The sequence below is a fragment of the Plectropomus leopardus genome, chromosome 5 (genome assembly GCF_026936395.1).
Source record: "Plectropomus leopardus strain MGB_pleo_1.0 chromosome 5, ASM2693639v1, whole genome shotgun sequence".
Lineage (NCBI taxonomy): Eukaryota > Metazoa > Chordata > Actinopteri > Perciformes > Serranidae > Plectropomus > Plectropomus leopardus.
Genome location: NC_142180.1, coordinates 10,618,124 through 10,756,836, shown reverse-complemented (window position 1 = coordinate 10,756,836; position 138,713 = coordinate 10,618,124). Strand labels below are relative to the sequence as shown.

General features: G+C 39.1%; 6 protein-coding genes across 7 annotated transcripts; all 6 read right to left on the bottom strand.

Moving 5' to 3' along the window:
* Positions 1–24,783: 24,783 nt before the first annotated feature.
* Positions 24,784–49,937, bottom strand: trappc8 (trafficking protein particle complex subunit 8). Of its 2 annotated transcripts, XM_042514311.2 has the most exons (30): positions 49,621–49,937; positions 46,375–46,584; positions 43,963–44,046; positions 41,374–41,463; positions 39,950–40,124; positions 39,629–39,782; positions 39,399–39,495; positions 39,015–39,277; positions 37,821–37,936; positions 37,550–37,700; positions 37,111–37,211; positions 35,944–36,049; positions 35,304–35,435; positions 34,723–34,947; positions 34,332–34,437; positions 33,838–34,032; positions 33,459–33,631; positions 33,296–33,370; positions 32,215–32,320; positions 31,829–31,986; positions 30,855–31,288; positions 30,336–30,492; positions 30,127–30,223; positions 29,813–29,881; positions 29,677–29,735; positions 28,977–29,183; positions 28,333–28,434; positions 27,751–27,890; positions 26,478–26,567; positions 24,784–26,021 (listed from the first exon to the last, which is right to left on the bottom strand). In XM_042514311.2, the coding sequence occupies exons 1-30, from the start codon at positions 49,775–49,777 to the stop codon at positions 25,787–25,789; spliced, it is 4,464 nt and encodes a 1,487-aa protein (XP_042370245.2). In that variant the 5' UTR covers positions 49,778–49,937; the 3' UTR covers positions 24,784–25,786. The 2 variants fall into 2 exon arrangements, with proteins under 2 accessions (XP_042370245.2, XP_042370253.2); XM_042514319.2 differs by lacking the exon at positions 43,963–44,046.
* A 721-nt stretch (positions 49,938–50,658) lies between these two features.
* Positions 50,659–54,879, bottom strand: commd2 (COMM domain containing 2). Its single transcript, XM_042482235.2, has 6 exons — positions 54,701–54,879; positions 53,488–53,565; positions 52,737–52,819; positions 52,160–52,234; positions 51,852–51,950; positions 50,659–51,470 (listed from the first exon to the last, which is right to left on the bottom strand). The coding sequence occupies exons 1-6, from the start codon at positions 54,765–54,767 to the stop codon at positions 51,261–51,263; spliced, it is 612 nt and encodes a 203-aa protein (XP_042338169.1). The 5' UTR covers positions 54,768–54,879; the 3' UTR covers positions 50,659–51,260.
* A 1,757-nt stretch (positions 54,880–56,636) lies between these two features.
* lmnb2 (lamin B2) lies at positions 56,637–69,448 on the bottom strand. The gene is made up of 13 exons (XM_042515064.2): positions 69,017–69,448; positions 64,755–64,891; positions 64,471–64,627; positions 63,418–63,543; positions 63,099–63,197; positions 62,842–62,913; positions 62,607–62,732; positions 62,292–62,512; positions 61,541–61,775; positions 61,243–61,350; positions 60,001–60,120; positions 59,763–59,843; positions 56,637–59,488 (listed from the first exon to the last, which is right to left on the bottom strand). The coding sequence occupies exons 1-13, from the start codon at positions 69,233–69,235 to the stop codon at positions 59,453–59,455; spliced, it is 1,737 nt and encodes a 578-aa protein (XP_042370998.2). The 5' UTR covers positions 69,236–69,448; the 3' UTR covers positions 56,637–59,452.
* Positions 69,449–74,399: 4,951 nt separating this feature from the next.
* On the bottom strand, positions 74,400–95,703 carry b4galt6 (beta-1,4-galactosyltransferase 6). Its single transcript, XM_088077491.1, has 9 exons — positions 94,932–95,703; positions 89,842–89,958; positions 86,564–86,677; positions 84,946–85,070; positions 84,085–84,201; positions 83,741–83,928; positions 83,381–83,503; positions 81,180–81,281; positions 74,400–79,965 (listed from the first exon to the last, which is right to left on the bottom strand). Exons 1-9 carry the CDS (start codon positions 95,044–95,046, stop codon positions 79,818–79,820), a joined length of 1,149 nt encoding a protein of 382 aa, XP_087933617.1. The 5' UTR covers positions 95,047–95,703; the 3' UTR covers positions 74,400–79,817.
* Positions 95,704–98,114: 2,411 nt separating this feature from the next.
* ttr (transthyretin (prealbumin, amyloidosis type I)) lies at positions 98,115–102,921 on the bottom strand. The gene is made up of 4 exons (XM_042483981.2): positions 102,763–102,921; positions 100,505–100,644; positions 100,269–100,404; positions 98,115–98,719 (listed from the first exon to the last, which is right to left on the bottom strand). Exons 1-4 carry the CDS (start codon positions 102,832–102,834, stop codon positions 98,612–98,614), a joined length of 456 nt encoding a protein of 151 aa, XP_042339915.2. The 5' UTR covers positions 102,835–102,921; the 3' UTR covers positions 98,115–98,611.
* Positions 102,922–104,397: 1,476 nt separating this feature from the next.
* LOC121941115 (uncharacterized) lies at positions 104,398–133,200 on the bottom strand. Its single transcript, XM_088077489.1, has 16 exons — positions 133,100–133,200; positions 131,328–131,432; positions 124,203–124,328; positions 122,947–123,102; positions 121,518–121,656; positions 119,545–119,714; positions 118,982–119,116; positions 117,566–117,751; positions 117,137–117,438; positions 115,486–115,628; positions 114,622–114,843; positions 113,254–113,493; positions 112,585–112,718; positions 111,775–112,089; positions 110,588–111,666; positions 104,398–110,524 (listed from the first exon to the last, which is right to left on the bottom strand). Exons 2-16 carry the CDS (start codon positions 131,382–131,384, stop codon positions 107,563–107,565), a joined length of 6,366 nt encoding a protein of 2,121 aa, XP_087933615.1. The 5' UTR covers positions 131,385–131,432; positions 133,100–133,200; the 3' UTR covers positions 104,398–107,562.
* Positions 133,201–138,713: the final 5,513 nt, after the last annotated feature.

Genomic DNA, 138,713 nt, shown 5'->3' with positions numbered 1-138,713 from the left:
AGATTGTAGTGACTGAAAAAGTTTATGACTGGGGTCCGTTTCACAGAGCAGGTTCAACAAACTCTGAGTGTAACCCTGAACTCTGTGTTGATCTACTCTGAGATAGGAAACTCAGAGTTTCCGGTTCCAGAAGAGCTGATTTGAGTTGGTTTAATCAACTTGGAGTAGTTTCACCTGGAGTTAAGCGCGTGCACCACAACTATAAAAAGACAGCATCAATGGAGCCCCGATTCGACGAGTCACCATGGCAACGGGGAAGCGGAGGGCTGCGTTCTTCACCCACTCGAATTGGAAATTTTAATGCGCTCATATGCGGAGTTTGAACACGTTTTTAGAAAGAAGTGCAACACCACTGCAGCTGCAAAAGAGAGGGAGACGGCGTGGGAGAACATTGCTGCCCGGGTCAGTGCGTAAGTTTAAATGTAGTCCTTTGCAATCACAATACAATTACAGGGGAAAACTGTTTGAATGGTAGCCTATTAATTTATTTCATCTTATTTCATTTAGGTGCAATCCTGCGAGGGAGATGGGGGATGGGTATGTGTGTGCCATCTATGCAGCCAATCACACTGGGAAATCCTAAAAGAAATTAAAATTACTAATCCCAGTCTGAGGTTGCAGCACAATGTCATTAACGGAATATGATTCAAAATTAATTTAACAGATCTCTACATCATTCACCTGCAATCCTGTGGAACTCCTCCTTGATGGCTCTGACAGGTTTATGTCCAGGGAAAATGACAAAGATGTGTAAAAATCGTTTCAGGGCCAGGCACACTTTTCTGACCGCCCTGCATACAGTTGCCTTGCTTAAATGCTCTGCATCTCCGACATTATACAAGAAACTGCCATTTGCAAAGAACCGCAGCGCAACACACAATATCTGATGCGATGTGAGAGCATGACTGCGGTTGGTAATGTTGCAAATGTAAGGACGGATTAGGTTGTGTATGTATAATATGGACTGTGATGTGAAACGGTACCGCTCAAAAAGATAACTGTCCGGAAATGCGAGAACATCTATCTATCATCTATCCTATCTATCTGAAAACAATCTCCCGACGAATATTTAGGCCTAATTCTCTGGGCAGTAATGCTGCTCCTTCATCCACTGGATCATTGATGAAAGGGCATGCCATTTTGACAGACGGCAGAACTACACTCCGACACTCGCCTGCTGACTGAATGAATGAATGAATGAATGAGGAAATCAAATAGCGTATGTGGCTGAAAGAGGGCGGAGACAGAGAGAAACTCGAGGTTCATTGAGAAAAACCTGGTCCCGACCAGGTTAGGTTCAGAGTCTGTTACTACGGTAGCTGACCGAGAGCTTAAGTTACCCCTCTCTGTGAAACAGGCTAGAGTTACACTTCTTTCTCTGGCTTGAGTTACCTCCCTTTTTGAAATGGAAAACTCAGAGTTTCCCTCATTTCAGGGTTAACAGACTCAGAGTTTTCACTAAACCTGCTTTGTGAAACGGACCTCTGGTCTTGTACCTTTAAAAATAATAACAATAGTAATAATAATAAAAACAGTAATAATAATGAATAATAGTAATAACAACAACATTTTAGTTAGGTTAAGATTGTGATATGACAAATTATACAATTAAATTTGTTTTATATATGGTTTTATATCCATAACTGCTTATCCTATTAAAGGAGATTTTTTAAAGGTGGGTTGTGTAGGGTACATATCCATAGTCAGTGACATTAGTCAACACACCCCCAGTTTGGAGAAACATGCTGAAGTCCAGCACATAAACTAAGCAATATACTGTTGTGGATGGGGGGTCAGCAATAAACTATTAATACCGCCATGCGGTTTTATGCCTCCTTGCATTAGTTATGTTATCTGATTGTTCACATGGATATTAAAATCACCTAAAATAACTACTCTAAAATTACTTGCTAAAAACAATGTTATTCAAAGGAAGTGTTCATTGATTGTAATATATTTAAACCCAATTGATGTTGTAAAGATGGTTGCTGTACTTCCTCCTTTTCTGCCTGTCCTGGAGGCGCATGAGAAAGTGTAATTTGGTGGTGAAGTTTCAATGAGAGTAGCTGGTCCATCCGTGCCAGTGAGGTCTTCTTGTGTTGTGGTTTAGCAGGTGGCTTGTGTGTGTGTACAGGTCTGAGGTTATTAAAATTAATTCCATTATTTTTTTGGTGTTCTGTCTGCTGGTAATAATGACTGGGATTATTAAATAGTCACTGAGTGTAGGTTGACTGCAGGGGGAGCTATGTAGGGTAGTGGAGAGTGTACCTGGATCACGTGAGGTGGTGAGTCAGTCACGTCACGTGAGGCGGTGGATGATGATGGTTGGATGGTGGATGACTGTTGGTGTGGCGCAAAATAAGTTAGTAAATAAAGTTTTGGAGGAAAAGCAGCCACGATCCTCGAAGATTTAGATGGAGGCCATCACGTGCAAAAGAGTCCTTGCATTCCCATAAAAGATTAAAATTGTCAATAAAATCAACACCAAGCTAGATAAAAAGTCAAATCGCGACAGAGCCTTTGACAGGTAGACCCAAATGCCAACACATCACAACTAAGAATTTATTTCTTGGATATGAAATGTCAGAACTTTATCATCACATTATTAGACATTTGTGTGAAATTTGAGAATATGAATTCTTGAGTTATGGCCAAAGACATGTTATATGAGGTTTCTGTGACCTTGACCTTGATTCCTGCTCCTTTAACCACCAGATTCTAATCAGGCCATTCCTTAGTCCAAGTGGCTGTTTGTGCCAAATCTACGGAAACTCCCCAAAGGCTGTCTTTAGATATTGCGTTCATGAAAATGAGATGTATGCAAGGTCACAGTGATCTTGACCTTGAAGCACCAAATTTTAATCAGGTCATTTTTTAGTACAAGTGAATGTTTGTGTCAAACTATGATATTGCTTTCTCAAGAATGAGACAAATTCAAAGTCACCTAGACAATGACCTTTGACCACCAAATCAGTTAATCCTTGAATGTACTCAAAGATTTGTGCCAAACTTGAAGAAATTCCATTCAGGTTGTTATTGAGATATCACTTTCACAAGAACAAAACCAATAAAAAGTCAGAGTTACCTTTGACCACCAAACATAAACAGTTCATCATTGAGTTCACTCAAACGTTTGTGCCAAATTTTCAAAGATATCCTCAAGGTGTTCTTGAGATATTGTGTTGCGATTTAGAGCCCCCGACCACGGGCATAATCTCCACGGAAGACCAGGGGTCATGTCTGCCCCAATATACCAAAGAAGGAAATTGGACGGAACATTCAACAGCAGCTGGTTAGAGAATAAATGCATAAACATAGTTATTGTTTTGTTTTTTTGGAAGGTGTCTGGATACAGACTGTGGGCCAGGTGTGTCTGCGCATTTCGATTCGCAGCTCATGCCACACATTCCTGTCCGAACCAAAGTAATTGAGCCAAAGAGATTAATTTGACTATTTTCAAAGACTGACAAAAAGTGGGTTTAATAAAAACAAACATCACACCTGGCTGATCACACCGCTGATTGAAACATCCATCAGACCAAACTGAGAGCAGCGCAGTGACAGACCTCTCATCCAACTGCTCTCTGCTGCTCTCCTTGCTATCAGGGGTGGATTTAGTAATTTGGGGGCCTGGTACCCCAGCCCAAACTCCTTGCTTTGATTTCACCCATTCTCTAACTTGGAGTGATGGTGGGCTGTTGGCAGCTGTAGAAGATGTTCTGCTGTTTTCTAAACCCTCAGTGTAACTAAAATAGATGAGTGCAGGTGATGGAGAAACTGGGGGTGGTGTGAAAAAATCGGAGATTTTATTTTTGGGGCATGTCGCCCAGCCCCACTATAGCACTATAGCATGTCGTCCATAATATTGCCAAAATGTCAAACCAGAGCCTGTCTTCCAAATAAGCACAAAAAATTCATACTATAGCATGTCTTCCAAAAAAGCCCCAAAAGATCATACTATAACAAGTTGTGCAGAACAGTAACAAATAGTCATACCATAGCATGTCGTCCAAAAAAGCATTAAAAAAGTCATACTATAGCATATTGTCCAAAATAGCATTGGCAGGCATACTAAAGAATGTCCCCCAAAATTATGCCAAAATGTCATACTATAGCATGTTGCCCACAATCACGCCAAAAAGTCATACTTCAGTATATCATCCAAAATAGGGTCAAAACATCATAAGATAGCATGTCTTCCAAATTAGTGCCAAACAGTCATAGTTTAGTATGTTGTACAAAAAAGCGTTAAAACGTCAGACGATAGCGAGTTGTCCAAAAAATCTCCAAAAAGTCTTACCATGGCATGTCGTCCAAAATAGCATAAAAAAGTCACACTATAGCACGTCATCTAAAATAGCGTTGGAACATCATACTATAGCATGTCGTCAAAATAGTGCCAAAAAGTCAAACAAAAAACAAGAAAAATCATTATTGTAAAGCATATCGAAAAACGAATGTAGAAAATGAAGTATGACATTTTCAGCCATCTTTTTGACATGCTATGTTATGTTTTTTGATGTTTTTTCAACATTCTATAGCATGACATGTCTCGACATACTATACTATGTGGTTTTCTGCTGTCTTTTGGACATGTCATATTTTAACTGAACTGTGACGTTTTCGGACGTTTCTTTGATATGCTACATTATGATGTTTTTGGCCGTTTTTTTTAACATTCTACACTATGAAGTGTCATTACACCCTATTTTATGTGGTTAACAGCTGCTGTGGACATGTCTTACTTTGACCTTTTTTGACAGTGTTTTTTGTTATTTTTCGACATGTTAATTAGGATGTTTTTGGTGGAAAAAAACATCCTATGCTATGGCATGCTATGTGGTCTTTACCTGTTTTTGGACATTTTTACATTCTTTTGCCGAAGTATAGTATGACTTGTTTGGTTGTTTTTCAGCATGCTATGTAATGGCGTTTTTGAATATGATTTTGGCCATTTTAGCAACATTCTACGGTATGGCGTGTCTAGGTACGGGGACATGGGACATGTCATATTTTGATATTTTTAGTCATACTATAGCATTGCCTTTTCAGTCAGTTTTTCAACATGCTATATCATGGTGTTTTTGTCCATTTTGGAACAAATTATGCTATAGCATGTCTCGGCACGCTATTTAATGCTGTTTTGAGTTGTTTTCAACTGTATTTGGGACATGTCATTTTTTGACATTTTTGCCGTACTATAGCCTTGCCTTGTTGGTCATTTTTTTGACAAGCATAATTTTCGTGTTTTTGTCCGTTTTTGCAACGAACTATGCTGTGGCATGTCTCGGCACGCTATTTTATTCTGTTTCGAGTTGTTTTAAGCTGTTTTTGGGACATGTCATATTTTGACATTTTTGCCATACCATAGCCTTGCCTTTTTGGTCATTTTTTCAACATGTATCATTTTTATGGTGTTTTTGTTCATTCTTGCAGAATTATATGCCATGGCATATCTTTGCATGCTATTTCATGCTGTTCTGAGGTGTTTTCAGCTGTATTGGGGACATGTCATGTTTTGACAGTTTTGCCATACTATAGCCTTGCCTTTTTGGTCATTTTCTCAACATGCATTTTTATGGTGTTTTTGGCCGTTTTTGCAAAATTGTATGCCATGGCATGTCTTGGCATGCTATTTTATGCCATTTTGAGTTCTTTTCAGCTGTTTTTGGGACATGTCATATTTTGACATTTTTGCCATACTATAGCCTTGCCTTTTTGTTCATTTTTTTCAACATGCATTCTTATGGTGTTTTTGGACGTTTTTGCAAAATTCTATGCCATGGCATGTCTTGGCACACTATTTTATGCTGTTCTGAGGTGTTTTCAGCTGTTTTTGGGACATGTCATATTCTGACATTTTTGCCATACTATAGCCTTGCCTTTTTGGTCATTTTTTCAACATGCATTTTTATGGTGTTTTTGGATGTTTTTGCAAAATTCTATGCCATGGCATGTCTTTGCACGCTATTTAATGCAGTTCTGAGGTGTTTTCAGCTGCTTTTGGGACATGTCATGTTTTGCCATTTTTGCCATACAGTTTTTCAACATGCATTTTTATGGTGTTTTTGGATGTTTTTGCAAAAGTCTATGTCATGGCATGTCTTTGCAAGTTATTTTATGCTGTTCTGAGGTGTTTTCAGCTGTTTTTGGGACATGTCATATTTTGACATTTTTGCCATACTATAGCCTTGCCTTTTTGGTCATTTTTTCAACGTGCAATTTTATGGTGTTTTTGGCCGTTTTTGCAAAATTCTATGCCATGGCATGTCTTTGCACGCTATTTAATGCAGTTCTGAGGTGTTTTCAGCTGCTTTTGGGACATGTCATGTTTTGCCATTTTTGCCATACTATAGCCTTGCCTTTTTGGTCATGTTGTCAACATGCATTTTTATAGTGTTTTTGTCCGTTCTTGCAAAATTGTATGCCATGGCATGTCTTGGAACGCTATTTTATGCTGTTCTGAGGTGTTTTCAGCTGCTTTTGGGACATGTCATATTTTGCCATTTTTGCCATACTATAGCCTTGCCTTTTTGGTCATTTTTTCAACATGCATTCTTATGGTGTTTTTGGACGTTTTTGCAAAATTCTATGCCATGGCATGTCTTGGCACACTATTTTATGCTGTTCTGAGGTGTTTTCAGCTGTTTTTGGGACATATCATATTTTGACATTTTTGCCATACTATAGCCTTGCCTTTTTGGTCATTTTTTCAACGTGCAATTTTATGGTGTTTTTGGCCGTTTTTGCAAAATTCTATGCCATGGCATGTCTTTGCACGCTATTTAATGCAGTTCTGAGGTGTTTTCAGCTGCTTTTGGGACATGTCATGTTTTGCCATTTTTGCCATACTATAGCCTTGCCTTTTTGGTCATTTTTTCAACATGCATTTTTATGGTGTTTTTGGATGTTTTTGCAAAAGTCTATGTCATGGCATGTCTTTGCAAGTTATTTTATGCTGTTCTGAGGTGTTTTCAGCTGTTTTTGGGACATGTCATATTCTGACATTTTTGCCATACTATAGCCTTGCCTTTTTGGTCATTTTTTCAACATGCATTCTTATGGTGTTTTTGGACGTTTTTGCAAAATTCTATGCCATGGCATGTCTTGGCACACTATTTTATGCTGTTCTGAGGTGTTTTCAGCTGTTTTTGGGACATGTCATATTTTGACATTTTTGCCATACTATAGCCTTGCCTTTTTGGTCATTTTTTTCAACATGCATTTTTATGGTGTTTTTGGATGTTTTTGCAAAATTCTATGCCATGGCATGTCTTTGCACGCTATTTAATGCAGTTCTGAGGTGTTTTCAGCTGCTTTTGGGACATGTCATGTTTTGCCATTTTTGCCATACTATAGCCTTGCCTTTTTGGTCATTTTTTCAACATGCATTTTTATGGTGTTTTTGTTCATTCTTGCAGAATTCTATGCCATGGCACATCTTTGCACACTATGTTATGCTGTTTTGAGGTGTTTTCAGCTGTTTTTGGGACATGTCATATTTTGACATTTTTGCCATACTATAGCCTTGCCTTTTTGGTCATTTTTTCAACATGCATTTTTATGGTGTTTTTGGATGTTTTTGAATTCTATGCCATGGCATGTCTTTGCACACTATTTCATGCTGTTTTGAGGTGTTTTCAGCTGTTTTTGGGACATGTCATATTTTGACATTTTTGCCATACCATAGCCTTGCCTTTTTGGTCATTTTTTCAACATGCATTTTTATTGTTTTTTTTGGCCGTTTTTGCGAAATTCTATCCCATTGCATGTCTTGGCACACTATTTTATGCTGTTTTGAGGTGTTTTCAGCTGTTTTTGGGACATGTCATATTTTGACATTTTTGCCATACTATAGCCTTGCCTTTTTGGTCATTTTCTCAACATGCATTTTTATGGTGTCTTTGGGCGTTTTTGAGAAAATTTATGCTATGGCGTGTCTTGGCACGCTATTATATGCTGTTTTGAGGTGTTTTCAGCTGTTTTTGAGACATGTCATGGTTTGACATTTTTGCCATACTATAGCCTTGCCTTTTTGGTCATTTTTTCAACGTGCATTCTTATGGTGTTTTTGGCCGTTTTTGCAAAATTGTATGCCATGGCATGTCTTGGCATGCTATTTTATGCCATTTTGAGTTCTTTTCAGCTGTTTTTGGGACATGTCATATTTTGACATTTTTGCCATACTATAGCCTTGCCTTTTTGGTCATTTTTTTCAACATGCATTCTTATGGTGTTTTTGGACGTTTTTGCAAAATTCTATGCCATGGCATGTCTTGGCACACTATTTTATGCTGTTCTGAGGTGTTTTCAGCTGTTTTTGGGACATGTCATGTTTTGCCATTTTTGCCATACTATAGCCTTGCCTTTTTGGTCATTTTTTCAACATGCATTTTTATGGTGTTTTTGGATGTTTTTGCAAAATTCTATGCCATGGCATGTCTTTGCACGCTATTTAATGCAGTTCTGAGGTGTTTTCAGCTGCTTTTGGGACATGTCATGTTTTGCCATTTTTGCCATACTATAGCCTTGCCCTTTTGGTCATGTTGTCAACATGCATTTTTATAGTGTTTTTGTCCATTCTTGCAAAATTGTATGCCATGGCATGTCTTTGCACGCTATTTAATGCAGTTCTGAGGTGTTTTCAGTTGTTTTTGGGACATGTCATATTTTGACATTTTTGCCATACTATAGCCTTGCCTTTTTGGTCATTTTTTCAACATGCATTTTTATGGTGTTTTTGGACGTTTTTGCAAAATTCTATGCCATGGCATGTCTTGGAACACTATTTTATGCTGTTCTGAGGTGTTTTCAGCTGTTTTTGGGACATGTCATGTTTTGCCATTTTTGCCATACTATAGCCTTGCCCTTTTGGTCATTTTTTCAACATGCATTTTTATGGTGTTTTTGGATGTTTTTGCAAAATTCTATGCCATGGCATGTCTTTGCACGCTATTTAATGCAGTTCTGAGGTGTTTTCAGCTGCTTTTGGGACATGTCATGTTTTGCCATTTTTGCCTTACTATAGCCTTGCCTTTTTGGTCATTTTTTCAACATGCATTTTTATGGTGTTTTTGTTCATTCTTGCAGAATTCTATGCCATGGCACATCTTTGCACACTATTTTATGCTGTTTTGAGGTGTTTTCAGCTGTTTTTGGGACATGTCATATTTTGACATTTTTGCCATACTATAGCCTTGCCTTTTTGGTCATTTTTTCAACATGCATTTTTATGGTGTTTTTGGATGTTTTTGAATTCTATGCCATGGCATGTCTTTGCACACTATTTCATGCTGTTTTGAGGTGTTTTCAGCTGTTTTTGGGACATGTCATATTTTGACATTTTTGCCATACTATAGCCTTGCCTTTTTGGTCATTTTTTCAACATGCATTTTTATGGTGTTTTTGGATGTTTTTGCAAAATTCTATGCCATGGCATGTCTTTGCACGCTATTTAATGCAGTTCTGAGGTGTTTTCAGCTGCTTTTGGGACATGTCATGTTTTGCCATTTTTGCCATACTATAGCCTTGCCTTTTTGGTCATTTTTTCAACATGCATTTTTATGGTGTTTTTGGATGTTTTTGCAAAATTCTATGCCATGGCATGTCTTGGCACACTATTTTATGCTGTTCTGAGGTGTTTTCAGCTGTTTTTGGGACATGTCATATTTTGCCATTTTTGCCATACTATAGCCTTGCCTTTTTGGTCATTTTTTCAACATGCATTCTTATGGTGTTTTTGGACGTTTTTGCAAAATTCTATGCCATGGCATGTCTTGGCACACTATTTTATGCTGTTCTGAGGTGTTTTCAGCTGTTTTTGGGACATGTCATATTCTGACATTTTTGCCATACTATAGCCTTGCCTTTTTGGTCATTTTTTCAACATGCATTCTTATGGTGTTTTTGGACGTTTTTGCAAAATTCTATGCCATGGCATGTCTTGGCACACTATTTTATGCTGTTCTGAGGTGTTTTCAGCTGTTTTTGGGACATGTCATATTTTGACATTTTTGCCATACTATAGCCTTGCCTTTTTGGTCATTTTTTCAACATGCATTTTTATGGTGTTTTTGGATGTTTTTGCAAAATTCTATGCCATGGCATGTCTTTGCACGCTATTTAATGCAGTTCTGAGGTGTTTTCAGCTGCTTTTGGGACATGTCATGTTTTGCCATTTTTGCCATACTATAGCCTTGCCTTTTTGGTCATTTTTTCAACATGCATTTTTATGGTGTTTTTGGACGTTTTTGCAAAATTCTATGCCATGGCATGTCTTGGAACACTATTTTATGCTGTTCTGAGGTGTTTTCAGCTGTTTTTGGGACATGTCATATTTTGACATTTTTGCCATACTATAGCCTTGCCTTTTTGGTCATTTTTTCAACATGCATTTTTATGGTGTTTTTGGATGTTTTTGCAAAATTCTATGCCATGGCATGTCTTTGCACGCTATTTAATGCAGTTCTGAGGTGTTTTCAGCTGCTTTTGGGACATGTCATGTTTTGCCATTTTTGCCATACTATAGCCTTGCCTTTTTGGTCATTTTTTCAACATGCATTTTTATGGTGTTTTTGGATGTTTTTGCAAAAGTCTATGTCATGGCATGTCTTGGCATGCTATTTTATGCCATTTTGAGTTCTTTTCAGCTGTTTTTGGGACATGTCATATTTTGACATTTTTGCCATACTATAGCCTTGCCTTTTTGGTCATTTTTTTCAACATGCATTCTTATGGTGTTTTTGGACGTTTTTGCAAAATTGTATGCCATGGCATGTCTTTGCACGCTATTTAATGCAGTTCTGAGGTGTTTTCAGTTGTTTTTGGGACATGTCATATTTTGACATTTTTGCCATACTATAGCCTTGCCTTTTTGGTCATTTTTTCAACATGCATTTTTATGGTGTTTTTGGATGTTTTTGCAAAATTCTATGCCATGGCATGTCTTTGCACGCTATTTAATGCTGTTCTGAGGTGTTTTCAGCTGCTTTTGGGACATGTCATGTTTTGCCATTTTTGTCTTACTATAGCCTTGCCTTTTTGGTCATTTTTTCAACATGCATTTTTATGGTGTTTTTGTTCGTTCTTGCAGAATTCTATGCCATGGCATATCTTTGCACACTATTTTATGCTGTTTTGAGGTGTTTTCAGCTGTTTTTGGGACATGTCATATTTTGACATTTTTGCCATACTATAGCCTTGCCTTTTTGGTCATTTTTTCAACATGCATTCTTATGGTGTTTTTGGACGTTTTTGCAAAATTGTATGCCATGGCATGTCTTTGCACGCTATTTAATGCAGTTCTGAGGTGTTTTCAGTTGTTTTTGGGACATGTCATATTTTGACATTTTTGCCATACTATAGCCTTGCCTTTTTGGTCATTTTTTCAACATGCATTTTTATGGTGTTTTTGGACGTTTTTGCAAAATTCTATGCCATGGCATGTCTTGGAACACTATTTTATGCTGTTCTGAGGTGTTTTCAGCTGTTTTTGGGACATGTCATATTCTGACATTTTTGCCATACTATAGCCTTGCCTTTTTGGTCATTTTTTCAACATGCATTTTTAAGGTGTTTTTGGCAGGTTTTGCAAAGTTATATTCCATGGCATGTCTTTACACACTATTTTATGCTGTTCTGAGGTGTTTTCAGCTGTTTTTGGGACATGTCATATTCTGACATTTTTGCCATACTATAGCCTTGCCTTTTTGGTCATTTTTTCAACATGCATTTTTATGGTGTTTTTGGATGTTTTTGCAGAATTCTATGCCATGGCACATCTTTGCACACTATTTTATGCTGTTTTGAGGTGTTTTCAGCTGTTTTTGGGACATGTCATATTCTGACATTTTTGCCATACTATAGCCTTGCCTTTTTGGTCATTTTTTCAACATGCATTCTTATGGTGTTTTTGGACGTTTTTGCAAAATTCTATGCCATGGCATGTCTTGGCACACTATTTTATGCTGTTCTGAGGTGTTTTCAGCTGTTTTTGGGACATGTCATATTTTGCCATTTTTGCCATACTATAGCCTTGCCCTTTTGGTCATTTTTTCAACATGGATTTTTATGGTGTTTTTGGATGTTTTTGCAAAATTCTATGCCATGGCATGTCTTTGCACACTATTTAATGCAGTTCTGAGGTGTTTTCAGCTGTTTTTGGGACATGTCATGTTTTGCCATTTTGCCATACTATAGCCTTGCCTTTTTGGTCATTTTTTCAACATGCATTTTTATGGTGTTTTGGATGTTTTTGAATTCTATGCCATGGCATGTCTTCGCACACTATTTTATGCTGTTCTGAGGTGTTTTCAGCTGTTTTTGGGACATGTCATATTCTGACATTTTTGCCATACTATAGCCTTGCCTTTTTGGTCATTTTTTCAACATGCATTCTTGTGGTGTTTTTGGACGTTTTTGCAAAATTCTATGCCATGGCATGTCTTGGCACACTATTTTATGCTGTTCTGAGGTGTTTTCAGCTGTTTTTGGGACATGTCATATTCTGACATTTTTGCCATACTATAGCCTTGCCTTTTTGGTCATTTTTTCAACATGCATTCTTATGGTGTTTTTGGACGTTTTTGCAAAATTCTATGCCATGGCATGTCTTGGCACACTATTTTATGCTGTTCTGAGGTGTTTTCAGCTGTTTTTGGGACATGTCATATTTTGACATTTTTGCCATACTATAACCTTGCCTTTTGGTCATTTTTTCAACATGCATATTTATGTTGTTTTTGGCTGTTTTTGCAAAAGTCTATGTCATGGCATGTCTTGGCACACTATTTTATGCTGTTCTGAGGTGTTTTCAGCTGTTTTGGGACATGTCATATTTTGACATTTTTGCCATACTATAGCCTTGCCTTTTTGGTCATTTTTCAACATGCATTTTTATGGTGTTTTTGGATGTTTTTGCAAAATTCTATGCCATGGCATGTCTTTGCACGCTATTTAATGCAGTTCTGAGGTGTTTTCAGCTGCTTTTGGGACATGTCATGTTTTGCCATTTTTGCCATACTATAGCCTTGCCTTTTTGGTCATTTTTTCAACATGCATTTTTATGGTGTTTTTGGATGTTTTTGCAAAAGTCTATGTCATGGCATGTCTTGGCACACTATTTTATGCTGTTCTGAGGTGTTTTCAGCTGTTTTTGGGACATGTCATATTTTGCCATTTTTGCCATACTATAGCCTTGCCTTTTTGGTCATTTTTTCAACATGCATTTTTATGGTGTTTTTGGATGTTTTTGCAAAATTCTATGCCATGGCATGTCTTGGCACACTATTTTATGCTGTTTTGAGGTGTTTTCAGCTGTTTTTGAGACATGTCATATTTGACATTTTGCCATACTATAGCCTTGCCTTTTTGGTCATTTTTCAACATGCATTTTTATGGTGTTTTTGGATGTTTTTGCAAAATTCTATGCCATGGCATGTCTTGGCACACTATTTTATGCTGTTTTGGGGTGTTTTGAGCTGTTTTTGGGACATGTCATATTTTGACATTTTTGCCATACTATAGCCTTGCCTTTTCGGTCATTTTTTTCAACATGCATTCTTATGGTGTTTTTGGACATTTTTGCAAAATTCTATGCCATGGCATGTCTTGGCACACTATTTTATGCTGTTCTGAGGTGTTTTCAGCTGTTTTTGGGACATGTCATATTCTGACATTTTTGCCATACTATAGCCTTGCCTTTTTGGTCATTTTTTCAACATGCATTCTTGTGGTGTTTTTGGACGTTTTTGCAAAATTCTATGCCATGGCATGTCTTGGCACACTATTTTATGCTGTTCTGAGGTGTTTTCAGCTGTTTTTGGGACATGTCATATTCTGACATTTTTGCCATACTATAGCCTTGCCTTTTTGGTCATTTTTTCAACATGCATTCTTATGGTGTTTTTGGATGTTTTTGCAAAATTCTATGCCATGGCATGTCTTGGCACACTATTTTATGCTGTTCTGAGGTGTTTTCAGCTGTTTTTGGGACATGTCATATTCTTACATTTTGCCATACTATAGCCTTGCCTTTTCGGTCATTTTTTTAACATGCTATATTTTTGTGTTTTTGGACGTTTTTGCAAAATTCTATGCCATGGCATGTCTTTGCACGCTATTTTATGCTGTTTTGGGGTGTTTTGAGCTGTTTTTGGGACATGTCATATTTTGACATTTTTGCCATACTATAGCCTTGCCTTTTCGGTCATTTTTCAACATGCATTTTTATGGTGTTTTTGGATGTTTTTGCAAAATTCTATGCCATGGCATGTCTTTGCACACTATTTTATGCTGTTCTGAGGTGTTTTCAGCTGCTTTTGGGACATGTCATGTTTTGCCATTTTGCCATACTATAGCCTTGCCTTTTTGGTCATTTTTCAACATGCATTTTTATGGTGTTTTTGGATGTTTTTGCAGAATTCTATGCCATGGCATGTCTTTGCACACTATTTTATGCTGTTCTGAGGTGTTTTCAGCTGTTTTTGGGACATGTCATATTTTGACATTTTTGCCATACTATAGCCTTGCCTTTTTGGTCAATTTTCAAAATGCATTTTTATGGTGTTTTTGGATGTTTTTGCAAAATTCTATGCCATGGCATGTCTTGGCACACTATTTTATGCTGTTTTGAGGTGTTTTCAGCTGTTTTTGGGACATGTCATGTTTTGACATTTTTGCCATACTATAGCCTTGCCTTTTTGGTCATTTTTTCAACATGCATTTGTATGGTGTTTTTGGATGTTTTTGCAAAATTCTATGCCATGGCATGTCTTTGCACACTATTTTATGCTGTTCTGAGGTGTTTTCAGCTGTTTTTGGGACATGTCATATTTTGACATTTTTGCCATACTATAGCCTTGCCTTTTGGTCATTTTTCAACATGCATTCTTATGGTGTTTTTGGATGTTTTTGCAAAATTCTATGCCATGGCATGTCTTGGCACACTATTTTATGCTGTTCTGAGGTGTTTTTAGCTGTTTTTGGGACATGTCATATTTTGACATTTTTGCCATACTATAGCCTTGCCTTTTTGGTCATTTTTTTCAACATGCATTCTTATGGTGTTTTTGGACGTTTTTGCAAAATTCTATGCCATGGCATGTCTTGGCACACTATTTTATGCTGTTCTGAGGTGTTTTCAGCTGTTTTTGGGACATGTCATATTCTGACATTTTTGCCATACTATAGCCTTGCCTTTTTGGTCATTTTTTCAACATACATCATTGTGGTGTTTTTGTTCGTTCTTGCAAAATTCTATGCCATGGCATGTCTTGGCACACTATTTTATGCTGTTCTGAGGTGTTTTCAGCTGTTTTTGGGACATGTCATATTTTGACATTTTTGCCATACTATAGCCTTGCCTTTTTGGTCATTTTTTCTACATGCATTTTTATGGTGTTTTTGGATGTTTTTGCAAAATTCTATGCCATGGCATGTCTTGGCACACTATTTTATGCTGTTCTGAGGTGTTTTCAGCTGTTTTTGGGACATGTCATATTTTGACATTTTTGCCATACTATAGCCTTGCCTTTTTGGTCATTTTTTCAACATGCATTTTTATGGTGTTTTTGGATGTTTTTGCAAAATTCTATGCCATGGCATGTCTTTGCACACTATTTAATGCAGTTCTGAGGTGTTTTCAGCTGTTTTTGGGACATGTCATGTTTTGCCATTTTTGCCATACTATAGCCTTGCCTTTTTGGTCATTTTTTTCAACATGCATTCTTGTGGTGTTTTTGGACGTTTTTGCAAAATTCTATGCCATGGCATGTCTTGGCACACTATTTTATGCTGTTCTGAGGTGTTTTCAGCTGTTTTTGGGACATGTCATATTCTGACATTTTTGCCATACTATAGCCTTGCCTTTTTGGTCATTTTTTCAACATACATCATTGTGGTGTTTTTGTTCGTTCTTGCAGAATTCTATGCCATGGCATATCTTTGCACACTATTTCATGCTGTTTTGAGGTGTTTTCAGCTGTTTTTGGGACATGTCATATTTTGACATTTTTGCCATACTATAGCCTTGCCTTTTTGGTCATTTTTCAGTATGCATTGTTCTGGTGTTTTTGGCTATTTTTTGCAAAATTCTATGCCATGGCATGTCTTGGCACACTATTTTATGCTGTTTTTAGTTCTTTTCAGCTGTTTTTGGGACATGTCATGTTTTGACATTTTTGCCATACTATAGCCTTGCGTTTTTGGTCATTTTTTCAACGTGCAATTTTATGGTGTTTTTGGCCGTTTTTGCAAAATTCTATGCCATGGCATGTCTTGGCACACTATTTTATGCTGTTTTGAGGTGTTTTCAGCTGTTTTTGGGACACGTCATATTTTGACATTTTTGCCATACTATAGCCTTGCCTTTTTGGTCATTTTTTCAACATACATCATTGTGGTGTTTTTGGACGTTTTTGCAAAATTCTATGCCATGGCATGTCTTGGCACACTATTTTATGCTGTTCTGAGGTGTTTTCAGCTGTTTTTGGGACATGTCATATTTTGACATTTTTGCCATACTATAGCCTTGCCTTTTTCGTCATTTTTTCAACATGCATTTTTATGGTGTTTTTGGATGTTTTTGCAAAAGTCTATGTCATGGCATGTCTTTGCAAGTTATTTTATGCTGTTCTGAGGTGTTTTCAGCTGCTTTTCGGACATGTCATGTTTTGCCATTTTTGCCATACTATAGCCTTGCCTTTTTCGTCATTTTTTCAACATGCATTTTTATGGTGTTTTTGTTCATTCTTGCAGAATTCTATGCCATGGCATGTCTTGGCATACTATTTTATGCTGTTCTGAGGTGTTTTCAGCTGTTTTTGGGACATGTCATATTTTGACATTTTTGCCATACTATAGCCTTGCCTTTTTGGTCATTTTTCAGTATGCATTTTTATGGTGTTTTTGTCCATTCTTGCAGAATTCTGTGCCATGGCATGTCTTGGCATACTATTTCATGCTGTTCTGAGGTTTTTTCAGGTGTTTTTTGGACATGTCATATTTCAACATTTTTGCTATAGTATATCCTTGCCTTTTTGGTCATTTTTCAGTATGCATTTTTATGGTGTTTTTGTCCGTTTTTGCAAAAATCTATGCCATGGCATGGCTTTGCACACTATTTCATGTTGTTTTGAGGTGTTTTCAGCTGTTTTTGGGACGTCATATTTTGACATTTTTGCCATACTATAGCCTTACCTTTTTGTTCATTTTTTCTACATGCATTTTTATGGTGTTTTTGGATGTTTTTGCAAAATTCTATGCCATGGCATGTCTTTGCACGCTATTTAATGCAGTTCTGAGGTGTTTTCAGCTGTTTTTGGGACATGTCATATTTTGACATTTTTGCCATACTATAGCCTTACCTTTTTTGTCATTTTTTCAACATGCATTTTTATGGTGTTTTTGGCCGTTTTTGCAGAATTCTATGCCATGGCATGTCTTTGCACACTATTTCATGCTGTTTTGAGGTGTTTTCAGCTGTTTTTGGGACATGTCATATTTTGACATTTTTGCCATACTATAGCCTTGCCTTTTTGGTCATTTTTTTCAACATGCATTCTTATGGTGTTTTTGGACGTTTTTGCAAAATTCTATGCCATGGCATGTCTTTGCACACTATTTCATGCTGTTTTGAGGTGTTTTCAGCTGTTTTCGGGACATGTCATGTTTTGCCATTTTTGCCATACTATAGCCTTGCCTTTTTGGTCATTTTTTCAACATGCATTTTTATGGTGTTTTTGGCCGTTTTTGCAAAATTCTTTGCTATGGCATGTCTTTGCACACTATTTCATGCTGTTTTGAGGTGTTTCCAACTGTTTTTGGGACATGTCATATTTTGACATTTTTGCCATACTATAGCCTTGCCTTTTTGGTCATTTTTTCAACGTGTATCATTGTGGTGTTTTTGGCCGTTTTTGGAAAATTCTATTCAATGGCATGTCTTTGCACACTATTTCATGCTGTTTTGAGGTGTTTTCAGCTGTTTTCGGGACATGTCATGTTTTGCCATTTTTGCCATACTATAGCCTTGCCTTTTTGGTCATTTTTTCAACATGCATTTTTATGGTGTTTTTGGCCGTTTTTGCAAAATTCTATGCCACGGCATGTCTTGGCACACTATTTTATGCTGTTCTGAGGTGTTTTCAGCTGTTTTTGGGACATGTCATATTTTGACTTTTTGCCATACTATAGCCTTACCTTTTTCGTCATTTTTTCTACATGCATTTTTATGGTGTTTTTGGATGTTTTTGCAAAATTCTATGCCATGGCATGTCTTTGCACGCTATTTAATGCAGTTCTGAGGTGTTTTCAGCTGTTTTTGGGACATGTCATATTTTGACATTTTTGCCATACAATAGCCTTACCTTTTTCATCATTTTTTCTACATGCATTTTTATGGTGTTTTTGGATGTTTTTGCAAAATTCTATGCCATGGCATGTCCTTGCACGCTATTTAATGCAGTTCTGAGGTGTTTTCAGCTGTTTTTGGGACATGTCATGTTTTGCCATTTTTGCCATACTATAGCCTTGCCTTTTCGGTCATTTTCAGTATGCATTTTTATGGTGTTTTTGTTCGTTCTTGCAGAATTCTATGCCATGGCATGTCTTTGCACACTATTTCATGCTGTTTTGAGGTGTTTTCAGCTGTTTTTGGGACATGTCATATTTTGACATTTTTGCCATACTATAGCCTTGCCTTTTTGGTCATTTTTTCAACGTGTATCATTGTGGTGTTTTTGGCGGTTTTTGGAAAATTCTATTCAATGGCATGTCTTTGCACACTATTTCATGCTGTTTTGAGGTGTTTTCAGCTGCTTTTGGGACATGTCATGTTTTGCCATTTTTGCCATACTATAGCCTTGCCTTTTTGGTCATTTTTTCAACATGCATTTTTATGGTGTTTTTGGATTTTTTTGCAAAATTCTATGCCATGGCATTTCTTTGCACGCTATTTTATGCTGTTTTGAGTTCTTTTCAGCTGTTTTTGGGACATGTCATGTTTTGCCATTTTTGCCATACTATAGCCTTGCCTTTTTGGTCATTTTTTCAACATGCATTTTTATGGTGTTTTTGGATGTTTTTGCAAAATTCTATGCCATGGCATATCTTTGCACACTATTTCATGCTGTTTTGAGTTCTTTTCAGCTGCTTTTGGGACATGTCATATTTTGACATTTTTGCCATGCCTTTTTGGTCATTTTTTCAACATGCATTTTTGTGGTTTTTTGGCTGTTTTTGCGAAATTCTATGCCATGGCATGACTTTGCACGCTATTTTATGCTGTTCTGAGGTGTTTTCAGATGTTTTTGGGACATGTCATGTTTTGCCATTTTTGCCATACTATAGCCTTGTCTTTTTGGTCATTTTTTCAACATGCATTTTTATGGTGTTTTTGGCCGTTTTTGCAAAATTCTATGCCATGGCATGTCTTGACACACTATTTTATGCTGTTCTGAAGTGTTTTCAGTTGTTTTTGGGACATGTCATATTTTGCCATTTTTGCCATACTATAGCCTTGCCTTTCAGGTCATTTTTTCAACACTGGTTCCACAACCCAAGCTATGTGTCGAGGTGAAGCTGATTATATCTAGTCCGAACTTCTGAAACTCGCGCACCAGCTCAGGCTCCTTCCCCACCAGAGAGGTGACATTCCACGTCTGTAGAGCTAGCTTCTGCAGCCGAGGATCGTACCGTCAAGGTCCCAGCCTTCGGCTGCCACCCAACTCACATCGCACCCGAACCCCTTTGGTCCCTCCTATGGATGATGACCCCACAGGAAGGAGGTCTTACGTTGCCTCTTTGGGCTGTGCCCGGCCGGACCCCATGGGAAAAGGCCTGGCCACCAGGCGCTCGTCATCGAGCCCCACCCCCAGGCTTGGCTCCGGGGGGGCCCGGTGACCAGCATTTGGACCATTTGTGTCCTTCATCATAAGGGGTCTGGTGAGCTACACTTTGTCTGGTCCCTCCTGTTTGCCATGGGAGCCTCTACCAGGGGCATAAAGCCCCCAACAACTGAGCTCCTAGGATCATTAGGACACGCAAACCCCTCCACCACGATAAGGTGGAAGCTGCTTTTTTGAGGTGTTTTCAGCTGTTTGTGGAACATGTCATGTTTTGACATTTTTGACATACTATAACATGGCATTTTTGGTGGATTTTTTATCATGATATTTTTGGCCGTTGTTGCAACACCCTGTGCTATGGTGTGTCTCTGCATGCTATTTTATGTTGTTTAAAGTGGTTTTTAGCAGTCTTTTGGACACGTCATATTTTGACAATTTTGCCATACTATAGTATGCCATTTTTGGTGGATTTTTCGACAAGCTATTTTGGGGTGTTTTGGCCATTTTTTGCAGTATTTTATGCTATGGCATGTCTCGACATGCTATGTCATGCCTTTTTCAGCTGTTTTTTGGCCATGTAATATTTTGATATTTTTGGCCATGGCGAAAAAACAACTGAAAACACATAAAGGAGCATGCTGAGACACGTCATAGCATAGAATGTTGCAAATACAGCCAGAAACACCATAATATAGCAAGTTTGAAAAAAACAATTGAAAATGCAATAGTATAACATGGTGAAAAACGTAAACATTTGACTTGTCCAAAAAACAGCTGAAAACAACATAAAACAGCATGCAGAGACATGCCATAGCAGAGAATGTTGCAAAAACGGCAAAAAACACCATAATTTAGCATGTCAAAAAAACAACGGACCATGCATTCTATAGAATGTTAAAAAATGTTAAAATGTTGAAAAAGTGGCTGAAAACCACATAGATAGCATGTCTAGGCACGTCATTGTAATACATATCAACAAAATAGCAAAATTGTCAGTATATAGCAGTTTTAAAGAAAATTACTGAAAATGACATGGTACAGTATGTTGAATAATGTCAAAATATGAAGTGAAAAAACAGCTGAAATCCTAAAGTGTAGCTTGTTGAGACATGTCATAGTTTAGCATGTTGAAAAAACAGCTGAAAACATCAAGTCAAGTCAATTTTAGTTATGTAGCCCATTATCACAAATCACAGTCATCTCAGAGGGCTTTATGGCATGCGACATCCCTCTGTCCTTCGACCCTTACATCGACTAAGGAAAAACTCCCCCAAAAAAACCTATAACAGGTTGGAAAAAAAATGGTAGAAACCTCAGGAAGAGTGACTGAGGAGGGATCCCTCTTCCAGGATGGGCAGATGCGCAATAGATGTAAATAACAATTAAACTATGTAATGACATAGAGGAAAGAGAAAGAAAGAGAGGAAGAGAGAGGGGGAGAGGAGGAGAGATGCACAGCATAAATGGTAACAACAACATATCATATAACAATTGTGATAGACATAAAATTAATAAGTGCAATTTATGATAGCATGTGTTGTTACATGTAATTATCGAAAGTGTTGATAACAGTCCCATGTGTATATTCATAATGGAGGCATGACTAATAATGGCAGTAGAATGTGGCACTGAGTGGGATCACGGCATCGGCGCGAGCAACGCCCACGACAACAAGAACAAGAACAAAAACAACAGCATTCTGGACCAGTTCGAGAGGTAGCATGTCAAAAAAAACCCGACAACATAGTATTGTATGTCAAAAATTGCTAGGTCCAAAATGATGCTGAAAACCACAGTGTAGCACATTAACATGTTATTGTAATAAATGTTGAAAAACGGCCAAAAAGCCATAATATAGCATCTTGAAAATTCAACAGAAAACAAAATAGTATGGTATGTTGACAAATGTTAAAATATGACGTCATCCAAAATGGTGTCAAAACGCCATACTATATAGCAAGTCGTCAAAAATAGCACCAAAAAGACATCCTATAGCATTTCAGCCAAAATAGCACAAAAAAGTCATACTATCATATGTCGTCCAAAATAGCATTAAAAATTCACGCTATAGCATTTAATCAAAAATGACATAAAAAAGTAATGCTGTAGCATATCGTCCAAAATAGTGTCAAAAAGGCATTACTGTAGCATATCGCTCAAAACAGCATAAAAAAGCCATGCTATAGCATGTTGTCAAAAAATAATACATCCAAAACAATACAAATTAATTAATAAAATACATTAATAATTTGTAGCACGTCATAGTAAAATGTGATGCAAAGTCATAGTAAAGTATTTCATATTGAATGTATATATATATATATATATATATATATATATATATATATCATGTCATAAAAACCCATGATCTAGTCTTGTATGCCATATTAAAAGTTTATAAAAAGTCATTGTATAGTGTGATGTTTTAATGACACTTTTCATTGCATCCTATACTATGGAATTTTGATGATACCGTGCTATACTACGATGGTTTTTTTTGTCCGAGTATAGCATGCCATGACAAGTCACAGGAAAGTCATAGTATAGAATGTCATGAATGAAGTCATACTGAACATCATACTATAGTAGGTTATGGAAAAAAACCATTGCATTTTATATACTCTGTTTTTATGCTTATTTTATTAATAATGTCAGTAGGTTTTATTTTATGTATTTTAATTTCCATTTTATGTTATGCATTCATGCAATAAATTTTATCCTGATTTTATCCTTTACTAGTATTATCAAGTGGATTTTATCAATTTGAGATGCATTCTATGTATTCTATTCTGATTTTATTTTATTTTTACATACAGGTTTTATTAAGTCTTTTTGTCTTTTATGCGTTTTGATGTGACGCACTTGGTGCATTTAATTTCATTCCTTTAAAGCATGTTGTGCTGCATTCTTTGTATGAAAGGTGGTATACAAATAAAGTGTATTATTATTATTATTATTATTATTATAATTATTATAATTATTATTATTATTATTATTATAAAAACGTCATAGTACAGTATTTCATGAATAAAGTCATTAAAACATCATAGTATAGTAAGTCGTGAAAAATTAGATGAAAACATCAATGTGTCGTATGTCATCCAAAATGTGATGTAAACATCATTGTATAGTACGTCATTAAAAAATTACCTAAAATGCCATAGTATTTTATGCCATAAAAAAGTCAGAGGCAGAGGCATAAAAACAAATTTTAACCACCTTTCCGACAGACTACCCGTTCTGATGGGGAAGCCGTTAACAGTTTCAGTTCCCAATCTACGCTCTCGTCAAAACCTCTCCATACAGCTAAAACAAATATTTTTGACTCCATTGACAAAAATATTTGTTTTAGCTCAATTAACATGGAAGCTGCAGGTCTACCACTGCCTTGATTAGTTTATTTATGTTACTGTGTGACATTGCTCAACAACGGAGCCCCCCAGGGCTGTGTACTCAGCCCCCTCCTGTTCACACTGTAAACCCATGACTATAAACAACGATGAGAGTTCATACCGGAAGGAAATTAACAATGTTGCAGAGTGACCAGAGAACAACCCACTGCTAAACGATAGTAAAACCAAGGAGCTGATTGCTGATTTTAGAAAGAAGGAGGCAAAGACACACAGCCCTGTCTACATCAGTGGAGCGGAGGTGGAGCAGGTGAACAGCTATAGGTTCTGTGGAATTACCATCACTGAGGGCTAAATTTCAGAGCAAGATCATGGTTAACCTTTACAGAGGAGCAATAGAAAGCACACTGACTGGAAACATCAGGAACTCGCACGGTTCGTGCACGGCCCAGGACAGGAAGGCTCTACAGCGAGTGATTAAAAGTGCCCAGAACATCACTGGTTCCCATTTACAGAGCATCAGTGACCTCAGTGAAGTGAAGTGTCTGCACAGAGCCCAAAAGGTACTGAAAGACAGCAGCCACAGTCTGTTCACCCTGCTGTTATCTGGAAATAGATACAGAAGTATTTGCAGAAGTATTTGCTGCTGAACCACCAGTCTACAGAGCAGCTTTAGGACAGATTTTAATTTACTTTTTTGAACTACCTTTATAAAATGACTAAAAAATCTGCCTTGTACCTTGGCTTTGGTGACTCCAAACTAACCCGTTCAAACATCAAAATCACATAATAACACAAACTAAACAACTGATTGAGGCAACAGCAGTGCTCAGCGACATAAAATCCCAGTTTTTCTCAATGGAAGAGCGCAGTATAATGGCTTCATTTTTCTGTTTGAAATCACTGTCTGACAATGAGTTGAAGCAGTGAAAATACTCTCAATAAAGCATACACTTATATAAGTGGTATTGACTGTTTTTTTTTAGGTGGCTAAAATATGTCTTGTTGCTGCCCCCTCCACAGTAGTAGATTGTTTATCTTCCATGGCTGATTCTATCCTGCTTATTGTAACTGGAAGCATGCCGGCTGACATCTACTGTATGTGATATACTCTTGGTTTATGGATAAGTGGCTCATACAACCCCAATTCAAAACCTGGTGATAAATTAAATTCTGTTTCCCTGTTTTAAAGGCTTCTCCACACTGCCTGGCAAAAATTCTGATTGCAAAAACACTGAATCTCTTATTTATTTTATAGGCCAAAAAGAATTCACGGTAGATTTTAATATGCAGAATCTGAAAAAAATTGCAATCAGCCAGTAAAACCTATAATGTTTGTGTATTTAATTCTCTAATGTAGGACACAGAAAGAGAGGACCTTAGTAGAGCTGTGGCCCTGGTTTTGACTCATCAATTTTCAGTCAGGATGACGTGTCATGTCGCGACTTCGGAAAATAATTGTAACTTTTCCACAGCAGAATGTTTTCTATTTTGTATACTTTATAAGACCTGGAACAACAACACCACACTCTGTATCTATAAATGTCCATTGTTCCCTGCTTAGATATCAGACAGTCTCTTGCAGTACATACAGTATCATTAGTTACATTTTTATTTTCTATTTACAACCAATTTGTTATATAAATATAATACATACTTTTCAGAAAAGCTGTCAATGCATACAAGAGCTCAATCACAATACGGTGAGGTTAAATACACAGGTTAGGGGGGGTGTTCTGATTTGATTGGCGGACTCTAGAAAATCAACTGCGTGCACATGAGGACATGGTCGTCTGTTGTACGGACAGAGTTAAAATCACACAGAGAATGGGCAGTGAGACGGGGGGGTCAGTCGTCAGCCTCTTGCCGGGGAGAAGCCGTCGACTCAGTGAAAACACGTCTGAGGCGTACAATATTCAGGATGTAAACAGCTCTTGTTAGAATGTCACAGTAACTGACATTTTAAAACTACTGCTCGGTCCGTTTAGGAATTTTACACATCTGACTCCTGCAGAGTTCAGCGTACTTGCAGACTGACGTCGTCGCATCAGTTCAGAGTCTGGAGCTAAAGGCCAGTCGAGTGATGTGATCGCTCTGGCTCAATGTGGATGCGCACCCTGTTCAAAAGAAATGCAACAATTTGATCTAAAGCCTTGAAGCGAAGTCAGAGACAGAGTCAACTGTCTGGTCTGACACCAGCACGTGTCTGTCGGATGACCGAGTTTTTGTTAGCTTCCAAACACAAGTGTGTGTTCGAGATGCTGGTGGCAGGTTTCTGAAACAGGGGGGTGGAGGGCTGGAGGGTAAAAGTGTGCGTGGATGAAAGGGCCTCGTACAGAAAAAAATATCATGCAAGTGAAACTCTGATGCTTGGATGACGAAACTTAATAGTTCTGAGGCCCATAGACTCACCAGTCTCTATAAACTGTAGCTGTTTGTTTTGAATACACCCTTTTTCTATTTTAGTAATTGGTACAAACACCTACGTCACCTGCTGTCCAGTATCAGTCAAGAAGTATGGTCGTGTGTGGAGAGGAGTATCTGGAGGACCCAGAGTCCGGATCCTTCTGCCTGCAGACCATGATTCTCCACTCAAGCATTGTTGATGATAATAAGAGCAGGACTCGCTGTCTGCTGACTCGTCTCACACAAAGCGCCTTGCTCGGTCGGCTTGGCGAACACTCGTGGCGTGTTGAGGTTGTAGACTCCTGCCTGGAGGAAGCAGGCTCGCAGAGTCAGACACAGAACCTCCTGAGGCTTCAGCCGCAGCTTGTACTGGCTCTGACCCACCCAGGTGAACGAGCTGTGAACCTCCAGAGACTCCGCGCTGAAAGAGGCACGCATGGAAGCAGAGCTTAGAAAACAACTTCACTTAGAGAGGTTTAGTTATTCTTCACTGGCCATCAAATTCAAGTCCTGCAGTCAATATCTTTCCCCTGTACAGGGTTCCCAAAAATTTCATGAACAAAATTTCAAAACTTTTCCACAACTTCTAAAGGACCCAGAATAAAGTTGATTTTTTTTTTTTTTAACTTGCATTTTCAAACATATCAGATTTAAACTCTATTCAAACATAATTTCAGCTAGATGGCACACATAAAGAGAGAGACGGAACACAAGGAGAAAATTACGAAACATATTTGATGGGAAACGAAACATTGCACATCTACATTAATAAATATAACAAAATGGGAGAAAGTGAAGAGGTATGAATACTTTTTGAATGTACCGTGTAAACACTAACATACTTTATATACAATACATTGTGTATATTGAAACTTACCTGCTGCTTTTGTGCCTTAAGTCGATGACGACGTCCACTTGAGCCAAAGAGCAGTTTGAAAGAGTCAGAGTAACCGGCACCACACAGAGACTGGAGACACGGAGACAAGCAGCTTCACTAATCAGCTCCTAAACAGCTCACTGAGGTAATCTTTATCTCTACTACTAAAGCTGCGTTTCCACCAAAGGCTTTCAGTATAGTACCTTTGGAACCTAAAGTCACACCTATGAAGAGGTACCTGGACTCCAGATCTCTTAAGTGTTTCCACTGCAGACAGTACTCTTACATGTGGGCAGGGTTGTTGTTAATCACTGCTCTGTCCAGGAACACTCACTGTATTTCCTTGTTCACCGATGACACAGAATGAAGTCTGCACCCTGTTTATCGTCCACAGAACGACGCTGCGGGCTGGAGTGACGTCTCTCTCATTGGGATATTTACAAATAGTGGGTTTGTGTATTGACTCCTTGTCAGGCAAGAGCAGGGGTTTAGTGTTGCGCGCAGGAACGAAACTCCAACACATTTTATCTCCAAGAGAGGATTAGAATATATGCAGTTCACAAAATCCAGTTGCAATTAATATACATTTTATAAAAGGCTTGAACATCCTCTCATTACTAAAAGTGTATGTCATCCAAGAGAGACGATAAAAACAGATGGAGTGGTCAAAGCTGTCGTCTTGTAATTAAGGTGTGTTCACTGGATTCATGTCGTTAGCTCATGCACTGAGTAACATTACAAGTAATTGTTTCACCTTAAAAGTTGCCTGCAGTTGGCCCAGTGAATGAATTTTTTTTATTTTTCAGTCTACAGCTGCTGCTTAAGGCTGAGAAACATCTTTCCATTTTATAGTTGTAGTTTACTAATGAATAAAAAACTTCCACATCCACAACTCTGAGCACAGAGCGTTGATTCTTTACTGACCAATCAATGGACTGCAGCGTTTCCTTTTAGTACCAGATCTGTGTGCGAGGTACCCCAACAGAGGGGTGACCAAAAATGGGTACTGTTCCAAAGGTACTAAAGGTACCATCCAGAACTTTTTACGATGGAAACGCAAAAAATGCGTACCAAATTGAGCTGAACCAAACCGGCCAACTGGTGGAAACAGCCCACAGGATAGAACCGTTTCAAATTTTAGTCCAAAGCAAGTTAGAAGTATAAACTCTGCAGAGGCGTAAAACATTCTAGATAATGGCACGTAAGAAAAAAGTTCTACTTCCCGCTTTACTCTGTGTGTGTGTGTGTGTGTGTGTGTGTGTGTGTGTCTCACCTATCCTGGACAAAGGGATGTGTGTAGGTCTCGGGGTAGTGTAGGTTGGTTTTGATGAGTTGGGACAGCTCTGCAGAGGGCAGGGCGACTGGAGTAGGTAGTTCTGATTTAAACTTGAGCAGAACCATCTCCTGAGATTCCTGAAACAAAAGTGCACACACACACACACACACACACACACACACACACACACACACACACACACACACACACACACACACACACTCTCAAAGTTACAGAACAGAGGTCACAGCTCTTTTTTTATGGCCTCGTCCAATCCGTTTTCAAAATAAAAAACTACTAGACATGAAGCATCGCATCAGATTTTGAGTTTCAAAGCTTAACATCTAAATCTACCATGGTCCACACATGTAGTATTATCTTGCCGACTGCAGCATAACCCCGTTGCGTTCATATCATTTTGTGGTTTGTTGCCTAGCTTTCAGATGAGATACTTCAATGTTTGTTTTTTGGGAGGAAAAACGTTACATAGAACCTAGGACCAAATCAATGTTATCTCCCCATTAAAACTCTTTTGTTAGTTAAAGAGAGTGTGAGGTTGTGTGTGTATGTTTAAGGTACCTCTTTAGGAGTCAGAGAGCTGGCCTCTTTGCCAATGGTCTGCAGCGCCACATGAAGCTGGCCCTCCAGGATCAGCTGTTTGTTGTCCTCGACCACATAGGCCTGCAGACACACACATCACTTACTGGAAACTCAGCCAATGACTGTCTATTTAGAAATGAATAAAAGTTCTTACATTTCAAACTGTGAATAAAACATTAAAACCCAGTTGTTGTGTGAAATAGTCACAAGAGCCCTGTTTCTGTGATGTGACACAGTTTGGCACGAGGTTCATAGTGTTTTTCTGGATTTGCAGAGAAGTGAATAAAAGATGGATTAAGTCGTGGCAGATTATAAGCATTGGCTTCATCTGTGAATCACCACCTCTGCCTGCTTTACCTTCTGTGAACAGAATGATAAATGTGGCAGTGTGTTGGGGTGTTGGCTTGATTAGGTGTGAATATCAAGAGGGCGGAGGTGCCAGTTCATGATGTAAGAGTGTGAGTAAACTTAAAAAAGTGCTGATTCAGAAAATGAAGACAATCATTTAGCTGGTGAAAGCAGTTAAAACTTTCACTGCAGCCCATTAAGACTTTGTGAACAAAACAATCTGTTATCTGGCTTCACCAAGCCTGACAGTGTGGCATCTGGCTCTCTCTGTGTACCTTCCAGATGACGATTATGTTGAGGTCCAGCTCATTACACTTCTTGACGATATTAGTGATGTCAGAGGATTTGTCATCAGCTGGGACACACCCTTGACTCTTGCTGCCGGATGGTGTCCTGGATGATGCCCCATCCACTCGCTGAGACTCCGAGGTCCGACAGCCATGGAAGAAGAACTCTCCGCAGGGTGTTGAAGAACTGATGATCTGCACGGAGACAGCAGCGAGAGATGAGGGGCGGGAAGAGGAGGGTTGACACAGCCAACAGAAATATACAAAAAAGAACGAGTAGACATTGAGTAAGCTACCACTATGAACTTAACACCAGCTTTGTCAATGTATTCATAATCTTTCCCAAGGTGGTGAACAAAGAGGAGCATTTAGAAGTCGTTTTCTTATTAGCTCAATAAAAGTAGCTAAAAAGTCGTTGAAGTTCTTTACACAGTAGATCACATGTACTACCTCTACAGAGAAATTGAGAAAACTTTCTACACTGATTTACGTGAAACATTAATTTTGTTTATCTACATATCAAACAGCATTGGTATCCACAGAGACAAACTGAAATCTACTCTGTGTCTGATAACTAAGCTCCAAGGATCACATGACATATTGCAACCAACTATAATGAAGTATCAACATGAGAACATACATTCAGTCTAATTATTAAATGGAAAACCTAATTTTGCTGACAATTTACCCGTTCATTTCCTAGATTCAAGTCCGCAAAGGTGTATTTCTCTACGGCATCCGAGGTAGCTAGAAACACACAAAACACAGGCAAATTGGTGCTCAATAAAAACTGTTTATCTATTTAGAGCAGACTGATGATGTACCTTGTTGGGGCTTGCATCGTGTGGCCCTAAAACACAGCTTTGCCCTTTCTCTGCTGGTAAGTTTACAGTCTGGAAGGGAAGAGGGCAAAGAGAGAAGCTGTCATTGATATGCACATCAAACAGGCACTGTGTTTTTAAAAGTGGCTTCCTGTTTTGTTTGTAAATGTACAGTACACATGGACACACACACAGCCTGCAATACAGTCAAACAGTGTGCACCACTCATGCTGCTACACACGGTTGTACACAGTAAAGCATAAATGGACAAACTGAAACAGGCTACAAAGAAAATGAAGCACAGATGACTCACACACCTTTATCCTTGGCTGGATTGATACATTTGTGGAGGCGCCAGTGTTGACTGCTGCTGGACACCTGGACAATGTGGAACTCACGCACGCCAGCTTCACTCTGGGAGCCCAGAGGAGGCAGATTAAAGTTTGAACAGTGACAGGTTGTTAAACTTAACAGGAAAAGCTGCATAAGTGTGTGCTGGAGGCGTGTGACATGCTGTGCATCTCACCGTGTTGATGTTCTCTACATCGATGAAGACCAGCGTTCCACCGCTGCCTTTGTCATCCAAACTGTGATGTGGAGAAACACTGCTGCGGCAGGCTGATGCCTGCACGCTCAGAGAGCGACTGGCACAGATAAACACTGTGTGACGCAACACCCGGTGACTTCACATGAAGAGAGAGGAGAAAGAGAGGTGATGGAGATGGGTTGTCTATACACGAGGGTTATTGGACTTGAGGACTTGAATTCAGCAGATATATGTTAATTAACTCGGATGGGACTGAAGGCTTAAAAAAAAAACACATCTGACAACAAAAGCAGGGGAACTTGAGATGGACAAAATAACATATACTCTGTGGCTCCATAAGTCTTGTAACGGCCTTGTTAACGCATTAATAATGCTCACACACCATAATAATCCAACACAGAGCGTTGCTGTTTGCATACTCTATCTTTATCAGCTGGATGTAAACTTGTTTCTAATGTCACTAAACATTTAAGGAAATGTCTGTCACCTCAGTTTTACCTGATTTTGAGTCCTTTCTCTGTGCTCTCATAGTAGAACAGGAAGTTGATTTCATGGACTCCCTCCTGGTCTGGTCCCCTGAGCCAGAGAGGAAGCTGGGTCGACTCCCCCGGTTGCAACGTGCTGCCTTCTATTGGGATCTCTATCACACCGGAAGGCTGGCTGAAATCCTCAGCTGAAACCAACATCTCAGACGCCACCGAGCCTGGCTGCCGGGGTGTGGCCAAGGTTTTATAGGCCGAGCAGTTTTCAGCCGACGTCGGGGTGAGCGGCGTGAGGGGAGTGGTGGTCTGGCTGCCAAAGGTGAAGAAATCTGGGTGTGTGGACACCACTCGAAGGCCGCACAGAGCAACACTGCTGACGTTACAGAACTCGACGTAGGCCTTCCTGATCTCCCCGCACAGCAGAGCGGTGGGGAACTGCAGGAAGAAAACCTAATACACAAACACACACACACACACACACACACACACACACACACACACACACACACACACACACACACACACACGATAGACATTTTGGAAAACATAATAATTTATGCTCTTGCCAAGAGTTGGAGGAGATACGAAGCTGGAGTCAGAAGATGATTAAATTTACATGAAATTATTTTGACTTCTCTATATTTTGAGCATGATTTTATGGCTATTACTCTGCGTAAATTCAAATTAATTTATTCAATTAAAGGATATGTGCATTATTTTAATCATTAATGCATCTGCATCTTAATGCAGAGCTAACCAGCAGTCAGACAACTGTAACAGCATTCCTGAGTGTGAAACAGGCCAATTGTGTACTGTGCAGTTGTATTATGTAACAAAATCGGTACTAAATTGCTGTTAATGACTACATGAGCACACACTCAACACTGGATGACTCAAACTGATCAGATCATCCTAGTTATTAAATTTTCAAGACTATGTGGAGACACTCATCCCATCCTGCAATGCTACCAGTCAGTGAGTCAGTGGTACCTCCATCAGGGGCATGGGTGGTGTTATGATAGGATCCAGACGTCGATCCAGACCATGTCGAATCACCATCTTGTCCTCTTTGGTCTGGTTGAGCCGTGGGCCTCGGATCTTCAGGTCCTGTTTGCCACGAACCACCATCAAATCCAACGTCTGCTGGCCTGCAGACAGGAGCAAATCCAAACTTTTTAAATGCAAATGCAACACAATTCAGTCACATTAGGAATCAACAGTGTTTGATCTGGATCCATTTAGGAAGCTAAACTACAGGTAAATTACATATTAGACATATCAGACATATCTTCTGACACCAAAATGAGTATGAACTGATACAGAAGCTGCCAATAATAAGTAAAGCAAATATTATGTGATGAATCCGTGTGTCTGACCTTCAGTGCCGGGAGCTGTCTCTCCAGAAGAGGCTGCAGCCAGGTTGTACACCGCACCCACAATGTTCAGCTGGCCAGTTCTGTGTGGCAGCAGGCGGAGACGAGCCTGAGGTCAAAGGTCACAGAGACTGTTAGTAGCCTGAAGTATCTCATGAGCCAAAAAAAATGAACAGTCCAAAATAACATTTGCTGGAGTTTTAAAATATTCTTCACAGTAATTTTTATGATCTTTATGCATTGCGCTGATGTGTTTGCCAGGTATACATGTAATCTGTTTTTTTTGTGGCCTTTCTAAATGCAAAAAAGTGCAAGACAAAGATTTCAGAAAGGGAAAGTATTGCTGTGAAAGGAGAGATCATTACATTTAGCAAGATGTTCATATAGTCCAACAATTAAAGATCTTAAAGGTCCTAAAGCAGTTTGTGCCACTGAATGTTTTCATGTTGTAAAATTCAGACACATTTGCTTTGTAGTGACAAAGTATGCTGATACAACAGCCTTTCCTCTTACTGCATCTTCAACTCTTAAAGTCCCAGCAAAATGGAATATTTGAGGGGTGTACAGTTAAAAGCGGGATTTAAATCACATCCTTTGAACTTGATTAAACTGCTAAAAAGTGGGCAGGCTTAGAGTTTGGCGCACATCTCCCTCACCCTTAGATCATGAGGCGGAAAAGGGTAGCTGCCTCCAAAGTACCACCGCCACATTGTTTTGGAAATGAAAACAAAGTTTTTGCTCACTGATATCCAAACACATAAAACTCCCAAGTACAAAATAAATCATGACACATTTAAAACTGGCTTACGTGGTTTAACAGGAAGAAGAAACAGAGGGAGTTTGATGTAAAAATACTCTGATTCAGATTTTTTGACATATATACAGTATGTATGGCATTTGACAAGATAAATGGACAGTCAACATGGGGATATAGAAGTTGAAAAATAAGTTCAGGGTAGAAAAAGTCTGATTACTGACCTCCTGCATGTAAAAAAACTCAGACATGGTTGTATGGTTTAACTGAATGGGAGGTGTCTTTTATTTTACATGAAAGTGCAACTGATTACATGATTCCAGCCTTTACCGTTTTGGTTTCCTCTGGACCCATGAGAAACTCTGGGATGATCTCAGTGGTGACGATGTCGTCCCTCTGTGTCTTCTGCAAGAGGAAACAGAAATTGAAGAAACTGTGCAAATCTTAGGTCTGTATTTAACAGCATCAGTCAAACTGTAGCCAGGTAGCTCACCCCTTGAGCTAGAGTCTCCTCGTTGGAGATGACCTCTCCTGCCATCTCGTCAGTCTTCTTCCCAGTTGATGGAGACACACCATCGGCAGTGAACTTCCAGAGGAGTGAGAGGCTGGACAGAGTCAGAGGGACCTTTAGAGGGTTCCTGAATGTCACCTCCACTATGATCGGCTCTGCAGAGACAGAAAGAGAGAAGTTAGCAGATAGTGATGGGAGGGCTCATGCTATGATTCTTCATACTATGGTTTAAGAAAATAGGGATTCCTGAGTTTGGAAACACCTGTATGTCAGAATACCTTGTATTTATTTGTAGACAAGTACTAATTAATAGCAGGTACCATTTTAAATACAGTTTCACTGTCTCCTGAGGTCCTCTTACCCTCTGCCACAGCCAGCGGGTGGCGCAGGTTGTCTGTCTGGCTGTTCAGGCAGCACTGGGTTGGTTGGAAGTTTGCTGGGACAATCCCTTTGTTAGCAGCAGCCACGAGCTGTTCCTCTAGGTTGCACCACATAGCTGCCAAATCCTGGTCATACTCCTGGTCCAGGGACACATGAGTGGCTGCCTGCTTTTCCCCTGCACACATCAGGTTCAAACTGATGATTAGCTGTTCAATACATTTATTATATAATATAACATAAGGACTCTTAAACTGATTTCATATTGAAGCCTACATTAACCCTTTAAAACCTGTATCAAGTTCAAACATATTTCACATGCATTTAAACCTCTGAAATCTGGGAAAATAGTTTAATTTATTTTGAAAACATGAGGAATAAATTCTAATGAGCAACTTGGCAAGAATAACTAGTAACCAGTCTGTTTAGAATTAGTCGAGCTGGGCAGAGATCACAGACGATTCATCTGTGTGTTACCTTCTGCAAGGCGCCGTTCATGTCCGAAGTAGACCCTTGTGGCTGAGCTGTGGATGCAGGGCAGAGGCAACTGGGGGAGGCCGTCTTCACTTCCCCCTATAACACTCTGAAAACAATCACACACACTACTTGGTTTTTGAGATTCAACTTGACTCGACACCTATTTGAGTTTCATTCATTCATTTTATATTATCTGCCTATGTAGAGTGCTTTTTTAGTGCTATTCTTAGCTGGATCTACCTAGCATGTAGATGTTAAGCTGAAGAGGTCTTAGAACAAAGCCTTGAGGAACTCCACATCACTGTTTTTCACTCAGATTTGTAGTTCCCTTGCAACACAAAGTAGACCCTCTCCTGTGAAGTCAGCAATATCAGCATACAGATGTAGTTACCTTATAAACATAGAGGTACTCTCTGAGAAAGGCGCCCTGCTGTGTGGCCGTCTGCCTGCTGTCATTGGTCAGGATCTGTCTGAATGCTGTTACAGCATTCTCTGGTTGGCGAAGTGTGAAGGACTGACGCCCGATTGTGAAGTTGATGTGGTCCTCTGCCAAAGACCAGCCCCTCTCCTTGTACACCTGCATGGCTTGGCAATAACAACGCAGTGCGTGCCTCCTCTGTATAACAAGACAGTAGAAAGGCCAAGGACAGAAGAAAAAGGAGGTTGTGAAGTATGTAAGGCAACAAATAAGGAGTAGAAGAGAAGGAGAAATAGGAGCACAAGAGTGTGAGGACATGATAAGACAAAGACAGGCAATGATTAGCTTAAGAACTCTGAATTTAAACAATGAAAAATGACTCAACTGAAACAGTACTTTAGAATTGATGATACTGTAACAAAATATGAGGCTTCACACAAACAAACCTGACACTGTGAGTGTCTGAAATGCTATAGATCACATGTATAAATCTAGACACTAGTGTTTGTTAGGTTGGACCACATTCAGAGATCAGTGATGGCTGAAAGGCTCACCTGTCCTGCTTTGCTGAAACGATGACCAGCCAGGATCATATGGAAGGCAAACTTGCGCACCATAGGGTTACGCATATTAATAAAACAGTGAGCAGCCTGTTCCAACAGCAGAGCACTGCGCAGGTCAGAGTCCTGCACAAAAATATAAAGCATAAAGAGCAGAATTAATCCACTGCAATTTCACTTGACTATTCTGTTTTTTTTAAAGAAGCCATTCATCTGCATAAAAAGGAAAAAAAAACAGATTCAGGACACACTCAGACCTCTGGATTCACCACTGTAAGCTGGGGGGAACAGCAGTTTCCACAGAATTCAGTATTTATTCTTGTAATACAACCTTTTTACACTGAATTGTGGTATCATTTGTCTACACTTTATAAGGTATAAAAATTCTCATTTGGACAAAACTATAAAATGGCCAATCTGCTACATAATAAACAATATGTTTTAAAGCAAACAATGTATTATGTAGACGTTTCAATTTAACAGTATAGTTACCACAGATTCCTTGTACATATGAGAATACTCAAGTATGTTGTACACGTTGTAGTCTGATTTTCATGAGTGAAATCAAGGTTGCAGTGCAGCTGGGGCATTTCAGGGCATACAACAGGACTGATAATGATGCGGATGTCCTCACCTCGCTGGTCATCTTGATGAGAAGAGTTGCAGCGTCTGAGTATTTGCCCTGACTCTTGAGTATCTCGGCGCTGAGTAACGCACAGCGCTCAGCCAGCACCATGTTCCTGTTGAGGGAATAAAAACATGTTAAAATGCTGATTAAAAGCCACAGACAAGGATTAGGAACAAAGGATGAGCTAAACTAAAATAAAATATTCTAAAGTACATATTACTCTGGAAAGCTGTGTTACACAGTTGTCAAATAATGACAGTTATAGAGCTAAGTCATATGCCTCAGGCTGGGCCATAATGGACTCTCCAAATTAAACTGGTCTTGGGTGAGGAACCAAACCGTGAAAGTGCTGTTCTTCAAAGGCTCAATGTGATTAGATCAGAAATATCAGCAAAAAAAAACTTGTATGGACCAATGTTGAACCAGGAGTGGAAGTGGTCTTGAAAGGGTGCACCTGATCAGGTACAGCATAGAAACAGCATTAGGGCTGGGCAATGTCGATCAAACTGGCGTTAGACTACGTATCCACAGTGAAACATCCTGATGAATGAGGATGTTGTTGTTTGACTCACCAACTTGAACTGGTATAACTAATGTTACCAGTGATTTTTTATTTTAAGTGATGGCAAACCTTCACAGTGGCAGCGACAAAGCTAAAAAACTGTACCACTTTGTCCACCTGGCAGCCTACAGTTTATCTGGTAAATAAATCAGAATTGTTACTTTTTAGGCACACTATGAATGTCGTTAGCACTGATGTAAACTGTGCCCCTGGACGGGACGGCAGGGGCTTTTAAATGTCGGGCTCAGTGTTTGATGACTGACAGCCATCTGTGGTGGACGATGGCATCGCTCATTGGTTCAACCCTAAACAACATTTATTTGTTTTTATTTGATTTATTCAAGACTGCATATTCTCACGTAGGATTTATCAGTCCAAACTCCTAAAAATACCTGTAGCTGTACAAAAAGCCTGTTTGTGAGCCTGCTGTCATGCTCAGGAGATTAAATTAATATACACTCTAGAAATCGTGAAAAAAGATGTATTAACCACCCAAAACTTCCACTGGAATGCACAACGAATGATTCATTCAACCATGACATTCCATTTGGGCAAAAAGCAACCTTAAACTAAAACAGCAGACTGAAAAACATTCAGTAATGAGGTCATACTTGCAGACATCTCTGTACGTCTGTATCGCGGTGTCCATGTAGTGAGCTGGATATGGTCTGGTAGCTCCAGCCTGCAGAAACGCTGACACTGCAGCCATTTCCTGTAAAGGAAATCAGGGTGAATGGACAGAGGATGAGGACAGAAGAAGGGGGAGGGAACGATCGAGAAAAAAATTGTCATGATTATGATATAACACGCATACATGATAAACAATAAAACCAGTCCCTCCTCTGGGAAGATTACAAGCTTCATACACAGCAGACTGGTGTGCATTCCTGGCAGAAACTTTTCTCTGAAACTGAACTTCCTGTTAGAAAGGCCCTCTTGAGACAAAGCTGCCTTAATGCAGATTTAACATTTGGGTTGGGAGTTAATGCAGACAACCCATGGTGCTCACAAGGACAGATAGAAAGGTGTGTCTTAGCTGTGTGTTCTCACCAGTGCTCCTGCGGCATATAGCATGGCCTGGTCTGACAGGAAGTCTTTCTTGGCAGTGTGGTAACAGCTGTAGGCCAGCTCGTAGTGCTGAACTAGGAAGCACAGGTCGGCCATCTTCCTGATCTGCAGCTCAGGGGCTTCAGGGGGATATCTGACATCACAGAAGTGAAAGATTTAAACAGCAATATATGTAGTGTTCGTGGTGCAGCATGGTGTTAATGTTTAATGTGTGGGAGCTCTGCTTAAACCTCATATGAAGTGTGGTGCTTACAGAAGGCCACATGTGCTCTTTGGTTCACTGATGCTCTTCTCTGGAACTTTCCCTCCGCCGAACCACTTCTTGGTCGCAGTGAACAGAGACCGACTGAGACCTTTCCTGGAGACCAGCTGTGGACAGAGAGGCAGACCAGGTGTCTGAATGCTGGGAGGGTGTTAAAGGGGTGTCAGGCTAAACTGAGCCAGTCCAGCTGAGCTGAGGTGAAAATCAGCAATACCTATAAACTCTCTGTGCAGCACATCACTTATGCTCTGTATTGGTATGATGTTAAACTGCATACTCTGTATCAAATTAAATAATTAAAATTCAATACTATTTGCAAATTTGTGAAGCTGTATCTCAGTGCTACACAAATCTGAAAATAATAAACTGATGCCCATTGCACCCTGCGAACGTTGTTTTGGTCGCTTCTCTCTGGCAGCGGAAGCTCTTCAGTAAGAAGCTTCAGTCTAGTAGTATGAGCCTGTGAGCCTTAACTCTGGGAATAAGCCCTGACCCGCCGCACACATGCAAATCTCAGACACAGTAGAAGTGGAGCAAAGTCTCATGTAAAAAGATGTGAGCTTAAAATTAGGATTTGTCTGATTTTCTAGCTCTTGAAGCTGAAAAATCAGACTTATCAATAAGAGGCCAACTACATTCAGTTTTTTGAATACATATGTCCAGATTCGTCTACACTAGTACAAATCAAACGCATGTTTATTGAGTCTTGTAGGCACTAAACGCTTCACCATGTTTTCACTACTTTCCAGGAAGTATATAAGGCCCTTTCTCGCTCCCCTTTGGATAAAACAGATCACATCTCTGTCCTCCTTCTTTCTACCTATGGACAGAAACTAAAACATAACTCATATATGATGCTGTTGGTGCCAGTCTGACCAATCACACTTGGCCCATCCTCACTGCTACAACACTATGGAGTAATGCGAGTTTCAGAACAACGACAAACATACACATGGACCCGGCCATTAACTCCATCAGCAAATTCATCAGTGGCGTTGTACTAAGGAATAATGTACGGACATTCCCAAATTAGAAACCCTGGGTTAATAAGGAAATCTGTGCCAGACCTAAAGCACTGAAAACATTTTTGAAGTTTGGAAAGCAGTTTTGGTGATTCTGTCAAAATGCTCATTATCGCAATCAAATAGGCTTAAATATGACAAGGCTCAAGGCTCGGAGCTGTACCTGGTCGTTGAGCTGTCTGATGTTCTTCTCTATGTGAGGCAGCAGGCCTCTGAAGGTGAACTCTTGGATGAACTGTCTGATGTGGTCGTGGTCATTCAGGGTCAGACATGCGCCGTGGCTCCCTGCTCCCCCCAACGTGCTCTCTGGATCTCTCCCACCTTTCTTTAAGTCAGTGTTAACAGCGCTGATGGTGTGCATGCTCCCTGAGCTGCTCACCGTGTCCAGCTGGAGAGGATGACTGTCCAGGCTGTTGGATGCTCCGTCTGGTGAGAGACGGAGAGTTGAAACTAAGCTCAATCTTAACATCTAGTGTTCTCTCACACACACAGAACATATGTTTGTCAAAGACACCGATATATTAGAATAGCTGTTGAACTGGCTGACCTTTCTCTGTTGAGTGTTGGCCCTCCACGTCAGCTACACCAATGTTGTTTTCAACAACAGCACTGTTCGCTGCTGCAGCTACGTCATCGAGCGTCTCCTGCAGAGACGGTCAACATGTTAACACAAGGCACATCTTAGATGGGACACAACATAGAGTTTCGCTCTCTAGTGCTCTTTCCATAACTGCTGTGACGGAGTCGCCTGCATGTGGAGGAAGCTGCAGTGCTTACCTGACTCTGCAGGTTATTCCTGTGCAGGTACTGACTCCAGGGGTCTGGAATCTGTTCGTCTTCTTCAGCTGAGATGGTACGAGAATTCATTTTCAACAGGTAGCAGCCCTGATGACCGTATCTCTGTTTCATATCCTCATACACAGAATCTGCCCTGGAGAGGAAAACGTGACATTGATTAAACATATCACAGCTAAGTCTCATATAGCACTGATGCCCAGAAAATGAAGCTAATGTTACACAACTTTAGATGGTGTAATGTTATCCTGTGCTGCACTACAACACAAATCTACATATACACATCGAAGCTCCTGTCAGTACCTTTTCTCATCCCCCTCGCTCATGTCATGCAGTAAGACGTAGTACTTGAGGGTGTTGGGGATAAACCACTTGGGGTTAGTGTATTCTCCGCTGTGTTGAATCCTGTGCTGCTCCTGAGAAAGCTTAAGGAACTGCTCCACAGGGACGGCCTCAGTGGAGGACACCACCAGCAGGCCTGTCAGGACAGGACGTCAAGGACACACAACCATCATAGAGGTGCAGATTCACTGAAAGACGGTCTATAGGGGCCAAAGATATCGTTTTCTTCTTCTACTACAACTACTACTACTTAAAATAATAATGTTATGTCATTAGTCAACAGGTGACACATCAGATTCTGCATGTAAAGTTTAATTAAAATAAAGAAACAAAACCTTCATGTCTTACAGTAACATGAAGTGTAACTGTATAAGAGTTACTGTAGAGCTGAACAGAACATCCGCACTTATCTAATGTGGGCAAAACAGACTAAAATGGAAGTTTCAGTAACAAAACCATCTTCCATAGCTTTAGTGCTGTTTTTTCTCTCCAATATATACTGAACAAATGAAAGATATTAACATAATTGTTGAATATTTCAATATTTTATATAAAATCATGTATTTATGGCCAAGTTACTGTAGTCGTATACATGTCAGACTATGAGGGAATATTTGCGTAAGCTGAAAAAGGGGATCAGTTAAAAACTGCACCTCAACATGTAACAATCTTTTTTTTTTTTACAGTGGTGTAATTTGTGTTTAATTTGATGTTCAATTTGTTTGTGGAAAGAATGATGGAAATAATTTACTATTTTTTTTTAAATTGAAGAAACAAATTGTTGTATTTTAGCAGTATACTGAAGGCAGGGCTGATTATTATTATTGCACACCACATATTTTCCTTGTGGCACCTTAAGATGATCATGACAATGTTAAGATATATGACAGACAACCGCTGATGATTCTGCTGACAGCTCTGCAGTTTAGCTGCTAGGCTAACCTTAGCTGTACAGGCTGACGATCTACTGTTAGCACACTGACAGATGACATTCAGGATTGTTAGCTTTTCATTATTTAGAGTTACAGGGACATATTTAATATTTTAATCCACCTTTTCAGCACCTTTATGGTGATAGACCTTAAAAGTTTGCCAGGAAGATTCTAAGTACTGGTCACTATTTTTACAACATGCACGCAGTAAAATGTCTTACTTTCATTTTCCCTCACATTCCCCTCCCCACAGTGGAGTTTTCAGACTTGGTTAAGGGAAGAACAATTCAACTTCTGCTTTAGTTAATAAATAGCAAACGCTCAATGTGAAATGGCATGAGCTCACTCTGCTGAACCAGGACACTGTTTAACCTCACCATTATCTTAAAAAAAAAGACCTGACCAGACCATATTGATTCTTATAACCAGTTTTGCGTGCTGTGGGAAGGATACAGGCGAGGTAGTGATTGAGAAACTCATGGTCGGAGGCAGGCATGGACTGCAGGAAGTTCTCCCTGTAGGCTTCAAACCAGGGCGTGGTTGCTGGAAACAAAAAGACAAAATGAAATAGAGGATTTCATCCAACAAAAAAATCAGTCACTGTCTCCTATGATGTTTATTAGATCGCTATTAAGCTTTGATTGCTCATAGATCAGCATGTACGTCTTGGCTGCAACATCATCAGTTAAATTAGATGACGGCGCTCTGATTGCTTCTACTACCCATATGATTTGTTTTGATTCTTAATGCATCTTGATGCATCTCAATTTGGTATTTCCATACTTATTATATAACCGCAATGGAAATTACAGAATCATAAATTATTAATTTCCATTGCAAAGAAGGGTGATGTGATTGCGTGCATTATTAGTTGTCATCATTTCCATTGGATGGCATGGCATTGTAACTTCTCCCAAATTATCCTTTTGATCGGACGGCTTTGATCCTTTACCAAACAGTGTCATCTTTAGGGTTAACTTCTCCACCACATTGAGACAGACATAGACAGACGTTGTTGCACTACATCATGTTTATTGCGGTCCTATAGTGAGATTTCCATCTAGCACTGCACACCAAGATAAAAGGGTGGAGGCAAACCACTGCACATAAAACAATGACTGCAAAACAAAACTGTCTTTTTCACAGTTTAGTTCCCGTGCCACTTGATCTCTAAAGAGCTGAAGAAATACAGTGCTAAAAGAAGAGAATTAAATGTGTGTGACACCAATACAGCCTCTTCTTGATTTTGTACATCTGGACTTAAGAGAGCTAGTGAACCACCCCCTTCACAGCGCTTTCACACCAAAAGCGCAATCCCAGTGAACACGGCCATTACTCCCATCAGAGAGAGTGGCCGCACTCTCTTGAAATAATGAACATCAAATGGGCCTCCGGCTTTAATGGGAGAAAAATGATTAAAAAGTAAAAAAATTTTGTCTCTGAATTCACAGCTCTGTAATTCCACTCTTCGATCCTCTAGGATCTACATGGCTCTTAAGTCTGGCAGAATATTCAAACTATTTGTTCTTGCACTTTTGGTCTGAAGCCACTGTAAAGGATCCGGTGAATCCTAAACCACTATTGTGTCACTAAAAGCACAGCTCCTGTTGTGTCATACAGAACACACTCATCACAGCATCTGGTGATAAGTGCACTCAGCACAGTGCAGCAGACACCCTAACCATGGATACATGGTATAAGAGACTGCAATATACATTTATATACATTTGGATATGTATTCAACAGCAGCATAACCTGAGAACTAAAGGTACAGAATGCTCTATGTGAAGTGATGAATCGGGGAAAAAATGGGAAAATTAGGTTGAGAGGCCAGATGCATAAAACTCTATTTACACAGAAAGACACAAATATGCATACATATTTTTTTGCCAGATTTATAAAGCTGCATTTACACCTGATTTTGTTTTATGAATCTCAATTTTTGTTGAACTGGGCGCACCTGAACGAGCCTAGCTTAGAATGCATGTAGGGAAAGCTTTAAACATCTGTTGGCATTTTGATACTGGAGTTTCCCTCACATTCTTTTAGAAGAGACAGCCTGCCACAGCTAAAACATGTGCTGTGCAATTTTGTATTTTTGGAGCTGGATCACTCATTAGGAACACTGTTAAAATATATAGTATACTGTTCAGTTATTCTTTACACCACACTCTTGGAGCACAGAGCGTACTCTGGGCACAGATGGAGCAGCAAAATGACGCAGTGGAAGTGTAATTTAACCGTTCATTATGCTGGGTCTGTAAGTTTGAATTCACTTGCATCAGCTGTTTCTCTAATCCATGCATCTGATCAGCGCTGAACGGATCGACAGATAAATTAATTAATCAAACAAGTGCAATTAATTAACACTGAGTCACAAACTGCTGCTGAGGAAAAGAACTCATGAGAAGCTCCGCCTGCTCTGAGTTCACAGACCTGCAAAACATCCGAAAATAGATACGGAGACAGAATGATACAAGGGGAGACACACGCATTTAAAAGAAGAAAAACTTTTTTCTTTAAGTTTTAAAGTAAAAAAAAAATGTCTAAAAAGAAAAAAGAAAATCAATCACTTATAATTAGTTTAAAATTAATTTTATAAATGCTCCTTTGATTGACATTTTACAGAAGGCTGTGTAGACTGTAAAAATAATAACATATTCAGCGAAACTGGGAAACAATGGAAACACACTATGTTCTACTTTAAGATAAGATCACCTGATATTTCATGTCCATTCTAGTTCACCAGCAGCTGGCTTAAGAAAACTACTCATTCATCCTTTATATGAGTTTACATGTGGGAAAAGGTGTATGCATTGTTTTTGTGTGTAAACATCATTTATACATCTGGCCCCAGGTCAAGAGTAACCAGTTATCATGTGATACAATCTCGTTACATACAAGAGAGCACCCACCACATTGTGACAAAGAGCAGAGAGACAGTGCAGCTACTGGAAAACACTAGAAGGAGAGAAGCAGGGCAGGTGTGGCAGAACTGAGAGGACTAAAGCTATCCACACATCAGCCGGGAGACAGTGATACCTGTGTAGTGCTTGGAGGTGCTGACTTCCAACAGTGTTTCTCTCCAGGCACTGTACCAGGGGGTGCTAGCTTTAAGAGAGTTATCTGATAGGTGGAAGCAGACAGCCAGGGCTAATGTTAGCAACATCCAATTACCTTTAAGGTCTCCTCAGATTTACAAATGATCAAAGAACAAAAACCAGGGAGGACAGACATTATAAAGGTCTGAAGATATTAATTCGCCCAATGTCCAAGGGGCTTTCATTATATCAACTCTTACAATGAACCTACTAGAAATGCTAATGGTGTCATTTTAATTTAAAGAGAACAGATTGAGACGTAATAAAGTAATTGTCTGACAAATGAACGGTCTTCAGATTTGACTCCAATTCTGTTTTACATATATTGATGTCATTTGATTTAATATATTTTGTAGTTCATAATCGAGATTTTTAAATTTGAAAATAATTATACAAAAATTCCAGTTTGTGTAAAAAGGGTAATATACCTGCAAAGAGCTGGTAAAGAAACACGAGTGTTGAGACATCAGTCTGTCCAGGTCTTTATTTGGAGGTAAAACTGTAAGTGTATGCTCTTGTACAAGGTAGATTTAATCGTCATTTTTCTTAAATGTTGTCATCAAATGACAACCTGTGTCTGTAACGCTCACTTAAAGTCAAAATAACTATCAATCCTGGGGGGATTTACTGACCATATTGTCACTGCTGTCTTAAAAACCAGTTGTTTTACTTACTTTTATTTGTGGCTGTATTGCTTTTAGTTTTTTTGTGTATTAATTTGTATTAATTAATAATAACATTTTGTAACCTGTGTTTTGCATTATTTGTCCTTGTTTTAATTTTATCTTAACTATACACTAGTTTTGTCTCCCTTGTGTTCAGTCGAACGGTTCGGCTTTCTGTTGCTGTATTGCCTTCTTAGTATCCTCTTTACGCTTTAACTTTCCTTGCCAAAGCACTTTGTAAACTCTGTTTTTAAAGGTGCTATATAAATAAAGTTATTATTCATACCATAATTGCAACTGTATCTATTTTTTTGACAGCAAATAATTAACAAGATAATGGAGAGCCAAAGATTCGAGCTTGCTTTGTGTTATTCCCAGAGTTGCAGTTTGTCCACCAGAGAGCACTGCGACTCTGATCCATGTTAGTAGCCTGAAAGCATTACAGTTGAGCAGACCACTGACAGAGCACAACAGAGTCTGCTATGTGACTTCATGATAAACTGCACGTGCGTGTGTGTGTGAGAGAATGGTCATCATTCATAGTGCTGCATAACCTGTTGATAGACTTATTTTAAATTTCTTCATGAGACTGTCAGCAAGACAATTCTAACAAGAACATCTGCTGTATCATTGTCTCCCCTGTCAGTAGACCGCTGCCAGTTGCCGTAAATCACATGCACTTCATTAATCTGTTGCTGAATAAGTTCCCCAGTTTGCCACAAAGCAAGCTAATGTCATGGCTTTTCAGTGGAGTCGGCACATTAGAATCACATCTGATTATTTGTGAAATGATGCCAGTAGTCTGTCTCAAAAGTCTTCAGCTGAGGCACAGTGTCTTTTTGGGGTGACTAATGTCTGAACACCCCAGTCAGAGCAGATGACAGGAACTGTTGATGTTAGAGGGATAATTAGTCCAGCAGAAAAACAACATGCGCAACGCTGAGTCAGACACTCCCCAGTATAAATTGATCAAACATGATGTGCTCTTATAAACTGTTTTGCCAAACAGTATGCAGCTGTTAAAACTAGAAGCTCTCACAGGGGACATTTTATGAAATAACTGTTATTTTGAGTATATTTTGCTAACAATTTCAACTAATGACTCTGCAATAACTAAATGTAAGAGATGACGATGCCGGGTTAAGACCCATTTATAGCACAGTCGTAAGGTGTCGGGTCAGGAATGACACTGGACATTCGATTTGTGTTGTATCTCAGTGACAAGTGGCATCCCAACAGACAGACCAACATATACGAATTACACAATGTCTTCCATTACAGTAAGTTTTTGTGAAATACCCTGTGGTAACTAGCTGGCTACTTGCTAAAAAAAACAATTAATTTGACCACAGGTTCTCTATGATGGATTGACAGCCTGCAGTCTTTTTTCTCTTTTTATGCTTTTCTGAACACAAGACAGCCAGTACAAGCCCCTAGGAACAGCACCAGGCTCTGAAGCCAATTCTTGTAGTGATCAAAAGTGGATTACACCGTAGAGTGCTGCCATGGACACCAAAAGGACTTTTACATTGTTACATTGTGAAAGAGAGGTCTGTGAACATAAATATTTTTAAGCCCCTGCCAGTGTTAGCAAATTTACTTAATATTGGCCATTATATCGTTATCTGATTATTGTAATCTGCATGGACCTTAAAAATCCTGCCATTCGCCTTTGCTTTAGTTCTTACCACTAAAATTGAGGTCATAGTCTCCTGCTGTGATCACGTTGGTTGCAGTGCCTTCTTGTGGCTGGCAGGATAACACCACTTCATTGAGCAGTCGGCGCTGGGCGGGGCTGAAGGCAGCAGATGCTGTGTTTGGGCTCGTCACCACATTGTTGACACAGATGCGCAGGTTCTTTACAACCTGCACCTGGTTATTGGGGTCCCGGATGTGACCTAGTGAAGAAGATGATAAAACATTTATTTATTGCTTGCCCTATTCACTGTCGCACTCAGAAAAAAAACAAACAACAAAATTCATTCACTTTCAGTACTTAATGTTATGATCTCAGAACATGAGGCGATCTGTTTTTCAGAGCTTATTAAACATTAAGCTCTGATTATAATATATATCCAATATTTAGTTTAAACTTTTTGAGAGAGGTGTTGATTCAACTGTATGTTCATTTTAAGGTTGCAGTTTGTGCAGCTGTTGAAAACTTGATTTAAAATTTGATTTAACTGGAATATGAGTGTTTGTGATTGACTGCAGCGCTCTCTCCCTGGTCTATGCTCTTCAAATATGGCTTAACTAATTCCATTTAACATGTTATCAGACTACAATAATCCTGATTATTCTCATCCAGCTAATTTGGTTCTTTTGGAAACAGTTTGAGGATCTGAAAAAAAAAAAAGTAAAATGAGTAGAGAGTTGAAAACATGAAATTCATATGATTGGCTGTTTGCTGATCAGGTGATAACAGTTACATAATGTTGTTGGGAACCTTCCCAGCTTGCACTACGGCAAAAGACTCATGGGTAAGTCTAATTTTATGTGTAAATCTGAACTGTCACGGGTGTAATTTGGTTCTACATTGTGCTCCATCATGTTTCAAGGCTGCTGAACATTAGACATGACCAGTGGATGTGGTTATACTACAAGTGATGTTGGTGCATGATGAGATGAGGATCTCCTCAATGGAGATACTTTTGAGTGATACTCAGAGCCTACTATGAAAATGAAATCCTACTGAAAACCTCATCAATGGTAATTAATATACAATTTTGGCAAAGTGAATTCTGCATTTCACAAATTAAGTACCATTCTTTCTAAATCAGTCTTTTAACAGTCGGAGTTTTCAAGCTGCATTTAAGTACTTTTGTTTACAATATCAGCAGTTTACATTTGGATTGTTTTTTTTGGTTGTTTTTTTGTGTGTATACAGACCTTTATTTTGTTGGTATTTTCATCAGGTTTCATGGTAAGTTTAGGTAGCACTCCATCGTGAAAATATAGTACTGATAGTTACACCAACAGATCATAATGATTTCTCAGTAACCTGCATGTTTGCTTCTAAAATCACAATCAACACTTTCATTATAAATCTAACAAAGCGAAACATCTGCATTTGAAAATGACTTCATGTATGTTGTTGGCTGTAGGGTTGCAGCAGCATACGGAAGACATATTTTATTAACACCCATGGGAAAATTCAATTTTCTCACTCTATTGACAGGAGGAACAGGATCTATGCATTAAATGAAGAGACGTCAGAGCAAGAGGGCTGCTCATGGACAGGCGCCCTGAGCGGGTGGGAGTTCAGGGCCTTGCTCAAGGGCATCTTTGCAGTCCCCAGGAAGTGAACGGACACCTCTCCATACTTGGTCTGTACGGGGACTTGAACCTGCAACCTTCTGGTTCTCAAACCAAGTCCATATGAATTACTGCTGCCAAAGGTTTCAAGGTCATACCATGTACATTTACTTATTTAGAGTATGGGAAAAAATGGATCTCCCCTTTATTTTAGTTATTTTCAAAAGGAATACTTTTCACACATGCCATATAAAAAAACTTCACATAAAAACCTAGTCTTAATTAAACTTCCAGTCCCTTTTACTAGCCAGGTGTGGCAACACATTTTGACAAATAAAGGCCTTCTCAATAAGAGGTCCGGTCTACTTTCCATGCAGTTCATTTTTATAGAAGTTTGTTGGCTACCCGCTGGAGTTAATGTTAATTAGCTGTTTAGATTAGGCACAAATACTGGTATATGTTTAGCCTTTTGTCAGTATGGATATGCTACACACAATGTTAGCTTGGGAAGAATCTCTACAATTCAAACTTTCAGTCAATTTTAGTGACATCATGACCACCAAAGAAGACGGTATTACCGACATAATAAACGAGATGCAAAAAAAAGAGATTAGTAGAGGTAGATGACTCTTTTTTTAAAAAGCTATGGAAAAATCTCTAATGAACTATATTTATAATTATTTCTTTAAAATTATTTTACAGAATTATTAAAATTTTAAGGCATTTTTTTCAATTTTTTTGTTTGTTTGGTTTTGGTCTCATGTTTCTGATTTGTTGGTTGTTGTTTTTTGGGGGGGGTTTGTGTGCAAATTTTCAGGTAATTTTCACAGGTTTCTTGCTAATTTCCGAGTCATTTCCTCTATTGTTGCTCGTTACATTCTTCCCATGGTTTCAGATTTCAATCATAGTAATAAAATATTTGTTCAAAAAAACCTTTTCTTTACATTCATTTAAGGATCACTGTAACGGATAATAATAACGACTCAATAATAACATGATACCGAGAAGGTTAATGCAAACCTGACTGGCAGTAAAACGTCCTGGTCATAATCCAGCTAACTATCAGTTAGCCTGCCCTTTAAGCAGGTTTGGGATTACTGGACTTGTTGCACAACAAGAGATATAAATGAAACCTGCTTCGCAGAGCCAAAGTGTTCAGGCTGGTGTCAAATCATCGATTTTAAAATATGGATAACCCGGCTGTTGACCATGTCTGATAAACGGGGCCCTGCTCTTGTCACAACCGAGGCGCAGCTCATCTCCTGTTATCTGTTATTGTGACAAAGCTTTGGATCAGATCTCGGGCTCTCTTGGCTCTGTGGAGTTAACGTTTACTTAAGCTCATCCACCACATAACTTGCTTACAACTTGAGCTATATTTTAACCGAAAACCAGAGCAACAGAAATGTTAACTGTCTGTCTGAAAGTTATCAGTACCAGAGGCTCAATGGTCAGGTGTCAGTCGGCCCTCTCAGGTGTCAGTCAGGACTTGGTCTCCTCTCCGGTCAACACACAGCTGCTTCAACACAACCCGGTCTGCTAGCACTCTGTTAGCCCCGAGCTAATGTCAACTGACGTTAGCAGGCTAAAGATGCTAGCTATCTCACTAAGGCTCCGTTCGTGACAGCTATGAGAGTGACAGTCCGGACTCACGGTGGTTTGTAAACAGTAGCTCTTACCTTCGGACGTTAGTCTGCAGAAAGGCCGCAGCAGCTCGGCGAAATTCAGGTTGTTCTTGCGAGTCACTCTCTCCGCTTCTTCACTACATAAGACGGCCACCATCGGGACAAACGAGTCCTGGACGAACTCCTGCACAGACTGAACACACTGGGCCATGTCGGACCAGCGTCAACACCAGCTAACACACTGAACCGAGTCAATTGTCCTGTAGACTGAGAAAGCCTCACTAGTTCATAGCTCAGACTACTCCTCCTCTATTCGCAGACAGCGGCCATGTTGAATTCGCCAACCGACTTCCTGTGTGGAGCTGAGACGGTCATGTGACGCGCCTGACACACAGATACTTCCTGTTCCCCTCCTGCTGTTTTTGATTTTACATTTTCAACAATGTGTGGTGTATCTTTGCATTAGATCAATACGATCGGGTTAATGAAAAAAAAAACGCATCAAAAAAACAAAAGACACTGAATAAAAATAAAAAAAATTCTTATTTAATTTAAAAAGGCAAAATCTTTTAAAAACAATATTCTGTTCTATGTTATAAATGTTTCGTTGCAGTTATATTCTCCATGACTTAAAGGGCATATCACAAAGAAACTTGTTATGAAATAGGCCTTCATTAAACTGGGGCTATATGTTTCACTTTTATGCAGGACAACTCCTCTTCTGCTGTTGTGTCTGCCATTGTTATCTTAAAAATATTATTAAACCATCTCATAAAAAAATTACAGCAGCTTTAAGACACAGATGCTCAACTTGTTTTGCATGGAGGTCATTTTTGCAAAATGATGGAAGGCCAGAGGGCAGTTGCAGCTGTCCTAAACATGTTTTTAGGATTTTGGGACATTTGTGGGATTTTAGGAAGTTTCTAAGATTTTAGCACATTTTTAGGATTTCAGGACTTTTCTGGGATTTCAGGACATTTGTAGAATTTTAGGACTTTTGGGACATTTCCAGGATTATGATAGGCCTGCTTGTCAGATGTGTTAACCAAAACAATCACCATAAAGACAGATTACCAGTTAAACCAGGCTTGCTTCAATAAATCAGGTTTATTTTCAGGAAATTTTTGTTTAAAGGAGGTTTAAAACAGCTTGACTTGACTAAAGACTTTTTGTGACAAGCATGCTCAATGAACCCAACAAACCGAGCATCTAATGAATAATCTCTTTCATAAAGCCGACGTAGAGTCATCATAAGCAGTCTCAATCAAGCCTGGGAAGTCCTGAGCAGATGATCATTTTGTGGGCAAAGTATTCCTGTAAACACTGTATGGTCCATTCAAATTCTGAAACAGATTAAGTCAGGGTCTTTCTGCCTTTACACTGCTGGCTTTGACAAACCACAAGAATGGCATTTCATTTCTTTCTTACACTTTAATACAATATCAGCAGCACTGTAGAAACATTATTTACAATACAGTCAATACTATCTGGCACATATCGTGACTCAAGGGTAAAAAAAGTGACAACCATTTGCCAATCTGATGGGTAAAAACCTAGTTTACAATCCAGGACCAGATCAACGGTACACCACAGAACGCAGAGACGCTGCTTATTGTGTCCAGGTATGGAGGCAGTAATGTGATGTTCGGCAGGTGGCGGGAGGCACAGGTCACGTAGAGAGTGACCAGGAGGGGTTATTTGATGTTGCGACATATGCGGCGAGCATGACTTGTTTTCATGGCAGCTAGAGCGGCCTCTAGTGTGGAGATGAGGTGCAGGAGCGTGCTGGGGTCTGTCTGGAGAACCCTTCTGCTGTAGTCACCACGGCTGTCAGAACCTTTTGTCAGGAGCAGACGCATCGTCAGCATGGGAATGACCTGCTGACGGACTGGACGACTCGCCAGCTGGTGGGAATGAGTGGAGGGAGCCACATTTGGAAGTGAAAGAGAAATAAATGGGAGAGGAAGTTAAAATCTGAACAAAACCTTTACAGCTCCTAGTGCCAAAGACATGACACATATGAGCAAAGTGTATAACTTTTATAGTTTCCTTGGTAGCTAACAGGAGGTAAACAGGAATCAAAACTGTTGCCCAAGCAACAGAACAGCAAACTGTCTATAAATATATCTATGCTGGTCTTTCACTTTGTAGTGTAACCTGACCTCCTCCTTTCCTCATTTCATACCTGCAGGCTTAGACACACACACACACACACACACACACACACACACACACACACACACACACACACACACACACGTGCACACACACACACACACACACACCTGTACATCCAATCTCCATTCCAGGTTGTGGTAGGCAGGCAGGTTGGAGGGCAGCTGACTCAGGATGCTGCGGATCTGACTGTGATGTTGCAGGTAGAGCTGCAAAACAAACCCACACACACACACACACACACACACACACACACACACACACACACACCCCCATCCACACATACACACATACACACATACACACACACACACACACACACACAGACACAGACACACATTCAGCTGGAGAGCAGGGAACTGACATTCAAAGTGTATCTGCAAATCATCTCAGATCAGTAAAATTGATTCAAATTCACCTGTAAGAGGATCTGGTTAAGCTCTTCGCCAAACCCTAAAACCAGTACTGAGTCCAGAAAGTCCACTTCAGAGATCTACACACATACACACACACGCACACACACAGAGGAAACGTTACACACAAACAGTGGCATGTGATAGGTGGAAAAGTGCGATACTAACTACAGCGCTGCATTCCAGGCCCTGATAATGTGCATGCTGATATGATGTGCTCAGATTTAACAGAACAAAGCCATCATTAAATATCCCTTTTTCACCATCCTTTAATGTTATTATATTGATGCTTCTCCTGCTATAAGGCTGAAGGAAACAAAGTCTATTAACCTGTCGATACACACAACTGTACACGCAGTCTTGGTTCAACGTCATTCACCTATTCACCTTTACCAGTGTTTTGTCTCAGTCTTCATGAGACAATGTTTTTTTAATAAACTGTTGCATGTGAACAATGATATTGATCTATACAGTGGATCCTGGAAGTCAGAGTGGTCAAGCAACATCTGCCATATCAAACACAGAGAGTGTGAGTGAGTGTGTGAGTGTGTGAGTGTGTGTGTGTGTGTGTGTGTGTGTCACCATGTGTTTAGAGCTCTCTGTCATCAGGTACATCAGGCCCTCCACTCCATGCTGCACCATTTCCACAGGAACAGAAAGCTTTCCTGCAAGCAGTGGGTCATTATGCATTACCTCGTTAGTGCTGGCAGGAGGTATAAAGTTTGGTAGCATGTGTGTCAAAACTGCATGATATGCGGAAAAAAAGTCCTGACGATTTGTTCAGTGCTGTTTGTCCCCAATGATAATAAACTGAAACCACCCTTAAAATCGTGGCATTTATTGGTCAGTGAACACAGAAGTCAGTCCACGTTATTCCAACATGCTTTGTCTCTTTGCACTATTAATGATGAATCAAGCAAATGGTTTGAATGACTATGTGTAATTATGTACATTTTTCATTAAGGCTCTTGAACTGTACCGTGAGAAAGTGTCACATGTTTCCAATATCATTCCACTTTTATCAATTACATCTATACTCAATATTAGAAACATTATCAGTGTGTGAGCTGTTGTGTTTGGCTGCATTTACTTAGCCAAGATATACATTATAATGAGCAATAAATACATTTTTCAAGCAACATTAGCTATGACAATACTGCTGCTAGTACCCCAAACATTAATAAATACTGTATATGTGTTATGTGTAAATCCAGATAAAAGAAATGTTTAACACTACATTTCCCATGGGTAGTCCACTCCTACCCATAGCAGCAGTTGCACTGGACCAATCAGCTGCTTGTCTAAGAGGATGTAATAAAAGCTGTAGACTTACTGGCTGCTCCCTCATAGATTTTGGGACTGGTTCCTCTCCTTAAGAACTCCAGCGCTATGCGACCAAACTCTCCAACCACTGAGGACAAAAAACACATGGATGTGTCCACTCAATTTACAAAAACCACTGTGTTCAGTTCTTACATACAGTCAGATGGGATGTCACCATTCTCCTAAGGAATTATTCTGATATTTAGAAACGGAAACAGCACCTGACAAACTGAGAATTATATAGTGCATGGACCTTACTCAAGAGACAGGGGTCTGTTATTATCAAATAGAAATGGCCCTTTGGTGTCACCCAGATGCAGAGGGCCGCTGTGTTATTACAGAATGTTTAGTTGGTCAGGAATATTTAACCGTTATTTATGTCTGTGTTCCAAATGTATCATTATCATTTATCTGCTCTCTTCATTAGTTTCAGTATGACTGTGCTAACTGACACCTGAATACAAATGCAGTCACAAAATTATGTTTCTCTACAATTGCGCAAGAAAAATGTGAATTTTATTCTTTACATACAGTAGATTACTTCTCTTGCTGTTAACGTCTCTCTACTACATGATATATATATATATCAAGTAGTGGAGAGAGTATATATATTACCAAATGCCTCAATATCAATGTTGCAGCCATATTGTAGGGCTGGCTATTGGTGCTTTCACAAAATAGATACACAATGAGATTTTTGATAAGTTATCACCAGTACTGTGGATATAATGACTAAGCGGTAAAAAGGCAAATAACAGAACAGCTAGAACAGCCTGCTACATTCAGACATTTTACATCACTTCAGTGTAATGCAGCCTTTAAAACTAGGAGAAGACAACACATAAGATATTACAACATCCAAAAAACGCACAGGTTCCCCCCCGCACATTTGTCGCTAGGTAAACGTGACTTTTCGTACCTTTTACTGAAGCTCTCGGTCACAACACATGATAAACCCAATGACAAATGCTCCAATCAATGTCTTTCGCATTACTTGACAAAACTGTTGCTGGTTTATGGACATTTTCTAGCGTTATCCCTGCATCTGGACAGGGTCATTGACAATACTGACATGCGCAGGACACTAAATATTTCGTGCTACCGATACAGACTATTAAATACTTTATATTGTTGCTGGTTTACAATCAGCTGACTGTCACGATGTAACGTTACAGCCGCCAACATGTTGCCCTGGTCCTCCTGATCCAGGATCAGTCACTGACCTGCGGTGTCAACCTTCGGCAGGAAGGCCAGGTGCTCTTTATGGTCTTCAGACAAAACCAGCAGCATCCTGAACCAGCAGAGTCCCAAATAATCACAGATTCAACAGTCAGAGAGACACAGATCCATCAACCCGGAAAACCCACTTGGACGGTTCTTTTTCTTCTTCAGTGGTGTTTTACTGGACCTGCATTACTGCCGTCTCCTGGACTTAAAGGGGAACTACGCCCGTTTTCAAAATTCATACACGTTATTCCTATTGTCCAAGACAGTCCAAAAATATTAGAAAACATAAACAACTGACCTCACAAAACAAAAACGATAAGTGCTAAATATGTGAAGTCATAGAGTATAAAGTGTGGAGCTGCTCCATACACAGTGAATGGTGAAAGATGTCCTAGATGACACTGAGAGCACCCAGAGGATGCTCTGAGTGTAGGGGCATTTTTGTTTCATTTCAGACATGAGATCACTATAATAGAATAAAGTTATTTTGGCTATAAAACAGAAAACAAACATAATTTGGGTCCACCCCTATTTGGCTCCCATTCGCTGTCTATGGAGAAACGCCTATTTTCTAATTACTGACATCACAAGTTTGAGATATACTTCCCAGGTTTCCGGCTTTAAGAGAAATAAGCTCCTGTTCACACATTTTGATTGAACTTTCTAGACCATGAAAGTAACATACTGTAATTCTTTAGGTGGTGTTCCCCTTTAATCACGTCCTTCATGTTATGGATAATTCCTGTTCTTAGGACTTTGACAAGCAGAGAGTCAACCCAATGTGTTCAATATCAATATCACTAAATAAGACACTGCTACTGAAAAAATGTGAAACCAAATATGCTTTTATGAAATGTTCTGATATGTATGTGTCTTTATTGTAGCTAATTTCTGTTTAATTCCAGATTTTATCTCAAAATTTCATTTTTTCCCCCAGGGTTTGTTTATAGGTGAGTTAAGACGAACAGTTTGGAGCCACTTCACTCTGACAAACTGACATAAAATTTACCCCTGCAATACTAAAAAAACTATTTATTTATCATTAAATCTAATCTAATTAATTTATGTATCTTTGTTTATTTGTAATCTATTATTATTATTATTTATTTATTGTTATTGTTCTTTTTTGTCTGTGGGAGTGTGTGACTGTATGAGGGGATGTATATTTGTATATGGACATGCAATCTAAAAATCTATGAAGTTTTCAATATGCATATGTATATATATATATATATGTATATATACACATATGTATGTGTGTGTGTATGTATACGCACGCACACACACACACACACACACACACACACACACACACACACACACACACACACACACACACACAGAGTATATTTTATGTTCAGTTTAAACTTCAATAAAAAAAAGTTAACCAACCCGCACCGATTTTTGTTTATTTCATCAAGTCATTTAAATTAAACATCTACACACATATATAGAGTGTGGTAATGAAAAAGGTGAATGAAGAGGAGTGTTTGTGTTTTCTGTGGGTGTTTCTATGGGAATGTGGATCTTTCAGGTCAGTTTAAGGAGTGAGTGCCTATGGTTTGCATGTTCCACATTTTATCATAAGTGTGTCATGCACTGAGGGACTCGCACTGCTCCGGTGTTTACTTAGTCCCGCCCTGCCTTAGTCTTGGCTTGGTTTCACCCTCTCTAAGTTAAGGGGGTCTTGACTCCAACATTGGTCAGACATTGTCTTCTCTGCATATTTTCAACATAAAAAAATACTCATGTTCACTAATAGTAGTAATAAAAAAAGGATAGGCTTTGTTTTTTGTTTTCCCTCATATTTCAGATATTTACTACAAAGAGCACCGCTAATAACCACCGAGACACTAAATGTGTATATGTAAAACATTTATTGTGTATACAAAAAGTAGTTCAACATCAGTTAATCATGGATGAAAACTCACATTTAGCATGCCCCGCCCCTCCCCCCTCCCCCTACATTATCACAAACAGTCACATCTATATTGTAGGACAACTGGTCAGACCCGAGTCATGTAACAGTCCCTCCAGGAACTGAGGTTTTTGGGTTTATGCATGTGCAACAGAACAAACTGATGTGCATGCATACTTGTATGCAAAAATAACTCCACCATGTAGTTTCAAAGTTATCTGGATTATTTGCCTCTGGAAAAGAGTTCTACAAGCGTTCTGTATCAAAATTGCACCGATTGGTAACATTAGCATTTGCAGTTTGAGTTTTTATGAAAAAGGTAAAAGTAAAAAAGTTAGGATAGGTAATTTAAAAAAATACATACATATTGCAAGGGTCAGTTAAATAAGCATTCATTCTTGTGGGTTGAATCCAGAAATTTCCTGGAGGGACTGAATCACCATCACAATTCAGAGCCTTACAACGATCAAAATCAGATCAGTATTAACTTAATAGTCAGTTTAGCCTAAAAATGTCAGGCTTTAAAGATGGTCACTTATCAATTACGAGACAAAAAGTTGTTGCTTTTGCCAATATGAAAGTCACTGACCAGGTGACGCATTTAAACTCACTGCCAAACACTGCAGGGAGTAGTGTTCGGTATCGTTTTCTCAGAATCCTGAAATATATTTAAGGTAATAAACACCCAACCTTAATCATCCCAGAAATCCTTAACGCTAAATAATAAAAGAAATATCTTGTGTAAACAAATTGATTATACATAGACAAGCACTCTATTAAAAAAAAACAAACAAAAAACTAGCTATGTAAAGCACAGCATAGACACACTAGAAAAATGGAGTTTCCCAAGATGGCACACAAGGTGTGAGAGCAACACTCGTACATTGTAATAACAAAAAGGCTACAGAGACGGAGATAATGCACTCAATCAGTGTATCACCTCATGTTATCGTAGTGTTGCTTTCACTCTTTTACTTGTGCGTACAATGTTCTGCCAGTCACAAGGCGTTCCTTTTATGCACATTATTTCAGTGGCCCACAACCCACATCCATCAGATAGAGCAGTCATGCTGCTTTTGCACTGGTCAAGCAGAAAAGTCTGCCCCGTGATGATCCAAGCAGACGACCTGGTGACTAATATTCCAACAGAGCTGATGCGAACACAAAATCGAGATTTTTAACTAGTTTTATGGCTGTAAAGCTACTTACTAACACAACTCCCATTTCACACAGGAGATGCTGTCCCTGCTCGTCACTGTTGAGCGTCTCATTACAATCAACGGTTACACATCAGCTAAGAGACCTGTTCCTGAAGCAGGTTACACTTCACATTTTAGTGTGCATTAAAGGTTTTCATTCCAATATTTTTTAATATTTTTACTAACTGACCACTGATACAGACTCGCCCCTCTGCACAACAGATCGTCAAACAGCTTACAGTATTCTCAAAAAAATAAAATAAAATTGCTCACGTTAATATTTTGAGGCTCAAAGATTTGTCGGGCTGCACGGAGGAGTCAGAAGCCCTTTTTAAAAAGAGGTTCTCCAATACTGCCATAAATAAGATCTGCCATTACGCTGGTTTCGCTTTTTATACACTGACCCAAATGACGCTGCCCCCAGTGTGTGACTTAAGAAAGCATGCCGGCGTCATGGAAGCAAAAGAAGCGATGTGTAACAACGGATATGGATTTGGCTCTGTTATTACCTCTGCTGCCGGCGTAAAAACAATGCCCTTGTATTTTGTGTTTGTACTTTTTTTTATACAGAATGGCGAGCTGAAATAATGGCGCAACATTCCCGCCTTGAACAGGCTATGCAAACGGGGCTACTGAGCAAATTTTCTTTCCACTACAGACCGCACAGATAACATCAGAAATCAGAGGCTGTCAGTCAAAATTAACCTGTAGTGTTTCTTTTCAAGATGAGTTGGCCCTTCTTCGGGGAGCTCCCACTGGTACTAGCAACAGCTCATTACAACCAAGTGTGTCCCAAAGGTTTGGAGTTCAGATGTGATGATCTGAAGTCCAAGCTTTAAGACATTTGACTGCCCACCAGCACCAAATTTACAAGCATTCATTCGATCATGTTCAATTCGCAAAATCAGTTCCTGATTTGAATTCTAAGGGCAGAAGGTGTCGCATGCTGTAAAGACTGTAACGCCTCTTGAGGCAAATTTGTGATTCATGACATTTGGCCTATATGAATAAAACAGACTTGACCTTGAAGCAGAAGACATAAATAAAAACCTTGAAAAAAATCTATCCGTAACCACACATATTGTACTAAATGGGCAACACTTAAAAGTCTAGATTTTGGAGTAAAAAAATGTTCTCCAAAATCCAATTAAGACTTGCTCATTACTTGTTCAATGTTTTGAATTCATCATATCAATGGCTATACAGCGGAGGTCCTTTATCTCGAAAAGTCACACAACAGGGTCACAGATTGTGTTCTACTGTGCATGAAAGATGAACGAATCGCAGATGAATGAAAGACAAGCCGGTGGAATAAATCATCGACATGTAGATTACTGTTAGTAATAAGGGTGGGAAATATTCAGCTTCAACACCACAGTCTGACTGAATATTAGGATCCATCCTCATCATGATCCACAGACTTGGCTAGTTAATATTTAGGAAAATGATTCATCAAAGAAGGTCCAGAAATGTGGAGGGCAGTAGAAAGAGTCCATAAGTCCAAAAATTCTTATATTGTCTTGAAGAATAAAAAACACATAACAATGAGGCAATGGATAACATCATATCTGAGTGGCTCTAGAGAAAAATAGATATAATGGGGAAGTGAAAGCCAACAGAGGGGGAAGGCTTCACATAATGGCACACTCTCTGGATGACACTTTTCCCTAAAGGAGAAAAAGAAGATTCGGATTATCATAAAAAATAATATCAAGCATTTACAGACTTTAAAAACAAGAAATGTTAATAAAAAGAGGACATAGAGCAATTATTCTTTTTTTAGGTGCAATAAAACATCTGTTATTTAGTTATTTAGTTAGTTATTTAATGTGCCTTCATTGCTATAAATGTTTGGGGAAAACACATAGAAACACCTGTAAAAGACAGTTTTCAGATGCTTTTCACACAGGTGAATCTGGTATGAATAACAAATATATTCACCGTTTGTGCCTCCTCCTCCTCCTCTTCCTCTCCATTCTCTACCTCCATCTCAGTCTTGGTTACGCTCCGTCTGGCCACCTCCTGCAGGACAGTCAGTCAGACATGATTCAAAGCAGAAACACCATATTGCAAAGTGCTTTTACCAAGAATATCACATGGGAACATCATTCAACATTTAGCACGTAGCTGTCCGCACACCGATGCATCAGTACGATTAGTCGTGCGTGGATGTCTTTACCTCGCCATCAGCGTTGATCAAAGTGGTAACTATGTCATTTCCTGTGCCCCAGGAAGTCTGACTCTTCCACAACAGGTCAGTTGGTGGACTGTGGGCCACACCAGCATCAGCAGACCAAACCTGTATACACACAGTGCCATAAATACATCACATATTCAAAGAGTTAACAGCCAGGAGCACTCAAACATGCTGACAGGGAAATGACACCAGCCGAAACACTCACGGGATTTGCACACTCCCATCAAAACTGTCAGCTTTTATGTTGGATTTTACACCAATGAAAGCACAGAAAGGTTTTTTGACGCTCATCACCTTCACCGCTATAAAACAGGACCCCTGGGAGTCCACACCGCACAGAAGCTTTTCCCATGACTTTGTCAAACTGACGTGAGCTCAGAAGGCAAAACTGAGACAGAGGTGCCATTTAGACCAATCATCTTCAGCTCCGTCATGGTCAGAAGTGGTTCATCTCCCAGCACTGTTTCTTTTCTGCTTCGCACTATTTCATTGAACTGTGTAGATCCCGCTGTTGAGTCTCTGATATGACCATTATATGGTTCAAACAAGTTTTGAAAACTTCTCAAATCTCAAAACTTTTCTGAAACTTTTCAAGGATCCACAATAACATTTTTTTCCCTGGCATTTTTTTAACATACCAAATTCAAACTATATTCAAACATAATTTCAGCTAGCTGGCATGCTGGAAGAGACAGATGGGGAGAAATGTGCTTAACGGTGAGGGAAACGTCACATATCAACACATGTAAGAGCGTTATGGTGACGGCTATACAGATAATAAATCTGCAGTTATGCTACTTTATGTTATCAACAGAGGATACTGGTAATGATTTCACTACAAAAAAGCCATGACTTTTCAAAAATGTTCAGTGATTTGGACCAAATTCATTCGGAAAGCAGAACTGTGAAATTCCATGACTTTTCAAGGTTTCCATGACTGTGGGAACCCTGCATTTTCAATGCATCACATTTACTCTAATCATACAGTGGCAGCAGATATCTTGATAAAAATACAAAACATCACTTAGTTTAATCGTGACAAAATACTGGTGTGTGTTTTGGATAAAATAAACCTTAAAGACTGAATAAAAATTAGACTTATTTTACACATTAATAAATAGCTTTGTTAATTATTAAACACAGCAAAAATAAATAAAGAAATTATATGAAATATTTGAAACTAAAGACACAATCACACACTCTCTTATACTTGAAATTTCTCACCGTGACTGACTGTCCGGCCTTGAGGACAAACTTTGGGGAAAACTTGTAGATGATCTCTTCGCCATTGTCAACCTGTCTCTTCAACCTCCAGTTGCCCAACGGCTGGTCCTGCAAAACACAGAAAAGCTTAACACGCAGGATCTTCTAACACCAAACCTCTGTGTCGACTTTCTCAGGTTTTATTTGAACCTTAAAGATAAGCATTTATTATATCCAAGTTCAAAAAGGCTTTCATGTTCAGTTTTTGTTGCAACTTCTCATCACCAACTGCTGGTTCTTGCTGTCCAGTCTTACACACCTGCTCGGTTTCATTGGCCAGTGTGACCGCGTTTCCATCCATGTCAGTGGGTGATATGGTGACTGCTCCGCTAGCTGTGGCTTCTTCAGACACCAGCAGCTGACCCTCTCCTCTGCCCATCTCTGGCACATCCTTAGCCTCCGCCTCCACTCTCTTCCTCTTGGAGGAGCGGGAGGAGGAAGATCCGGTTAGCCTGGAAACAGTGACTCTAGGTGGGCTGGGGGACAGCTTCAGTCTGAAAGAAACACACCAGTCAGCAGTGAGTCAATCTCATCCATCTCTCTGAGACACAGCAGGGTCTAAACTGCCTTAGGCCGGCAGAAAACACAGAATAACCACCCCACTATTAACGTGACAATACTATCAAAACAAATTACACTAACCCAAACAGGATGAACCTGAACACAATATGGCGTGCCACAGCAAAGAGTCTGAATACATGCATACATTAGATTTTTCATGTTTCACTTTGCTATTTTAAGTTATAGACTGCAGATCAATGGACCACAGCAGCATCTTAATCTATTTCAATTTACAAAAAAAAGTGAAAAAAAGTGAAAAAGGGGTCTGAATACTTTCTGAGGCCACTGTATGAATAAGTTGTAGTATATAGCCTGTATGCATTATCAAATATTCCCTTTCGTCTCCAACATTAAGCTGTTTCACATAGCATATGTAAGTGTGCATCCTAAGCCTCTGTGTGTGTGTGTGTGTGTGTGTGTGTGTGTGTGTGTGTGTGTGTGTGTGATACCTGTGCTCCTCTCCCTCCAGCAGTTTCCTGTATGCATTGATCTCCATATCCAAAGCAAGCTTCACGTCCAGCAACTCCTGGTATTCACTGAGCTGAGCGTTCATCCTTTCTCTCAGGTCAGTCATCTCTTGTTCTTTTGCCTCCATGGCGCGGCGGTGCTTGTCTCGCTCTCCAGACAGAATTTCCTCCAGCTCTCTGATGCGATCCTCTGAAGCGGCCAGCTGCAAACACATCCGACCAGCATTACTGTCAGTTCATAAAGCTACGGATCAGAAACTGTGAGTTGTGTGTGTACAGGGGATCATGAAGCAGTACCTGTTTCTGCAGGGCACTGAGCTGATATCCAAGGCCCTCTATTCTGATACGGGACTCCTGCAGCTCCTCCCTGGCTGTGCTTATTGCCTTGTCATTTATCTCCGAGGACACCTTGGCGTTATCCAACTAGAGTGAGAACGAGACACTTTGTGTGAGAGTCAGAGTTTCAAAAGATAAAAGATAAAAGAGACAGAGACAGTGACAGAGAGAGAGAGAGAAAAGATTTGTTTCTCACCTTGGCCTGGAAAGTTTGCTCCAGTTCTCCCTTGTAAAGAGACACTTGCTCATCATGTTGCCTCCTCAGGTCCTGGCAGGATCACACAAACTCCATTACTATCGTATTCACATGGTATATTCAGCTAATTTCCTCTTTGGCAGCACTGATTCCATTCATAAAACAAGAGAACCATGTTGCCATTGCCACAACACACTGTTTTCCTACTTAACACAGATTGTTCAGCTCCACGACCATACACTCATCCCCCAAATTACCTGTAAAGCTTGTGCCAGTTTGAACTCGTAGTCCTGTCTCACTCCAGAGTCCACCTCCACTATCCTCTGCTCCTGTCGACGCCGAGACTCGCGCACCTCCTGAACGCAAAGAGGATTGGAGTGCAACTGTGAGATGCCTCAGAAATGTACATGAATTCTTACTTTGGTGAGATTAACTTTGGAGGAGAATTTGGCATTATTTCTACATGGATAATTAGTAAAACTGCTAAAAGATTAGTTGAAAATGGTAATAATGATTCTGGTTCTGCAAGGGTCACTGCCTTGTCGTCTTTACACACCACACACACGCACACATTACCTCTTCAAACATGCTCTTCCTGAACTCCAGCTCTTCACTCAGGGATTGACAGCGGTTCTCCAAGTCCACGCGCATCAGTGTCTCTGCCTCCAGCTGACGCTTAGCAACAGCATGGCTGTCCTCCGCCTGTAAGAAATATAAGCACCTGGCTTAACTCACTGACCCATCATGAGCAATGCTGCTAGCGATTCCTATGAGTCATATAACGTAACATTACATCTCACGTCAAGTCACGACGTCACTTTAATTTAAGCTCACCCGACCTTATGGCAAGTCCTGTCCGTTAAAAAAAGTAATCCAATGTTGAAATCGGGAGGATAAGAGCTAGTTAGCGAAATAAACAAGGTTGCATAAGGTTTCACTGTGATGGGATCAAGATTGGCTGAGTGAAATGACTATTAGGCAAAGGTAAATAAAACATCATCGTGATGTGTTCAAATGTAAACCTCAAGAAAAAGAAACTTAAGTTTTGACGGGGAACTTGAATAATACATTTGTCTGGTTAAGAAATGTCTTTTCCCATCAATATTAAATGGATTGTAGAGATAGAAAAATGTCCTTCATTTAGTGCTGCTGATGTATTTTTTGCTATTGTTAGTTTAATGTTACAATGAAGGAGCTCTGTTATATCAGCCATGTTTATTAAAGACCAGACATTTTTGCTCTGTTCACAAATACTCGTTAAGCAATAAGAGCAAAAGCTGTTCTATTCAAAACATATTGCTGCCTCGTCTTTCCACAAAATAACAGAAAATTATCGATAGTGGTATCGATGAAGACTCGGTTCGTGAAGGAGTCTCGATAATGTCATCAATATCAATAAAAATGAACGATCCCCATCCCTGCAGAACAGGAAATGGTTCCAGTCGTGTACTCCACTTACGGTCAGCATTGGCTGGGCGATAAAGTTGCTCCACGGGAAGTTTATAGGATTCTTAACTTCTCAGAAAGGTACTAAGGCGCCTTCTTTCTTTAAAACATTACTCATTGTTTTTGTCAGGCTATTTAACCCTTTCTAGTTTTTTTCAGAACAGAAAACCCTGCAGTACTCACCTTAGCCAGCAGGCTCTTGACATCGGCCAGCTCAGAGGTCAGAGTGGCATTCTGGCTCAAAGCTGTGGCAAGAGACGCCTCACTCTTGTTCAGCTGGGCTTCCAAACCACTGGCCCTGGACAGCGCGGCGGCAAGATCACTATCCTTCTTCTTGGCACTGGAACACATGGACAGAGGTAGGAGGAGAGCTATTTTTATTCAAAGTGGCCACTGACCCTCCCCTTCACCCTGATTAATCCCATCTCAAACAGTGTGACCTGTGTGATAATTAGGAGTATCATCACCTGCGTGTGGCTTCTTCCAGGTCAGCCTGAGCCTTGCCCAGGTCTATCTGGAGCCGGGCTCTCTCTCTCGCAGTTTCATCCAAAACCCGTCGAGCATCAGCTAACTCTGCCTCATACAGAGATTTCAGACCCGTCACCTGAAGAAACAGGACACATGAATTCATTACTAGATGTCTTGAATGGGTGAAAAAGAAAAGAAATATTACAATTAACTGACTCTTGTCTTCTACAATTGTCAGGGCTAACTTTAATTTACTTCACAAGAATAATCACAAAAAAAAAAATTAAAACCAGACAATCCCAAATATATTTAACAGCGTGTAAAGTTTGTTTATCAAGTGCTCTGATGTCTGGATTTTAGTTTACAGTTTAATGCCTGAAGGCTCATTTGTTCCCTTAAAGACCCCATCTAGCTAATTCCAGAGTTGGGGTGGGCCGATATCGACTGGTTTTTAGGGCCGATTATACCGATTATTGGTAGTTAATGAAACTGATAACTGATATTTGGAGCCAATATGTATGTACAATAAAAATGAAAATCTCTGTCCATATTTAGGGGTTGGAATATAACAAACTCCAACAACATTGCCTTTAGGAAATGTTTAATCAAAACTGAAATGTTCAAAGTCATGAACAGCAAGTTACAGGCAATGTTTTTTTTTAATAGTCAAGTGAAAATTTTAATAAAAAAATTAAAAAGCAGACCTTTTTTTTCTTTGCACTTCTAGAGAAGTTAATTTTATGGGCGATTATTAAAATGAAATGCCAATAGAGATAACAACAAAATGCCAAACATCGGCCCAGATAATCTGTCAATTATCGGGCCGATAATCTCTTGAACGCAGTCTTTTTGACTGCAGGAGATCCAGATGCTTTGCCACTGAGCTGACTTTACGTGGTCATTAGTGGCCAGTGGTAAAGCCAACTAACTGTTCTGTTTAGTACAGGGCAGCTGGGGGCAATATGGTAGAGATTTTAATACCACTGTCTGTACAAGTACTTTAATTCTGTCCACTATGCTATCAATACCAGCGGTTTACAGAAGTTTGTCAGTGTTTAAATGGTCTTTCAGAGTGTGGCTTGCATTGAGACATCAATCAGATCACTTTTTGGGTCTAGTCTTGTTCTGTGCATAGAGCATTGTATGTAGTGACGAGGACTTTTGTGACTACAAATGCCTTTGCTTTGCTTATTGCACGCTACCAGAGACCTTCTTTAAATGAGCATGGAGCTTATGCAGCTTCCTCTGTGGGCAAAGATCCACTGTCACGTTTTGCAGGTTGCAAACTATTTTTTAAATTGAGGTCTCTTACTGAAATTAACCTGCAATAATGTGATTGAATTTTAGTCAGCTGTATACACAATCATTTAAGCACAATGTGCCTGATGCTTGCTCTCAGACAGCCAGCAGCACTTCCGCTGAACCACATAAGCCACATTTGCTGTCAGGCAACTGCCAGCATACGTCCTCAGGCCGGTGAGGAGGTGGACCGTTATTCCGGGGCTGTGTTTTGACTTAAATTTCAGAGAGCAGTTTCTCACAAAGGAATGTGCTTTACAACAGACACGAGACCTGCTTGATAAATTTAAACAGCTGTGGGAAGGGGGAGGACACTCCTTCACGTTGTTTACACACGCAGACTCAGTTAAGGCCCTCCAGCCTGAAGCTATTGGGTGTGTTAGGATTGTTAGTGTAATTTACATAGTCAGCTCTGATTGGACAGTTATTTTATCCCATTGACTTCCTACTGGCGTACAACAAAGTTCTTTGTTTCCTTTTCGTCATACCCAACTAAAATGTATGGATGATTTGCACAGTTAGATGCAGCTTGCTAAATGTTAAATATATACAAAAGTCATTTTTTTAGTGTGTGTGTTTTGGGGGCAGGGTTGCCTTTATTGGGCAGTTAAGTACACAGGCATACAGGAAAGTGGTGGAGAGAGAAGGGGTGTGACATGCATCAAAGGCTAGAGTTGAGCCAGCAAAGTTGCAGTTATGTGGCATATACTGTAACCATTCAGCTACTGAGGCTCTCCAGCCTGCTTTATTATTAAAGACCTGTGCCGGTACAGAATTGTGGATAATGAAAGATTTCTCTGGTGCTAGTGCTGCAGTGAGGAGATCATGAGACATAACATTAGTAACAGCTCAGTGGAGCACTTGGTCTATAGGCAGACCGAGTGACATTCCAGCCATGCATGACCAGTAACTCACACTGTAGTTCCCATACAGGTAGAAGACTGGAACAACTAGGGTGGAAGGAAAACTCCCCAAATACCGCATAATATCGGGATATTTTTGTGTGGCAATATTGCATCATTACAGGGATGACACATACCAAATTGTATAAATTATTAATATACTGAATACAAATTAAATGCAAAGTAGCCCAATAGAATAATACAGTCAATTGTTTTTTTCCAGTCCATTAGATACATTTAGCAGCAGTTAAGTTAGTTGAACATGCTTAAACCTTTATCTTTAGGTGAGGCAGATGTTGGCAATTGCAATATGTTTTCTATCAATATTCAGCATATTGCAACATATTGGAAACTGCAATACCGCGGTAATCCATAGCTCTATCACCACGGTGACAAATAAAATCAACATAGTCACAGCTCTACTAGGAAGTATAATAATTTCTAACTACTGTACCACAAACCTTGTGACAAAACACAAAATTTCCATAGTTGTAAAACCCTGTCTCATAGTGCTATGTGCCATTGTGCAATGTTTAATCATCTGTTGAATCTTAAAACCCATGGATCCGTACCGAAAAAAAAGCTCCCACTGACTCTTGCACTGTTTTTATGCAGGACATGCAAAGAACTTGAAAGTAGTTAAATTTTCGATTTCACCAAGAATCAAAACAGCAATGATAGTAGTGATTTTCACACATTCCTGTCCATATTAAAACAAAAAATACATAAATAAAAATAACCCAGTAATTTAAATAACAATGTGCGATACTTTGCAGATATTTGCTGGTAGACGTTTGTTCAAAGAATAATATGTTGTCTGGGCCTTAAGAGGAAGCACGGGACCCCCCCTTAACAACATTACTGACAGACACAACACTCTCAGGAGGTCACAACCAAATCAGATGGGCCTGAATCTTCTCTGGCAGTGATGATTCAAAGCAGTATTACTAATATTACCACTATTACTACAATATTTGCATTTGAAAGACTTCGTTATGCTTTCTGTTCCAAATGTCCAGAAAATTGGGAAATGGGCATTTTTGTGCATTCTGCACCCTCAGTGAGGAAAATGGTGCAGAATGACTTGAAACTCAAGACAATAATCTCATTAAAGGCTTTAAATCCACAATGAAACAATCAGAGGTAGATTCCTTTAGATGTCCATGTTTATTAAAATACCCAGTAACAAAAAAATATCTTTTCAGTGCTGAATACCCTGTGCTTCATTTTTACTTCATTTTTATCACTTTTGAATTCATTTGTGTTTTCTGGCTATAAGTGCTTGCACTTATGTTGCTGCCTTTCTTAGCCTGATCTCCGCTGAAAAAAGGAGATTCTCAGTGTCAATGGGAGTGTCCTGGTTAAATAAAATAAAAATAAAAATATTTCAGAAAGAAAATGAAGGGCTGTTGGGAAATTGGGGGACAGTTGTCACAGCAGAGTGCCTCAGTATGACTTAATTCATATGAATCTAAGTTTGCCAGAAGCTTTACAATGAACTTTGCTTCAAGTTAATGTAAAATAAACCGGTTTGCAGCGGCGCGCGTTGACGTTGAAAATGAAAACTCATGAGGTCATATTTTTAGATTGGCGCGCAGAGCCACCCGCTCAATCTTCCCGGCCCCGTTACATTTGAATGCAGATTAGGAAAACGCAGTATGTAACGTTAGCATGCCGTGTGTATTATAATGTATTATTATTATTACTGTTAACGAAGTTAATGTACTTATCATTTATGTCAGTAAAGTAACAGCGCGCTCATAAACTAGCGCATTTGACTGTGGAAAGAATATTCCAGCAGCTCATTAACGTCAGTCACCGTTTGTACGGCCAGCTGGCAGCCATATCTAACGTTAACGATAATGTAACCACGGTGGGCTGGTTATAGATAAGGATTTATGTTGCTTTTTAGAGGTTTCTATCGATTCCTTCTTAAGCACACTCGTTTGTGTTGTTAAGTTAGACTCACACGAGCTCAGACTGGATTTTGTGAGTGGTCCGCTGCTGAGAGGCTACATGTGGATGAGTGACCGGATAGTTGAAGCTGGTGCTGGACTCACCTCTCTGGTAGTAACCTCCTCTTTTTCAGACACTTTGACCATCAGCCGGTCGTTCTCCAGCTCCAGAGACCGGACGCGGTCGATGTACACGGCGAGCCGGTCGTTGAGGTGCTGCAGGTCTTGTTTCTCCTGTAAACGGGAGATCCGGGTCGGGGAGAGCGGTGTCGAGGCCGCCGACCGGCCAGCCTCACGGCTCGGGGTAGCGCTAGCTGTCGCCATGACGGTTCTTTGAAAAAATCCTGAGTTTGCTTCTCCGCTCCGTGAGCAGTAAAAACACAAATGTGTATGCTGTCGAGGTAAACGGGGATGCAAAATAGTTTATCTCGTTAATTAGCAATAGGAGGCCAATCAATGAGTCGCGTGCTCATGCAGTGTCTCAGAGTGTAACCTGAAACACTGATGTGATTCCAAGATGGCCGACGCCGCTATCAAGACCGCGCCAAAAGCAGGGGACGCTTCCTGTCCCGCAATGGATGATGGGAGAATGGGAAAGAAAGAAAGACGCGCACGCGCGCGCACGCACACACACACACACACACACACACACACACACACATACATACATATGCAGACACACTATGCACTCGTTTTTTTTAAGAAACAACCGCAGTTTTACACCACACATAGACCTCCTGATTGTGGAACTATGCAAAGCAAAAGTCTTATTACAGGCTGCACAACTTACAGGAAATACCAAAGGCAACAGTGTATCCCCTTGGAAACACTTAAATCATTGATAATTAATTTACAGGCCATGAGCCAAATCTGGCCTCTGATAGACTGCTGGGTGCCCCTCCCCCTGAACATTTTCTAATTCAATAAATGTAGTCACACTGGAATTTTTCTCTGTATCCTTAATGTAAATAAGATGCCAGAGTTCATATAGAGCATAAAAATAGAGCTTCGCTAAACTGTAAATGTCCTCAAATCTTAGCAACATCCCTGCATACACCTGACTTTTGTGGGGCTCTTGCGACAGACCCCTGGCCCCCTTTCATTTTGCAAAAGTGGCCCCCGGCCAAAAGAAGATGAGCATCCGTAACTTAAACCATTTAAGCAAATATTAACACAGTAAAAAAGGAATTGAATTCCCTTCTTCCTCATGCATTTATTTTCAGTTCCTTAATCAGGACCTGGAAATAAATGGTACAGTCATCACACACAATGCCACCACGGCATATGAATTTAACAGTTAGCCTCTTTCTTTTTTTTTTAATCAGTAGCAGCCTTGACTTTGTCCAAAAATTTGGCTAGCCAACTTTAACTAATGACACAGTAGCTATATAATCACAGATGTCAATAAAGTGAAAAATGCAAGTTTCTTTTTTAAAAGTTATAAAATGATTACTAGCAGCCCCAGAGCCTCTTGCCAGATAGCCTTTACCTCAGGAAACAACAGTACAAGAGTTATGAGCGAGGTGAAATGGGGTCTTTCAGGCAGCGGGCTTTGGTCTTTTTGAGTGGAGGGACAATAGAGGACTTCTTGAAACATGTTGGGACCACAAAATAAAGCAGGTTGAAAATGTCTATGAAGACATCTGCCAGTTGATCTAGAAACACATTGGGAGCTCAGCCAGGGATGCCATCAGGTCTAGGTGCCTTGTTTGGGGTAATCCTTTTGTGATCATGTGACCTGGTCGGATTTGCTGATGGAGGAACAAGGGATGGTCTTATATCCCTCTCAGAAAGGAGCGTAAACATGAAGTGTGTTACCAGCAAGGCATAGGACAGCAGATGTGCTGGTGATATATTCTGATTCTGATTCTGATATTTCCGCAGGACTTTCCTCAGGTTGGCGGTGTTTAAATCCTCGGCCTCAACAAATGCAGCCTACGGCCCTTTAACTTTCGATCCTGTGCTTATGATTGCAGATGATCGCATCTTTTGAGAACATCGTTTGAGATGTCCAATAGTGATTGTGTGTCAGCTTGAGGTGTATTTGAACCAGTGAATAAACAGCAAACAGCACAACTGTACATGCACCCGATGATCTTTCACATATCTCATATTGTGTTACAGTGTGGAGCCCCTTGACTATAATTAAGCCTGTTGCGTCTTTGTTTAACCAAGTGTTAAAAAGAATGAATTAAAAAATTATGAATAAATATACTAAATATTTACCCTTTTGTCTTCTTTTTACCTTTATTGTTATTGTATGCATGCTATTATATGTAAAGTTGATATCTTTTTTCTTCTTTTTCTAACTAAGGACAGGAGTTGGAAACTAGCAGTAGCTATAACTTCTATATTTCAAACATCAGTTACTATAGCTTGTTTGTAACAGGCAGAAGTTGTACTATGTTAATTTGCATTCTCCATATCAACTAAACTATATAAATACGAATATATACTAAAAATCAACAAGTGGCCCTATTGAGTGAATTATTCTTTGTCAGATTTCAGATAAAACAACCCCCTGTCAAGCACCAACTGCTAAACCCTGAACACATGTAGAACATACATGTGTTACTGAGTGTCAGCTGAATGCAGTCACCTCTCTGCAGCTCTGCCCTCCTGTGGCCGCAGACACGCCTGCAGCTTCTTCTCTGCCGCAGCTGCTTATTTATCTCTCCTCTGCTCTCCCATTCTCAGTTTATCAGGACTTTTTCATTTGACTTTTGTTTTTACTCTGTAACTGAAGTGACTTGAAATGTAGCAAATGCAATACTTGGGATAAAAAAAAGTACTTAGAGGTCCAGTTTGTAGGATGTGGGGGCATCTGTTAGCAGAAATCATATTTAATCTGCATATTTTCATGAGTGTGTCATCATCTGAAAATAATAATAGTTCTCATTACTTAAAACCCCCTTTCTATCAAAATTTCAGTGTACACAGTTTTTTTTAAACACAAGAAAACATGCCAAAAATAGGCCATAGCCCCATTTCCATTGCCAATACACTAGAGCAGTGTACACGGCTCTGCAGCAGACATGTATGCCGTACTGTTTTTTTCTGGTGTGTCACATCAAATGCCACGGAGGGGCCAGAGAATAGGTCAATAAACAGTATAAAACAGCATGAAGGCCAATGAACATGTTATTGTTGTTTTTATATCCCTTACTTACTTATTCAGTCTCTCTGTTAAACTCGGTGTGCACTAATTTTGAAACAATGTTTAAGCACTGCTTTGGCAGAGACAGACATTATTTTGCTGGTAAAGATGCTAAAATTAGCCTTTCACCTTGGTGTTGTATTTCCATCCATGCCAAACGTAGCTGGAGCTGATTCATACCCGCGACTATTGCAGAGTAATTAGATCCAAGTGTGAATGCAAACCATTACCTTTTCCATTACATAGAAAACCCAGATGTTACAGGGTGTTGTTTTTTTCCTCGAAGTAGGAAAAAGGCTTCATAATCAGTCCTTTCTATCTACATACATAGCAGGCTCTCTTCCACAGAGTCCGCCAAGTTGGTCTACAATAGTCCAGATCAGAAAAACCAAACACTGGCTCTAGATAAAGCCATTTGGCCACAATAGTTCAACTCTGCAACCTCACCACTAGATGCCACTAAATCCTACACTCACACGAACCTCAAAATGAAATTATAGATTTTTAAAAAAACTTTAAAAAAGAACAACAGTAAATGTGACTGTTTCTTCCACCCCCCCTTTCAACAAATGTAATGTGAAACATGTCATAAGCACTTGAAAAGGAATAAAACAAACAGGTCTCTTTTCCAGAATATGGCAATGAAGTGTTTATTTTGTCTTCCGTTGACAAAGAAAAAAAAATTACAAAGTAACAATTCAACACCAGACTCAAACTGTTTTTATACTGTCTGTTACCAAAGACTGCAGAAATCTGACAATGGAGCTAACTTCACCATGAAAAGAAGTTCAGTGATTGATGTCCGGAGGAGGGTGGGTGGGTGGGGTTTTGTGGGGTGCTACATTAACATGTTCACAGGGTTGGCTCAGTGTGGGACTCAGCTTCGTTCTTCAACACGGACTCATGTGGAAACAAAGAAGTTGGTGATCAGACGATCAGGACATACAGAGGATCAAAGAACTTCAAAGGAAAGATGTTACACCTCACACATCATTGGAGTGATGTGGTCTGACACCAGGCTGAAATCTGATGACAACATATCAGCTGGTTTTACATTTGCGCTAGAGGGTCCTGAATACAGACCTTGGAAATAGCACTCTGACAAAACAAACTCTTAATCCTAGGTCAGCTTACTGGAAACTTTCAGCCACATCTTGTGGTCTTCATCAGTGGATGGTTTAGTTCCTTTTTAGAGACACACTAATACTGGAATCTGAGGCAGATACTGATAGTTGTATTAGATGTCAAAATATCAACTAATAATCATATCACATACACACAAGCATTTTGGATAAGGATCCCTTGAATTTTTTTTTTTTTTTTGGTGACCAAAATATGTGGGATACTTTACAGTTAAAAACTTGTCAGCACTCTCTGGTGGACAAACATTGTAAAGGGGACACTGTGTCAAAATGAATTCAAACATTTTATTCTGGGCTTTTCACATAATGGTCCATCAGTAGCTTTTCTGGAGCTTTCAACTGTATCACGTGATCCTCCTTGGCAGACAAAGTTTGCCTTGTTGGCATTAATTCCAAATTCATATTTTGAAATTTAAGTGAAACCTGAGAAAATTACCTGAAAATGATCACAAAAAGAAAGAGGAGAGCAAAAAAACACAACAAAAAGAAAAACACACAAGGAAATAACTTGACAAAGGTGATTAAAAATTATAATGATTTTGCAACATATTTTTAAATATATAATTATGAGAGTTTATATATAGTTTTGGGGACATTTTTCATAGCTCATTATTTAATTCATTTTATATCTATTCATTTCTTGAAATTTGCTAATTGCCTTTTCTCCACATGATTTTCTAAGAAATCAAGCCAATGGTCTCAGGATTCAAAGGTCCTAGCACAACAAAAGTTATGTCTATCCAGGTTTCAAAGGGTTAAAGACTTGCCACCCATGTTGGCTGAAAAGTTAAGACACAAAGACTCCTGTGGAGGATAACTGAAAGCTCCAAAACAGCTACTAATGGATCTTTTGGTGCAATGTTTTACCAGTTTCTCCAAAACACATCTTTGGTATTCATTTAAAACAAGTTCTTGGTACTTGATGGCTGCCATATCCAGCAACACCATCTTTAATATACCATTATTAGATTATTTATTTACTCTACTCTTATTATGTTATGAGTAAATCTCCACATAAAGATAGAGGCCACAAAACTCTGGAAGATGACCAGTGTGAACACCTTGTGATAAATATCTCATAAAGTGATTCTTTAAGAACTGTGACTAAGACGTTTTTAAGCATTTTGCAGTCGATAAATAAACTCATCAGCGCTCTCTGGTGGACAAATTATGCAACACTGTTTCTAAATGACTTCAAGCATATATTTGGTATTTCTGGATGCACATTTTTTCTCTATCTACTCCAATACTGATATACATGTAAAGTGGTCAGTATGCATTGATTTATCAGTCAGGTTGTGATTATTAACATTTTTCAGAATCAAAGAAAAAAAAAAAATCATAGAATGTCATAACAATGACAGCAATGTAAAACATTGGAATCCAGATTAATTATCGCGGGGATGAACGTGTCAAATCACCAACATGGACACATCACAACATCATGCTGTCCAGTTACTGCTCATCAGTGGAAAGCTGCCCGCAGCGCTGTTCATAAAAGCAAAGCCGCTGTGTACCTGCTCTGATCATCATGCACATGGGAACTACATGATTACATTACTTTGACCACGCATGTTTCTGTAGGCTCGGCCATGCAGATTGAAGGCTATATTTAAAAGGTTTCGGGGTCGGTGGATTAGCCTCACAGCTTCAGCAAGTTGTGCTTGAAATCATCGATGAGGAGGACATGTGCTTGTGTTCTTTTAGAGGACAGTGAAGTTTAGTTTGGATGAATTTCTCAAGAAATGAGATGAGACCTTGACTGCAAGGGCACGCTTGAAATGTGCAGAGAACCCTTGCAGCTCAGTAGTGGATATGGGCAAAGCTTTCGTTGAACATGACCCACTGGCAGTCACAGTGGATTATTTATTTCACATGTCAAGGCAGCCATAAACATCAGATATTTTCGATTGTAATCATGAACATATTTTACACATGTTGATATGAAGGGGACCAAACATTGACAAATTCAGGAAAACAAAAAAGTAATCTCTCCGTTTTGAATGTAAAGTGAAAAAGAAAGAACGAAAAGGCACAAATAAATACTGCAAAATGTTGTCTAATGGTAAACACATCTGAACAGTCTTACGGACTTTTACATTTCAGATAGTTGTGTGATAAAAAGGGCTGCAGGGACGAGTGGAGTCGTGCTGGGACCCACTGACCCGACGCCCAACACTTGACAAATACAAACAATTGAGATCCAAGACAGCTTATTCCCCAAGTTTTGGCATGTGGAGAGTTTTGGCTTTGGCCATGCAAACACACCAAGCAGATCCATGAGAGTAATGGAATGTAGCCTGATCGAAAGCGCTACATGCTGACCGCCTGTCAACACCTCTTCATGCTGGGAAACACTTATTACATCTTCTGATGCCGCTCTGCCGCTGAATTTAACAGAGAAGAAAAATAATGCACAACTGAAAAAAAAATCTCTTGATATTTTGGGATCTTCAATTCTTTGTCATGGAGACATTTTTGGTTAACCCTCTTTCACATATACTGTTTTGACCACTGTACAAGATGATTCAGTCCAGACTTGTGGAAGCGTATTCGTATATATTGAATATGTGTACAAACTAAATCTGAACACTGCTTCTGAGATATTTCACTACAAACAGTAATTGATAATTAAGGCATTACTGCTGATTTAAACACTGTAGCAACAGAACAGGAGGGGCAGATCAAGGGGGGGTCCTGTATATGCTCTAACCAGCTGATCATCAAGAGTCACAAATACAATGTTGTGATGAAGTGAGCAGCCATTTCTCAATAATACTCCACCTTGCTGCTACACAGTCAGTAAACCTACAAACACGGCTGATTTCTTCTCTTATGCAAAAATGTGGTTCTAAGCTAAGAAAGGCATAGCACAAGAGAATCATCGGCTAAACCAACACTTTTCAAAGTCCCCCGGTTCTGCAGACCCGAGAGAGCGCGGCTAAAAGACTTCAGCACAACAACAGACCGACATGTGACTTCCTCTCTTTCATCTGATCCACATGCCAAGTGTTTGAGCTTTGTAGCCGAACACCAGCCCGATTGTTTTGTAGCGTGAGGTTCAGTCGCATCTGCCTTTGAAAAACTAAAACAAAAACAAAAAGAAAGAAAAAAACCCCCAAAAACTGTAAACATACACGGGCTGCTCTGACGATCACTGCTGCAAGGGCTTTTGGGAGAAAGGTGGCGGGCAGGTGAGGTCAGGATATATCCACCGTGGCTTAAAAGACTGCCTTTCCCAGAAGTCCTTGCAGCGTTTGTGTGGAGGAAGCCTGGGTGTAATGAGTGACGTGCTTTAAAACAACAGAAAATAAATCAAGAATATCACTCTGGCCATTTCTACCCGAAACCTTTTCCTACCAATCCATCTGACAACAAAATCTCATTACCTGCCTTGCAAACTGTGCATCGTGTCAGGCTTTCAAGCACGTGCTGCTCCAAAGATTAAACAGCATGCAAAGAATGCATGCACAGAAGCACCTGGGTGAAAAGTGGTGCAAAATTACTGAAAAACTTGCATGTCTTATTGCACAGTGAGTGTCACCACTTTGAAATAAGCCATGCTTTTATTAGCCTGCTAGTACTGAACGGAGAGACACACCATGAAGACATGGCAGCAGACCCTGGACACCGTGTGACGCCTTGATACACAAGACGGGCCTAATACCGTCTCAGTCACCATTAGTATGACTGTATCATATCAGTGTCAAGGCTTGTTAGAATGCTGGTCAACCGCAGCGCTACATCAGAAATAGAAAACAAATTTAGGGGCTGCAGGGTACAAAATTAGAACCATCCAGCAGCCAAATGCTGGTTAAATAAGCATGTAGCTGGTAGATTTGCTTCACTCACCAGCCCCCCCCCCCCACAAAAAAACAATAGTAATCTATTGGGTGGCTGGTAAAATCACAACATTTACTAGCCATTTGGCTGATTGACAAGAGTTAAATTTTGTACCCTGCATCTAATGATTACACATCACTACATTTTAATTTATTGATATTATTTTTCCTTTAATTCGTTATTGTTTTGTCCAATAAAAATATAACTGTATTAGTGTCCAAAGTGACCTCTTCAATTTGCTTGTTCTGTCAAACCAAAACAATAATAAATATGTTCACATTTGAGACGACTAAAAGAAATGACTTAAATGACTAATCCATCGACAAAAGAGTTTCAGAATAATTTTCTATAAATTATCTGATTAATTGACACATTGTTTAATCTCTAAAGAGATGTTGCCAGTCAGGTTTTTAAGAAAATGCATGTTAGGTTTAGCTCCTTCCCAAACCATCTCACAACAAGAACCATTTGGTGGCTCCTCTGGGGGCTTTCAGTCATTCTTCATGATCTTCATCAGCAGTCAGATTTTCTGCTACTTTCTATCCGTCCATGACTCCATGACAACAGAGCAAACTCCAAGTGCTGATGAAATTCATGTGATATGATCAAAAGCTGTAGTAAGTTGAGTTCTAAGCCTTTGGTTTGTTTTAGTATTTAAGAAATACTACAGCACAGATAAATACAGCACACAGTTAATGTGGTATGTGTACCTACATTTCTGTCGGGTTGGACAGTGTGTTTCTTACTCTGATTGGTTAGTTGGCAGCAGTCACATATTTGATTGTAAAGTTCTTGCATCACTTTGGTCACCAAAGCTCTAAACGGGCCACTGGAGGACCGTGAGCTGCAGGGCCACAGCCTGGACTGACAAAAACCAAAATCGCACAGTGTTTGAGAGCCTCTAAGGGAGCCATCATGAAGCAAGTAACGAGATTAAATAGTCTGACAGGACAGGAAATAAGGTGCTGGGTCAAAGAATGGCCAGAGTTCTGATTTAACGTCTTGGGACAACGTCCAAACAAACATCTACTCGTGTTCAAATTCAAAAACCTAGAGATGTAGAGGATAATCTTAACAGTGAACATCTGGTCAAAAATAATCTGCCTACACATTTCTCTCCATCTTAATAGTGCTCAAAGCTTTAAGAAATTAAACTTTTCACAGCGCGTGCCATTCAAGAACAGCAGTAGCTTCAGCCGCCAGGGGCCGACACTACGGTTCTCTCATTCTGGCCCTTCTGACTGCCTGACGAGCTTAGAAAATAATAACACCACAGTCCAGACACACAGCATCCAGCCCAAATCCCCATGCTTCAGCGCATGGTACAGTACAATGAAGAGCTTTATCACATGGTCCAGCACTAAATCAGTTGAATAAAAATCATAAAAAAATCTAAAAAATAAAAACACATCTGAGACAAAAAAAATATACACTCACATGAAACCATGAACCTGCACTAAAGCATGTTGTGTGGACACACTCCTGCTGCAATGGCCGACCCTGCTCCCTGCACAAAGGCACAGAGACGCAAGTCACGCCTCCCCCCTTCTGAGGAGCAGCTCTACTCTTTTCACACAGTGCACCTCAAAAGGGAAAAAAAAAGCACAACAAAAGGCAAAATTAAAAATATACACATCTCTAACTGATGAAATAATTTATGTTTGGAAAGAAAAGAAAAGAAAATCTGGTAAACAAAATAAATTAAGGCATGCAAAAGATAATGTCAAATCTTAAGATTTGGATACGTCAGTTTTTTTTTTTTAAGCCAAACATCCTATAGTGTTAGAAGATCTTCCTGTCAGGAAGAAACCACTCACTCTTATTAAATCCTTAGAACGAAGGTAGCTGCCAAAATAAAATTCAAACCCACTGGAATATCACTGTAATATGCCCGAGCATTTAAAGGCCCATATTTACATATTTGTGTTCTGTGTTCGAGCTTTAAGAGGCCGATATTTACATACATGTTCATGCGGATTCAGCAGCAGTGCAGCAAAACAAACAGCGAACACTTGAGTGACACAGACAGGAGTGCTTCTTTAAACACCCCGAATCAGAGAAAAAAATAAATACCACGTATCAAAAAAGAAAAAAAAGAAAAAGAAAAAAGTACATCACAAACATTAAAGTCAACCTCGCTCAGATCCCTCCTTATAAAGGAATACTGTGGCCGAACAGAATGATATGTATAAAACAAATGATAGTAGAAAGTGAGACAAGAACTTGTCTGTTGGCTTGTAAGGTGACGGTGATACATCAGAAGTGAAGCAGTGCGGAGCCGAGCAGAGGGAGCTGTGGTTCTGCCACATTAAGGCTTTGCAGTAAACATCAGAGCTGAGATGCTGCTGCTCCCTCCAACCTAAACCAACTCATGTCAACTCGTAGTAGTTAAGCCGGCACGGACAAAAAGACATGCAGCAACTCATCCATCTCACACACACGCGCACGCTCGCACACACGCACACACACATATTCACAGACACACACAATCAACAGTTCACTGTGAGAGACTTGCCACTGCCTCTTCATTTTTTCCTCTTTTTTCGGTTTGGATTTTCTTTTTTTTCTTTTTTCCTCACTAAGATTTCTTGGCAGCATTACATGGTGCGCCTCTTCACCCCTCGCGGCCTGTGCCCCCCTCCTCTCCTCCGCCGCATCGCCGCTCTGCCTCGAGCTGAACGGGTCGCCAGGAGGCCAGGCCGGAGGGGAGCCGGGTGAGCTGGGGGTGTGGAGGAGGTGTTGGGTGGGGGTTGGTGGGGGCAGTTCAGTAGTCTGCGATAGGGGCGAGCTCGGGGTACAGGTCCACCGTGATGTTCTTGTACAGGCTGCTTAGGGAGATGTGGGGGCTGTAATGGAGGTTGTTGAGGCCGTCCAAGTGTTGCCGCTCTTTGGAATACCTCAGCAGTTTATACCTACGAACACACACACAGTTCTTATACCAATATCAGTATGTACGTAAGTTGAATATATTGACAGGATTGATAAAACTCTGCACTGATATACAGTCCGAAGGTTTCGGCAATTGTGCATTGTGTAGATGCCCCCTCGGCCATGCGGACGGACGCAGAGCGTTATCAGATGACGTAAACGAAATAAACGATATAGCATAATATGAAATGATATACATTTCTTTATCGTAAGACGATATATTTCGTCATATCGCACAGGCCTAAACCAAGTAGAATCAAAGTCTGTGTGAATACTGAGCCAGCAGGGATGGGTGTGACATTTTGACAATGTGTCATGCTTGTGACCAGGCAATTGAAAAAGCAGCTGATAGCAGTTAGCAGCTAACTCAAAGACAAAGAACAACAACTGAAAATTGCAGGAAATTAGGAAAACAGTGCGAGGTCCAGAGGCTCCTTACCATCCAAGCAGAGGAAGAGATCAACCCCCCTTATAACCGAGATGGCAAATGATTGTTATCGTCAAGTTATGCATTTGTTATTGTTTACAAAGTGCTGCCTGATGCTTATAGGTCACACTTGGCGCTGACACGGTTGTGTTACATGTGATGGATATCATGGCACTTTTGCTTCTGGCATGCTGTCACGCTATCTTAAATCACACACTCGGGTGGCATTATGACAATGTTGTCTGGCTCTGTGTAAAAAAGCATAGCTGGCACAGTTAAGGGTCTTCGGTGGAAAAAAAGCTCAGTAATTTCCTAAAAGAGCTGGTATATATATTTTTTATCAAATGTTACAGGATAAAATACTGACTATGTTGGCGCCTATTTCTAGCAGTAGATTAATTCAAATTTGTTTCTCTAGTGAGTTTTTGGGGCAGCAGGACAGTGTATTAAGGATTAAGTCAAAATAAAGTACAGTTTGTGTGTTCATGACGAGGGAACATCTTTACAGTGCTGAACAACTCAAATCACGTATATACTGTACATCCCTGCTGTATTTATGTGAATTTTAAATAAGTTCCATCCAAAGTTAAATGTACTTTTTGCAAAAAATACACCAAAATACCCCCCAATGACAAACACTGTAGCCAGCATCTATTGGATATTAGATGAAAAGGTGTGCATAAGTGACACAGTTCAAATGAAAGAAAGGCCCTACTGTTTTTTCTTTAGATAAAGACCTTATTAAAGGTGTGATACAAAAAACTGTCTTACCTCCCGAGGAACTGCACCTCCCCTCTGTGATGGTGAGGAATTGACTTGTACTTGCCGATCTCTCCCTCTGGTCGCGTAACATTCAGGCCAGCGTAGTGAACCCTGAGAAGAAACCAGGCTGCATTACTATATACAGAATTAAACTAATGAGTATACAGCCAACCTAAAGCCATTTGTATCACATGCTCCAGCTTAACTGAAGCTGCGAACACTATAAACACAACCGACAACCTGCTGATTGACACATAAAAAATATCTTCTTACAGGTGTGTTAAACATTTGTTCAAAGTCGTCTTCACTGTGTGAGGCAACTGTGAGAACCCTTTGTCACAAATTCAAACACTGAAATGTTACTTAATGAAGGGATCATAACAGGGCAAGTATTAATCGAGAGTGATTCTCAGAGTGACGCATTTTTATCCTTCTTTTAGATCTAGAAAAGCATTTTATTAACTTTCGTAACAGGAAATCCCTCCCATCTGTCCCGATATTTATCAGAGCAGCAGAGGAGTTGTGGCCTGTTAGGAGCTGCAGGAGATGGAGGTCAGATAGAGGGATTGTGTGAGAGGAGTGATGTTTTGGGAACACATAAAGAGATTAAGGAGGCTTTCACATCATGTACCCGGGGCCCAGATCCCAGTTCACTTGACTTGACCCAAAGTCCAATTCGTGTTAATAGTGTGAACATTGTGTACTATACCCGGGCTGGGTCTATTTTAAAAGGTAGTCTCAGAGTGCTTCTGGTATGGTACACATCAGGTGTGAACACTAACTGTACCAAAACATGGAAGTGGACTGCTATTTATCACAATTACAAGAAGTGGTCCAAACACCTCAGAAGTCAGGAATCAAACTTCAACCACATTTTACTTACTTAGCAATTAACTCATTATTTCCTGGAATGACTCTGAGACACTTGATAAACACAGGCCTAGCTCATGGAGAAAACACATAAAAGGGTGAATTTGATGAAAATTAGAATATCTCCTCCTCTGCATAAATCTATATTTCACTGTGACACGGACACAAACTGTCCACAAACACCTTGTGCAGATGCCTTCAGTAGGTAACCATGGATACCACAGGGGGCCTGTGTTGTGGTCTGCTATTGTTCCACATTCAGAAGAAAAGTAGAAAATGTTACGTGTCTTGACACTGGTCTTATGCCGTGTTCCTTTCAAAATCGGAGGTCGGAATTTCCCATTTGAATTTTTGACTTTCAAGCGTTCAAGGTTCAGAACACCAACCGTAAAGAAAAGCATGACAGACAGTGACCAACTGGTGTTTCTGTGGCTAGTCCATGGACAACTGCACTGTCAGTGGGGCTTCCTCCTTGCACATGTGAGTGAAAAAGAGGAAAAACTACCCATAAAGGTAACAGACACCATTATCCATTTTATTTTACAGCACTGTTATACTTACATTGTTATCAAGTCAAAACATGTCATTCACTAGCCTACGTGCTCATAGCTGGGCTAATGTATCCGAGTCGTCTGGAACGCAGCATTAAAGTGGATCCCACAACTGTATCATGACGTGAACCATGATAAAGTGAGCTGGCCCAAGTCACCTGTTGTCTCCTACATTCATCTACCAGGGGCTGCATCACACACTGCAGCACAGATTTTGTCATTTTATAGTTAAGAGACAACTTCACAAACTTAGCATTGCACTCATACAACACTCTCGGACACATGATAAACTGTACAATAAGGATGACAACCGATGCAGCAGAACCAGAAATATAATCTGGTCCATGACACACATTCTTCTTCCTTGACAAAACCTGAAACCTACATTTTACACAAAAAAACTCCACAGCTAACACTGTGAGACACTTGGAGACACTACTACTGCAGCCTCTAACCTGCCGCAGTGTTAAGGTGTGGGCGGCAAAAATGTCATCTTTGGTCATCAAATGAAATGTCTCATATACAAAAGTATATATATATACAAATCACTAAATAAATAATAATAAAAAAATACCTGAAAAAAAATACACAAGTAATTCTAAGACAAAAAAGCCACAGAGAAAAACAAAAAACTAACAGACATAGAAAGCATACAAAACAAAACTATATTCCTACATGGATATACACCACGAGCTCACTTCTTTCCCTCCGTCCCCCCTGTTGAGGAACTAAGTGATAGCTTCTTAATAGTTTCTGAATCAACTTTACACCCCTCTTTAGTAGACTAACCTGTTCCACAAGTCATCGTCCTCTCCTCCCCATCCCCAGAATGCATTGGGAAAACCATTAATCTTGCGGAACTGCTCCACAGTGAGTCCACTCACACCACCGAAGAACTCGCTGTATGGAAGACTGGAAACAACAACAAACACGAATTAAACACAGATCTAACCATCCGGATCGTTCTCTGCTTGTCCAAATATTTCATGTCAGCTCATTAATCTATTTGTCATCAGCACAGAAGAAAGTGTGTACCTGTTTCAATATTACATCTACAGTTCATGTTTGCTTTTATGCATGTTTTAAAAAATAAATAAATAAATAAATTTAAAAAAAGTTTAAAAATGTAAGTTTTGATGACACACTCACATGTACATGTATTTGTCCAGCTTGGCAGCGAAGTGGCGTGGCATCTGACCACAGCCGTAGTAGTTTCTGTCGTTCTCTGGGATGTGGTCAACATCATGGAAGACCAAGCAGTCCCAGTCCAAGTCCTTCATGGCCTCCAGGAACCCCACGTTAAACAACATGGCTCTGTTGAAAGGCTGGCTCCCACTCTGAACACATACACACACACTAAGGTCAGGGACTTCCTTCACTACCCAAAATGTTTTTCACACTTTTTTCCCACATTCGACACAGCATGCGTTTAGAAATTCCGCGAATGTTTGACTTGTAACAGCAGTTCACACACGGACACCAGCAGACTGTACCTGTTCGATGACATAGAAGGCAAACTGCAGCCGCTGTCTCTGCAGCATGGGGATGAGGTGTTGGAAGAGGATGGGGAGGTGTTCATGGCGGTTTCTAAATGGTATCAGGATGGCCACCTAAAGCACAAATATTAGAATAAAACTTGACCTACACCTACTTAATACATCTGGTTTCTATTCTTTTTCCCCAAGAAGAGTTCCCTCTGAATCACTGACATTATACTCAAAAGGTTGTCTGTGTTCATAAGACATACAAAGAGCTCCTGCAGCTTAAGGCAAGGTCGACTTGAGACTTTTTAACATTTTAATACCACTTTGATTTTAATTTTAAGACCAATTTTCTAATGCCAAAATGTTTATTGTAACATAAAATGTGAGTTTTTTTTAGTCCAGTGAAAAAGTTAGTTTATTTACGTCAAAGGTTTAAAAAAAACAACCTTTTTGAGAGTGGAGGACAATAAACATATCATATTATCATACAAGTATCTATGTGGTTTACCACAAGTGGGACATATCTGTCATTTCTGAACGATTTTGTGTTTCTCAATCTGCATGTCAGTTTCCACTATTTAGATTCCCATCATGAAGAGTTTAAGTAAAGGAATGTATTAAATTATTTCACAAAAAATAAGACATTACTAAGACATTACAAATTAGTTTGAGATTATACAAAGCAATATCAGAAAAAAAATCCTGAAAAATCCTACTTTCCACGTCTGAGCATCTTTACGACTTCTGAAAGATAAGTTTAAGTCAATTTAAAACCAATTAAAGCCTTATTTTTAGATTAATGAACTCAATAACTTTTTAAGATTCCTCAGGAAACTTTTGTACAATTACTAGAAAAATGTATAAACTTACCTTCCAGCGAGGTCTGCAGTCCTTTGGTTTCCAATGGCCTCCAAACTCAATGTCAAAAAACTTGGAGAACTTCAGTTCTATCTCCTCCATAGGGATCTCTGTCATGTTCACTTCCATAAGGCCCTCTGTGGAGAGTTTGAGGGGGAGATTATACCACTGATACATCAGCCTCCAACAACCGCAACAACAAAACACAACAAAATCTCTGCACAGGAAAAAACAAGACTGTCAAGAGAAAAGACACGGCCTCTTGGTTATTTGCTCCTGCATGTTCGATGATTTAAAGAGTTTTTGAGGTACAAATCCTACTTAAAAAAAAAAAAAAAAAAGTCGCCATCAGTCCAACCTTTGCTGGCTTTGTGAAACCCGAAACCGCTGCTTGCAGTTTTGATTTGAGGTCAATACAACCCTCTCTTGACCATAATTGCTACTTGCTGCAAATTTTATAATTATTATTATATCCCCCCCAAATTCCTCTGGTTACACATACCAAAACATTAACAACAATAACTACAAATTGTACCAAATTCATTCATAATGTCTGTTTGTTCAGTCTCAATGTTTTATGTAACTGTCTGTTAATATGTCACCTTTTGTACTATGCCCGTTTGCACTAATAATAGTAATAATTAATCTCTTTTCAAACAGCATAAAGGCTGCTAATTCTTGTAAGATATTGTAATTATGGGGATTGATAGTACTGTATTCATTCTGAATCCATCATTATCAAATCCACTTCCCGAGCCTGTTTTCAGTATTTAATCCCCTCATCAAATCTGGATCCACTCAAATCCCCTATTGACTCAATTTAGGTATATATATAAAAAAAGATAAAGTTGAAGAAAGTAAAGTTAGAGATAACCACAACATAAATATTCAGCTGAAATCTGCAGACTGAGAGGTCAGAAGAAGTTCTGAGTGGCAGCCTGATCAATATTCACAACCTGTAGCTACAACATGCAAATTAAATTAGGTGGAAAAGACTTTCTGTGCCGAAGATTTTTGGTCTACCTGTTAAAATATGTAAATTCTCATAGTAGCAGGAGATAGAAAATGTTGATTAAAGATGTATCTGGCACATTGAAACCTACTGACTTCTTCTGACTCACTAAATTTTTTATTTTTCTAAATACTGGGAGTCCTGAATCAGAAATATTAGAATGATGACTTTAAATTTTAATCATTGTTCTGATTAAATTTAAAGTGGGAAAATGTGACTCCTGAAGCTGACATGATATGACCAACTACATGTTTGCTAGAGAAGATGTATCACTCTGCTTGTGTTGTGGTAAAAAACACCCACTCCACTCGTGCAGTACGGCAGTGTTACAGAGCGATGCTTATTTTCTCACAGACGCTGCTGCAGAGAGCACACAAACCCACATCAGCAAAGTCTTAATTTCTTCCATCATCAAGTTACTCGCAGAATAAACGTGAATTAGAGAAATGCGGCACTTGAGGAACCCTGTACAAGGAATACCACACAACATGACAAGCATATTTTTAATATAGCACCTGTGAAAAAACACCGTGGACTATCCATTAGTTTTGTTTTGCAACTAAAATATTAAGGCCTCTTAAATGAAAAATTATTGATGTCAGGCAGTCCTCTACTCACTCATAGAAGGTAATCGCTCTGGGCAGGGGAGGTTCTGGGCGTAGGTGAAGTTCTCAGGGAGGTACGTGGTCGGCTGCACCAGATATTCACTGGAGTTACTACCATCAGGATAGTCTGCAGCAAAAACAATCAACATCAAGTATAATATATACAGTATATATATATATATACAGTATATATATATATATATATATATATATATATATATATATATATATATATATATATATATATATATATATATATATATATATATATATATATATATACACACACACATACACAGTATATATATATATATATATATATATATATATATATATATATATATATATATATATATATATATATATATATATATATATATATATATAATACTGCAAGTGACATAGCCTACACCAAGTAACAGAGCTATATGCCTACATATTGATGATCTTACCCACACTTCAATGTATTTTCTTTGTTTTTCTCAGGTGTAGACATCAGTGTTTAACTTAAGTGACTGTAAACTGGTACTGCAGTCTTTATATTTACCTGCAGCATAATTACTGCACTTCCAAAATACTTATATGTATGTGGATGGTAAATGCGTATTGTTTTGGAGTATTAGCAGCATACAGTTACATAATACAGCATGAAATATACATTTTTGAGGTCGACTTATATTGGTTTTTCAGGGCCAATACCAATACTGATTATTAGTAGTTAATGAGACCAATAACTGATATTTGGAACCCATGCATTTACAATAAAAATGAAAGTTCTGCTATCAATGTTTTGTATTTGGAATATAACAAACTCAAACACAAAACTTTGTTTAAATGCCTTTAGCAAATGTTTAATCCAAATCCAAATACAGCAAGTTCCCGAAAAGTTTTCTTTTAATTTGAAAGTCAAGTGAAATTTAAATAAAAATGCATTAATAAAAATATCTCCCTGCGGTCTTACAAAGTGAAAGTTCCTCCCATGCTGACACTTTCTTTGCACTTTTTAATTCATTCATTTTATCATCAATCATTAGAATAAAACGCTAATAGAGATAATTTGCCAAATACTGGCCGCACTAATTGGCCAGGCCTATATTCTCTCGACCCCCTTACTCAAAATCTGTACTTGAGTACAATTTGAATATTTCGTTTTAATTATACTTTATACTCCACTTTGAGGGGAAAATAATGTCGGTGTTACTGCCCTTCACCTGACAGCTATGTTTACTTGTTACTGTTCAGGATCAGAGCTCAGTTACACCAAAGCAGTCAAACTAAACCAACGATGTTTGTCTTCACCAATCCCGCTCCTTTTCTGTGACTGAAACTGTGACCCAAGAATTCTGCACATCCAGACCTTTTTGCTTTAGTAATTTCTTGTAGTCTCTTTATTACACCATCTATTTATCAGTCCTAGTCCCATTGTATAGTGTTCATTGCAACAGAAGTTATTTTCCTTTTTCCAGAAATCCAGTGTTTTTGTCCTCAAAGACTCCAGTAAAAATAAGTAAATCAGTAAAATATCTATAACGTACAAGAAAACATAGTCATATCCATGTGTGGACGTTGTTTAGGACAAAAAACGACAAGCATGGAACTTATAGTAGCAGAAATGCTATGTAAGCTTGTAGTTCGGGTGTTGATCAGTGTTTGGGGTTAAGTTATATCTTTCCTAACATTCATCCACATCCCCTTTTCTGTCACTCAGGGTTTCCAATAAAAGTGTTGGTGCTGGTCCTCATAACCTGGAAGCTTTCAATGTCTTGGACAAATAGGGAAATTTTGAGCCAAATACTATCTGAGCTTATTGATCTGAAAAATGGAAACCCTGCTTTCACTCTGCACTGCATCTGCCGGAGCCTCTTAAAGCTTAACAGCTGCTGTCGGTGTTTTTAATTTGTAAAGTCTCACATTCATTCCTCCAGTCGCTGTCCTTTTTGTTTTTTGCTTAACTAACTTGAGTTTCTCAAGGAGTTCTCTGTAAATGTAATATATTACTGTGGTCACTCTTAATGTGGCTGGAGCTGCTGCTGCTGACTTTTAAGCCTAACCATCTTGGTCATTGTGGTTGCACATTTGAGAGGAAAGTAGAAACAGCAGCTTTTTTTTTTTAAGTGAATGTAAAAAGAACTCAGAGCCAACATGAGTCTGAGTGATGGCTGTTAATCTTATGCACAATGCATATTAATATAGGTAGGCAGTGTGGGCCAGGGGAAGGTAGATCTCACTCCAGACATCACCATCTGGACAGCCACATACTGTGACTGCCAATTTCCTTTCATCCTCATATACTGTATGTAGGATCTTTGTATTTAGCTAAGATAACACGTATTAATACCTCTAAAACATTTGGTGATTCTGCTTTTAGCCATTACGCTCCAAAAAGCTGGAACAGCCTGCTGTGGGATCTGAGAAGAGCAGAAAATATTGATACTTTTAAACGTAAACTGAAAACATTTTTTTTTTTTTGTCTGGATTTTATGTAATATCTTACTATCACTATTTTATGGTTTATATGTATTCTTTTTTTCCTTTTTTAAGGTCCATTTTTTAAGATCAATTTTTCCTTTTTTCATATGTTGTTCTTGTTCCTGTTTGTTGTTTTTTTCAAACTGTAAAGCACTTTGAATTGCATTAGATTTGTCTGAAAGGTGCTATATATATATATATATATATATATATATATATATATATATATATATATATATATATATATATATATACAATTTGATTGATTGATGAGGGAAAACACTGGAAAACCCACAAAAAAGAGCAGACCGCTTTCCTATTGCCTGAAGACTAGAGCTTTATCAACATCTCTGCAGCACACAAGCAAGCCTTTCTGTGTGTGTGTGTGTGTGTGTGTGTGTGTGTGTGTGTGCGTGCGTGCGTGTTTTCCTGCGCCATCACATTTGAGGTCACGGACAAGCAGGAAAACAGGTTGGTAAAAATAAAAAAGCAGTGTGGAAACCTGTAAAAAAATTCTCTTCAGTCTCTTTCAGACTTGGTGCAAACTAAATTTGGAGCGATGTTTGAGTGTTGCTTGGGCGGAGTAGGCCGGTATTTTGTTGTGATTGCTTTGCGTTCACCTGGGTGCTGTATCTCCATCAAAGCAGACTGGAGCTGGAGCTGATAAATACCCCTGACTACTGCAAAGTAATTTGACGTGGGTGTGGATGCATTTTGTAATCTTTCCTAGTACATTAAAAAAAACTAGATATTTGTGGGTGTTAGTGGGAATTTTTGTGAAGTTGGAAAGGGGCTCGAGAGGTGTATGTGTGTATCACTTACCCGTCCCGTTGAGCGTACTGTTCTTGTTGGTGTACAATCGAATCATCTGGCCGATGGTCCTCACGTTGTCCCTCAACATGATGCCCTGAGCCTGCACCATGAAGAAGTATGTGTTGGCTGACAAGAAAACAGGAGCGAGAGATTTGAATGTTAATTATTGAACACCAACACCACAACTTGACATGTAGATGTTACTTTTTCAGCCATAGCAACAAATATGATGCTCAAGCTGCAGCGAGAAACACTAGAAACAGCAAATTTCATTTCTCACAGCTACAGCAGCACCAACAAAGACTCCAGAGCAATGTTAATCAACAGTTACTGCAACAACAATTACGTAAATATTAGATATTTAATGCTGCTTAAAGGTGACAGGTGCACAGACTTCAAGTTTGAAATTTTGACAGGACAGTAAAGCTGTAGCATCTCAGTTATGTAGAAAATATCCACGGCGGGTGTTCGTGATTCGGAGAAGGGAAACAGAAAGCGGTCACTTTGTAGCAACAGAAGCAGTTTTCTAGTTTGTTTTAGCGTCCTTATTCACTGAAATTATTAACTGCACAGAGTCAAGGAATTAATTCACAAAGAAAGTTTCTGCAATGTGTTCATTTCATTGCATCTGTATTTTATTCATACTCAGAGAGAGATGAGAAAATGGCATTAAGAACATGGAAAAAGTAAAAACGTCAGGGTTATCAGTCTGTTAAAGTGAAGGCTTTCTCATAGCTTTATTCAGACGACAGTAGACTCGAGGAAGAGCCACCTGTTGTGAGCTGTATAACTGATGGGTTTTTAAACTTATCATTGAAGCCTTAATTAACGGCCACAGTGAGCTTGAGGAATGTCCACCCCTTTGTCTCACTGATGTGAATCAATCTGCCAGTAAGTTTTCTCATTATTTTCTCATTTTTTCAGACAAGGACGCACTGCTGCCTATTTTTCAAGTCCAACATTGTAAAGTATAGGCTGACACAATGTTGAGCTGGGACTCTCATTAAATTCCTATGTGCTCAGCTCCTGTGCATAAATTTACTGCTACAAATACAAATTGGTGCTACATGACCTGAGAAAACAGAGAAAAAAAGGACTGTGGCATTTACTTTTGTGCAAGAGGAAGAAAACGAACAACTACCACAATGCAAAGCGCCGCACCGGACCAATTAACGCCCCCGCTTGCAGGTGACATAAATCAAACTTGTCTGTTTGACACAATGGCAGCCAGCTGGCGACAAAAAATCTCGTTACTTGGAGGTATGCGATAGGTGCAAACACACTTTTTATCATCCTATCAATTTGTGATTCAGTAAATTTGATATTGTGATATTGTACATACTCTATGTTTGAAAGAACCCTTAAACACCTGGATCGACAGTTTTCCTGTGCTGTAAAAAATATGGGAAAATCATTGTTGACAAGTGACTTGACAAGAAACGCACCACAAACTGCAAAAAAAGTTATTAAAGGTGAAAAGAAAATGATCAGAAAATTAGCTGGAGGAGATATTATATTTAATTTATTATTTTTTAAAAAAAAGGAAAATGTCCAGAAAATTGCATTTATAATTATCTTAATTATATAATTAAACATTATGTTAGAGAAAAAAAATGTCTTGTTGTTTTGTGTTTTTTTCCCTTATTCTTGTTACATTTTTGAAAATTTCTTGCTATTTTGGGCCATCTCTTATTGGGTTGCTTGTCGCCTTTTTCCAAATGTTTTAAGGAAATCAAACCAATTTGCTCAGGTATCAAAGGGTTACAAAAAACTAAAACTAAAAAGACAAGCAGGTTTCTTTCCCCCTATTGGCCAGTGCATCAGTTTCAGTGTGCGTGTGTGAATGAATAAACAGGACAGTGTTCCGGGATGATAAGCGTCTTATCACGGAGCAGCCGCGCAGACCTGCTTGGGGAGCTGGTGACAGGGTTAAGAAAACATGCAGGTCACAGCAGGACAAGCAGCGGATGCTGCTGCTCAATTCTGCCTGACGAGACTCACAATTAGCTGATGGACACAGTAAAAGTTACATTCCATGAAAACAAAAGTGTCCTCCTCAGTCCAGAATTAAAAAAAAAAAACACCAAATACTTTTTTTTAAAAAGATAACTACTGCTCATTTATATCTGCTGTCAGGCTAACACACTTATCAATATGTACTCCTATTCCCAAACTGCACACATGCTTGAAAAGTCAAATTTGTCACAGGGAAGGCAGAACAAGCAAAGCATGAAATGAATGTCCTGAGTTCTCATATTAAATTCTCAGCTGGATGTTGAACAGAGCGTGGAGCACAGCAATCACAGACCGGCTGAGAATCCGCACAAGCTTGTCAGCCTGTACAGCAGTATACTGTACAGAAGGCAGCACCCAAATGCTGCATGTATGTCAGCAGCACACAGTAGGCTGCATCACACCCTGAGCTCTGTAACACACAGAGAGGAAACCTGCATCCAAAAGTATTCACACCAACAGCTGTTTCACACACAGCTCAGGCCAAAGAATTAAAAAAAATGCTCTTCTCTTGACTGTATGATTTGCACACATTGCCTGCACCATTATTAGCTACAACAATGAACTGCATGCAAGTTTAAAGCATGTGCAATGTAGAGACGGATGACCAAAAAGCACCAACAGTCTTAGTAATGTGTTGGGCCAGGACAAGCTTTTACTCTTTTGTCATAGATTCTTCACATTCTCCCTGCATTTGTTATGCTCCTCCACCCATTTATTCAGTCTGCATGCCTCCAGATTGCACTGAAGGCAGCACGGATGCTGTTAATAATTCATATCTGTGGAGTCATGTGTTCCTGTCATGCTAACTCCAGTCTAGTATTCTATGCACAAACATAAACATTGTCATTATAAACAAATCTTTGGCTAAATATCATAATGGAAACACACTCCAACTTGGCAACACTTGACTAGTTAACACTTTTTGTTTCTCTTTCATTTCACAGCTAAAATGTAATTTTTTAAAACCCAAATTAAGCCTACTATGAGTGAAGATGTACAAAATTCATATACAAAATAAGTCATGATGTGTTTGTGAGATCTTCAGTAGCATGCTGAGCATTTTACAAATAAGTGCAATTGGCAGAGAGTATGTGTAATATAATACTTAGATGAATAATAAGGGAAAGGAGGGGGGGTTGTTTCCACCTGCTTCCACTTTTGAAAATAAAAACCAGCAAATCGCTGGGCGAATCCCCCTTACATATGATGGTTCAAAATGCTTTTAGTTTACTTTACTTACTTTATGCCATTAAGTGCAGAAAAAACCCACAAGTACAATACCCCATTCCCACGTCAACTAATAAAGTCTATATCTGGAATATAAAACCACCCATTTCTTGGCTATCTTATCCCTTTACATCAACAATCATCCTGTTGTACCTCAGGGCAAACAAAAGTCTCCAGCTAAATTTCCCAGAACTGCCTCTCCTCCCAAGCATGACTACATCCGATTGCCAGTAAAAGCCTGCACTCTCAGCATATAATTCCTGTCCACACACAACAATTCCCCTCCAACATGTAATCACAAAAACTACCAAGTTGAGTGTCAAATCAACAAAAGCGATGTAGGCTACCAAGAAGTGAGCATATGATAAAAAAGGAAATGTGCCCAACCCACCAAAGTTCACTCTAGTATCGGCATTCGTGAGAAAGTGGATGAAAACATCCACACTAATAGAGACTATTCTTAAATATTTTCATGGGAAGTGTATTTGAGGATAAGCCAGGAGACACATCTGACTGGTCAAACATCAGGGCTGGACTGTATTATTATACAGTAATGATTGTTTGTTATGTATCTGCTGGTTTCACAGCCTCACACTGACAGACAGAAACAGTCTTTACGATCACAGGAGTGACACAAAGGAACTTGACCACTGCTGGCTATCAACGTAAGAAAGCGACAAGTATTTTAACTTCACCTGGGTGTGTTCTTGGAGGTGAAGTTCCCCTCTTTCAGTCAAGGCGTTGTTTCATTTTATCTGCTTGTTAGACTAACCCAACATTTCAAATCTTTTATTTCTTCTGCAATTCCTCTTTTAAATTCTCTGTAAATGTTTTTTTTTTTTTAATGTTTTCATTTATTTTATCATAATCAAACTTAACTTTATTCTATTTATGAATTCCTTTATTCCACTGAACTCTTTGGCATATTTTTTTTTATTATTTATTCTTAAGTAATCTATTTATGTGTCTACGTGTTACTGTATGTGTACATAGCAAGCTGCTATGTAATTGCCCCTGGCAGGATTAATAAAGTTGTCCGAATCTGAATCAGCATAACAACAACAACAACAACAACAACAACAATAATGTAATAATATCTGTGTAATTACGTTTCTTTATCAGGAATGTCCAGTAACCTATCATATAATACATATAACATTGTGGATTGTACGAGTGTACATACAATCAGCGCACATTGTTAAAAATGACACCACACACTGAGGCAGATTGATAAGAGTTCAGTGTCCGTCATAGTATTGTTTCAGGGGACTCTTTCAAGAACAAGACAAAACTCAATCAAGGTAAAAGCTCACTCAAGTTAACTACAAATGTAACAAAACTGGACATTTTTGGAGATAATGAATACTATACTATTTAGACATAATTAATACTATTGGTACATTCTGGCCCACTCATTGAAGTATACGTCTAAATCTCAGTCGTGGACAGGTTCAGCCTGCCTGTGTTGCAGTGTGCATCGCCTCTGTGCAAACCCTGAAATTAACATTAGCACTGATTCCACCACTTCATTCATTCCCAATCAGCTGTGCAACTCCAACAAAAGCGTATATCACCTATAAAAGCAACACAAGGGGATAATATAAAGCCCATATGTCCTTCCGCGTGTCATTGGGAGACGCATTTTTCTCTCTAACATCTCAAAATAGCGAGGGTTAGCTGGACATCATGGCCCGGGGTGGACCTTTTAGCTATGAGCTAGTTAGCTTGTCAGCTAACGGTTTTAGCGTGGACTGTGACAGCAGCGAGAGCTCGTTGGGCTGCAGAGGATAATCCGTGTCATAATCACATTAACTGTTACCTTGTGAAGCGTTTAGTGTAAACCTCTGGCAACTAACCTATTCCAGGAGCCACGTAAATGAAGTAGAGACAAGTGGTGGACATGGAGAAGAAGAATATGAAGGCCAGAAACGATCGGTTGGACATTCGCAGCAGCCGCCTCCAGTTCACCATTTTGGCTTAGGCCCGCTTCTCGTTCGCCGATATGAATCCCATAAAATACTTTTTAGGAGTTAAAAAGTCCTTGAATTGACAGACAAAAGTGTCAATGGTGTGGTCATGGAAAAATCTGCACCGTCAAAGCCCAGAGATGCGGCGCGGAAAAGGCAAACGCTAGCAGTGCTAGCCGGCCTGCTTTCCCCTGCCAAGAAATTTCCAGATGGAAAAAGCAGGCCTGTAACGGTAATATCAGGCAACCGAGAGCCTCATGGAGCACTGCCGGTCGGGCATATTGAAACAGTGATACTAAGGGCCAACAGCTCGGCAGCAATACTACTTAAGGATACTCATGGTAGCCTTCCATGGTTGCGGTGTCGCCAGCGGAGCTTTTCTCGCTAGCACTGAAGGTTGGTCATTGAAGGGGGCAGGACCGCTCTGCCTTCACCCACACAGTCTACTCTCGGCCGGTGCGGCGTTTCCAACACAGTCGGCGCTCTACTTCATCAAACCGCGTACACGGGAGTCCAGTCATGCCACCGGGTGTCTCCACTCTGCTCCCGCACGGCTGTGGCATTCAAAACACATATGTGCGGGCTGATATGTGAGAAATAAACTCAATAAAAGAGATCACGGGTCCGCCTTCTTTTCATTTTCTGCTGGCACTGCAGAGACTGTTTCCGGTGGGTGGGACCACCCGTTCCCCTCCTCCGCGTCGCCATGGAAACCTGTGTGCACTGTGCGCACGAGGTGGCTTTATGTAGCGCCTTTTTTTGCGCCTTTTCCCAATTTCCCTTTTAAAAACGACAAATAGAAGCGCGAAGTTTAATTTAAAATTTAAAAAAAGTGCAAATTTGCATCTAAATCTTAAAAATGTAGAATCCAAGTTAGATTAATGCTTTAATACCACATGAACATGAAAAAGCAAAGAAAAATATTGTAATATATTCATTTAATTTACTGGAGAAAGAAAACAATGAACTGTGACCACACCAGCGGAAGGAACAAGTGAATCAGTAAATGTTTTGAAGTGGTCTCTGTAGACACACACCCATTTGGTTCACAGCCATTAGCGGATATTATATAACAGCCACATATTCTGGGCCTTAAGCATAAGCAGTCCCCCTTTCTTAACAGTAACAATGGCATAACATGTCAATAAAGTATAATGTACCATCCCTGTTATATGGCAGCTGATTTCTGCTTGGAAGGTAAGGAACTCTCTGACCTTAGTCTCCCAAATTTGTCCAAATTTTCGGCTGTAGTTCTTCTTTGAGTTAGCTGCTAACTACTGCCTGCTGCCTTTTCAATCTACCAGAGGTTTGGTCACACACTTAACATGTCCTCAAAACCTCACACCTGTCCCATCCATGGTCCTGACCCACTGGCTGTCCCTTTTACAAAAACGTTGATCTAGTACTGTTACTATCTCTGCTGCCAGCTTAAAGGTGAGACAACTCTGTCCCCCCATTCTTTGATCATACCTTTTATGTGTAATGGTGAGGCATGACATTCCTGCCTTGAACAGGCAGTGTAAAAGGGGCTGATGAAGGCCAAGTTCAAAGAAGGATTAGGTCTAAGTAAGGGAGCCAAAAAGAGGGGGGTAAGAAGTGGGGTAGGGGCTATTGGTATCTGTTTTTACACCTAGATTTAAATTGCAGCTCACTCCATTGTGGCTGGAGTGATCCCATCACACAATATTCGTTAGTACTTATTGAATTTGATGGCTAGATAACCTCACACTTCTTGTCCACTGGTGCCGTGAACATTATCTAGTCATTGTTCCACTAAAAGGCCAGTAAGAATCTAATACTATTTTCAGTGTATGTGACCTGGAGATTTCAAGTTTCAACATCACACTTGTGTAATTTGCATACTGAACCACAGTTTATTTTCTCCAAGCAAACCAATAGTGATGTCACAAATCATGCTTGTGGGTGTATGCCTTACTTTCAGATCTAAGGTGAGCACTGAGAAACTTTCCAGCCCATGAATGTGAAAACAGCCTTCTTATGTCAGAATCTTGATATACATCATTCTGTGTATTGAATCTGAAACATCCAAATAAAATAGCAATAAGCAAAACAAATCTGAGGGGGGGGGGGTGTCTTGTGTGGCATTTCACTGGACTTACAAAACTTATTGAAATTTAGGCTTTGTAGCTTGTTTATAAATGTGATTTGATGAGTTTACAAGATGTATTGATAATCATGAATGGTACACAAAATGAATGCCCGATCCTGTGCATCCTGATGTTCTCACCATTGTCAATATGACACCTCTAAAGTAAAATGAGTCAAAATGCAGTCTCAACACCTCCTCACAGCTTTTAGCCCCACATACTTCTTAATATTATGCCAACAAAATGAGAAAACCTGTCCAAGGAGGCAGCAATATCTTAAGAGAGGACTAGTGTCATTGATTGCCTTGACCCTGCACCCTAAGTTCTGAGTGTTTGTTTTGTTGCTGTCTGGTTCCCCCTTGTGGTCATTTTTGTTACTAACACAAGGGTTTCTAAACTCCAGCCCTACATATTTCGTTAAACTAATTAAGATCCCTCATATCAGACAAAGAGATATAAATAGATTGAAATGTAAAAATAAAATTGATGAGGAAGGTTGCATTTGAAGGTCTCAGACCCCTTTTCCAAGTATTTTTGTCCTGGCTTAACGTGTTTTGGAGATGGGATTAGTTAGTTGTTGTGGATATCTCTGTAACCTAGTCTTTGACCTCTTTTCTCCTAAAGTGACCTTTGACCTCAATACTTTCTGAGTTTACTGTAGCCATGAGACCATTGGTTCTTCCGACTGAAGATGTAAATCTTCAAAAACTAGTGGATTCTTAGTTTAATAAAAGTAAAAAGGTTAGTAATTTCCTAAACAACTGATCACTGTAGCTTTTAAGAAATGTTACTTAAACAGGAGGAAAAGACTTTTTTTGGGGATTATTTTCAGCAGCGGATTAATCCACATTTGTTGCTCTCATGTGTTTTTGGGGCAGCAGGATGTTGAATGTAGACTTAAGACAAAACAAACTATAGTGTGTGTTCAGGGTAATAAAATAACAAGTCATCCAATGCAACAATGTGGCCCACTGATGTGTTTTTAATATAGCTCTGTGGCACAGAGGAATATGATATCAGACTTTGGATACACACACACACACACACACAATACTTGTAAGTAGATACAAGACATTCACTGTTGGTTTGGATCAACGCATGAAATTTGTATACAAGAAGAAAAATAAAACAGATGATCTCTGGATACCTCCACCAGGCTGTAAAGGGCTGTCCACACCAAGAACAATAACAACAACTTTAAGTACATAGTTTTAAAAATCCTTCCATTCAAAGTATCATTGGGATCACTTTCAGAGACACTTGATGACAATACAAACAGTGACAGCCAATCAAAATCCATCCACATTTACAGGGCCCCACGGCTGGAACATGCAGTGTGTGCTTGTCGCCAAACGATTGGCCATCACGTCCTTGTTCATCAGAGTGGATACTCACGTAGTTATTGTAATAGTTATCATTCTTGGCATGGGCGGCTCTTTAATATCCACATTGTGATGTGTATCACTGATGTGCGTTGAAGACCACGGCTGTGGTGGTGAAGGAGAATGGACTAAGCAGCAACGCCAAGGTGTAGTGACGATGACCTCCAGCATGAGCCTCAAACACCACCTGCGAGTGCATGCGCGCGCACACACACACAGACACACACACACACACGCGCGCGTGCACGCAAACACAAAGTAAAGTCAATGTCAAGGACAAGAGAGAGAGAATTAAAAGAAAATAAATTATATCCATTTCATCTTCAAAGTCCAAAACTATAAAACAAGTTGAATCCTCTTCATGTTTGGTACTATCCATCTCCAAATACATGAATTTCTGAAAATCAAGCCTGATGTAAATGCAGCTGAAGTTAGAAGCAACATGGCAGATGTAAAGCAAGGTTTACAAGTAGACTAAAGTCAAAACTGTGACCAATATGATAACAAATCAGACAGCTTATTAGTTTTTGCTACTGCAGGTAATGTGATAAAAATGGACATTTGATGTACAAATCAAAGTGAATAAAGAAGAGATAGAGGCTACTAGATAATGATAACAGATGACTTTTGGCCCTGCTGTTCTGAGAAAGCGTTACCTCACACTGCAGACAAACAGCAGAATAGCAAACAGCTGCTTGAACATGCTAATGTAAACACTGCTGCTTCTTTGACTGCAGCACTGTCCTGACGTACTGCTGTAAGACTAAGAAAACATCAAGATAACAGGAGATAAGGCCATACTGTGGTTATTGGGTGCATTATAGTGTGTTATAAGGACAGTGTACTCCACTAGGACTCCATCTGACCATTTCTGTAACTTTCTGAAAGTGCAACATTCTTACCCACCTCTCTCAGTGACTGGTCAGCTGTATGCTGCTTAGTCATTTTTCACGATGTCTGCCACTTTTGACATGAACAATCGATGGCAAGACAATGAATATCTTCCAGGAGAAATTGTTTTAGAATGGTATCACCATATTTAAATGATATTACATTTTCCCCTTCTCTATGTCGGCCAGCTTTACACACTTTTGATTTTTGACATGCTCACACATCGAAAAAAGTTGCTCTTATGGGAGTATAAGATGGCTCTTAAGCTCCACAACATCGATCAAAGGAAAGCACAAACTGAGTAAGAGTGCCCCTCTTGCAACAAGCCTAGACTCTCAAATGATAAAAATGCACCAGCTTTTTTTCTCAGGAGGTAAGACAGGCAATTTGTTGTTGTTGTTTCAGTGGAAATACACAAATATGTACATTTAATTTATTTTAGACATTGTCTACAAATACAGCTATACATAAAAAAAAATCCTCCTTTGTTTTCAAAAGTACTGTTTTATCTTATCTACACAATTAAAGCGCTGTCAAGAGCACACCGACCACACCTCCGGCCAGGTTTCATCCAGCGGGTCTGTATTGTGGAAGTGTTGGATTATGTAGCAGTGACCTCCATAGCACATTCTGAAGTCGCTGTTCCAGTTCATTTAAGTGTAAACATATTCAAAGTTTTGTTAGCAAGGTTAAAAGCAGCACTTTTTTAGGTAGGTCCATTTTTGTATGAAATGTCCCCTCATTGGTGATGCCTCACAAAGATAACAGTATAAAAGGTATACGGTCTAATATAATCTAACATGATTCTTTGCATAGTGGTGACAGTGTAATGACGTTATACTCACATCTGCTACTTCATGGAATGGTGTGCTCCCCTCATTCTTCCAGTAACTTTTGGTATCAAACTCAACACGATACACTCCTGCTGGGAACTGCTGCTCTGTAATGAGATTATGGATCTCTCCGGAGGCATCTGTCACTCTGCAGAGAGGAACAGTGAAGTCTGTCTGCATGCTTCACACACATTAAACGGATATTGAGAAAAAAACACACTTGACAATGTAATTCATACTGGACACACCCATTAGCGATCTGCGTCCATCCCCCATCAGCTGTCTTCTGGAACACCTTGAGGGCCACTGATCCAGCTGGAGTTCCCTTCACGGCATCCAGGATTTTCACCATCAGAGGACACTTTGTGTCTGAGTCCTCATGTTTCTCCTGCAGCACAGACACAAGCCAAGACTATACACCTCATTCTCTGTTGCGCACTTACAGCATCCATCCTCACACATCCTCATGTTATTACCGGAGCTGCTTCAGAGGTCAGGGTTCGATGCACCATACTTACATGACTGTAATATAATGTTTCTCATGCATAGTGCACTAAGTGAAATAAGAGCTTGAAAGAGAATGAAACTATCACCACCCAGTGCTTTTTATCATTAACACTGGTAGTAGTAATACTGGAATTTGTTGTTCAACAAAGCAGCACACAAGGCTTTTCACTGAGAAAACTGTTACTCCTGCCCTACCTAGTTTTGACTTGACTATTTGTTTCATACGATTCAGTCATTACAATTCATTCATTACATACAATTCAATCATTACAGTTCAGTCATTACACTCTATTAAGTCGACATAAAATAAATGTAAAGTGTTTTCCATTCTGCAAGCCATTACTATTATTATTATTATTATTATTATTATTATTATTATTATTATATCTTTACTCCGTGCAAGACGTTCTAAAGAAATAGGAAAGTCAATAAAAATATTATAACTACAATAAAAACAAAAATAGAGAAATAATTTTTTCCCCTGAGAAATCATAAATCTTAAAAATCTTGCACTTAATGTTGATGAAAATAGTTTTCAAATGAGTGCAATTGCAACAGTTCACCTTACGATTAGACTAAAGCAGGTAGGTTTTGTATCATAACTGGGAATCACACATATTTAATAAGGAGTTTGGGTGTTCTATATGCAAGAAAACTTTAAGCATCCAACATCTGTTTTCCTACATTCTGATGAATTTTCATGTTCCAATTTTTACCTGTTCTGCAGTTCTTCAGTTTATGGTGATAATGCTTAAATCTTTTCAAAAATAAAAGTCATCTGCTACTTTCATGTTTTGATTGGGGAGAACAAATGCACATGTTCTAAATATTGCGGGATAGGAAAAGGAAGCTCAATGTGTTTCTCAATGATTTTTAAGATCTAATTTGCAGTCTAAATATGACAATGATAATTACCACATCAGTACCACTTTTAGCCTTCTAACACAAAATATAATGATACAAACTCAGGCTAAGCCTCTTTGATTCATCGGTGCTCCATCAATGTTCAATTTCAAACCAAAACATTCAGATTGCGCCTTTTAATTCCATGTAATTTATCGATTTGGTTTATTCGCCTCTGTGAGTTCTGTGAATATAATCTGTGCAGCCACTCATACTAAAGAGCTGTTATCTCTTATGTTTACAAGCGTGGGATGGGAACTGAGTGGCATGTACATTACGAGAGAAAACCAGGTAAAGGCAGGTCACTGAACCACAAACTCTGTGTTTGTAAGTCCACAGTGTATTTGTGTTGTTCAAACAGTGCCAAAAAATGCTGCAGGGCAGTCATTTGTTAGCTGTGATGTTTTCAGATACATTGTATTTATTTGAATATTAAGCTCATGCAGAGAATCTGGGTCCAATCTCATCTTTAAAGTAAGAAGATTAAACTAAGCATTATACTGGCAGGAAACATTAAATGCTGACAACCTCGAAAAAAATGCTCTAGTCTAATTAATGATCAAATGTTATGGTGTTCAAGCCTTCTTTAATATTACTATGGGACTGTGTGGCGAAGGATCATGACTTTACAGAGACCTTCTGCCATCAGAGAGAATTACGCTGAAAAAAATCTAATAAAAACATTCTATTAAACTGAGCTCACCTAGAATTTTACATGAATTCCACTCAAATACATGACATATTTTTAGAAAACAAAAAAATTGGTTTTCTTGAACTTCATCCTCTATACCCTTCATTCTAAAACGCACTCATGCGTCATCAGTATGTAACTCAGTTGGCTGAATTAGATCAATTTTATATGATAAATATTCAAAACTGTATAGCCAATCCAATCCACTTTATTTATATAGCACGATTTTACCACTTTAGCCCTTTTAGCCCTTTTACCACTTTTAGCCGGAGTATGAGATCTGCTGTATTTACCTCAAGATTACAATTCTCTCATTAAATAGATCTTTAAAAGAATTGATGTTATTGCATTTACAATTATTAATACAATCTTAGACTAACACACTACAGTCACACAAACACTGACCGTGGGAACGGGGCTGGTGTTGCAGAGCAGCACGGCAGAGGCAAGAAGCAGACAGTGCAGTGGTTGAAGCATGGTCAGCTGATGAATAGATGGACGTATTGACAGACAGAGGTAACTGGTGCTTACACATGACCCCCACTGTCTCAGGCCTCTTATAACAGCCGCTGTACTTCCCCCTCCCTCCACCACTCCAAACCTAATGCACTCTGCTGCCAGCTCCATGTACTGTGTCATTACCTGGACAATGAATAACTTAGACTCAATCAGCTTCTGACCAAACCAGTATAGATGCTTCTGCAGTCAGTCCTAAAAGCAGAGAGCACAGGGGTGTAAAAATAGTACCATTGGTGTAGTACAGGGGTCAGCAAGCTTAGGCAACCTTGCAACTATTGTCACACTTCAGCTTAACCCATTGCACATTAGCAATAAGAGTGCAAGTGAGATTTTTGGAAATGCTGACATGTCCTAACATTTGCATGACAAACAACCTCTTTCACAGCCAGTACTGCCACAGTCCTGCACTTTCTACAAAGACCTGACCTATTCTACTTTTGATTGGCTAGTAGGCATTGCTCTCATTACCAATAAAGCTGCTGAAGCTCAATCAGTAGACAATGACAGACCAGCAAGCTAAGAATGCTAGTGTAATGATTTGGGCATTCCAGCACTCGTAGGCAGAAGAGTTGGCTTTCGTGTCCACTATTGCTATTTACTCTTATATACTTTGAGTGTCTTCATCCTATGTACTTGACATAATCCACCAGAAGGTGGTGTAACAACCTTGGGAGTTGGATGGACTGACTACTGAAACACCACTTAGACCTTGTGGAGCATTTACTGTAATATATATATATATATATATATATATGAACAATACATTAGTTGATTCTGTTTTTTTCTCCATTTGCTCACCAAACTTTTTTTCTGGCTCTACATGTCCTACCGTACACTGTGACGTCATCTGCAAACACTACAAGAGTCCATGCCAGGTAAAATACCCTGCAATGTGTACATAGCACTGTGCCAATTTAGCTTGCGACATTCAAATGGAATATGAAGTTACAGTCTTACTGCTGACCTTCACTTAACAGAACTGTTAATTTTACAGAGGAGTGGGTGTGTAATCTGAAATGATATAATGTCTACAATTTAATACGCCCTCATGGACTGCATGGTAAAAGATCAAATTAATGCCTTTGCTTTGCAATAAGCAAGCATTATAAATAGTGTGTGTAAACTCCTTTAGTATTATGTGAATTATTCAAATAGTGACACAAACAGCATTATAGATATAGATAGATAGATATAGATTATAGACACATGGTCTCCTGAAGTCACCTTTTGTGTTTATGTACTTCGGCTGTATGTTAGTCAGTGCAGAAAAACTTTGTCTTTACATTGGGAAGGTAAAAACTGTGCTTTTAAAACATTTGGCGGCCTGAATCTGAAAGTGATCATCACTTTCAGTTATTTACTTTACATTTGGCATTTCGGCATAATGATATGTTAGATTGGTAAAGTTTTGTCAGCTCAGTCCAACCTTAAAGCCACTGAAGGGCTGTCTGAACAAGCTACTGGCTGATGTGTTTGCCTGCCCTCTGTCTACTGTGTGTCTGATGAAAACAAGAGTCCCACTTCTTCTTTTCTTTGATGTAGTTTATTTGTCACCATTGTGGTCTTTACTAAAACATACAACAACTCACCAATCTGTGTCCATAAACACCATACAAAGAACAATTTTTCACTTCTAAAAATCAGCATGACATAACCCGGTGTCCTACTTATATTACCACACCCATGACATGACGGTGAAACATACAGGACAGGTTAGCGTCCTATAAGCGTTTTACATCACTAATGGCTCCTATAGAAGGTGTCATTTAAAGAACCAGACTCATTCTCTCTATTCATGATTTAAACACTAATTTAAATTTACACCAACACCACCTAAATTATGAATAAGAGAAGGAAAATATCAGAAGATGCAAAGTGCAATATGTGACGGTAGCCTGAAAATAGCACCCCAAGTACATCATGTAACGTCACATGACAGCTGGAAGTACATAAAATAAAGTTAAATTAAGTTTACACTGACTTTTGGTTTTTGCCACAGGACACAGACAGGTGTCTTGGGTTAAAGGTACCTATAGGACTTTTGTACTAACCACTGCCGCTTGCATTAGTAGTTGACTGAGGGAATTTATGTGTCTGTGTGACAAAAGGGTTGACTTTCCATTGGCATTGTTTATGTGGTACCAGCACATAATTAAAACACATTACAAGCCACCACCCTTTAATGTGGTTAAGAGGTCATGGTCATTTTACATGTTTTTGTGAGATTCAGCTGTGTTAGGTTAGTGCATGTTTCGTCATGTGCTAATACAGCCTTATTAGGTGGATTTGAATTTTATTTTGAATTTTATTTTCACATGCTATTCTCCACTCCTCTACTCCTTTCATGCAAATCGGTGTCATAGCTGTTAAAAGGAAAGGTCTAACTTTACGTATATGTCAAATCAGCACAATCCAACCTTAAGTCAGGGATTTTTCATGTTTAGTTTATCTTGTCTTAGTAATGCGTGGTTTATGCATTCAGGGATTTGATGATAATTATATGTACAAAGAAGCTGGTTCACATCCAAATAACTATCTGCCCTGAGAGCACTCTGCAACTTCTAATAAATCCAGCAAACCGCTCCCTCTTCTTATTGGCTTGAAAAGAAAATTAAAGAACATAAAACGTTTACAGTGCTGAACAAAGAGTACATTTACTGTACACAACACACAGTATACTGAATATCACACTGACTGATTTAAATGACATAATGACAGTTATCAGCATTCCTAAATTGCATTTTAATAAAAATTGCGATTTCTTATGAGTCTGTAAAGAAGATAAAATCACCAAACTAATCCTGACATTTGTTCCCACATGCAGGTGCACTTGAATGTATGTGTTCATAAATCTAGCATGTTTCAACCTGTTAAACATGTTACATTTCAGCTCAAAGCAAGTAAGAAGAGCGGCATCCAACACGAACTATAGTATGAATAAAGATACATTATATATACAAGGTACAGTCTGTGATTCTAATACTTAAGTTTGTTTTTTTTTTCAAATTCAGCAAATATCTCCTCATAGTCTGAGAAAAACAAACTTTTAAAAAACCCTAAAACCCAGTATTCATAGACAGCACTGGCTCTGTTAATGGGAAACAAACAAAAGTGGCTCGGGCTGAGCTACACAATATCATGCTGGCTAATCTTCCTCTGCCATGTCCTCGCCCATAAAGAAAGGGAGCTACACCCTGTAGCACTGATACGTAAATAACATCAGGGATGTTCCTTTGCCTCTGAAGGAACACTGACAGGAGGGTCAATTTGCTTGGGTGATGAGTTGAAATATCAACAATTTCTCTCCAGAATTGCAGATGCCGCCTTAAAGGCATTTAAGGCACTATGTACAAGTGATTGTAAACAAAAAGATTCGCCGCTGCCAAAGGTTTGAACACAAGATTGGATCTTGACAGGTCTTTTATCACAGAAAACAGCTCTGATAAATGTTTCCCGATTATGTAAATGCTATGCTTACATCAATGATGTTTATAATCAATCATATGTTCAATTGTAAATCAATTATCAATGAATTGACAAACACACAAATTTCCCAAATTCCCAATCTTGATAAAAATCTTCAATGATGTATTATTTTCCTCAAATGAATGTGAATGTGTGATGGTGAGACCATGCACATTTTAAAAGCAGAAATATCATCTTCATTCTATTGCAAATCAAAAGATGAAATAATAATGATGCGATGTGATGTGAAAATATGCCCATTGGCATCAAGCAAGACTCTGTAGGATAACCTGACCAACCAAATGCATTGCTGATGTTGGTAAATTTCCCTTTGCTGAACTCAACTGTGTCAGTCTTCTTCTACCACTCTTGCCTAATTTATTACCTGTGTAAAAATAGTACCAACAGACCTGTTGGTACTGTTTTATTTTATAGACACAGTAAGTTAGCATTAATTAAATGATTTCTGGGCATTGAAGTTCAGAAGGTAAATTCTTTATTAAGTGTTCAGTATATTCAGAGTTTGCACCTGGAAACTGGGGGCAGAGTTGGTAATCGCACCCAGCCTATAAAGCCCCAAAGTGCAACATACTGGTCACAGATTCAAGGCGTGGCAGCTGGGATGTGCTGCTCCAAGGTGATACTTTAACAAAATGGCCCTTTCCTGCAGCTTTGACACACATCAATGTTGGAAATTACAACACAGTAGTATCCTGCTACCTTGACTTAAATCATTGCTGGCTGGAGTGGTTTAATCTGTCTAAGGCGAGATGTTTGGTTTTATAGATAGCTTACATAGGAGACGGAGTGTTCTGAGTATGTCAAACACTGCTGGTGTGTTTTGCCCTTCACACTTGACTTGCTTAACTTTGTGCGTGTCTGCCCTACACAGCCTCAGCACAGCAACACAAAACGAACATCTGATGTGAAGGCCTTACTGGTCAATGTCGGTCATCAGCTGAGCAATCATTATATCCAGCACGTGTGATCACTTGACTATATGATGGTCTAAACAGTAGCATCAAATACTGAGTTTAGAATAGTTTCTGGGTAAAGAAGCCTTCCTGCATTTTTTTTGAAGATTTACTTTGATAAAACACAAGTAATTTCTGGTGACATTGGTGCAGAAAGTTGCCATTCTACTGGGGGCATAGCACTTCCACATTTAATGCTATGGGTAACTGTATAGTTGTTCACATGGCTTCAAACACTGAATGCAAATCACTGTTGTTTACACTTTCCAGAGGGGCTTTTTGGACTACGAGGATTCTTGTTGGAATCCTTTTTACTCCATCTGAATTTGTTCCGAGGAGTTTGGCCAATGACTGTCTGAACAGGACTCACTTCGCCACCACTCGCCTCGGCCACATGCATGTTATCTGAGGCATTTGACACAACCTCTATCAAACCAACTTTCCCCTCAGTATTTGGGTCTACCTCTGCTACTTCTCCTGTTATGTGCACATTCTCATCCTGAACAAGGTCAACTGCCTCCTCAGCTACCTCACTAGTTGCAATAAAAGTTGTGGTTCCTGTCTCTGCTGAGCCTAAGTCTGTTTCCAGCTTTGAAGATATGGCCTTGTCCACAACTTTCATCTCTGAATAGGATGTTGGTGATACTTGACCTGATGCATTGGATGCACCACTACCCAATCCCTCTCTAATCTCTGGGTCAAAAGTGGCCTCTGCTTTGCCTTCATCCAAAGTGAGATCCCCACCGGCAATCTTTCCAGATGCCAATATTCTACCACTGGCCCCTTTATCTTCACTGGACGTAGAAACCTGTCCTGTGGCCACCCTGGATGATCCTAATTCCTCTGAAGATGTGATCACTTCATCCAAACCCTCCATGTTAGCACCTCTCACTAAAGCTTGTCTCTCAGGAATATCCAGAGTTATATCACCTGTCTGAGAAGACTCGATCCCTTGCCTTACTTGTTGTGTAGTGACTTCACAAGGCATTTCTTGAGTTTCAGCCACCTTTGACATTGCTGATAAACTTTCAGTGTCTAAAGACTGAGAGCCTTCTTCTGAAGGCTGGTAAGATTTAAAGGCTTCTCCATCTACCTGAGAACTTGTGTGATGTGCATCTTCTCTTCCACTCTCTCCATTTTGGTCACTTGAAATGCTAATGTGTCGCTCTAAGGATGATGTATTTTTCTCCTCTTTTTGGCCTTCACATACAATTTCATCTGAGATGAGCTTTTCTTCCACTTGAGATACTGTGTGGGATGCATCTTTTTCACTGTCGTCATCTGAGATGAAAGTTTGTTGATGTACAGGTGACACCTCTTCCTCCACACTACCCTCCTCTTTGACTCCATCTCTCTCTGAGGTGAGCTTCTCCTCAACCTGGGAAGTCACACCTCCTGCATCGTCTTTTACGATCTCTTCATCTTGGTCATTTGAGATGCTGAGATGTGGCTGTATGTATGATGTCGCTTTCTCCACAGTATGATCCTCTTCCTCTCCAATATTTATATCATCATCTGTGACTAGCTGATCCTCCAGTGAAGAATTTCTTCCTGATACAGCCTCTTCCTCACTCTCTTCATCTTGGTTGTCTCTGATGCTAAAATTTTGCTGTGTGGATAATGCCACTTTCTCCAAAGTCTCCTTCTCCTCTTTTTCTGGGCCATTTATGTTATCATCTGGCATTAAGTTATCATCCACTTGAGATCTTGTGCTCGATGCTTCTTTGTTTGCATTCTCCCCATCTTGACTATCTGAGGAGCTTATATTTTGCTCCTCTTGTGACACCATTTCCTCCACAGCATCTTCCTCTTTGTCACTAATGTTGTCATCTGAGATGAAATTTTCCTCCATTTGAGAACTTGTGCTCAAAGCATCTTGTCTTTCCATATCTTCATCTTGATCATCAGATGTGCTGAAACTTTGCTGTGACACTCCTTCCTCCACAATACTCTCCTCTTTTTCTCCATCACTCATACTGCCTGCCTCTGCACTGACTTGATCCTTGGCTGATTCTAACATTATATCTTGTTGATTATCATCATCTTCAGCTATAAGCTGATGTTGGTCTGATGTTGTAATGGTTGGCACATTAGGGCCCTCTTCTTGTACTTCAGTGGTTATTTCTTCTGAGGCTGATATCAAATTTGAATCATTCAGATCTTTTTCTTCTTGGTTGGCTAAAGTAGTGCTCACAGTTTGCAATGGCGTTATTGCTTCAGCATCAACAACATCTGTCTTTGCATGACCTTCGTCTATCTTAATCTCTTCACTATGATCCATCTGCAGTTCTGGCATTGCCTCTTGATCAGGTATGGACCTCTCGTCAGACGTATTTAAAGTTTCTGTCGAAATCTCATTTGAAGGACTTGCTGACAATTGAGCATCCACAGCACCAAGTCCTACTTCAGATTCTAACGGTTGGTCCTGCTCAGCCTTAACCTCTTCATATGAATCACTGGTGACAATAGTTATTTCCTCCATATTCTCTTCTGCATTGATACAATCAGAAGCATCTATGACCTGATTTGCTTCTAAGTCTGAAACAACTTCATCTGCTAGACTGACATCTTCCTCCTGGTCCCTGTCACTTTGATCCTCTTTGACTTCATCTGATTGAGATTCAGCACTTCCATCTTCTGGACCTGCAACTGTGCTGAGATGAACAGATTTCCCCTCTTCTTCAATTTCTTCATCTTCCAAAGGTGCTGCTTCCTGGCTGTCCAAGTTTTCTTTTGTGCTGTCATGTATTTGATCTTCTACAATGTTAATGTGGTCTACAGTAGAAGTGGCTCCCTCTCCTTGAGGAAATGCTGATGTCTCTTCATTCTCTTTGTCTGTATTAACTAAATCAGAGACATCTGATTCAAGTTGAACAGCTTCTGTGGAGGTCATTTGAGTGAGCACAGGTATATCTTCCATGGAAAAACCTTCAGATGGTACAAGATCTTCTTGCTCTTTTGAGTGAACACCTATTGCTCCTTCCTCTGTGTTCTGTTGTGGGTCATTGGATTCTGTTGATTGACTTATAACATCTGAAGATGTGGTTGTTTGAGATTCTGGGATTTTAGTCAACTGATCAGGCGCAGTTTCATCTTTTGTGGGGTCCCCTGCTTGCTCCAGCGGATGAATTTGTTGTGACTCATTTACCTGCCTTATTCCAACGGGATTCATCCCAGATGGATGAATTCCAGTATGTCTGACCTCTGGCCTCCCTGTCATGTCATGTCCCATTCTTGGCTGCCCAGCACCAACTCCCAAAACACTGACTGGCCCTAAACCCATCTGCCCTGGCTCCCTAACCTGTGTTTTCCCCAAATTGCTACCTACTGCAAATACATCCTCCCTCTTAACAACAGTGTGTCCTGGCTGAATGCCAAACACACTCTCCTGGGCTGCTGGGCCTAACACCCCCTGAGGAGGAGCAGCCTCTTCTACCAGGGTAGCACCTCTGGGCGAAGTGCCCTGAGATGATCCTGGGTCCACCCCCTCTGCCCCAGCTGGACTGCTATAATCTTTAACTAACATGTAAGTACCATCAGGATTTGGCCCTGCTATTTTCCAGCCCTCTGCAGGGACTGAGCCCGGAAATACACCTGGGCTACCAGATAGCAACAGGGTGGGGCTTCCTGGACTGGCAGGGCTGACAGGGCTTTGGGGGCTTTCAGTGCCCTGGATAACTAGAGCAGAGGCAGGGTGTGAGGTGCCACTGATTACAAGTCCAGAAGGAGGACTCTGTGGCCTACTGACTACATAATAGCCTGGTAAATTTGCTCCATTGGCCCCATTGGCCAGCAGAACAGTGTTCTGAAGCTGTGGTTGAACTACATAGTGCAAAGGCTGTAGAACAGGGCTGGTGGTGTAGTAAACTGGCTGCTGCTGCAGAATGACTGTCTGCGCGGGACGGGGCAGAGTAGCAGATTGACTGATGTTAGAGGAATGACTGATGTTAGTAACGTTGGAGCGAGGAAGTGTCACAGATTGCGCAGCAGTATTTACAGTACTAACAGATTTGGAGATGTTAGTAGATGACATGACTCTCTCTGCCTTTATATCGGTATATGTTGTCTTGACAGTGGGCTCTATTTTGGGCTTGACGATTGGTTCAACAATATCAGCTGTGGTTTTGGCAGCACCTGCTATTTGGTGTGTCAGCAGGGTTTCAGTTGTTGGTGTAGGAGGGGAACAGATCTCTGCTAGGGTCTTGAACTTTGGCCCAAGGTCACTGAGGAACTGCAGGTCATCATCAGAGTCCAGGAGGCTGCAGCAGCCCATTGAGCCTGCAGGGGAGCCCTGGCCTTCAAAATCATACCTCGAAAGGTCATCCTTCACTGGAACAGTACACTCTGCCTTCTGTTTAAGGAAAAGAAATAGCACAAACATGTCATAAACTCTGACCATCTCTTTGCATGTAAAAGATCTGGTGAAAAAAAACAGTTGTGTGCAAAGCTAACATAGTACCTGTGAGTAGTACTCATTGAGGAAGGCATCAGGTAAGGCAATTTCATCATACAGAGCTGTTGTTCTCAGAACTGTTTGCCTACTGTACCCAGCACTATTATTGTTGAATGATTGCCTTGAAAACCCATAGGCATTGTCGAACTCCATCAAACTCTGTCTGTTTTCCTGAAACTTCTGCAAAGGTTCTTCATAGAAAGCACTTGACTGATGAGTTTTTGTGATCTCTGAAGTCATGCCGTTTAAGTTCAGTGCTGGTGCAGCCGCAACTTGCTTTTGGTCTTCCAACAAGATAGGGACACTTTGGAGTGGCACTTCCTAAAAAAAGAAATGAAATGTCACCCATCCACACACAAGTCATTCAACTGCAAACCATAAAATTACCACCACCAGCAGTATTTTCTTAATTTGCAGCTTTAAATTTTAAAGCAGAGATTTCATTTTCATTTCATTCATTTTAAAAAGTAAAATAAAAAAAAAAATCTACTACCACAACTTCTTATCGTGCTTATGTTCAAACCTTTAACATAATTAAGAGACATTCTTTAATAGATTCTTAAAAGATAAAATGACTTATCTGTTTTTAGAATGGGTTTTGATTGTCCCTATATGGACCCAATTTAACTATTCAGTGACATGGCTAGCACTTCAGTGACACACCATACTGACCTCCACCACCTTTCTCCTCTGACAATGCACCTTGGTTTCTTCACAGACTATGTCTGGTCTGTGTTTTGGAATACTAAATTCAAAGATCAAACAGGTAATGTATCCTTTTCTTCACATAAAAAGGAAACAAAAATACCAGCCAACCTTATCCTCGCCTTTGCCTTCAGTGTGGTATGATATGAGGTGTTCTTTGGCGTCAAATGGGATATCACTAAATTTGTCAGGAAAGATGGTGTTTGCTCCTCCACACTGACAGAACAGCAGGAGAAGAGGAATGACTGCAATGAGAAGTAAAAAAAATGACATCCATGCAAAGGGAATTTAATCTAAACTCAAAGACAGTGTTTTAACTCTTATATCAAGATTTTGTCATTTCAAGAGCCATATTACATACAAGCAAAGTAATTTTATACAACAGTGACAAGAATAAATCCAATCTTCTGATGTTAAAGCTTTAAAACCTGGACTGATATCACTTTTCTTGTGCAGCTTTTAGACAGTAATACACTTACTGGCACGCTAAAAACTAGCACTACACTTACACATTATACACAACACAGAATAATGTTATGCTAAATTCAATTATAAGGGTCATGAATATTAATTAAGTATTTAGTCTTTTTATTGCCTCTTCCACTGGAAATTTGTTCTTACTTGCAAAATGCAAAGAGTATAATTGGATATACAGTATCCCTTTAGCAATGTTTGAGTAGATCAGTAGCTAAACTCTTTAGAAATTAAACAGTAAAAAATAGCAAAGTTTCATTTTTAAACTGGGTATTATTTGGGAAAGTTTGTTAAAATACAACTCACGCAGCAGTAAGCATATTGCAGATATCAGCAGGCCAATGGCTGCAGCAGAGAGCTCAGAGGAAGGAGCTGCTAATTTGGATGTCCTCGTGCTGCAGTCCCCTGTATCCTCACAGGTACAAACTTCCACTTTGAAAACTTCGTTTTCGGGGCAAGACAGACCCTGAGCGTCTGCCACCTCTACCTGCAGCTCGTAGGTACCGGGCCACAGCATCTCACGGGAGTGAAGAGCAGCAGTCGTCTCTAGAGACAGCAAAGGAAAGAGAACTGTCAGACTAACACTGTCTCAGCATCTTTACGACTAGTATAGCATCAGTAGCCTAGTAAAAGTAGCACTGTAATGCTACTAGTGTTATATAAAATGTCTACTCATGTTTTCCACCAATACAGCCACATCAAATAAGCTGTAGTTCTTATTTTGAATCTGTATGTCAGGTTTTCAACTGAATTAATAAAAAAAAAAAATTAAAAAAATTAAAAAATAAAAAAAGCAACAGTTTAAGATTCAGAGAGATTTAGTGGCATCTAACAGGGAAGAGTGCAGATTTCAACTAGCTGAAACCTCTTCTGGTTAGACTTCCTTTAGTGTTGATTATTCAGGAGGTTTATACAAAAAGCAGAATTATTTCAAGAGTTCTCCTCCTTTACATAACAACCTGGTGATGTATAGCGGTAAAATTACTGAATAAAGTTGTTTCTTGCTCCAGATTAGTCTTCTCTGATGCTGTTTGACACGTTGGAGACGGGCCTAGCTCAGCTCCTGCTAGTGTGTGCTAATTTTTTTCTCTCATAAGTTAAGATCCTGACATTTAAGAGGTTTTCACCAGGAGTTTAATCATATGCAGAGGTGTCCTCTCCAAAAAAGGACCCATGGATTTAAACCAGCACAAACACTGAAAAAAGCTGTTTCACATTAAAAAAGCTATTTTCTGACGAAAACACCTCATCTCAAATCAGTGTTTGGTCTGATCCATCTAGGCTACTGTATAAACAGGGTGGTGCAACATGTTGATTTTTGTAGAATAGGACCAGCTTTGTGTAGAAATAAAAAGTGTATTCTAAGGCAACAAAAATACAATTGTTTTTGTCAGGAGATTATACACTTAAGATAACATATTTATTATATTATATTACATTTTTGCTAATATATCCCTCTAAATTGTACACACTGAACCTTTGAACAAAACAAATAGGGGCGGAATTCTTCTCTTTTGTTCGTTAAATTTTTGACATGAACAAATCTTTGTAATTAGACTGAATTTTGAGAAAAAGAAAGAAAGAAAGAAAGAAAGAAAGTCAGAAAGAAAGAAAGAAAGAAAGATAAAAGAAAATTGTGTCTAATGGTTGCTAACCGCTTAGCACACTTCTCACCATTGATGACCTCTACGTCCCAGCTGCCTCGTGTCCCATCAGGTACAATTTTGAATGAAAATGGAGCAGCATTGGGACTAACATCCTTATCGATGCCGGTCACATAAACAGTTTTTGAATTGGCGCACACGCTGGTGGAGGTGGTGGTCAGGGAGGGACACTGGTCATTTGAGTCCGTGACTTGAACTGATATTGTTCCCGTGGTTGTCTTTGCAGGCATGTCTGCAGATGACAGAAGTTTAATAAGTCAATCAGCACACAGGCTGCAATGACACAACACCATAAAGCTGCACTCACTAATACAAAGATGAAGTCATTGGTGAACACCTGTTTCCTGCTGTAGCTTTACACAAAGTGAATGACTCGAGTAGAAGTCTTGAAATTTAGTCTGCCAAAACTCCATGAACAGTACACTGTTCGAGAACACATGGCAGCAAAAATGTTATTAGTTTTGGCAACATTGGTGCTTCTTAATAACCGTTGATTATAACTGTGCTTTTGTAATAATGTCGGTATTTTTCATGGAGGTGTGATAAATCTGGCAGTGGATATATGTTATTTTGCCCAGGGCTTGTTCTCATTCTATGGCTGACACATCTTGGGTCGCAAAGTTGTTTAGCAGGTTCCGCCAGAGATCTGTGAGCTTTATTTATTAAATAACCTCCGGCATCTACATTTATGAACTGCACATCCAACTCAAAAAACTAAAGGTGATAAATCATTTCAAAGAAGTGAAGCGTTGAATTAATTAGAGAATCTGTCTGCTGGGAGGGCTGAGTCTGTTTGAACAGAAATCTGGCAAGAAGCTTGAAATGAAGCCTTTTTTACTGATGATAATCTTACACGATTATGAAGCGTGATTACCTTTGGTTATGGCCAGAATCTTGGCAATGTAGGTGCCCTTCTCCAAGAATGGTGACTCTCTGTCTGGTACCTTGTTGAGTTTAATCTCAGCTGTTTCTTCATCGATGGTAAACCAGTTGTCAGGATCATAGGCTTTGGCATAACTGGAGCACAACAAATATGTAAGAAAAGGACAAAAACACACGATACAGTAAACTTTTCAATTAAAGTAATGATTTTGTTATAGAAACAGGTCAAAATTTGGGGAAAACACTTCATCTCTTTCTTGCTGAGAGTCAAGTGAGACTCTCATGTCTGTAAGGATGTAGCTAAAACTAAGGGATGATTAGCTGTATCCCTCATTGAGAATGGACAGTGGGGAACCAAAAGAGCCACAGACACAGTCACAGAGCCACCTGAGAAGCTGTCATCAGAAACTGTTCGGGAAAGGTCAGGTACTAATATTCCAAAACTTGTTGATTGGATAAGCCATTTGAGGACTGATTTAACTGATGCAATTGCAGCATCTTTGCTAACCTCTTTAGGAGCTGCCGTTGTGGTTTTAAACAAACAACCTACTCTTTGCGATATCACACACACTTGAACCTCACCCTGTGCGTTGCATTATCATGCGCCGATGCCATCTGACCATCTGCCATGCTTTTGGCGTCACCCAAGCACTGACAGAGCGGCACTATTTGGTGAGTTTGGAGTGAGAATTGGCTGCACCAGTTGGCTGGTCAACAACCTTGGTCCACGCCAACATATCTTAGCACCTATTAAATACATTGTCATGCAATTTTTGTTCATTTTTGTCTCTCTAACTTTCTAATCCACTGACTTGTTGATATAGTGCTGCCGTGAGGTTAATAGTTTTAGTCTTGAGTAAAATGTTTTAAAAACATAGACTGTGTAAAACAGAAAATGAACAGAGCCGCCTGGTCTAAAAAGTGAAGCCAATGCCAAAGTGTCTCAAACCTCCTGCAAATCAAAGCCCAGTAACGTTAAAGAGTAACTAAACCCCCACACAACCTTTTATAGAAGTGTTTTTGATTAATTCAGGTCCAACTTGACATTTAAGTGCATTGTAAAAATTATCATATCGCTGCCGTTTCCGCTGCTTTGGATGAATAAACATGTCTTATTGACAAACAAGTCACCACCATGGTGACCTATCATTTTGGATAGATGCGTAGAAATGCATCATTGACACCGCATCAGTCTGCTTGACCCTCTTGTCCAAGTATGGTAATTTCTGGCTCCAAAAATCTAAGATGACAACGACCAAAATGCCAAACTCAAGGCTCGAAGCAATGGTTGATGTCACTGTGGCTACGTTTGCTGCTTTGATACACTTTGTGCTTGAATATTATTGGGTCATCATCATCAGCATTCATTCATATATTAAAGACATTATGTCAATGAGTCCAATACATTGATTTAAGATCAAATAAACACTTTTAAAACACCTGCACAACTGATGATGTGCTCCTCAGCCTGAGCTGTACTTTGTATTAAGTGCTTTTTAGTAAATGTTAGCATAGTGTGCTAAACTAAGATGGTGAATATGGTCAACCTTATTATACACATTACATAATGTTCCTAAGTATAGCCTCACTGCTACTAGTTTGGCTGTAGAGAGGCTTCTTATGCTCACTGCAGTTTGACTAACCTGACATCTTTAGCTTGTAGTCCTGTGTCAGGATCGATAGCAGTGAATGTTGTGACCACACCATCCACAGGCATGTTTTTTGGATCTTCTGATACAGAAACAACCGTTGTTTCAGGCTTAAATGCTGGTGCCTCCGGTACATTGTTCACTGATATCAGAATGGAATAGCTTTCTAAAGCTGCATTTTGCTTTTGATTAGAGACATCTACATTCATCTCTCCATGGCCACTGTTCACCAAAGCAGCTACATTCTCAATGACCAGGCCAAGCTTGAGTTTCTGGAGTTCTTCAAAATCCAGAGGCTGTCAATGGGAGATTAGAAGCAGAAAAAAACTGTTATAGACCCACCCAACACAGGTTACAAAAAGCACATAAAATAATGATAATAGTAAAAAAAACACATAAAAATATTTAAAATAACATAATGACCTTGATCAGCTTCAGGACACCCTCATTGGTTTTCTTGTCCGTCTCAATGGAGAAGAAATTATTTTCATTTCCTGTGATGATCTTAAAGACAGCCTCCCAGTTGTCTGTGTATTCGAGGTCTTTGTCCAGAGCTTTAAGTCTCATCAAGACTACGCCAGCGACATTTTCATTCACTGAAACAGTGTACTGCAAACAGAACATGGCATTCAAAACAGGCAATCTGTAGTGAAAATTGTTTGCTGAAATACTTCAGATGTCAGTTCTGTGTTTGCATCTGTTCTAGTCTTTCTGTGAATAAACTGGAAACAGATGACATCAACAGTGTGCAAACACCGGTCCAAAACCACACACAGTATTCATTCTGAAGAGGCCATCGACCAGGAGGCCATGGAGAAAGGTTAAGGAGGCCAGACAGACAGTGGTCATGATCTCTCCCCATGTTCGACTATTTGTTATCATATGACCTTAGTCACGTGATGACACCTGCAGCCTCATTTGCAGAATTATGACCTGACAGGCAGCTTAAAAGACCTTTGAGACTTGACTTTTATTGCTCATACTGTTGCCAGAACAAAAATAAACATTTATTCTCAAATATCTGAAGCAGTCCCACATAGTGATATTGCTCTTTTGGTTCAGTTCAAACTGAGAGTTTCTTTTTAGACTTGTTGATACTACATCAACACACAGAAGAAGGGACATAAACTAATTTATCATTTTTTTCCTGAATTAAAGGTAGTGGTGGTGAGAAAAAAAAAACTGTGGTGTCACCAATGTAAGATAGCATTATGAACTGATTAAAATGACTTATGGCATCTATTTTTTGTTAGGTCCATCAGCCAAGCAGCATTTTGATAGTTTAGTATTTTCCCAATCCTAACACAGCCTTTGTCCTTATGTCTTATGCATCAGTGGTGTTATAGTATTTAATGAAGTGGATGTTATATTTATTTTTGCACATCCATATTTTTTTCTGATTTCTTTTTTCTAATTAATGTGATTTATTTATTTCCCTTTATTTTTCTTTATATTACTTCCTTTAGCTTTTGCTATTCCTTGAAGGTCAAAGCTGTCAGTCAACACCACGCAGGCTGAGCTCATGCTCTTGTATGATCTGTTTATCATGGACAACAGGAAGTAGACATGATGCAAACTTGTGGAACAAGGATAAAGGAGCGGTGTCCAAAATAACTCTCTCCATGCAAATGAGAGCTACTTTGATGTACATACTACCCACAAGCTAACAGAAAGTGTTAAAAAATAGGAAAAAAGAGATTAAGGGAAAATGGGATATATTTGATTGATTTATGTTGCACATCATATCGCTCTTTCATCTGTTGTCGCTCTCTCATGACCTGATTTAAGTTCCTGAGCTAAACTGTGGCTACTGCATGTACTATATGCCATATTGCTCACCGCAGTTTTTTCCAGAGTGGGTGGGTTGTCATTGATGTCCAGGACCTTGATCACAACCGTTCCTGTCCCTGTTCTCCCCCCTGCTGCCCCTCCCAAATCAGCCCCCTGCACAACCAGTGTGTAGGAGTCACAAGTCTGTTGGAAGAAAAACAAACACATCCTTCTGTTACTGGATGAAGCACACCTTGCAGGTGTTGGCTAAAATTACACAAGTTCAACAACAGTGTCTTCACAGTATGAGAGAGTATCTTGGGGCAAAATAGCACAGCTGTTTTCTTGTCATGTCACCATTCCAAGTGTGTGACGAGCTGGTAACTGTCATCTACCGGGGACCATAGCTCAAGGGAATCGGTTGACTACATCTTTCTAAAAGTTGGATGTTGTGCATGCTTTAAATGATGGAATTACCAATAACCTGAATGACTGGATAACTCAAGACAAAGCATTTTATCTGTCATCCATCTCCCCTGTCAGATAGTTCAGAGTGAAAACGATAACTTGTGAAGCACAAAAATATTGCAGCATATGTGGAATGTGTTTTATGTGCAGGTAGCAGCACTCACCTCTCTGTCCAGTGTGTTCTCCATGACGTACAGTTTGCCCGTTTTGCTGTCCATACTAAACATTTGACCTTTGCCTGCTGGGTGCTGACTGACAATGCTGTAGGAGATCTCTGAATTAGGTGTTCCCGCTTGGTCATCATCTTTACCCACGATTTGCATGATATAGGACCCTGCAGTGGATCACAACAATACACAACACATACAATACATTTAGACTGTGTTTATCTAGATAGATAGATTGACTATCATTGTGTAATAAATATGTAATAATCTAAAATATTTTTGAGTAGAAAAATAACAATAAAATGATTTGTTCAAAAAAGCATGTGAAAAAATAAAACATTATCACCTGTTCCTGCATTAACATAAGAAACAAGCAGCATTTCATTGATAAAAGACAGGAATTGTTTCAGCTGTACTTAAAATAAAGGTTGCCCAACCCCCTAACCAAACCCACAAACTTTCAGAATAATAGTTTTGCAGTTGTTTGGACTAAGGACCAAGACAGTGACAGAGACACAGACTGCGTGTGTGTGTGTGTGTGTGTGAGTGTGAGAGAGAGAGAGAAATTGTATTTATGCAATCATTTTTCAAGATAAAGTGATGCCATACATCCCTATAGCCATGACTGCACTACCTTTCATGTGATGTATTGACCAGAAATAAAGGGTTATGAGCTAGCAGACATTTGTTATTATTAAGTCCAGCCATGTAGCTTCAGCAAAATTGCATGTTTCTGATTAAGAGGAGTTTGCTCGCATTGTTTATGTAAAAAATGATGTGGTGATGAAGTCAAACGCTTTGATCAACCCAACTATCATCCCCTTTGAAATCCCACTTATATCATCCTACTACTCCTTTATTCACCACTGAGTCCAAAAGTAGCTTTCTATAAAAAATTGTGCTTTAAGCTAATCTTAGAATTACGAGGTTTTATCTTTGTTCTGAGTGATTTTGAGATATTCACCTTCACAGTTTTGCATTCCAAACAGTAAAAAATGATACTGAATTTTGGAAATGGCTCCTCCCCTACCTCCTACATCCCTACTTCTGGTAGCCTTACTTACACCACACTTATCTTTGAACTTAACTTTTGATCGCAATCTGCATCGGTTTAAAGACAGAGAGACATATGAACAGTTGGCGAAGTGCTCAAATCAGCTTCTCTGGTAGTTCCTGCTACAAATGTTGCCAGTAGGACAAATTTTGCTGTGATGACACACACAGACAAACAGGTAAGAAAAAACCCCAGAAAATCACCAGCCATCATGATCTCTATGCTCTATGCTCTGTATAATCCGACAAGTTGATTTTACTTTTAAAAAGAAATTCTAGGGAATTGATTGCCTTAAAAAATAATATAACTATCCATCTTCAGTTATGCTAACTTTATATCTAATTGTTAAGTTTACTTAAAATTTAGACCTATATTATACATTTTGTGAAGTTGTTGCAACTTAAAAATGACAAGTTTAATGAAATCAATCTTTCTAAGTTTTAACAACTTCCATAAACCAAGTACACTGTACTGTATATTTGTATTCTGCCATTATCATGCTAGTCAGTTATGTTTGTAATTTTCTTTAACATGTTAACAAAACAGAACTCAAAGCTCTCCCAACTTCATCACTGGCAAAATCCTCTTTGCCATGATCAAATTAAGTCAGACAAACTTGGTGTACTGAAGGTGGTAACACTTGGAAAAAACAAGGTAATTCCACTTGTCATTTTTAAGTTGCAACAATTTCACAAAATTAAGGTAATTCAGCTGAATTTCAGGTAAACTTAATTTTAAAGTTAACATGAAATAAGAATAGTTATATGTATTTTAGCTTTTCAGTGTCCAAGATTACTTTAAGTAAGAGCAACTTGTCATATTTTATAGTGTGTTGCAGCTAACAATTAAATCTGGATCCAAAAAGTGGCTAATGGAGAAATAGATGTTTAAATAGATGTTTAATGTCTGGCAATACCTTTTTTGCTTGCCTCTGTGATGTTGCCGCTCTGCAGCTCAAAAGAAGGTGTGTTGTCATTCTGGTCCAAGACTATGACTTTCAGTGGGATGTCCGTCTCTGCTAAGCTCCCATCCAAGTATTTAGCCTTCCCTGTTAGCTTTACATAAAATATGGGACAAGCTTAGTCGGTTGGCAAAATGGAGCAAAACAGAAAGCCAGTTACACATTCATATTTCTAGATGCAAAACACGCGGGGGAATTTTGAAAAACAATTCAATATCTCCTTCCTAGATGTATTCCTAAACTTTCAGGTACATCTCATACAGCATGGCTGTGCCATCAGAAGCAATGTGGGGTTCAGTGAGTGTGTGAATGTTTAGAAACTGAGTAGCATGTAAAGGATGTAGTGTATAAGTGCTTTGAGAGTTTGGAAGACTAGAAAGGAGGTATACAAGTGCAAGTCCATTATCCATACCATTATCTGAATGACACACAGTTAAATGTATTAAAAAAATAGATTTCTAATAACGATATAGCATGCAATATGGAGCCTGAGGTCACTTGTAAAAAAAAAATATTATAACAAATGATATATTTCGCATGGTTCAACCTGGACCCCCTCAAATAGTTTAAGCCCATTTCTGGTTTGGATACACCAAGCACAACTGACATATTCACTTTAACTTGTAGATTTGTCAGCAGATATTTAACCTTTGAAACCTTTCTTTCAAAATTTATCTCAAAAACATGGGATGAATGCAATGAGTAAGAAAAGAAGAAATGACCTCAAAATTTGCAAGAAATTAGAAAAAAAGTGCAAGAAAATTATCTGAAAAGATTTTTTTTTTAAGGAAACAACCTGGAAAAAGGTGTTTGGAAAAATGACAATTATGTAACATAATAATACATATTTAATTATGACAATTATAATATAGTTTTCCCTTGCTTTTTAAAGCCTATTTTCTAAATTGTGTACATCTATCCATCTCGGAAGAGGAATCCCTCTTCAGTTGCCCTTCCTGAGGTTTCTACCATTTTTTCCCCTGTGTAAAGGTTTTTGGGGGGGAGAATTTTCTCTTCTGCTGCTGTGAGGGCCCAAGGATAGTGGGATGTCATATGTTATGAAGTTATGAATTGTGATATAATTACAATTGACTTGACTAATTTCACAAATTTCTAGCAATTTGTGGAAAATTTCTTATTAAGTTGCTCATTGCCTATGCTCCCATGAAATCACACCAGTTTTCTTTGAAGCATAAAATATATGTGAGCTGAAACAAATTCATTAACAACACATTGTCTTTGAGATGCACAAATATGTGTGCGGGGAAGCATATATATTTCAATAAAGTCTTGTGACTGAGGGAAACTGAGCCCATTCTGCCACAAGTCTTCAACAGGTTTCAGTTCATACAGTACAGTACAACTTATTTAAAGAAAGACTTACATCGTAGACTGCTTTTTTCTCCCGGTCCAGAATACCAGTGATGCGCACAAACCCGGTGACAGCGTCCACCACAAAGAGGCGGAAGGGTTCTTTGTCAGCTCCTTCTCCAGAGAGATGATACGCCACCGTTGAATTTATGTCTTTGTCAGACCGAATCTGACAACAAAACACAGACAGATAATTCAATAACTTGTGAGCACTAGTATGATTATTACTTGTTTAGTGTTAAGTTAAAACATATTCAGTTCAAGATCCAAATGTCAGATAAATGATCACATATTAAATCTTATCGAAAACATGCAATGCGTTGGCTTTGAACACAAAAAAGTACAACATATTGCAAGAATAAACAGAAGCAGCACTTCTTATTGCCTGAAAAACAGAACTGGGATAACTGTCAAACATGGCCACTAAACTATTTAAACATGTTGCTGAATCGTCCCTGAATGATGACTAAGCCTATACGCTGTCATGGTAACCTACTGGTAGGCAGTCAAGCAAGCTTTGGCCTAACGCAGGTTAATGTCGGGTGCAATTTAGCACAACTCATCGCGTTTAAACCGATAATGACAATGCAAATCAACGCAGCATGATTTGAGTTGGTGCCACTGAAAAAGTCTTACAGTGTATCTGCCTGAATCAAATGTGACTTTAAGTTGACACTGATGTGTAGCTGTGCCAACATATTGGTTGTATTGGGGTTTTAAGAGTGGAGCAAAACAAAGTAAAACAACTAATAGTGATTGAAGAGAATGCAGCAGCAAAACAATGGCTTTAGTCCTGCATGATGGGCTACTTTGCTAATTGTTAATTTCCCCACGTTTTCCATTGTTGTGATACCAGACCATTTAGTCAGGCTTTACACGCCCCAACGTGTTTTTTTTTTTATTTTTTTCCTTTTTATCTGCAATAAACAAACCTTTTACATTTAATATGTCTCACTCTCTGGCGATGTACTACTTATCACAGCAGATGAAAAAACAGCATTGTGCTTTATATCAGCCATCAGCCAAGGGCCAAATTCTCTATAGTGGTACAGGTGAGGAGCGAAACCGACTCAAATGACAAGTGGAAACAGGTTCATTCACTGCAAGATTGTGTGGCAGACCAGTCAATGACGTGACGGAAACCAGTTCTCTCCTCGATGTTTTTGAGAACTCTGAAGCTCATCTATCCAGGCACTTAACCAATTTCCTTGACAAATTTTGATGCCACCATATGCTAATTGTGGGAGATATAGGCATAGGCCCAATGACCTTGGCAATGTATTTTTTATTCGTGTAGTCAACATTCTCCTCCAGCTTGGCAGGAGGAATGATCCACTCTCTCTTCTTCCTCCTTAGTGTACGCTGTCTCTTCTCACCTGCCTCAGCACCAAGCATCTGAAAGCAAACAGCAGATGTACAATTTAGTTTGCCTCTTTGGAGACCACAGTGAGCGAAACAGTGTGTAGACACCAAATTGGCTATGCAAGAGGTTTTTCCTACTGAAATTAAGGGAAACTAGTAGCTTCTTGAAAGACAGAAAAAAATGTGGTACATATGTACATACATCATTAGTCAAAATAATTTTACAGACTATATAATCTATGAAAAACAGTGCACCAAAACACATGACCAATGTGCTTACAGGAGTAAAGAAGGGAGCAGTCACGAAACATTGGACTTTCCCTATGAGACCAGTGTTTGGAACTGTGCTCACACTCAGTGAATTTGCAGTCATTTTAAGTTATGTTACCATGTTTCTTTTCCTAAACTTAACCACAGCAAGTTAACTTGCCCAAACCCAACCCCCCTATTTTTATGTTAAGTGCATTTCTTTTCATTATGTATGTAACTTACATAGAGGGGTGCTAATTCGTAGGATATCATGTGAACTGCTTTTTGGGGATATGTTATAAGCTTCGATGGCTTCAGAATTTTTTTATTGGGGGCGCAGACAGGGCCATAAAAAATCTTGGGGGGGACACATATGAGAGATTGATATAGTACATGTACTTGTATAAACATGTTAAGATATTAACAAATCGGTTATGGAAAAAGGGTGAGCAGGTATGTGCTTGGCTGGTGGCCCAGGACCACCATGAGAGTTTGCTGGAAAGGTAATTTTATCTTTTGGAACAAAGACAGTCAGGTTGGAGCAGGTAAAGAAATGCATGGCCAAAAAAGGCCAAGGGTGAAATAACAACATGTGGATGCTATTAGTAGAAAGAAGGAGTGGACTGGACCTTTTGACTGTGTTTAATTTGAATAAAATATCAAGCTGTTGTTCGTGGTATTAGTATGTAATAGAGTGGCAGTTAAAAATTTAAAGTAAAATTTCAAAAGAAAAAGAAAAAAACCCACGCACCAAAAAAAAAAACCCCTAAAAGGCCATAACTAAATTTCAGGAGCTCCATTATGCTGTTGAGGTATATTGGTTAGTTAAAACTATATCGATATGAGAGTTAAGGAATCGTATACCAGTACTTTGGTTTTTGTTTTACTGTTAATATCATTAATTATTAAATGGTGTACAAAGAGTGTTACCAATACAGTTAACATTTTAAGTTCCACAACAATCCTGTGTTAAACTGTTCAGGACCCAACTATGCTCCAAACACAGAAAAATACTGTAATAGTGGATTTCTACATTAAAAGAATAAATCATTAGCAATTTACAGTATTTCCCTGTTTAAACTGTACTTCCCCAATTTCCATTGATACCAGTGAGTAAAAGCTATGTGTCTATGTTATGTAAGCTGAGTATTTGACATGCATAATGTTGTTGTTGGGTGCAAACCTTGTATCTCCGCATTACACAATTTTCATTTATTTTCCCATAAATTAACCCTATTGGTCCCCCTCTACGTCTATCAGATTGTTTTTGTTTTTCTTACCATTTCCTAACCAATAAAATGCATTTTAAAAAAGCTTGTGACTAAACTTTATATCTCCATTGGATCCTTTTAAAAACACATAGTTTTTTTTTAAATTCCTGAAAAATAGCAGTTTTGGAGATTTGGTTTGCACCTGACAGCAGCGGTAATATAACACCTCGTGTTAAGTATGAAAACAGTTTAAACATAAATTGCGTACTTTATCAATATGATTAATAAACTGAAATGTGCCTTGCGCTTCCTCCTTTCCTCTTGGTCGGCCAAGCTTGTTAAAAAAGGGAATATGGCTCTACTGCATTCCACTTTAGATGATCTGGAACATGGTGATTGGCTTATAGACATCTGATCAAAAAAGTCTGTGTATTTGGGCAGAGCTAGTTTATAGTAATAATAGATAATAGACATCCTAGACATCATATCTATTGGAATGGACGGGGGATTTGAATAGGTTAATGTATCTGTCACCAACTGATTTGTGGACGGTAGTTTTGAAGCCTCAAGTTTGGTATTTTGGCTGTCGCCATATTGGTATGCCATAGTGAGCATATTTGGACAGCAGGTTGGCCTTGTGGAGGAGTGAGTATAGAAACTGACTCACAGACTGTAGAGAGTGGTAGGACGCCTTGCAGACTGCCTGTCACTCAAGCAACATTGCCCTGAAATGTGCATAGGTTTCAGCTTTAATTTTGGTATTTTAACATGAGGGTCTGCAGGGATTGACTCTCCTTTGGAGCCAGACTCAAGTGGCTATTTAATGAACTGCTGTTTTTAGCACTTCCGCATGTGCTTAATTTTTTCTTTGATCTTTTTCAGGTTGCTACTTAATGAAAATAAACAAATGTGTGGTCGTATCTAAAGATATAATTTAATCATATTTACAATACATTTCTATATCTAAAGTAGTATTCATGTAATTTAGTATTTTCTTGAAAGTTGTGTGACCTCTAGAGCCTGACTGAGATCTTGCCTTTGAGTTCCTGTGATGAGCCAAGCACCAATAACTAATGAGATATTTTCTTTGACTTTTGTTTCCTCCTGCAGAGCCATGGAGAACATTATATTGTGAACTTATATTCATGTGGGAAATCAGTGCAGTGCTATTTTAGACCTACTGATTTTATACTATGTCTTTAAATGATGCTCTATGTTAACTTTATTAACTCTTGAATACGCCTAAGTATGCTTGACAGTACTGCTTTGGCAATGTGAAGTTATACTTAATTGTATTTAATAAATGCACTTTTTTACTTGTTGACATGAGTCCTTGAAAAACAACATTAAGTCAGATTGTTCCTCCATTAATGATAGCAGCTGATATAATTTATGTATACACAAACAAATAGTCCAGACAAAATGTTAACTATCAGTTGTGCTAATTATATATTATAAATACATTACACTTTAAACAGACTGATTGTGAATGCACATGTAATCTTGTGTGATCTTGCTTTAGAGTGCGTGCTGGAGGAGAGAAAGAGGTGAGTCTTAGGTGTGGTCCTGCTCCTAAACATGAGCAGGGAGCACACCATGCACTGAATGTAAATAATGTTTGGCATTCGGCACCTGTTCACACTGTGAAGATAAAAACAATGTTCCTGTGCCAACATGGAGTAATGGTTAAGAACGTGTGAGTTGGATTCTTGGCTGTGCAGTAACAGTGTGTGTGTGTGCGTGTGTGTGTGTGTGCGTGTGTGTGTGTGTGTGTGTGTGTGTGTCACCAGGAGCCTGGCATCATGACTGTTGTTGATGGAGCTGCTGGTGCTGTCATGTTCAACACTTGTCTGTAGTGTGACAACAGTAAATTGGTGCAATCATTAGATAGTGGATAATGGCCCTGCACAATGTGCTCAACCAGGCAGTAAATGTTCTGTTAGCTACTTCATTTAACACTGCATGGGCGGGGTGATCTGGATGTAGATGTAGTGTTTGGGATGAACCCTTAATTTGGAGAAACTCTCAACAAAACACTCCCTCAGATTAAAAACATGTCAACAATGCTAGCATCCCTACTGGCTAAATTGGACTTTGCAAATAACTCATCAGGATTAAATGATTTCTGACAATTATGGACAGATGGAGACAATTGGCCCTTGGGCAGAAATATGCAAAGAGCCCTACCACCTTATGCATCTTTTTGGGGTTTTGTCTCTCTGCACGGTTGTTTTGTGTCTCTTTGAGATGTCATTTTGTGTTTTTTGGGTCACTGAAGTAATGTGGGGTCGCTTTGAGGTAATTCTGTGTTTCTTTGGGGTTACTTTGTGTCTCCTTGTGGTTGATTTGTATCTTCTGTCTTCATTATGGTCTCTATGAGGCTATTTTGTCTCTCTTTGTAGAGACAAAAGACAAGACTTTGTAGAGACAAATTGGGACAAGACAAAACATTGTAGAGACAAATTGGGACTGCTTGTGTTTGCTTTGTATCCTATGTAGTTTAGAAAAATAAATAGAATAAATAAAAGTAAGTATGTGGCTATCTGAAGTAATTGTATGCTCTTTTTTGGTCATGTTGTGTCTTGTGTAGTATTAAAAAAAAAAAAAATTAAATTAAGTTTGTGCTTTATTGAGGTAATTTTGTGTCTCTTTGTGGTTGTTTTGCCTGTTTTGTAGTTTTTTGTGTCACTTTGCCATCTTTTGTATCCCTTTGCAGTAATTTTGAGTCTCCTCCGGGTCAATGCATGTTAAGTTGATTGACATTTTGCAAGTGAGGGCCAGGGGTGGCCCTGACAGTTTGGGCCTCGCTCCATGATGACAGTGGAATTGTGACTTCTTTATTGCAGATAACTTCCACAAAGATTATTTTGCAGGGTCACACATCTACACATAAAAGATTTCAGAGAAAAAATTTAGAACAATAGAACTTTAAGACTTCAGAAATTATAAAGTAACTTTGGGGGTTTCATATTCATATCAAAAGTTAAAAACCTTTCATGAAGGGCGTGTAAATGTCTTTAGTTTTAATACACCCATTTTATAGCTGACAGGTTGATGAATGACAGTAATGATAAAATGACAGGAACACTTGAGCCATTGTCAGTGTTATTAGTTACACCTGTGCTTTCATGACAAGTTCAAATATCTGATGGGAAAAATAAGCATTTGTTCTTCTCAGAATTGTTTGAGGCATCTGAATTGATTTGTTTAGCTGAAGTACATTACTTTTATTACATTATGATACAACAGAGCTGCATGAGGATGTGTTTATTTCTGCCTGTCATTCTCTTCTGCTGATGATCCTATACAGTTAAAGTTTTATAACATGTGCTGACTGTTTTATCCCTTTGTCTGATTTGTTTGGGTTTTTTTGTCTGGAAAGTAAAATGGGGATTTTAAAATAATGTTAAAAATTATACAATATACATTCATATTTTAGATCACTGTTTGACTCACTTTTCAAATTTAAAATACTGATAATAGAACAATGCCATGTCTGACACTCAAACAGAACCAACAGATTATTTACCAAGTGTAACTTATGATTTTGTTTTTCTATGAAAATGTTTTCTATACATCTCAGCTCTTTTTTACGTCCAGAATTGATAATGACAGTAGGCTGCTTACTTTGTACCTAAATGTACAATTTTCACAACTGCTATATACTTCTCATCCTCAAACTTAAGAGTTTGTTGTTCATTGTTGAAAAGGGACGGTGTGTTTAAATTTGCTGACATGTTAAACCAGAAAAACATGTAACTTCATAAATCCTTTGTCACTACACGAAAAGGGAAAGCAAATTCCACACTCTCTACTCTTTTTCTGACATCATTTCTAGTATTTCTCTTTCACTATGTAATCTCTTCAGGTGTACTTAAGCAGCATTTTGATAAATGTAGTGAAAATGTTATATTATAAGAGAGTGACTTTGACCTCCAACTGGGGGAAGTGGACTAAACTATCAAATTCATCAAGACTTTTTGCAAGTTTTGTTAAAAAAAGTAATAAATTGTGTCTTTTAAACATTTATACTGAACATGCAAATAAGTGAATAAAATCCTTTATTTATATAGGTTATTATATATATTATATTTTAGGTTAGAAGACATTTTTGCTCCATAACAAAGACAGTAACAATTAAAGATACCTTAACCCTAATCCCCCAGCTGGTAATAAAGCAGCGAGGGTGTGAGAATGCAGATGTTAGGAGCTTGCAATGTGACAGAATTAATATCTTAAATAGCTTTTTGAGAGACTTAAGCACGTCGCAAGCAGCAAAACACGCCAACTTTTGAGTGGGATTAAGTGAACCACAAAACTGCACACAGGCACGCACACAGGCACTATCCTTAAAAGTCACCGGATGTTTCACTGTTTCTAGGTTCCCAGATGTGAGAATGCAATTCATCCAAGTTCTCCATTTATTAAATTGGAAACTAAAAAACAAAGTTTTACTGGCCTGTGGACAAACACTGCTTTCAGTCAAATGCATACATAGCACACACACACACACACACACACACACACACACACACACACACACACACACACACACACACACACACACACAAAAAAAATCTCTAAATTTTTGTGTCTTGTTCTAATTATTGGATTAACTGATTTTGCACATTGAGTACCATATATGTATAGGAGGCAGCACAGGCCTTACATTTAAGCATTTTCTTATTTTACTCCCTTATCATCACATATATTCTTTGTATTTCCGAACAACCAACCTGCATTGACAAAAAATTTCCTTTTTATATACATGTTTGAATGTCAGACTAAATCATGATTCCTGATTGTCCGTCAAAGACGGTATGCTGTGCATAAGCAAGGCCAACAGAGGACACAGCATGCGCAGAGGTCAATCTATGCCAGTATAATATCAATAAAAAAACATGTAGCCTAATGTTATAACCAATCAACAAAAGTTACTGTCTGTGAAACACATTACCGCTATTATTTACACCTTATTCTTACGCTAATTGAGGTTAATTTCTGAGTTTTGCAGGAGTATTCAATACAAATAGGCTATACAGTACACTCTGTTCTAAACTTAAGTGAGATTACATCCCGCAGTGTAAACCCTACATTCCAGCAGTTTTTCAGAAGCCATTCTGACAGACTGCATCTCTAAATCTCCCCAGCACATTATTGTTGAGACATGTCACAAAAGAGCAGCTTCACCTTAGTGTTATTAGCAGCCTTAATAAAACAAGCTGACATGAAGTGATAGAGCAGCTTATGACTGCTGCACACTGCAGTTACAGTACAGAGAGAGATAGAAAATAATGATAAAGGTAACTGTCAACCAATAAATTATTTAGTGATGCAGCATTTTATTTTTATGAGTATTAGGGTGCTGTAAATATTTTCCAATGTGCATGATTGCAGCAGTGCATGGCGCCAAAAAACAATTAAAGTTGAGCATTATAACCAGTGATTACAAGTGCAATTTAGTCCACTTGAAAAATTAAACACTCCCGTAACAACAGGTTCCATCATGGCCCGCAGCATGCCCTGCTGAATCAAGGTAAATATTATGAGTAGCTTCAGGGTGAATACTCACCAAAGCCAGCGCTAACAGAAGCAGCAGACCCACTTCTGCGAGGGAGAGCCGAGCCATGAGTGCAGGGAAGCCACAGCATATGCCAACCTGTCCTCTCTACGGGCGCTGGTCAGGACAGAATAAAAGCTGATGAGACTTGAATAATATCTTTAAGAGACACACCTGTGTAAGCTCCGTCCCCCTGACGACACACCTACGACCAGTCCTGGATGTGCAGCCCCCTCCTCCTTCCTCCCTCCCCTCGCTTCATGCATGCTTATACAGCTTCAACTGTCACTTACATGCATGTTTCTCAAAGGTGTGTCTGCTCACTGCTATAGTTTTGAGAGGCTACAGTAAAGCCTCAGGGTTGAGCACTTGATGCTGACGAGGACAGACAGGTAGAGCACACTGTAAAAACACCCCCATGAAATCATTTTGCCGCGTTTTTTTCTGAAAATATATATTTGATTCCTCTGCAGTTGGTTTTCTAAAGAACTGAATCATCCAGTAACTCTGGAGAAAGATAGCTGATTGTTAAGTCTCATTCCCTGGTTACTTACACTAGTGCTTTGGGTTGGTGGGTTGGTTGGTATTTGATGACCTGGGAGTGAGACTCATGACTGTGTCCAAACTCACTATATAAGGCAATGAGCAACTTAAAAAAAAAATACCTAAAAATTAGCAAAATAAAAACAAAACCAGTAAAGAAAAATAAACAAACAGGGAAATTACCCAGAAATTTGCTTTATAACTCTAATAAAAATATTATTCTGAAAAAAATGCAGTATTAATGGGTAAAAATATATGGAAACATATCTGGAAAATTTTCCCCTGCAAAGGTTTAAATACATGTAAAAGGCATCTGGACGTAACACAGGAAGAATGATGCTGATCCAGAAGGTCAAAGGTTTAATGTTACTGTACAGAAGAGGGCTAACGCCAGCTCACTTTAGTGAACTGGGTCACCACCAGCCGTGATGTAATGGTTTGATGCATAATGTTACAAATTATATTCAAATGGTATTACAGAACTAAATTCTCACATTATTACAGAATTGAACTGGTAATACAAATTTCAACAAATAAATGTTGGGTTTTTGTAGCCGATGTTGCAATGAAACATTTAATTTTCGTCCACAGCAATTATGTAGTCAACATAATTTAAAGGTGCAGTCTTAACAGAATTACATACGGCACCTTTAAAGTTTAATTTATGACAAAAGTGCTACACAAATAAAATACATTTTTAAGATATGCAAGAAGAGCTTTTGTTTTTGCTTTTTTTTAAAAAAGATATTTTTTGGGGCATTTTTGCCTTTAATTGATAGGACAGCCCAAGTGTGAAAGGGGGAGAGAGAGAGGGGGCAACATGCAGCAAAGGGCTGAGGCTGGAATCGATCTGAAAAACTAAAGTGGTATGCTTTTTTTTGTTCATCAAATTACATTTTGACAATTAAAGAGAATAATGTTTATTGAAATGTTTATCTTTACAACAAACTTTAGAAAAATCTGTTGGATTTCGTATTGTTTTTTAAATGTTTTCAAAAAGTTTATGAGTTCAGACTGCCTCAGATTCTTCGCTCTGTCTTCTCCTGCATTATCACGTGCTTTTTATGGCCCAGCAGGACTGGACTGGCTCTTTTGAAATGATCTTATTCTTAAAGACACGTTGACAAAAGAATTCCTCTTTTATATTCTTGTAGCTGCAACATTCAAAACATGCATTTCATGTTTGCAGCTTTCCAGTTTTACAGTAATCTGCCTGACAGGTATAGCCTTAAGATTCTTACCTGCTCACTGCTCTGCTGCTGATGCACATACTGAGTGTAGGTTTTCAGACAGAAAATATTTATAAGCCGCAACCAGCAGCTCTGTTCCTTGTTTTGTCAGTCGGTTAGATGGTTGGTTGGTCCACAGAAATTTCCCCACACTTTGGCAGCCAAAGATTTTGCCCTAGGACGCTGAGGTTTGGCATGGAGGTCAAGTGTGTGTTGCATTCTCATGCCAACTGGCTGACAGGTAACAGGAGTGGCTGATGTTAAAAAAGCCTTAGAACTTCCAAAGACCTGCCCAAGAACTTGTGGGAAATTTTGTTTATGAGCCACAGGACAGATGATGAAAACTGTTTTTGCCGATTGGCAAAAAGCAGTTTGTATGCATGCACATTCCCATTGGCAGCGATTGGGATATCACACCTCTTTAATTATAAAAACTTAAAAAGTGTGATCAGCATTAATACATGGTTACATTTTGTCTTAAAATCACACAGCAGTACTTACATTATCAAGGCAAGGAAACTGTGCAGTTTGATGTTTTGTGTGCCTTAATTTTTTTACAGAGAATATACAAATTAAAAGCCATCTTAGTCACATGTGCATTAAGCTGCTCCTCTATGATTTATTTCCTCTTTGACATTCTCACTGATAATATAAATCAGTATGACTGGCAGCTTTATTAGAAATTGCCTGGCAATAACCATTGGTTTTACCTGTCATTTACAAGACCAGTGAAACAGAAGGCCAGGGGAGCTCACGTGGCACTCGACAGAGCCAAGAGCAAAGCTGCTCAAAGAGACTGATGAGTCATCTTATAAACCTTGTATCACTTATTCAGAAGTTATTATTCAGCAAGGATTAAGTATTCACATTTGCTAACTGTTAACAACAGGAGACGACAGTTTTCTGCTGTGATCATGTACAGGTGGGCTGTGAGGATAATCCTCCTTTCCCAGTACACTCTGGGTGTGGACCGTTTTGAATGACGGGCCTATTCAAACATCTGGCAGCAAAAAAAAAAATCCTTCAGCTATCCTTTCAAAAGAACATATTTGTCAATACATGTTGTAGGTATTTTTGTGTCTACAATTTAACACCTTGGTTGACAATGAAGATTTTAAAGGCTGAAGAGAGATGTAGATTTATGCAGGGATGGAAAGAGCTCAATAACCAGTTCATTCAGCCTCTCTTTCACACTTTAACCAGCTTGCTCAGCTTCTTTATCCCACTATAACCAGTGTGCTCCTCAATGTTTCCAAATATATTGAGCTGAAAAAGAGTCTGCAGTCACCTAAGGGATATATTGTCACAAGCAGTGGTGGAAAAAGTACCCAGATTTTAAGTAAAAGTGAAGTAGTAGTCCTGCGTAGAAAATCTTATTAAAGTAGAAGTCCAAACATATTTGCATCAAAATGTATTCAAAGAACAAAAAGTCATTTTCGAAGCTGGTAAAAGTGGGACTGTTTTTTTAAAAAAAAAATTTATTTAACTATATGTACTGCTGGGTAGCTTGTGAATTTCAACAAGGGATCAATAAAGTTCTATCTTCATCCATATAATACATCATAAATACTATGCTGATTGATTATATTTGTAAAAAAGTAAAAGTACAATATTGGCTTCCAAAATGTAGATGTACAAAGTAGCAAGAACTTAAAATATTCAAATACAGTGCAAGTACCTCAAAACTGAACTTAAGTACAGTACTTGAGAATGTCTTAATTACCTGTCGCCACAAGTTACAAACAACAGAAACGTGTCGCGCGCCTCACTGAAGGTACAAGTCACTGTTGGCCAGATCAAAACCCACCTGTTGGTTATGTAATACTGTGGGTGTGCTTAGTGGTGTGCTCACTGGGAGGTGAATTAAATAATAGTCCAACTCAACTCCTCCAATCGCTGATATGTCATTCTGGCTTGTTGCTTTAAATTTTTCTATGATAATCTATCTTGTTGCTAGCAGCCTATTTGGCTTTTAAATTGGTATGATTTAGAAACCCAAAGTAATGCCAGCTTCAGTGTAAAGCTTTTTCATTTCCTTCCATCTATATGCTCTGGCTAAAAGAAATGTTGTTTTTCAAACTTTTGTTTTCATTATTTTTCACTTGCTCACATACCCTAAAATATTAAAATTGAAATCAATGTGTACTCTCAGTAATTTATTACTAGATACTGTTAACTTTTACGTGAGCAGATTTCTCAAAATTCAACTTAACACGTTGCTGCTGATTGGGCATATCTCTGAAACTTGCAGCAAACAGGAAAAAAACATACCTTAAAGCCATTGCACACAATTTCGATAAAACATGTTGTTCAGTCTGGAAACTGTGGAAAAAGAGTGCTAAATGTTTGAGACTGAAGGTGCCCCAGGTGTCCTTGAGCCTGCCAGGACCCTGACAAATATATTTCACTAATGCAGCATTTCCCAAACCTGTCCTCAGGTATGATTTGTCCTGCGTGGTTTCGATCTCCCTGCTCCAACACAGCTGATTCAACTGATCAACTTGTTATGAACACCTGAAGCTGCTTGATAACGAGCTGCTTGTTCAGTTCAGCTGTGTTGCAGCAGGGACAGGAGACATGCAGGACTAGAGGTATTCATGGAGAAGTTTGGGGAACATTATTATACTAGAGAAGTCTCAAAATAAATATGTAGTGATATGACTCTCACAAGGAATTATGAGATTTTTAGGCCTTTTTTAAAAATTTCTTTTACAGAAAATCACAGGTGTGAGAAATAAAAAAAGAAGACATCGTAATTTAGTGTCAGGATCCTGGTATTGTATTGACACATTTAAATTTATTACCAACACCTTCGCTTTTCCTCACAAGTCCAAATTTCTGCTTGGAAAAAGGCCAGTAGAAATATTTAAAAATTGTTCATATACTGGAGATTTACACTTTTAAAGTTAAATAAAGTTCTTCTTTTATAAAATAATCACACAAAATAAAATGAGCAGTTTCAAAAATAAGTCAGTGGCTCCATAATTCTTTATTGAAATTTTGGTCGTGAACAGGCTGTAGAACAAAGTGTCTGTACCAGTCACTCTGTGGAAAATGATTTAGCAGTTTATCCGTTTAATTCAGTTCTGGCTGTCAAAAGAGTTTAAAATGAGTTTTAAAGGCAACATGAAGTGACAGGTTAAAGGCAAAAGGCCAGAGCTGCTGCCTAAATTACTGTCAGAAATACTGCAAAGTCATTAGACAAGTTTGAACCAAACACAGGCATCAAATGCTGAGTAAACCCTCAGCAGTACTGAATGGAATAATATATTTTCCCCAACTGCAGCACAATCAAAGCCTACTATATGACAACCACAACATACTGTATGATCTTTAGAAATACCAGTATAGCAATTTCATTAAATGCTTAAACCCATATAAACAGCTTAACTCCTTTTTATGAAACATGTATTTTAATGTTGGGATACATAAACTTACAGCCTACAACAACCTAACACATATTGTTGTTTCGATGTGTTATTATTAGTATTAACCCTCAATCAGACCCTGTGAGCACTAAAGTGGCTCTAAACAATGAGCCTTTAGAGAGCAAAGTGTCATGAAATCCATTACCTTGTGCTAATCAGTGTTGGAATTTGAACATACCAGAGACGGTTTCACATACTGCAGTAAACAAAAAGAAAAGCTTCACTCTGCTGTCATCTGGTGTTTGAGACTTACTCTGCTGCACTTGTGGCTCCACCAGATTCATGACAATCAACATTTAGCTCTCTACTGCCATCGAGTGTGAGAAAAATTATCTGCAACCTAAAAGGTTTGACAAGCTGAGAGGATAAGCTCCTGAATCAGGGCAAGCTGACAATAACAAACCTTTTTTAAACTTCAGTTGAAAATTGACTTTTGAGTTATGCTTTCATATCATTAGCAAATTACACTACGCTAATGAGTGCAGCATGAGCACTGTGTGAAGCTCATGCTTCTTGTTCTGAACTTAATTCAGTGTTCAGTGAACAATAACAACCTCGATGATTTTCAGATTAAAAGTCCTGTTCTCTGAAATTAATTACAGGATCTCTGTTGTAGGACTAAAGGTGAGTTTGTTGAAAATGTTTTAATCATCTAATGGTATATTAGTATAGTGTGCAGTTTGTCATTGGAAGCTGAAGTGGTCTATTTTTGTACTAACATACACATTACATATGAACATATACATAAAATTACAAAAGAAAAGACATTAACTAAAAAGAAAATGCATTTACACAAAGGTGATGGTCAGATTTTGTGTGCCTGTATAAGATCTAAAAATCCAAATCTTGAATATAATATAATGAAAAAAAATCTTTGTGTATACAATGTGCATCTTACTGTGCCGTTAGTCTGCACTTTGAAAAATTAATCCAAGTGGACACAGTTACTTTACAAGAATGGGATGTACATACAGACAACCCAAAAACATAATACCTCTGGCCAAGCTTATCACCAGCGCAGAGGCATTAAAAGATTTGGGTCACTTTCCCTGCAGTCTAAGAAGCCCGACGAGTCTCCAGCCATACTAGCAGCTCTTTGAGGCTGCACTGAGGCACAGTGGTGCTTTGAGCTAAATGTTAACATCAGCATGGAAACATGCTCATGAGTACAATGCTAACAAGTGGATGTTAATTTTTTTTTAACCATTTTCATCATCATAGTTTGGCATGTTAGTACTAAGCACAAAGTACAGCTGAGGGGAATGTGGCCAAAGTACTGGACCAATTCAAATGTTACCTGATGATGACATCACAAATACCCCAATTAATTGTGAAAGAAACATGATCCCTATTTTGTTGAATTTTGACATATCATCCATCCCCAGAGGAAAGACAGAGGATCACCAAAGTCAACAGAATGAATCCTCTGTAATCCATGAATGCCTGTATACAGTTTCACAACTATCAATCAAATGAGTGTCCCTACAGCTGCATTTTAAGTGTGGCTAAAAAGTATCCTGACTACACAGCTGAGATTTTATATACAGTAAGACCTTATTTTTTTCTCTTTCTGTGTGAGTACCAAAATGAAATAAAGGATTATAAGACTGCTTCATGCGGTGGTATGTCTGGTGGTGCTGTGATTTCAGAATTAATTCTAGCCCATGAAACCTGTCTCTGCTGATGCTGTCGACCTAGTTCTTCTTCTGTCTCCTGTCTGTCTGAACACTGGCTGCTACTCCTCCAATGCTGTGTCGCTTTGTGCGTGTCCCAGTACTGCACTGGTATGTCTCAGCTCCACCCTCTGACTTGATCCTGCGACCACTCTTCCTGACACCCATCACTGCTCCTGGGCCATGAGAAAATGTCCATATTCCCACCTCCTGGTTCCCCCTCATCACTCTGTTGGCTCTTGTTCTACCGAGAGTTAAAGTCCCAGCAGCGTTTCCCCCGTTCAGAATCACACCCTGCGAGTTGCTGACAGGTGCACTGGCTGTATCACAGGGGTGGTGGCGTGATAGCGTTTTGAATGATAGAAGAAACTTTGAGCATTTTTAATTTTCTAATATATGGCAAGTTACTTAAAGTAAATTATAAAGCCAAGTTTTCAACACAGTTTTTTTTAAAATAAAGCAGCAAAGAGAAAACATTATTATTTAGGAGGCAGACAAGACTATCGCATGGAAATTTTTTATGTC

What these genes read in the sequence shown, in the direction of transcription:
- lmnb2 (XM_042515064.2), bottom strand. Translation starts at nt 69,235, where the DNA reads ATGGCGACAGCTAGCGCTACCCCGAGCCGTGAGGCTGGCCGGTCGGCG. An exon ending in TCAGTGCCCTGCAGAAACAG is followed by an intron (nt 62,513 to 62,606) that starts GTACTGCTTCAT and finishes ATGTGTTTGCAG; the next exon opens with CTGGCCGCTTCAGAGGATCG. An exon ending in TGATCAACGCTGATGGCGAG is followed by an intron (nt 59,844 to 60,000) that starts GTAAAGACATCC and finishes ACTGTCCTGCAG; the next exon opens with GAGGTGGCCAGACGGAGCGT.
- b4galt6 (XM_088077491.1), bottom strand. Translation starts at nt 95,046, where the DNA reads ATGGTGAACTGGAGGCGGCTGCTGCGAATGTCCAACCGATCGTTTCTG. An exon ending in AGAGCGATTACCTTCTATGA is followed by an intron (nt 85,071 to 86,563) that starts GTGAGTAGAGGA and finishes AACTCTCCACAG; the next exon opens with AGGGCCTTATGGAAGTGAAC. An exon ending in GACGATGACTTGTGGAACAG is followed by an intron (nt 81,282 to 83,380) that starts GTTAGTCTACTA and finishes GTTTCTTCTCAG; the next exon opens with GGTTCACTACGCTGGCCTGA.
- trappc8 (XM_042514311.2), bottom strand. Translation starts at nt 49,777, where the DNA reads ATGGCCCAGTGTGTTCAGTCTGTGCAGGAGTTCGTCCAGGACTCGTTT. An exon ending in ACATAATCGTCATCTGGAAG is followed by an intron (nt 28,435 to 28,976) that starts GTACACAGAGAG and finishes GTGTGTCTGCAG; the next exon opens with GCCTATGTGGTCGAGGACAA. An exon ending in TTAAGGCACAAAAGCAGCAG is followed by an intron (nt 26,022 to 26,477) that starts GTAAGTTTCAAT and finishes TGCCTCTTTCAG; the next exon opens with CGCGGAGTCTCTGGAGGTTC.
- LOC121941115 (XM_088077489.1), bottom strand. Translation starts at nt 131,384, where the DNA reads ATGGCTCGGCTCTCCCTCGCAGAAGTGGGTCTGCTGCTTCTGTTAGCG. An exon ending in CACAGAGGCAAGCAAAAAAG is followed by an intron (nt 119,715 to 121,517) that starts GTATTGCCAGAC and finishes GATCCACTGCAG; the next exon opens with GGTCCTATATCATGCAAATC. An exon ending in AAGGCAAAGGCGAGGATAAG is followed by an intron (nt 112,090 to 112,584) that starts GTTGGCTGGTAT and finishes TTCTTTTTTTAG; the next exon opens with GAAGTGCCACTCCAAAGTGT.
- ttr (XM_042483981.2), bottom strand. Translation starts at nt 102,834, where the DNA reads ATGCTTCAACCACTGCACTGTCTGCTTCTTGCCTCTGCCGTGCTGCTC. An exon ending in ACACCAGCCCCGTTCCCACG is followed by an intron (nt 100,645 to 102,762) that starts GTCAGTGTTTGT and finishes TCTGTGCTGCAG; the next exon opens with GAGAAACATGAGGACTCAGA. An exon ending in TGGACGCAGATCGCTAATGG is followed by an intron (nt 100,405 to 100,504) that starts GTGTGTCCAGTA and finishes TCCTCTCTGCAG; the next exon opens with AGTGACAGATGCCTCCGGAG.
- commd2 (XM_042482235.2), bottom strand. Translation starts at nt 54,767, where the DNA reads ATGCTGCTGGTTTTGTCTGAAGACCATAAAGAGCACCTGGCCTTCCTG. An exon ending in CAGAGAGCTCTAAACACATG is followed by an intron (nt 52,235 to 52,736) that starts GTGACACACACA and finishes GTATGTGTGTAG; the next exon opens with ATCTCTGAAGTGGACTTTCT. An exon ending in TTAACCAGATCCTCTTACAG is followed by an intron (nt 51,951 to 52,159) that starts GTGAATTTGAAT and finishes TTTGTTTTGCAG; the next exon opens with CTCTACCTGCAACATCACAG.